We start from the raw sequence: 119,468 nt of genomic DNA on the forward strand, positions 1-119,468 counted from the left end.
CACGGGGACTGTCGTTGGAGGTGCCTGCTTGGCCAAGCTGGTGGCTGGTGGGCATTAATATGTTCTGTCTAAGGACTACTTTTCATTTTCTTAATGATGTGTTTTAAAGTTCAAAATTTTGATGGAATCTCATTTATCAATTTTTTTCTGTCATACATCATGTGTTTTGTATCCTAGGAAATTCTTGCCTACTTTAAATTCATGAACATTTTCCCTTATAATTTCTTCCTAAAGTTTTATAGTCTTTCATATTTAGGTTCATAGATCCTTTCAAGTTATTTTTATATATGGAAATAAAGGGTTGAGGTTAACTTTTTAAATATGTATACCAGGTATTCTAGTACCATTTGTTGAGAACGCTATCTTTTCCTCTGCTCTTCAGTTGAGTTTATGTTCTATAAAATGTTAATGTTAAATAATCTTTCAAAAATCAGTGGATCATATAAATGTGGTTTTATTACTAGATTCTCTGTTTTCTTTTATTAAATTCTTTTATTGGTACATTGTAGGTATACAACACAATTACATTTTTCATTAGGACTTGTACCTTTACATAATGTATTTTGGTTCTTATTTTTTCCCCATTCCTAGCCCTTAGATTCTCTGTTTTATTCCATTGATCTATATGTCTTTCCTTATGCCAGCATTCATTGCTGTAGCTTTAGAGGAAGTCTTAAAATTAGGTAATAAAAGTCTTCCAACACTGTTATTTTTTTTTCTTTTTTCTTTTCTAGGTCCTCTGTATACCTACATAACTTTTAAATTTCAATATCCAATTCTTCATTTATAGCAAGTAAACATAGACCTGAATTTTTATATATACCTTGTGTTTTCTAATCCTGCTAAATTCAAATACAATTTTGGGGGGTTCCTAGAGATTTCCTAGTATTTTCTCTGTAGATGATCATTTCATCTACATATAAAGATTTTACTTCTACCTTGCCAATCTTATGTTATTTGTTTATTTTTATATTTTCGTTTGGGCCTATGTTTCAAAGTTTAATGGAGAGATGAAGAGTAGGTATATCTTCCCTTGTTCCCCACATTAGGGAGAAAACATTGTATCTTTTCAATTCATATAAGGTGTTTTTGCTAGAAGTATGGAGTACATGTCTTTTATCTGTTGAAAAGGTTCTGTTCTACTTCTAAGTTTCCTGATAGCTTTCACCATGAACAGCTGTAGAATTTAGTCCAATTCCTTTTCTGCAACTACTGATAGGATCATATGACTTTTTCCTTTCCTCTGTTAAAACAATGACTTATGGGTGTAGACCTTCCAGTGCTGGACCAACACTGCCATCCCTATAATAAAACCACTTTCTACATACTGCCAGATCTGACTGCTAATAGTTTGTTTTGTTAAACAAATTTTTATCTATGTTCATACTTTTTTCTTCTGTTCTATTATCTTTATCCAGTTTTAGTATTTGCACAATGTTGATTTCTTAAAATGAGGGAAGAAGTGTTCCTTCTTTTTTCTGCTTTAAATGTTTGATATAATGAATCAGTTAAAATGTATATGAGCCTGTTGTTGTCATATAGGTAGGTTTTCAATATACTTTCTTTAATAAGTGCTATTCAAATTTTATATTTCTTCCAGAGTCAGTTTCATTAATTTGTCTTCCAAGGTACTTCTTAGAAGTTGTCAAATTTGTTTCAAAAAAGATTTTTGTAATATGCTCTCTATATCCCTTTAAGTTTTGTAAAATCTGTGGTAATGTCCTCTAAATCTTGATATTGAAATTTAAAAATGTATAATTGATATTGTGTAATAGGAAAAAAAGGTCTAAGGGAGTAGGGGAAGTGGGAGGGGTAGGGGAAAGGAAAGAAGGGAAAAGAAAAAATATGAGAAAAGGAAAAAAATGGAAACACAGTCTTTGTAAATAGGGAAGGGTGGAGGGGGAGAAGGGAGGGCAGGGGAATAGGGAAAAAGTAAGAGCCAAGATACATCATGTAAAGGTACAAGATCCCAATGATGAATGTAGCTATATTTTATACCTAAAATGTACCAATAAACTTAATGGAAAAAAATTGAATGACTTTCTGGGAGGAAATCAGGTAATATGTGTGGGGAACAGGGGAAGGGGACGTTACCAGAACCTCTGAAGTAAGTCCTTGTCTCCTGTGAGCCACAGCAGCACACGACGAATTACAGGAAAGGTAGACAAATGAGACTGAGAAGAAGCTGAGCTTTGGGTCTGATCAGTGCTGCTCTGAGCAGCAAAGACAAAAGACCCCTAGCTTGCAGCACTTTTTATTCAGTACATGGGGAAACAGATGTAACAAGTGAAATGCAGAGTTCAGTACTTCACATTGGGATAAACAAGGTGTAACAAAAGACTAGGGGGCAGTGGAAATCTAAGAACAGTGAGGAACTATGCAGATGAAGATTTGGTTCCTCCCTGGCCTCTCCCAAAGGTGTGGTCTTGTCCTGGAGATTACAGCATCGGGGATCACTGAGGTCTCAGTTGTGACCCGAGGCCAAAATGCAATTATGTCTGGAATGTCCTAGCTAGGCTGTAGGCAGGAGAGCTAGGCCTACTCAAATGATTTTTCCCTCATATTATGTAGCATTGCTCCCAACAAATATGTATTATAGGATTAAATGATGTTTAGATAACTCAATAATTTTGTATCTAGAAAATGATGAGAGACAAAGATGAATGTGTAAGAATATTTATTACACTATCATCTTGAAGAGCTTACTATACAAATGATTAATAATGTCTATATGATGAGGTCCCACTGCTCCCAGCCCAGAGGAAGGGGCTTCGGAGCCACCATCCCACTGCTCCTAGCCCAGAGGAAGGGGCTATTGGGCTGCCTTCCATCCTGCCACTTCTGGCCCAGAGGTTGGGGTTTCTGAGCCTCTGTCCCACCTCTCCCAGCTCAGAGGAGGTGAGCGGTGTGGGCTCCAACAGCATCCCCCCCAGGCCAAAATGAGAAGACATGTAAATAAGTCTCAAAACCAGACTTCCAGATCACCTACAGCAACCCCAAAAGGAAATGAGATGGAACACTCTGATACTCAACCACCTGGACCCACTGAACTGGCAACAAAAGACGATCTGGAAAAAATGAAATCAGAAATAATTTCTCAGATAATGGCAGAGATTGTGCTTGTAGTGCAAGACATGATTAATAAATATAGAGAGGAGCTGAGGAACATGATGGAATCCCAACATAGGAAACAAATGGAATCCATAAAACAGATGCAAATAGATTTCCAGGAGATCAAAAACTCCATTGAGGGTTGGGGATTTAGCTCAGTGGTTTTGCCACCTGCTGCACAAGCGCAAAGACCGGAGTTCAATCCCTGGTACCAAAACACACACACACACACATACACACACACAAAAAAAACTCCATTGAAAGTCTACACAGCAGAATGAGCCAATGTGAGGACAGAATTTCAGATATAGAAGATAAGATTGCAATTGGTGACCAGGAAAAAAAAATTGCTTCAAAATTGTAAGGGAACCTGAGAAATCAATCCAGCAGCTGCTAGATGATGCAAAGAAGAATAACATAAGACTGATTGGAGTCAAAGAAGAAACAGGAGTGAGTGCGGATTACATAAATAAAAACTCTTCACAGAAATAATGGCAGAAAAACTTCCCAAGCAGGGTAAAAGAACTTGACATACAGATAAGTGAGGCATATAGGACTCCAAAGAGCCTTGATCAAAAAAAAATCTACACACAGGCATATAATTGTTAAGATTCCAAAACCCAACAGAAGAACAAAGTTCTATAAGCAGTTAGAGAAAAGAAACAAATCACATACAAAGGAAAGCCCATCAGAATTACAGCAGACTTCTCAACACAAACCATCAAGGCAAGAACAGCTTGGAGTGACATATTCCAAGCTCTGAAAGAAAACAGCTTCCAATTCAGATTGATGTACCCTGCAAAACTATCTTTCAAAATTGTTGGAGAAATAAGATACTTTCATGACAAAGAGCACCTTAGGAACTTCATGAATATCAAACAGCACCCCAAAAATTTTACACAATATCCTAGGAACAGACACTGAGGATCACAACCCCAGGAAGCAAAGCAGAATGAACCCATCTGGTGAAACAAGAAACTAAATGTAAAAGGGGAGAACCCCCCAAAAAGAAAAAGTCATGACAATGATAAGTCAATATGTTTCAGTTATAACCATCAACGTTAATGGTCTCAATTTACCAATTAAAAGAAATAGACTGGCAGAATGGGTCAAGAAGCAAGATGCAACAATATGCTGCATACAAGAAACACACTTAATTCAAAAGGAAACTCATAGACTGAAAGTTAAAGGGTAAAAAACAATACTCCATGCAATGGGAACCCCCAAAAAAGTAGGAGTAGCTATCCTCTTTGCAGATCAAGTAGTTTTCAAACCAACTCTGATTAAGAGAGACAAAGAAGGACACTGTCAGGTAAAAGTGCCGAAGACCAAGACCAGACCAGGCCACAACAAGCCTTTATTAGGGGACTAGATCTACTGGGCTGTCTCTGAACAAAGGAGAGACAAAAGCAACATGGCCGGGGCAGGGAGAGTCTTTTATAGAGACAGGGGTGTGGTTCATAGGGGCTGAGGCGGGGTTGAGTGAGGTAGTGATCAGGGAGTGGAGGAGCCGTGGCGTTACTAGATGGTAGGAGGTGAGCGAGTATTAGGTTACTCTCTAGGTGGGACCAGGGGCATGCTGGGAAGAAGGGTTTGTTCTTTGGTGGGAGCAACAATCTTGGCATGACATCACACAGGGGAGGGGGCAAGGCACCATAGGAAGAGGGCAGCTACTATACATAATGGCTGCTGAGGTAGTGGAAGACCTATCAGACACTACATCCTTGTAAAGGGAACAATCCAACAGGAAGACATGACAATCATAAATACATATGCACCAAACACTAGTGCACCCTACTATATAAAACAAATACTAACGGACATGAAAAGTCATATGTGCTCTAACACAATTGTAGTGGGGGACCTCAATACCCCACTGTCAGAAATAGACAGATGACCTAGACAAAAAATAAGTAATGAAATATTAAAACTCAATCAAACTCTTGAATACATCAACTTAACAGATGTTTACAGAGTGTTCCACCCCACCAAATCAGAATACACATTCTTCTCAGCTGCACATGGGTCATTGTCCAAAATAGACCACATATTCATGCATAAAACATGTTTAAGTAAGTGCAAAGGAATTGAAGTTATCCCCTTGTATATTATCAGACCATAGTGTGATGAAATTGGAGGTCCATAGCAAAAGAAACAGCAAAAATTTCATAAACACATGGAAATTGAACAACACACTTCTGAATAACCAATGCGTCACAGAGGAAATTAAAGAAGAAATCAGGCAGTTCCTTCAATTAAATGCAACAATGACAATACAACATATCAGAATCTATGGGACACAATGAAAGCAGTCTTACAAGGGAAATTCATAGCAGTGAATTCATGTATTAGGAAACCAGAACAAGCCCAATTAAACAACCTGATGCTGAACCTCAAGCTTCTAGAAAAAGAAGAGCAGGACAAACCCAAAGCTCATACAAGGGAGGAAATTATAAAGATCAGAGGAGAAATCAATGCAATGGAGACTAAGAGAATGACACAAAAAATCAATGAAGCCAAGAGTTGGTTCTTCGAAAGAATCAACAAAATTGACAAACCCTTAGCCAACCTTGTCAGTTTAAAAAAGGAAAGAAAAGGTCCAAATCCATGCAATTAGGAATGAAAAGGGTGAAATTACAACAGACCCAGCAGAAATCCAGAGGATCATCAATACCTACTTCCAGAAACTGTATGCCAATAAGATGGAAAACAAAGAAGAAATGGACAGATTCCTAGATAAATATGAATTACCAAAGTTGAATGAAGAAGACCTAAAAATTCTAAACAACCCAATATCAACCAATGAAATTGAAAATGTAATTAAAAACATCAACTAAGAAAAGCCCAGGCCCTGATGGCTTCACTGCTGAATTCTACAAGACATTTAGAGAGGAACTACTGCCATTACTCTTTAAACTCTTCAAAGAAATTGAAAGGGAAGCAATACTCCCAAATTCATTCCTGGAAGCAAGTGTCACCTTGATCCCCAAAGCAGAGAAAGATCCAACTGAAAAGGAGAACTATAGGCCAATCTCACTAATGACCAGAGATGCAAAAATCCTTAATAAGATACTGGCAAATAGAATGCAGAAGATCATCAAGAAGATCATACACCCTGATCAAGTGGGATTCATCCCAGGGATGCAGGGATGGTTCAATATACAAAAATCAATCAATGTAATACACTATATCAATAGAGCCAAGGACAAAAACCATATGATCATCTCCATAGATGCAGAAAAAGCATTTGACAAAATCCAACATGCATTTATGATAAAAACCCTACAAAACATTGGAATAGGTGGTCTCTACCTCAAACTGATAGAAACCATCTATGAAAAACAAACAGCCAGTATCATACTAAATGGTCAAAAACTGAAATCCTTCACACTAAAATCAGGAACAAGACAAGGATATCCACTATCACCACTCTTGTTCAATATAGTTTTGGAAACATTAGCCACAGCAATTAGACAAGAGAAAGAAATAAAAGGAATAAAGATAGGAAATGAAGAAGTCAAATTGTCATTATTTGCAGAAGACATGATACCATATATTGAAGACCCCAAGAACTCCACCAAACTTAATAACCAAATTCAGTCAAGTAGCTAGTTACAAGGTCAACACACAAAAGTCAATAACTTTCCTTTACAAATATAACAGACTCATTGAGAGAGAAATAGGGCAAATAATTCCTTTCACAATAGCATCTGAAAAACTGAAATACCTAAGAATCAACGTAATGAAAGTAATCAAAGACCTCTTCTCTGAAAACTATGGCACTCTGAAAAGAGAGATTGAAGATGATATCAGAAAATGGACAGACATTCCTTCCTCCTGGGTAGGAAGGATCAATATAGTGAAAATGGCCATACTTCCAAAACTGCTATATAGATTCAATGCAATTCCAATTGAGATCCCAGCAGCATACTTCATGGACCTTGAGAAAACAATCCAAAAATTCTTTTGGAACAAGGAGAGACCCAGAATAGCAAAAGCAATTCTAGGTAACAGAGCCATGGCAGGGAGTATCACAATCCCCAACCTGCAACTATACTACAAAGCTACTGTGATTAAAAAAAAAAACAGCATGGTACTGGCAAAGAAACAGACCTGAGGACCAGTGGTATACATTAGAAGATGTAGAAACAATGCCAGACACACTCAGCCATCTCATCTTCAGTAAAAGAGCCAAACACCCTCACTGGAGGAAAGATAGCCTCTTTAATAAATGGTGCTGGAAAAATTGGGCTTCAACTTGCCAAAGATTAAAACTAGACCTGTATCTCTCACCATGCACTAAACTAAAATCAAAATGGATTAAAGATCTAAATAAACTCTGAACCAGTTGGAACAGAGGTTAGGTAGAACCCTTGAAGACATCGGTGTAGGAAAAGATTTTACGAACAAAACCTCAGTTGTCCCTGAACTAGCGCAAACAATCAACAAGTGGGATCTCTTCTTATTAAAAGGCTTCTGCACAGCAAGAGAAACCACCAGCAGCGTGAAGAGACAACCCGCAATGTGGGGAAAAGTCTTCACCTGCTTTTCCTCAGACAAAGGTCTACTGTCTCGAATCTATAACGAACTTAAAAAGATCAGACCTCCCAAATTTAAAGACCCAATCAAAAAATGGGCATCTGAAATGAACAGACATTTCTCAGACAAAGAAGTAAAAATAGCAAAGAAATACATGAATAAATGTTGAACATCACTGGTCATTTGAGAGATGCAAATGGAAACAATGCTGAGATTCCACTTCACTCAAGAATGAATGGCTGCTATCATGAAATCAACCAATAACAAATGCTGGCGGGGCTGTGGGGAAAGAGGAACCCTGCTCCACTGCTGGTGGGAGTGTAGACTGGTGCAAGCAGTGTGGAAATCAGTATGGAGATACCTCAAAGAACTAGGACTGGAAGTCCCATTTGACCCCGCTATTCCACTGCTGGGCATCTTCCCCAAAGAATTAAAAGAATCATACCAGAGTGATATATGTGCACCCATGTTCATAGCAGCACAGTTTGTAATAGCTAAAACTTGGAAACAGCCCAAATGCCCAACAATTAGAGACTGGATAAAGAGAATGTGGTTTTTTAATAAAATTGAGTACTACTCAGCCATCAAAAATGAGAAATTAGAGACATTTATAGCTAAGTGGATGCACATTGAGGCGATACTCTTAAGTGAAATGAATAGGACACACATGTATAAATGCTGAATAGTTTCTCTGGTGTGAGAAACTGAAAGTGTAAATAAGGACTAAAATGTATAATAGGTAATGTGAAATAGGAAGAAAAGCGGCAAAGGGGAAGGAAGTGGGAGGGCTAGGGGAAAGGATAGAAGGGAATGGGATTAATATGTGAAAATGGAAAAATGGAAACAAAGTCTTTGTAAATAGGGAGGGATGGAGGGGTTGAAGGGAAGGCTGGGCAAGGGTGAAAAATAAGAATCAAGAGAGACTATGTAAAGGTGCAAATTTCCAATGATGAATGTCATTATTTTGTATACCTAAAATATACCAATGATTAGAATGAATAATTGGTAATGCAAAATAGGAAGAAAAGGTCCAAAGGGTAAGGGGTAGTGGGGAGGGACAGGGGAAAGGAAAGAAGGGAAAGGAAAAAATGATGAGAAATGGAAATAAAATCTTTGTAAATAGGGAAGGGTGGAGGGGGTGAAGAGAGGGCTAGGAATGAGGAAAAAATTAGAACCAAGATGCATCATGTAAAGGTACAAGTTCCCAATGAGAAATGTAAGTGTGTTGTATACCTAAAATGTACCAATAAAAGAATTGAAGTAATGAAAAATAAATAAATATTTTTTTCTTAGAAGAGGAAGCATAAGCAGCCCTGAGCATGTAAAAAGGTTTTCCACCCTCATTAATAAGAAAAGAAATTCAAATTTGAGCCTCCACAAGATAAAATTTCATGCTTACTTGAGTGGTAAAATTGATGAAAGTATCAGTTTCCAAGAGTTGATCAAGATATAGAGTAAGGAGAATACTTAATACATTACTAAGAGGAATGTAATCTGGTCTGACAACTTTGGGAAACACCTTAGCCTTATTCCTTAGTAACATGACCATGTGCATGTTCTGTGTTCTATAACTCAGTGGTTCCTCTCCAGCTATATTCTCCAGAATAGCTCTTGCTGTTTTGGATCACCAGGCAAGGACGAAACTGCATCACCTCACCCAAATATCTGTCAGCTGAAGAATGAGCAAGATGTAGCATTATGGTCTCAAGGTGGATCCATTTTTCTACAAATGACTTAAGTTTATTCTTCTTTACAGCAAAGTAGTAGTCCATTGTATATAGATACCACATTTTCTTTATCCATTCATCTACTGGTAGACATATAGGCTGTTTCTAAGACAGCTGCTGTGAGTTGTGCTGCTATAAACGGGTATGCATACATCACTGTGGTATGATGTCTTCAACTCTTTGAGGAAGATACCTAGAAAGGAAATAGCTGGGTCAAAGAGAATTTCTATTTTTAGTTTTTTGAGGAACTTCCATGCTGATTTCTGTATCAGTTTACACTCCCACCAACAATGAAGAAGGACTCCTTTCTCCCCACAGCTTCACCAACCTTTGTTATTTGTTGATTTCTTGGTGGTAGCTATTCTTTCTGGGGTGAGAAGTAATCTCAGTGTTGATTTAATTTGCATTTTTGGAATGGTCAGTGATGTTGAACATTATGTCATATATTTATTGACCATTTGTATTTCTTCATCTGAGAAGTATCTCTTCATTTCAGGTGCCTATTTTTTGGTTGGCTCTTTAAATTTGGAGGGTTCTAATTTTTTAGAGTTGCTTTGTCCTGTGCGAGTTTTGCTTCGACACTCCCCATTTAGGCAGATCTTCCCAGAAGTAAACTTCCTTATTCTTCTGGGCTCTGATAACTCACACAAGGCCAGCCCTCCACCCATCTTAGGCTCTGATTTCTCACCAAAACACTGCTCTGCTGGGCCACCTTCCTAGGTGCTGACTTTCTGCTCTGGGCCATCTTGACTCCTCCACTCTGCCACCATAGACATCTACCTTTCTCTGCCCATATAATGGTTTTAGGACTGAGTTGTTTGAAAATGAAAGAGAAAGAAAGAGGAGGTAAAGTAAGAATGGAAAAAAGGAAGAGTTGATTTATCTTATTTCACATTACTAGTCCTGGCTATCCATCAGAATTACTTAGTGAGCTTTTAAAATGACTGATGCTGGGCCCAGGGATTTACCTTAGTGGCACCGCACCTGCCTCACAAGCACAAGGTCCTGAGTTTGATTCCCCGGTACTGCGGGAAAAAAAAAAGAAAAAAAAAAAAAAAGACTGATCCTTGGCCCTATCCCTAGAGACATATCATCATCCAGCAAAGGTCTTGAGCATGATTTTAGCTTTGTTGGGGTATAACTGATACACAAAATATTGTATACTTTAATGTTCACATCTTGATGAATTTGGATATGTGCAAACATCTGTGGTTCCATCACCACAACCAAGTTACAAGACATCCATTTCTTCCCCCCAAAATAATATTTTAATTTTCAAAAGATAATAAAATAAATGATGACTCTGCAAGCAGAAGAATTTAGGAGCACTGGTTAGTTGGCCAGGACTGTTAAAACAAAGCACCACAGGCTGGGGGCCTTAACACAAGTTCATTTCCTCAAGATTCTAGAGGTTGCAAATCTAAGACCAAGATGTGTCATCATGGCTGGCTTCTTCTGATTAATAAATGCCTGTCTCCTGGTGTCTTCACATAGTCTCCCTCTGTATATGTCTGTGGCCAACTTTCTTCTCTTACAAGGTCACCAGTCATCTTAAATTAGCACGTGCCCTAATGACCTCCTTTTAACTTAATCACCTCATAAACACCCTACTTCCAAATGCAGTCTTATTATGAGAGCTGGGACTTTAACACATGAATTTGGGTGACATATAATTCCACAAGTGACAGCCACTTAGATCACACAGAGATTTTAACACTTGTCCTGGTGTTTCTATTTATTCCTTTTGTATTGTAGGTGGTTTTTCTCCCAGACTTCTTAGCTCTTTGACCTAAAACTCTTGTCTGGTAAACATTTTTTCATCAAGGTTGACATTTATTAATAATCTTCTGTGATATCTCTTTAAATGTTTTCTATCCTACCAAATCCAAGTAATTATGCTCCCAAGCAAAACTGAAACCCACTGTGTCTGTATTCCTACTTCCTCATTTTGCAAGGGAACCTTTCTCTCAGAGAGAGAGCGAGAGCGAGAGAGAGAGAGAGAGAGAGAGAGAGAGAGAGAGAGAGAGAGAGAGAGAAAGAGAGAAAGAGAGAGAGCACAACAGAAATTAGACAACTTCATCACTTCAGGGCTTAGTGTTGTTGCCCTTGTTTTTATTAAAGGATCTTTAGAATTGTATGTCTCCTAGCCATCAAAAGAGAAATAAGAAAGCAACGTTAAAATGGCCAGATTCAAGTTTCAGATGTAAGAAGAAAACGTTTTCAGGAAATTTCTGGTAAGTTCCCAAGTCATTAAAACTTTATTTGTTACATGTATGAAGGGACAATATCTCTTAATGCAACAGCTGTATTTTGTACTAATACATGTTTTTGTATAAACTCTTACTTGCAAAAAACATTAAAATAATTAGAAATTTCAGTGTTATTAAATGCACATTAGTATATTTAAGTGACAATTGTAAGTGCTTTTCTGGAAAGAACGGTACCATCAAGTGTAATTAGAATGGTGAGAACTAATAAGTATAGTGAGAGGGTTTCTGGTCTCCGCTGATGGCCAGGGTGGAAAGAGGGTAACAAAACAGTACAAAGGAATTTAAGCCTAAAAGATTGTGACGGCATCTCTGGTCCTGTGTAAATATGCAAAATGCTGCCTTCATAACTTAAGATAGTATTAAAAGTTCTGCACTTCATCAGAGATAACACCCCCCAGAGGATAGCTATTCTTCTATTTAATCTTTCATTCACATCTACTGCACTTCATACAGCAATCTGATTTAAAGTCGAAGTGAGGAAAACGAAACTAATTTGCTCTCGTGTGGCTTCAGTTCCTCAAAGCGCCACTAGAGGGCGGGAAGCCGTTCTAGGCTGCACCGAGGACTGCGAGAGTCTGCCCCTTGAGCAGCAGTTAAGAGCATGACAACTCCTCAGGGCAAGGGTCATGTGCGGCTCTGCCTAGAGTATTCTGTGGTGCGGAGGGACTCCCATTCTTATCCCCAAGGGTTCTGCTGACTTGGCACTTACTTGTTCAGTATCAAAGAGAGAAAACTGGAGTGTTCTCTTGAGAATGGTGTCCTGCAGCAGCTGTTTTCAATAATTAATATTACTAAGAAAATTTATATTCACAGTTGTTTCAAAACAGGAAGCTGAGAACCTCCAGGAAGCCAAGAATTATACATCAAGGTATTCTCAGAATTTATCTCCCAGTCTTGATCTTTACTTACTTCCAACATTACATAAGCAGATGCTCTTAAAATTCATAAAGCACAGGGCCAAAGATATAGCTCAGTGGCGCCCACACCTGTCTCGCAAGTGCAAGGTCCTGAGTTCAATCCCCGGTACTGAAAAAAAAAAAAAATCATAAAGTGCAAACTATTTTAAAAGCTTTACTGAATAGGTTCAAATTACTGGATAGTGTGTTCATAACTGGTATCTTGTTAAAGAGGCAGGGTTGAAAAATTAGGGACATTATGAAAGGTTAGAAGGTATCACTGAAGAGTTTAGTATATCACATTGAGCTAAGACATTGTCAATTTTTCTATTTAATAGAGGAAGAGACTCTGGATTTGAGGACTAAATGTTAGCTCCCCTATCTATTGGTAGGGTCTAAGCAAAAGTAGTACTACCATGCAGTGAGATGGTGCTAGGCTCAATTTGCAGCAAACCCTGCCCTAGACAGACCCAGAAGTCACTGCCCAGAGGTCACAGAGCTGTTAAGGAAAGCGTTGCCACTGGACTGCTTCGTTTCTAGAATGCTAGGTCCTTTTGGAATTGCTGTCTTCACTGGTCAAGAGAGAAAAATCTGGGATCTTCCCACTCAGTCTTTAGACTATCCAGAGAGAGGGTAGATGGTTACTTTGCCAAAAGAGGACTCTGGCTGAAAGGAGGTGCGACTTCTGACCTGATCAGGGTGTGTGTGGGTGTGTGTGTGGAAAATGACAATTCCTTCACCAGGAAATAAGCTCCTAGGGCAAAGGCAGCAGGTGATAATAGCAAAGGAACTGAGACTCCAACAATAAGGACTGTGAGTGACACAGCAGGAAGCTCATGTGTGTTATGAAACTGGGTGCTTACAGAGACAGCAGGATAAGACATGTTTATTAATTTTCCTTCCCTTATCATAAAACTTCTTTTTCATTTTTGTGATCAGTTGATTAGATCTGGTCTAATGAGTGGCTCATTCCCTAGATTACTGTCTGGGATTCTGGTAAAGTAATTACCTCAGTAAAATGAAGAAAGTCCTTCGACTTACAGACATTGCTACCTTGAGGGTTTTCATAAATTCACTATTTTTAATAACTCTAAGAAAATATGTTACAAATTCAGCAAATTTTTGTTAAGAAGCTAAAATGTGACAGGCATTTACAAAATAATGAACAAAGTGAACAAATCCCTTGTCCTCCTGGAATGCACAGAATGATGGCGATAGGAAATACACAAGATAAATAGTTAAGAATGTATAAAGACTTAAGACTATTTGGTTGTGGTAAGTATTAGATAAATTACAAATAAAGTCAGAAGAGGAATGGGATTGTTGGGAGATCTGTAGTTTTCTGTAGGCTACCCAAAGAGTACCTATGGAGAAGGTAACTTTTCATAAAAGACCTCAATGACATGAAGGAGTGAGCACTGCAACAAGGACATTCCAGGGAAAGGAGACAAGCACAGTAAACTGAAATAGGAGCAGGAGCTGCCTAAAATAAAGAGTTACAAGAAGATCATGGGCCAGCCCAGATTTGAAAGAGAAGTGAAAGTAAGATATAATATCAGAGGGGTAGCAGGGTGCCAGATCACAGCGGCCCTATAATTCATATTACCAACCTTGGCATTCACTGTGTCAGATGGAAAGCCCCTGGAGGGATTGGTCAAAACATTGGTATATTATTTACATTTTATCAGGGTCAGCTGACTAGTATTTTGAGAAGTCCCTGAAAGGATCAATAGCAGCAAAAAGCAAACCTAGGAAGGAGCTATTCTTACAACTCAAGAGAGACAGTGGTGGTCAGATCCTAGATATATGTTGACCACCGTAAGACTTGCTCCACATTGAGTATGGAATATAGGAAGAGAGAAAAGACATGCCTTCCACACATTTTGGCATGTTATTTGTTATATTAAAAGTATGTAAGCATAGGAAAAAAATGTCATCAAGGATTTTCCTTTCACTATTCTTTGGAATTTATTTATATTTGAAAATATTCAGAGTAGGAAGTTAAGGAGGAAAACCATACTATAACTACTTCCTAAACAATGGTCCAACCAATTGCATTTTAATTTACTATGACATTGATTTTTGTTTTTATTGTTTGCTTTTTGATACAATAGATTCTCAAAAATTTATTTTCAGGCAAACCAACACTGTTCTGCCTACATCTCTCCTCCCTCACTGATTTGCTGATTGTGACTTGCCAATTCTCCAGAAAATGAAACTGATCTAACAGTTCCAGATCAAAGAGCCTCACAAAGACATACTTCAAGTTTTAATACAAAAAGTAGAAGTTTTCAGAAAAGCCTTGGTAAGTATCTAATCATTAAAGACTTGTTTAATCAATTCTCTTTAAAAGCTATCATTAGAAGTTAATTCTAAAAAACAAAATATACCTTTAAATATGAATATATTTTCAAATGTACATAAGCTATTTCTTATGAAATGATTCAAAAAGAAATGAGAAATATTGCAACTCTCATGTACAGATATCACTAGACATGACTGGTGCTGACTGTAAAATTCTTGAAAAAGAAATCTTTCAGCAAAGGTGGTGAGCATGCAGACTACTTCTGGAAGTGAAAGGCTCTAAGGATTTGACTAGAAGATTTAGGTAAAATGTAGACCATAAGATGAGGAATGCAATTGACATGAAGAATGTCAATTTTTTACAAACCATGTTGAAAATTTTAGCCAACTACAAACTCTGTCCTGTGAAACTTCAGATACTGTCAAAAGTTTTCATCAAATTGAAGAGAAAAGTCACTAAAGCTTAATCATCGTTTTATTTAAGACTTTCCTTCTGGACTAGTGTGTTTATAAGCAATATGAAGAAATGAGTCATTGTAATATGCAATGTAGGAAAATGAAACTGAATGCTTCATGGCTTCCCTTATGCAAACATCAGTGCAGGGTGGGGCTTGCTGGGCTCCAGCCAGGCTGCAGGCAGAGCTGCTGAGACCTGGCCTCCCAGGATCCAGACCAGTGCCTGCACTGACCCTGGAGGTGTGCTGCTTTGGTCCTGCCAGCTCAGCACCCAAAGAGCAAATAAAACTCCTCAAGGAACAGATCCTGAAATTAAGTAGTCAGAAGGAGAACTCTGAGTTTCAAAATTACCCAGTTTTCCTGAGGATAAGGTGTAGGGCTTCCTCAGAGTGCCAAGCAGCAATACCTCCACACTGCTGGCTGTGGAAGCGAAGTTAAACAAAACAAACACAAAAACTGAAACAATACGGCTTGTCATCCAATTCTCTTCTGTTATGAAGGCAAAAACCAGAAGGTTGAGAGGAAACCTAATTTAATCCATTTTCCTGATCACAACTTCTTCCCCTTTATACATACCATGTAGCTTTGGGTGGGGATTTTTGCCTTTTCATTAGTACATGTTTGCACTACATAATGGTTATATTCATCATAAGGAGTTGGCACATGTACTTAGCACACTTTCATTCTTTTTACTTCCCTTTCCCCTCCTTCCCCTCCCCACTTTCTCCATCTCTGCTATGTAACTTTTTGATGTTTACATCAATGTTCCTCATATTTAAGAAAAAAAATGCCAGCCGTCCAGGATACAAGGCTGAAGACGTGGAAAGAGCCAAGGAACTATAACAAATCATTATTCAAATCTTTTTGCCCAACTTACTGTTACCTTGAATTAAATACATAGTTTCAGCCAAATATGGAACATGGACCATATACAATGCTCTTACAATTGACAGAGGGCAAAAGTCATGAGAAATGGATATCAAATATAGTGTAGAAATCAAATTATTACTATTTGTATCTTCTCAGCTACTACCTCAGAAGTGAGTGGCTGAGAAATTTTTTGATGTTATAAAGGGATTGTCATTTTTAGTTTTGGAGTGGGGGTGGGTATTGGAAAAAAGAGAAGAAAAATAGCTCCTGGATTTTCAGAAGGAGTCTCACAGGGGTGATTGCATTCTCCACACCCCATCCAGAGCAAATTGTAGATAAACAGAGCACTGTTGTGGAATTGCTCAGTTGTTTAATGTCATCTATCACAGGTGGCTCTGTGGATTTAAAATAACCAACTGGAACTCAGGCTTTTAACCCAGTTCTTCAACATATAGGATTTACAAGAAATTGGGATCTTAGGAAAGAAAATTGATTAATTTGCATTATAATTTTCTCCAAATTCAGGAGCTTAGTAAGGAGTGGCTGCGCCTTCTTTTAGTAGGGAGTGGACTGCATTCCATATTGTCTGAAGAAGTTCAATATTGGTCCAAAGTCTTAGTTTACTATTCTTCGCTTTTATCAATATAACTCTATCTCGGTCCCTTCCTGTAGTAGCTGCCTACTCATAAGTGAACTAAATAAACTCTTTTCTACATTTTCTCCCTTCTGAAGATGTATCCTTAACTGCCATTAAAGAAGAATAGGCAAAGACCTAATCTAGTGGCTTCCTGCTCCAAGGGGTCAATGGAGGGGAGATGGCAGTCAGGACTTTCTCCTGAGATCTAATCTAAGGAGCCCTTGACAGATATTGGGTTTCAGCAGTTATGAACTTTCTTCAGAAGGTTGATCTATTAGACCTCAGTAAAAGGAGTTTGGCACACTCATCGTTGGCTCCATTTGGAATTTGACAGCCTCAAGGTAAGAAATAAATTTTACTAAGAGATTAAGAATGCGTGGTTCAAACATAAAAACCAAAATGACAAGAAGAAACTGGGGATGGAGGCAAATTTAGACACTGTTTTTAAGGGATTGGAATAAGGATTGTAACGAGCTGTGTCCTAGACCTGCCTGTTTATGGAGGTTATTTATAAGTCTTTTATTTATAATTTCTTTTATTCTGATGTGAGTTGTTTATCTAAAGACAAGAAGTTTCATTTATTAGGGTAGGGGTCCCTCTAGTTTTAGCTGTAAGAAGATTAAGAGCTCTGTGGTTTTGAAGGATAATTTTAGCTAAGGAATTTAAAGACTCTTGTTGAGTTTTATAGCTGTTACTGTGGCTATCTAGCCTCACTAAATCATAATATCAGCCAACTACAGGTATAGCTGGAGACTGCCAGCAGGGGCCAGTGTAGTTATTGGAGCCCTCTTTTAATATGTAGCCTATATTAGTATTTTTTATTTATCTTTTGGTTATACTTTTCTACTGGGTGTTTAATACCGAGTTAGAGTGATATCTATGTTAATCAAAATTAACCTCTCGCTACATGTATCAAAATCAGTTAAGGCTCTTAAGGGGTTACTTTGGGAACTGTCAGTGTCATGTGTCAGTAAGGGTCACCGTCTTGCTTGACATTGTGGCTTCCTGGGGAAGCATGGGAGATGTTTCTCTCTTTAGTGACCCTCCTTTGAGCACAGTGTACATTGGTTCACTTCTGTCCTCTGGGGTCCAACAACCTGAGAGGATTGGGTGAGTCACCAGAACTGTAGTATCTTGTAGAAAAGTCCTTTCATATTCTGGGTTCTTGTTGACCTTGGAGGGCCAGGGCCAGAATAGTGGTTGTCCCCTTAGCCTAATTATCCTTTTAACTTTGGTCTCCAAACCTCAGTTGTTGAACTCCCATGACATTAGTTACACCAGCATTGCAGTAGGAGCAGTAAGTTTAACTATCTTATCTAGATGTCAAGTACTTTGAAATATAAAGTATGACCAAAGAACTTATTTTTTTTGCCAATCATGGTCATCTTAGAAGCCAAATTCCGGTAGAATGTTAACAAATAATAATTATAAAGTGTTATGGAGAAGATTTGAGATCAAGGGCAACATAGCATTTTAGCAAAACAATCATGATGAAATTATTATATTAGAACCATTAGATTTTTTATTATCTCTGAAATACATTTAAATTTTCATTTTAATATAAAATACCATTTTAGTCAGTTATCTTTATCTAATTACAAAACATTAGATGACACAAAGATCTTTTTTTTTTGATACCAGGGATCAAACTCGAGTCCTTGTGCTTGCAAGGAAGGTGGTGGAACAACTGAGCTAAATCCCTGGCCCAACATAAAGAACCTTTACCTCAGTTTGTTATCTGTTAATAGAGTAACATTTAAGTAGAATACACCAGTTTATAGATGTGACAAATTTTTAGTGTCTAATCTCTAATTATTTCTGGACTGGACAGTGCCTAGGTACTTCTAACTGTTATAACACAATTAGATAACAATCACACAAACATAAGCCTGAAAATGTATCTACATTATTTGGCTGGTTATCTCCTATTGGATTGGCATACACATCTTTTTTTTTTTAAATTACATTCTTTTATTGGTACATTGTAGGTATACAACACAATTACATTTCTCATTGGGAATTGTACCTTTACATAATGCATCTTGGTTCTTATTTTTTCCCCATTCCTAGCCCTCCCTTCATGCCCTCCACCCTTCCCTATTTACAAAGACTTTATTTCCATTTTTTCCATTTCTCAGCATTTTTCCTTTCCCTTCTTTTCTTTCCCCTGCCCCTCCCACTATCCCTACCCCTTTGGACCTTTTCTTCCTATTTTACATTATTGATTATTCATCCTAATCATTGGTACATTTAAGGTATACAATATAATGACATTCATCATTGGAAATTTGCACCTTTACATAGTCTCTCTTGGTTCTAATTTTTCACCCTTGCCCAGCCCTCCCTTCAACCCCTCCATTCCTCCCGATTTACAAAGATTTTGTTCCTATTTTTCCACTTTCTCATATTAATCGCATTCCCTTCTATCCTTTTCCCTAGCCCTCCCACTTCCTTCCCCTTTGCCCCTTTTCTTCCTATTTCACATTACCTATTATACATTTAGTCCTTATTTACACTTTCAGTTTCTCACACCAGAGAAACTATTCGGTATTTATTCATGTGTGTCCTTTTATTTCACTTAAGAGTATTGCCTCAATGTGCATCCACTTAGCTATACATGTTTCTAATTTCTCATTTTTTATGGCTGAGTAGTACTCCATTTTATAAAAAAACTACATTTTCTTTATCCAGTATCCAGTTGATGGGCACTGGGCTGTTTCCAAGTTTTAGCTATTACAAACTGTGCTGCTATGAACATGGGTGCACATATATCACTGTGGTATGATTCTTTTAATTCTTTGGGGAAGATCCCCAGCAGTGGAATAGTGGGGTCAAATGGGACTTCCAGTCCTAGTTCTTTGAGGTATCTCCATACTGATTTCCACAGTGCTTGCACCAGTCTACACTCCCACCAGCAGTGGAGCAGGGTTCCTCTTTCCCCACAGCCCCGCCAGCATTTGTTATTGGTTGATTTCATGATAGCAGCCATTCTTTCTGTAGTGAAGTGAAATCTCAGCATTGTTTTCATTTGCATCTCTCAAATGACCAGTGATGTTGAACATTTTTTCATGTATTTATTTGCTATTTCTACTTCTTTGTCTGAGAAATGTCTGTTCATTTCAGATGCCCATTTTTGGATTGGGTCTTTAAATTTGGGAGGTCTGATCTTTTTAAGCTCTTTATAGATTTGAGATAGTAGACCTTTGTCTGAGGAAGAGCAGGTGAAGATTGTTTCCCACATTGTGGGTTGTCTCTTCACACTGCTGGTGGTTTCTCTTGCTGTGCAGAAGCCTTTTAATAAGAAGAGATCCCACTTGTTGATTGTTTGGGCTAGTTCACAGGCAACTGAGGTTTCGTTCATAAAATCTTTTACTACACCGATGTCTTCAAGGGTTCTACCTAACCTCTGTTCCAACTGGTTCAGAGTTTCTATTTTAATATTTAGATCTTTAATCCATTTTGATTTTAGTTTAGTGCATGGTGAGAGATACAGGTCTAGTTTTAATCTTTGGCAAGTTGAAGCCCAATTTTTCCAGCACCATTTATTAAAGAGGCTATCTTTCCTCCAGTGAAGGTGTTTGGCTCTTTTATTGAAGATGAGATGACTGAGTGTGTCTGGCATTGTTTGTGCATCTTCTAATCTGTTCCACTGGTCCTCAAGTCCTTTTCTTTGCCAGTACCATGCTGTTTTTATCACAGTAGCTTTGTATTAGAGTTGCAGGTTGGGGATTGTGATACCCCCTGCCATGTCTCTGTTACCTAGAATTGCTTTTGCTATTCTGGATCTCTTCTTGTTCCAAAAGAATTTTTGGATTGTTTTCTCAAGGTCCATGAAGTATGCTGCTGGGATCTCAATTGAAATTGCATTAAATCTATATAGTGTTGTGCCCAGATCGCGAAGTCCCCAAAGACCACCAAGGAGCCAATTCCAAAGGAAACGCACTAGGGTCATTTATTCAAGCTCGAGCAGGGACTCACAACCATCACCAGCACAGCAGATCAGGATTGAGAGCCCCGACTCTAAAACACCAGGGGTTTTTATAGCTATTACAGCAAGGTTTGGAGATTTTTCACTTAGCAGTTACATGACTGGTTAGCGTTTAGCAAGCATGAAGTGTACATTTCTGATTGGCTAGGTTCATCCGGGGTTGAGGGACGGTTACATGATCATATGGTTTTCGTCCTTGGTTCTATTGATATAGTGTATTACATTGATTGATTTGCATATATTGAACCATCCCTGCATCCCTGGGATGAATCCCACTTGATCAGGGTGTATGATCTTCTTGATGATCTTCTGCATTCTGTTTGCCATTATCTCATTAAGGATTTTTGCATCTATGTTCATTAGTGAGATTGGCCTATAGTTCTCCTATTTGATTGGGTCTTTCTCTGCTTTGCAGATCAAGGTGATGCTTGCTTCCAGGAATGAATTTGGGAGTATTGCTTCCCTTTCAATTTCATTGAAGAGTTTAAACAGTAGTGGCAGCAGTTCCTCTCTAAATGTCTTGTAGAATTCAGCAGTGAAGCCATCAGGGCCCGGGCTTTTCTTAGTTGATAAGTTTTTAATTACATTTTCAATTTCATTGGTTGATATTGGGTTGTTCAGAATTTTTAGGTCTTCTTTGTTCAACTTTGGTAATTCATATGTATCTAGGAATCTGTCCATTTCTTCTGTGTTGTCCATCTTATTGGCGTATAGGTTCTGGAAGTAGGTATTGAGGATCCTCTGGATTTCTGTTGGGTCTGTTGTCATTTCACCCTTTTCATTCCTAATTGCATGGATTTGGGCCTTTTCTTTCCTTTTTCTGACAATGTTGGCTAAAGGTTTGTGAATTTTGTTGATTCTTTTGAAGAACCAACTCTTGGCTTCATTGATTTTTTGTATCATTCTCTTAGTCTCCATTGCATTGATTTCTCCTCTGATCTTTATAATTTCCTCCCTTGTATGAGCTTTGGGGTTGTCCTGCTCTTCTTTTTCTAGAAGCTTGAGGTTCAGCATCAGGTTGTTTAATTGGGCTCATTCTGTTTTCCTAATATGTGTATTCACTGCTATGAATTCCCCTTGTAAGACTGCTTTCATTGTGTCCCATAGATTCCCATATGTTGTATTGTCATTGTCATTTAATTGAAGGAACTGTTTGATTTCTTCTTTAATTTCCTCTGTGACCCATTGGTTATTCAGAAATGTGTTGTTCAATTTCCACATGTTTATGAAATTTTTTGAGTTTCTTTTGCTATGGATCTCCAATTCATCGCACTATAGTCTGATAATATACAGGGGATAACTTCAATTCCTTTGCACTTACTTAAACATGTTCTATGTGTGAGTATGTGGTCTATTTTGGAGAATGACCCATGTGCAGCTGAGAAGAATGTGTATTCTGATTTTGTGGGGTGGTAGACTCTGTAAACATCTGTTAAGTTCATTTGTTCAAGAGTTTGATTGAGTTCTAGTATTTCATTACATATTTTTAGCCTAGTTGATCTATCTATTTGTGACAGTGGGGTGTTGAGGTCCCCCACTACCATTGTATTAGTGCATATATGACTTTTCATGCCTGTTAGTATTTGTTTTACATAGTTGGGTGCATTAGTGTTTGGTGCATAGATATTTATGATTGTCATCTCTTCCTCTTGGATTGTTCCCTTTAGAAGGATGTAGTGTCCTTCTTCATCTCTCTTAATCAGTGTTGGTTTGAAATCTACTTGATCTGCCAAGAGGATAGCTACTCCTGCTTTTTTTTCAGGTTCCTGTCACATGGAGTATTGTTTTCCACCCTTTAACTTTCACTCAATGAGTTTCCTTTTGAATTAAGTGTGTTTCTTGTATGCAGCATATTTTTAGATTTTGCTTCTTGACCCATTCTGCCAGTCTATTTCTTCTGATTGGTGAATTGAGACCATTAATGTTGATGGTTATAACTGAAACATATTGACTTGTCATTGCCATGTCTTTTTCTTTTTGTTGGGTTCTCCCCCTTTCCATTTAATTTCTTGTCATGCCAGTTGGGTTCATTTTGCTTTGCTTCCTGGGGTTGTGATCCTCAATGTCTGTTCCTAAGATATTGTGTAAAATTTTTGGGGTGCTGGTTTGGTATTCACAAAGTTCCTAAGGCGCTCTTTGTCATGAAAGGATCTTATTTCTCCATTAATTTTGAAAGATAGTTTTTCAGTGTACATCAATCTGGGTTGGAGGTTGTTTTCTTTTAGGACTTGGAATATGTCATTCTAAGCTCTTCTTGCCTTGATGGTTTGTGATGAGAAGTCTGCTGTGATTCTGATGGGCTTTCCTTTGTATGTGATTTGTTTCTTTTCTCTGACTGCTTGGAGAACTTTGTTCTTCTGTTTTGTTTCTGGAATCTTAACAATTATATGCCTATGTGTAGCTTTTTTTGATCAAGGCTATTTGGAGTCCTATATGCCTCACTTATCTGTATGTCAAGCTCTTTTCCCCTGCTTGGGAAGTTTTCTGCCACTATTTCTGTGAAGAGATTTTTTATGTCATCTGCACTCTCTCCTATTTCTTTATTGAGCCCAATCAGTCTTATGTTATTCTTCTTTGCATCATCTAGCAGCTGCTGGATTGATTTCTCATGTTCCCTTATAATTTTGAAGCAATTTTTCTTTTCCTGGTCACTAATTGCAATCTTATCTTCTATATCTGAAATTCTGTCCTCACATTGGCTCATTCTGTTGTGTAGACTTTCAATGCAGTTTTTCATGTCCTGGAAATCGATTTGCATCTGTTTTGTGGAATCCATTTGTTTCCTATGTTGGGATTCCATTATGTTCCTGAGCTCCTCTCTAGATTTATTAATCATGTCTTGCACTAGGAGCACAATTTCTCCTGTTTTCTGAGAAATTATTTCTGATTTCATTTTTTCCAGGTCCCTTTTTGTTGCCAGTTCAGTAGGTGCAGGTTGTTGAGTATCAGAGTGTTCCATCTCATTTCCCTTTGGGGTTGCTGTAGGTGATCTGGAAGTCTGGTTTTGAGACTTATTTACATGTTTTCTCATTTCAACTGGGGGCGGGGCTGTTGGCGCCTGCACGGATTACCTCCTCTGAGCTCAGAGAGGTGGGACAGGGGCCAGGAACAGCAGTAGGGGTGGTGGCCCACAAGCCCTCTTCTGTGGGCTGGGAGCAGCGGGAGGGATGGTGGCAGGGAATCCCCTTCCTCTGGACCAGGTTCAGTGGGATGGTGACTCAGAAGCCCCTACCTCTGGGCCAGGAGCAGTGGGAGGGATGGTGGCCCAAAAGATCTTTCCTCTGGGCTGGGAGCAGCCGGAGGGATGGTGACCGGGAAGCCGTTTCCTCTGGACCAGGAGCAGTGGGACGGCAGCTCAGAAGCCCGTATCTCTGGGCTGGGAGCAGCGGGACTCAGTACCTTGGTCTGGTGGTCTGGTGTCCTCTGCGTCTTTGTAGTGTGGAACCAGGTGTCTGCCTGTCTGCAGTGGGGAGATTCGGCGTCTTCCACATGACTCGGGACCTCGGTAGGGTGTGGGCAGACCTGCCTGTCTGCAGCGAGGGTGATTCGGCATCTTCTGGGTGACTTGGGACCTCAGTAGGGCGTGCACAGACCTGCCTGTCTGGAGCAGGCTGATTCAGCATGTTCCATGCAACTCAGGACCTCGGTAGGGCATGGGCAGGTCTGCCTGTCTGCAGCAGGGTGATTCGGTGCCTTCCGCGTGACTGGGGACCTTGGTAGGGTGCGCATAGACCTGCCTGTCTGCACCAGGCTCTGGCGTGCACATCTTATCAGAGGTTTCTGGAAAAAATTAAGCCTTATTGTTTTAAACAGATTCTGACATTATCCCTGTTTATCACAATTTTTTAAAAAAATTTAGAACAAACTGTCTTTAGTTAGAATGTTTTACTCAAAAGTGATTGATAACTTTATGGCAATACTGTGCTAGCTAGTGGAGCCATTTTCTGTGTTGTTACATGGGTGTTTTTAACTACATAGATGGGAATAGTATGGAACCCATCTCCTGTTGGCTGAGTCACCCCAAAAAAGTGGAAAAATAAATAATTATCACTATTACTATAATACAGAATTGTTTCAAACCCAACTTGTTATATACACCCTCTACTGCTCATTTAAAAATGGCACAACTGAAGAAATAAAATATATTTGAAATCATAAAAAGTTATACTGTTAACATACAGTATATGATCAATTTACAATAGAAACATAAGTTTTACATTATTATACAATTATGCTGACCTATACATAGGTCATCTGTCATTTTAAAATTTATGCTATTAACTCATATTTTTGTCCTAAGCTGTATCATATATTGATGTAAACACTGTACATCTAGAAAAGAACATACCTATAACATATTTGAGATGGGAAATGCCTAAATTATTGTTTCTGAATCTTATAGGCTTTTCTGCCGAAAGAAAATGATTTAATTTTTTAATTCATTTTAAGTACTTAAGCAAAGACTAGACAATAAAACAATAGCTGTTTATCTATTACAGAGAAGCAAGCAATCCTTTTAGCATCTCTTAAAACTATTAGCACTAGGCAGCATAAACAAACCCATTATCAGACCAGGTAAGCCATAGCTATGAACTCTTTACAACAAAAGATTTCTTTTTAAAAACCTTATTTTATTATAATATGAAGTAAATTGTGCTTATATGAATTATTAACTTTAAAATATCTTAAAATGATGAACAACCCTCAAATGAGCATTAAAATGAGATACAGCCCTCAATTTCTTTGAGACTTATTTTTAAGCTTAGTTTTTAACAAGTTGAACTATAATTTGACAAAAGTCTCCATTTTCAGATACTTATCATCCCTTTAGAAGAGTTACTCTGAAGCTTATTAACAGGATCACATATCTTCTGATCTTATATCAGTGTTATACAGATATATATATCAACAATCTATGAAATACATTTAATAGACTGAAACATATTATTGCTTATAAATTTTAAGAATCAAAGAATGCATGAATTTATACATAGCAAATTTCTTTAGTATTTTATCTTAATAATGAATAATTTATATGTATTACTTATTAATAACTACCTCTACATTGCCCACAGAGTATAAAACATCTAGCAAACACAAGTTAATGTCCCAAAATAATTTTTTTGCTGAGGAAAAGCTTTCAAATATTATAGTCAATAACTCAGAATTGCATCTATATGCACTACAACAGAATGCTATTTAAAGTTTGAATATTTACATTGATCCCAATGAATTATTTTTGACCAAGTTTTCATGTTACCAAAAGCAAATTATCCTGGAAAAATAAGAGTACCTATAAGTTAATCCACTTGAAAGACAATAAAAGGAAGTTTACTAATCATGGGCACTTAAAGTGCCAAAGCTCAAAAGATTTAGAAAGACCCAAGAACTGCAGGGAGAATTCCTCATCCCATATCAGCTTCATCATTTATCCTGGCTTTATCATTCCAGAGTTGAGGAAGCTACTCATGTAAATGTGACCCAGTTTTTTTAGAAAATTAGGAAGAAGTACAGCATGCCTGGACAATGTTTACTCAGATAGGAGTTAATGGGTAAGACAAAACTGTCTATTTTTTCACTCAGACTTGGTAAGAAAGCTTTCAAATGGACTTTCAATATACATAATGTCTGATAAGCAGAAACTTATTAATTGGTGCCACTTCTCTACTGTAATAAATCATGGGGGAGTGTGAATCTAACTCAACTTCTGCTCAGTAAGATAACCAAGTAGAAGCTCTGTAAACCAATCCTGTTTAAGAAAGCACCCCTGAAAACATTTTGGAAAAAAAATCCTAAAATTTATGCGGTCATGACATGATAGAGATCAGAAATAGGCAGACCAGGGCCTTTACCTGCTATTCACTAAAAGCAAAATTTGCATCTTTTTTCCTTGGACAGTCAGGAACTTAGAATCCATTTTTGCTATAAACCATAACTCTTTTTACCAATTTTTACCAAAATATTGCCTTTTATGACCCTTTTTACTAATACTAGAAGCAGCCTTTATTTATGACCATTGCTATATAACATTTTCTGAGAAGCTAAACAATTTAAACTTTTAAATCAAAGAATGTGCAGCCAGTATTATATTTACATTATCTTAATATTCAATTGACTCTGATTCCCAAGAGTCATTAAGATCCTAATAAACTCAAAACTTTTAATTACATTTCCTTTATGCTCTTTAATCTTTTCTTATAACCTTGTGAAACTGAAAAATTTCTTAAAGTCAAACACCTAAAATATAATTCTGATTCACTGACACAAGCAAAATTCTTGTCATCAGTTGAGGACACTGTTGTAGCATTTTCAAAACATTTTAAGTCATGTGAAGAAAAAGGTATTTGTCTTTATGCTTTTTTTTTTTTTTTTTTTAGTTATTGAGTGCTCTTATTTTAATCTGTTACCATCTAAACAATACACAAACACAAGTATACACATAGGACATAACATAATGCACACATTTATGGCCTAGTTAATCAGAGTTTGGGTATCCTAAAACATTTTTTTCTGCCTTAACTTACAGGTCTTAGTTAATTTTTAAAAAAACCTCTTGCCCTAGGTATTAAAACATTTTCTGTTGTGCAAAATTTAGAAATAGCTGGTCAGAAGTTTTCACATCTTATCCTGGCTCTTTTGCACAAGGCCTCTAGCACCAAAAAAAAGAAAAAGAAAAAGAAAAAGAAAAGAAAAGAAACCAGTAAGAACAATACTTCCCACCAAGAAAAACTCATATGAGGTCAAATTTCTCCTTTTTTTTTAAAGTTAAAAAAAAGGATGTGGCTGGTGATGAAAATCTATTTTGGTAACAAGGAAAAATGACTTACTCAAAGCTTTCTCTGAGGAGATTGAGGAACCCATTCACCTCAAATCACCACCTCCCCATTTACAGGTGGGCAAGGGGCCTTTACAATAAGAAGCAGAGGGGAGGGCAGCACATAGAGACAGTGCAGATCTCCAAACTTGCTTTATCACTTCCAGTCCCCTTGAGCTCATCCTCCTCTTTCTTATGGAAAAGAAACCATGCTCCTGGTCTCCTGAGGCTGGCATCTGTATAGTCTGTCACTTCTTCTGGACTGAGGATATGAGGGAGTATTAGCTATGGGCTCGGAAGAGGACATTTGATGAAGTTGCTAATCACTAAAAGAAAAAAAAGCTAAATTTTAAAGTTCTATTTTGCAGTGCCAACTCTGACCTGTGTGCAGTGCTTTTACTTTTCTATCATCCTGGCACCATTTTTCTGCTGTGCCCTATTTTTTGTTGGCACAGACTTGCCCTGAACACAACTTCCCATGATCTTCAGTAAATGTAGCTGCTTGCTACTTGCTACTGGTACATGCCTGCAATTCATTGCTCCTCATACACAAGAGCCCTAGACTATACCTGCCCATTCCATGGTAACAGAGCAAGACCCAGGCTACAGGATTTAGTAAGACATAGCTAAATGCTTGACAGAGGAAATTGGGGGGATCTATAACTTTCATTTGGCTTCTTCATCCCCTATGTCATAATTCCACTCAGGCCCCTCTTGGGAGCCAAATAACATAGCAGTTGGCTGGTTATCAGAGGGTAAAACTGCAAAGGTTTTATCACTGACATACTTTGCAGCCTTTATAATTTTTTTTACTGCTGTGCAACAAGAGATGAGGATGAACTGAACATCCTTTCATGTTAGATAAGAAGCCATTTTTAGGGTATGGAAACTGTCAGAAAACTTCTTAGGATCCTCAGAGAATATACCTAATTTTTTCCTGTATTGCTGAGTATCTGCAATTGAATAAGGAACTAGCACCTGGGCTGTACATCAGTGCTTGCACTTGTCAAAGAGGCAGAGCAGTGATAGATCTAGATGTTGAGTTTCTGTAATCTGGGACCCTATGGTAAGTAGCCCCAGACCTAATATGGGGTGGACTCAAGAGATGGACTTTATCACGTGAGGTACTGACTGAGAAAGTTGCTGAGGAGGTAACCTGTGGGGAGAAGGAGCTGACAGGTGCAGTCTTGCAGCATGAGCTGCTGAGGAATTATGACTTCTTAGGTACAGATCAAGCCTCTAGTAGGAGGCCATAAAGGCTTGAAGATAAGGAACCTATGACCATTATTCTTCTTTGTAGTGAAGATGTAATTGAAATATGGCGTTATATTTTAGGCTGCCAAGGAGTGGCCATGACTCTTATTTCACAAGTGGATACCTAGGCCATTTTTTATTACACAGGAATATAAGATGATCTCTTTGAAGGATCTTAGTGTGGAACTCATTTTAATGGTTAAGAAGACATCTGAGCAGGGACTCAGAAGGAATAGATGAGGTTTTTTCCCATCTACAGATATGAGAAGTAAAAATTAGGTTCTAGGAGTTTAACAGGCCTTTTCCAGGGTCAGTCTCCAATAGCAGTGACCTGACAGGACACCTCTTGATAGCCTGAGCCTTTCACCCCCAGGGCTGTGACCTGGTAAGGCTAAATTTCTTAAGATCTAGTAAGCCTGTCCCTAGGTCAGTCCTCCTTAGTGGGGACCTGCCAGGGTATCTCCTGATAGCCTGCCTTGCTCTCCACATTGGGTGTCTCCTATCAGAGCTGAACCTTTTGGGGCTGAATGTCTCCAGACTTAAACAAGCACCAGTGCTATTTCTTTTGGATCCACTGGATTTCCCCCTATAAACAAAATACATCTTCTGGTTGAAAAGCCCAAAAGTGGGATGCCTTACTGGCTGGATACACTTTAGCCAATTAAAAGGGGAATAAAACCTATTCCTAGAGAAAACTCTGCCCAGCAAGTGCAAGGCCCTGAGTTCGATCCCAGTACCACACACACACACACACACACACACACACACACACACACACACACAAAGAATACATGTCTGGTGACAGAATCTCAAAATAAAAGTCAGGCACTATGTAAATTTAGTCAGCTAATACAGGTTACAGATCCTTTCAGACAGTAGCATAAGCATAAAGCCATAGTTATCACAATGAAAGCAAAACTAAGTAAAAAGGTAAGAAACCAATATCAGCAAACTACCCCAGGAAGTAACAGGTTTAGGCAGGTAGGCTTTGGGATCCAGGGGAGATAAGTTAGCTAGAGCTGGCTCTGCCATTTGCCACTGGCTGTCATATGCAGAACCAGTGGCAGGAGATTTAAAAGGACCAATTTTTCTCTTCCTATGTGGGAAGATGTTGCACCTATTAACTGTGTTTTCTGAGCTATCCAGAACCAACAGCTAAGCAAATTCAATACTCTGATTGCCAGAAAGCCTGAGGTGCAGGGGATCAGAAAAGTAGAAGGAAAAAAAAAGCAAAAACCTATGGAAATAAGGCACTCTTCACGAGCCCTTGACCCACAGGGAAGCACAAAAACCCTTGGCACTAAGAAAAGAGCTGCCCAAGTCCAGACAAGTTACCAAGTACTCCACAGAGAAAAGTAACAATTTAATTGGGCCAGGACCTTGTCTCCTGATCGTCTGCTGTGGGCAGCTTCACCAAAGTACTGGTCTGCTGGCAGCAGCTTTCTCCCCTGCTCCACTCAGCTTAGGTCCATCCCCTCTTAGGCCAGTGTCACAGCCTCAAAGGTAGACTTTTCATGTTGGGCGGACCAACAACAGGACACAAGCCCAACTAATGAGCAGGGTCCTCTTGTCTCCTATAAGGACAGAGCCTTTTCCCCCACAATCTAGTCATTTCCACACAGGTCGCTGCTTATCTTGCGCCTTCAACAAGGGTCTTGGTTGCTTGTAAAAAGGAGACTAGAGGAAAAATAGAGTTACCCTCTTTTTTCTCTGGGTTGTCTGGTTGTGACTTTTGCTTAGGTCTCCAAAGGTCCCTGGGCTATTGAAGCCTGTGACATTTCGTTTGTCTGGGCTCTGTACAATAAAGTCCCTTTGCTTACCCAGTAAGGTCTCCTGAGTTTTGCTAATGTCTTCCTGGTTGGTTCCCCAGATGTTAGTTGAATGGACCAATAATAGTCCAGGTTCTTGTGTATGATGAAGAATTTCCAAGTGTACATTCAGTAGCTAGATTTATTGAAGATAACAGGAAAGGTAGGTAGCAGCAGCAACAGGAAAGAAGGAAAAAGAAAAGAGGGGACTATAACTCAGTCTTTTAGAATTTAAAGGCCAGGCACCTCTGGCTTTCGGTGTCTTCCACTGAATCTCCCTTGTTTCCAAAGCTTTGATGCCTAGAGCATAATGATCTCTTAGGCTTTTGTTATTTTATTTTGTATCTCTCTTAGGATAATAGAAGTAGGAATAACCCTTGGGTGCTGTTTAGTGTTAAATGGGGGTAAGGGAGTAACTCACTCAGCTCTTTTGTTTCTAACTGTATTAACCTCACCCCAATTACAATGAGTTTTTACATTAATGTGAAGAGAAGATCAACTCTTCATTGCAAAGCAAAGTTTCTTCACTCTTATAGAAACAAAGAGCTCACTAAAATGTTTTACCCAAAACAAATGCAGAGTCATCCTGTCATGCCTGGCCTGAATTAAGCCTTCTCAAGCAGACAGGCCACTCTCAGAAAACAACAGACTATTCTCAGTGAACAGAACAGATGGCCTAAAGAAAATTTAAGATGAAATATACAATCTCCCCAGTGCCAAGAAGTTCAGTGATTGGACCCTCATTACTTATGATCATAGTTCCTTCCCCAAACCCTACATAAACCCAATTCCCTTCCCAACTAGCTGCTGATATCTCTCTCTCTCTCTCTCTCTCTCTCTTTCTCTCTCTCTCTCTCTCTCTCTCTCTCTCTGTGTGTGTGTGTGTGTGTGTGTGAGCCCATCGACACATTTCGGCTTCTCCCAGCTAGCTACTAAAATCTGCCCCTGATTTCAGTCTCTGTGTCTCTGTTCACACTTGGATGGGAATAAAGCTTTTTCTCACAAAGCCTGTTTCCAAGTGGCCTCTGACATGTCATTTATAACACTTCCTTCAAAGGTAAATCCTTGGTCTACCTACAGAAAAACAGAAAACATGGAAGCTTTGAATTCCAGTTTATCCCATTTTATACTATCTGTATTTCAAATATATTGAGATCTAATTTCTGCTCAGAAAGTTCATTGGAAAATAAAAGCAGTAATTTTTTAACTAATCCTTTTCTTAAAATAACTTCCTTTTTCTCCTTTTCAGAGTTGCGATCAAGGAAACCTGAGAATAAAAAAAATGACTAGATTGAGTACTTTCTAGTTTGTGATGGATACTGTATGTTAATGATACTCCCTCTTTCCTCAGTTCCCTACTATCACAGGACTCAGGGCCCCCTTGTTCTCTCCCCCCAGTCCTACCCACCTAGGTGAATCTACAATTAATAACAGTAGAACAAATGATTACATCACTAGGTTTCATAGTTTGGCAACAGTAATCCAAGACAGCTAGTGGGAAAAGCTCAAACTTAGAAAATGTACAGACACAATACAAGCCTAACTCTCCCAGTCATCCACTGAGTTAGTTCATGCAGGCAAGGCAGTGCCATGATTTCCTCATTTGTTTGCTAAGGAAAATACACTGTTTGTATTTGATGAGGATTAAATTTCATACAAATGGAATCACAATATGTGGCCTTTTGTAACTGGCTTCTTTTACTTTACATGTTTTTCAGATTCACAAACGTTGCGTGACATAGCATGTCATTCCTTTTTACTGCTGACTAAAATTCCATTCTATGGATATACCACATTTTATTTATCCAACCACTGAGCATTAAATTAATATAATTTTATTGATCTAATACAAGTATAATTTATCAAGTTTACTTGGTCCTTCTAAAATTTAAATATAGAAGCTATTTTTTTCAGGCCATTTCAGTCTTTGGCTAAGGAAACTTACTTACTGATACTCTATTTAAAGCTCTTACCCCCCCACACACACTTTTTTTTTAACTGGGTGTGGTGGGACATGCCTGTAATCCCAGCACTTGGGAGGCCAAGGCAAGAGGACTGCCATGAGTTTGAGGCGAGCCTGTGCTACATACTGAGTTCAATGCTAGCTTCAACTACATAGCAAGAACTGTCTCAATAAAACCAATAAATAAATAAAACTCATTTAACATGTTCCCACTGGCTTGAACCACTGGTGGTACACAAATGACTGTACCATTGAGCAGCTTGTACCACTAGTGATACACATGGATTTAATCATTTTTATTAGTTTTTTACTAATAAAATGAATTAAAAATCTACAGATTGACTGAATCTAGTTAGTTTCTTGAATTTGAATAATTACTGCCCAAATATAAATATTAATTAATACTAGGCAATTTTCTTTCAAGAAAAGAATCTTCAGACTACACTAGAAAAGGCAAAAGCTAAAGAATGTGCAGCTAAACTGGACTAAATGTATACTGTTGCATTTTTTATACTTAAAAATAATTTTAATTTTTTTCTAAAAACAGGAATCATTAGTGTCTGGCCTTTAAAATTAATTTTGAAACAATAAGCCTATCTCGTTCCAACAAAAAGCTTTAAAAAAGACAGGAAGAAGAGACAGAAACTCTCCTGATCTTCAGCAGAAAATTCCTCTCAAACGTCAAGCATGTCAATTAAAACAAGCCACATCACAGGATTAGTGTGGAGGTGGGGGTCACTGGCTGGAAGAGAGGGCTGGTGGTTAAAAGACTGGGTTGAGGTCAAGGTCAGCATGGGGAGAGGGGCAATACATAATGTTAGAATTCAACAGCATATTCCCGAGGCAGTGAGGTATAATCAGTTTCTATACCCTATAATCGTGTTCTAGGAAACAACTGTTTCAAGAGGTTGATATACAATCACAAGATGGAGCCAAGTAAGTGGGTGAAGTAATAAGAAATACAGGCAGACAATTATTCTAGATTATACATTCTTGGTTGAAGCTTTATGACCACCAACAGGGTAAAAATTGATTCTTGGGAGCAAATAAAAATCATACTTTAAAAAAATAGAATTTTTTCATCACAGTTTTAGTTTTATAGCAAAATTGAAAAGTACAGAAATTTTCTCATATACTCCCATCCCTGTCTTCTACTGCATAACATCCTATACTGTCAACATCTTCTACAGAATAGTTTCTCTGTTACAATTGGTGAACCTAGCTACGTTGACCCATCACCACCCATAGTGATAGTTTGTATTAGGGTCCATAGTTTATATTATGGATCACTTTTGGTGTTGCATATTCTATTGGTTTGGACAAATTTATAACAACATGTCTACTATTACAGTACAGTATCATAGAGTAGTATCACCACACTAGATGTCCTCTGAGCCCTATCTATTCATCCTTCCCTCTCCTCTAACTCCTGGAAACAACTGGTCTTTTTACTCTTTTCATAGTTTGTTTTTTCCAGAATGTCATATAGTCAGAATCAAACAGTATGTAGACTTTTCAGATTGGTTTCTTTCACTTAATAATATATATATAATATATTAGTAATATATATTAGTAGTAATATATATAATTATATTATATATTTGTAATATTAGTTATATACATTAGTGTTTTATATATATAATGTTACTCCATGTCTTTCAAGTATTTCTAGCTCTTTTTTTTAGTGCTGATTGTATTGCATTGTCTGGATGTACTTCTTTACCATTCATTTATTCATTACCTACTGAAGGATAGCTTGGTCACTTCTAAGTTTGGACAATTACACATAAAGCAACTGTAAATATGTGTGTGCAAGTTGTTGTGTGAGCATAGTTTTCAGCTCACTCAAACAGATACCAAGGAATATAATTACTGGATCATATGATAACAGTATATTTAGTTGTTTAAGAAGCTGCTAAACTATCTTCCAAAGTGCTGTACCACATTGCATTCCCACTAGACATAGATGGAGGCTACTTTGCTCTGCATCTTTACCAACAATTGCTCTTGTCAGTGGTTTGTATTTTGGCCATTCTACTGAGTGCATAGTTGTATCTCACTGTCTTAATTTGCAGCTCCCTAATGATATATAGTTTGTTTTTATGCAGAAGTCACAGATATACACAAAAAGATATACAGTATACCTATAGTGTTAAAATGTCATGGTAGGGGAACAATTCCAAAAAATTATTCTGCATCAGGGGCCAATAATGGAATCTTTAAAATGAGAACTTCTAGCTAGATCAGGCAGCTAGAGAGAGAGTGAAAAAAGAGAAGAGAGGGATGACCCATGCTGAAGATGTGGAACCTGGCCTCACAAGGAGTCTCAGTGACTCGATAAGACAGTGGAATAGAAATGCCATATTAGGAACAGAATTAAAATTAATTTTACTGGTTATATTAAAGTTTCTAAAGAAACAGAACAAATAGGATATGAATGTGTATTATTATATGGATGTGTATTATAATAAACTAATATATGCAAAGACATTTATTATAAAACATTGCCTTATATACTTAAAAAAGCTGACAAGTCCTAAGATCTGTAGTTGACAAACCAGAGACTCAGGAGAACTGATGGTGTGGGATCTAGTTTGAGACTGAAAATCTGAGAAGCAGGAGAAGTAGCATAGATTCAAGCCAAAAATCAGCAGGCACAAGACCCAGTATTAGGGTTTGGATCAAAAATGTGCCCCAAAAGCCTCGTGTGCTTATAGTTGGAGTTTTTGGAAAAGGACTGCACAATGGGGGCACTATAGCTAACTTGTTTTTAGGACCAGGGGCCCACAAAAACACACTGGGGAAAAGATAGCCTCTTTAAAAATTGGTGCTGGGAAAATTGGAAATTCACATGCAGAGACTGAGTCTAGACCCATATATTTCATGTACTAAACTAAAATCAAAATAGATCAAAGATCTAAATGTTAAATAGAAAAACTTAATCTGCTTAGAGATAAAATAGGTACAACTCTTGAAGACATAGGCATAGGAAGGACTTTCTGAACAGAACATCGGTGGCACAAGAAATAGTATCAAGAATCAACAAATGGATTCCACTGCCCCTAGGGCAGAAGAGGTGAGCCAATCCCAGCGCCCAGGAGGAGGCTCCCCACCACCATTCCACCCCTCTCAGGGCAGAGGAAGTGAGCCAATGCCAGTGCCCAGGAGGAGGCTCCCCACCGCCATTCCACCACGCCCAGGGCAGAGGAGGTTAGCCAATCCTAGTGCCCAGGAGGAGGCTCCTGCCGCCATTCCACTGCTCCTAGGGCAGAGGAGGTGAGCCACACAGGCACCAGCAGCTATCCCCCCCACCCCCTGGGGAAATGAGAAGACACATATACAAACCTCAAAAACAGACTTCCAGATCACCTATATTAACCCCAAAGGGAAACAAGATGGAACAATCTAATACTCAAACAGCTGTACTCCCTTGACTGGCAACAAAAGAGGATCTGGAATAAATGAAATCAGAAATAATTTCTCAGATAACAGAAAAGATTGTGCCCATAGTGCAAGACATTATTAATAAATCTAGAGAGGACACAGATTAAAAAAAAAATAGAGGATCTGAGTAGAATGATAGAATTCCAACATAGGAAACAAATGGAATGCATAAAACAGATGCAAACAGATTTCCAGGGGATTAAAAACGCCATTGAATGTCTACTCAGCAGAATGAGCCAAAGTGAAGACAGAATTTCAGATATAGAAGATAAGATGCAGTTAGTGACCAGGAAAGGAAAAATTGCTTCAAAATTGTAAGGGACTGTGAGAAATCAATCCAGCAGCTTCTAGACAATACAAAGAATAACATAAGACTGATTGGAGTCAATGAAGAAACAGGAGAGAGTGCAGATGACATAAAAAAATCTGTTCACAGAAGTGATGGCAGAAAACTTCCCAAGGAGGGGAAAAGAACATGACATACAGAAAAGTAAGGCATATAGGACTCCAACTAGCCTTGATCAAAAAAATGTATACATAGGCATATAATATTTAGGATTCCAGAACCCCAACAGAACAACAAAATCCTACAAGGAGTGAGAGAAAAGAAATGAATTACATACAAAGGAAAGCCCATCAGAATCACAGCAGACTTCTCAACACAAACCCTCAAGGCTAGGAGAGCTTGGAGTGATGTATTTCAAGCCCTAAAGGAAAACAGCCTCCAACTCAGATTGATGTACCCTGCAAAACTATCTTTCACAATTGATGGACAAATAAGATACTTTCATGATAAAGAGAACCTTAGCAACTTCATGAATACGAAACCAGCACTCCAAAAACTTTTAGACAATATCCTAGGAAAAGACAATGAGGATCACAACCCCAGGAAGCCCAGCAGAATGAATCTATTGGGCGTGACAAATTAAACACAAAGGGGGAGAATCCAACAAAAAGAGAAAATCATTACAAGGCTTTTAAAACTTTTAACTTCATCTCCCTAATGAGTGTATAATTCAATCTTGTTATTGTACTGATTAGTATTTTTCTGAGTCTAGTGTTGCACACCTTTCCTGGTGCTATACTGGCTATTTATCATCTTCTTGTATCTGCTTTTTAATTGGGTTTTCTATTAATGAGCTGTAAGTGTTCTTTATATATTCTGGTCATAGGTTATATGCATTGTAAATATGGTCTGTTTAAGGACTACTTTTCATTTTAACGATGTTATTTAAAGTTCTACTTTGTGATGGAATCTCATTTATCAATTTTTTTCTTTTATACATCACGTTTTTTGTATCCTAGGAAATTCTTGCCTACTCTAAATTCATAAAACATTTTCCCTTATAATTTCTTCTTAAAGTTTTATACTTTTAGTCTTTCATATTTAGGTTCATAGATCCTTTCAAGTTATTTTTATTTATGGAAATAAAGGGTTGAGGTTAATTTTTTATATATGGATACCAGGTGTTCTAGTGCTGTTTGCTGAAAACACTTTCTCTTCCTCAGCCCTTGAATTGAGTTTATATTCTGTAAAACACTAATGTTAAATAATCTTTCAAAACTCAGTGGACCATATATGTGTGGTTCTATTTCTAGATTCTCTGCTTTATTCCAATGATCTATATGTCTTTCCTCCCGCCAACACTGCCTTGATTACTGTAGCTTTAGAGAAAGTCTTAAAATTAGGTAGTAAATGTCTTCCAACACTGTTCTTTTTTTTTCTTTCTACTTGTCTAGGTCCTTTGTACTCCTACATAACTTTTACATTTCATTATCCAAGTCTTCATTGATAGCAAGTATACACAGACCTGAATTTTTATATATACCTTGTGTTTTCTAATCCTGCTAAATTCACATATAAGTTCTAGGGGCTCCTGGAGATTTCTTAGTATTTTCTCTGTAGATGATCACTTCATCTACATATAAAGATTTTGCTTTTACCTTGCCAATCCTATCCTAATTGTGTCATTTTATTGCCAAGCTATTTTGGTTTAGGCCTATGCTTCAAAGTTTAATGGGCAGATGAAGAGTAGGCATATCTGCCCTTGTTCCCCACCTTAGGGAGAAAGCATTGTATCTTCTCCATTCATATAAGGCGTTCTTGCTGGAAGTATGGAGTACATGTCTTTAATCTGTTGAGAAGGTTCTGTTCTACTTCTAGTCTCCTGATAGCTTTTACCATGAACAGCTGCAGAATTTATTCTGATACTTTTTCTCCAACTAGTGACAGGATCATATGGCTTTTTCCTTTCCTCTGTTAAAATGATGACTTTTGGGAGTGGATCTTCCAATGCTGAACCAACACTGTCATCCCTATAATAAAACCACTTTCTACATCCTGGTAGATCTGACTTCTAATAGTTTGCTTTGTTAAACAAATTTCTATCTATGTTCATACCTTTTTCTTCTATTATCTTTATCCAGTTTTAGGATTAGCACAATGTTGATTTCCTAAAATGAGGGGAGAAGTGTTCCTCTTTTTTCTGCTTTAAATGTTTGATATAATTTATCAGTTAAAATGTGTACGAGCCTGTCATTGTCATATAGGTAGGTTTTCAAGCTAGGAATATACTTTCTTTAATAGGTGCTATTCAAATTATTTATTTCCTCCAGAGTTTCATTAATTTGTCTTCCAAGGTACTTCTTAGAAGTTGTCAAATTTGTTTCAAAAAAGTTGTAATATACTTTCTATATCCTTTTAAATTCTGTAAAATCTGTGGTAATGTCTCTTAGATCTTGATATTGTAATTTTAAAAATGTATAATTGATATTGTGTAACAGGAAGTAAAGGTGTAAAGGAGCAGGAGAAGTGGGAGGGGTAGGGGAAAGGAAAGAAGGGAAAAGAAAAATATGAGAAAAGGAAAAAAATGGAAACAAAATCTTTGCAAATAGGGAAGGGTGGAGGGGGTGAAGGGATGCCAGGGGAAGGGGAAAAAATAAGAACCAAGATACATCATGTAAAAGTACAAGATCCCAATGATGTATGTAACTGTATTTTATACCTAAAATGTACCAATAAACTTAATGGGGGGGGAAGAATCAACAAATGGGATTATATCAAATTAAAAAGCTTTGCACAGCAAAGTAAATAATCAATCCAGTGAAAAGGCAACCTATAAAATAGGAAACTTTTTGCCAGTTATTCCTCATACAGAGGACTAACATCAAGAATATCTAAAGAACCAAAAAAATCAGAGCCCCCCAAATAAAAGACCCAGTCAAAATATGGTCAACCAAAATTAATAGACACTTCTCAGAAGAAGTGCAAATAGCCAATGAATATATGACAAATAGCCATCATCACTGGCCATCAGAGAAATGCAAATTAAAACTATTCTGAGATAACATTTTACCCCAGTAAAAGTCACTATCATCAAAAAATCTAATGTCAAATACTGATGAGGATATGGGGAAAGGGAGCCCTTCTACATCTTTGGTGGGAATGTAAACTAGTTGAATCAGTATAAAAATCAGTGTGGAGATTCCTCAAAAGCCTAAAAATAGAAATTCCACTTAACTCAGCTATCCTCCTTCCAAGTGTCTTCCTGAAAGACTTACATTCATTACATTACAGAGATATATGCATACCCATGTTTGTAGCAGCGCAATTTATACTAGCTAGATCTTGGAAACAGTGTATATATCCATCAACAGGTTTTTGTATGAGCATAGTTTTCAGCTCATTCACACAAATACCAAGGCAAATGTGGTATTCATACACAATGGAGTACTATACTGTCATAAAGAGAGATAAGGTTGAGGCATTTGTAGGTAAATAGATGCAACTTGAGAACAAAATATTAAGTAAAATAAATCAAATACACAGCTCAAATATTTCATGGTTTCCCTTCTAGGAGAAACTATATTTGTGTATGTGTCTATGAAACAAAGACCAAAATAGAACAGAGATAAATAGAACGTAAAGTTCAAATACTTCACAATAGATTCTGCAAGAGTTCCCACCAGCAAGAAGGCTCAACCTTGGACTTCAAAACCTCAAAAACTGTAAAAAATAATTTTTTTCTTTATAAACTACTCAGTATTTGATATCCAATATAGCAACAGAAAATAAACTAAAACAATATTTTAATAAAAGAAATAAAGAAAAGCAAGGCAGTATTCCCAAAGGATGGATTAAGGCAGAATATCCCACAGCCAAGACAAAAGGGATCTCTGTAGCCCTCAAAACTCAAGGGCAGAGGTGAACTCTAGGTTTTACCTAAACATACCAGAAGGTGGCATAGTCACTACTAAGAAGGATTTCAGAGAAAAGACTTCTCAGAGCTGGGAAACGAAACTGAAACCTAGTCGTAATTCATTCTTCCCCTCACATACCAGGATGCCCACGCCTATTTTTTTTTTTTTTTTTCTTAGCCAGTTAGGGCTAGAATTGAGGAGGATGTAGAGGACACATAAGCTTGCGTTAAAACAAAAACAAAGAAAATATTTTTTTCTAACATCACCGGAGGAAGAAAACACAGACATCAGATGTTTTCTGCACCAAAAAAGATGTTTTTTCCTTTCTTTACATAGAAGAAATTTGAAGATCTGAGTAAGTAGAATATCTCTTTATTAATATCCTTGCATCTACAGCAGCAGTGTGTTAAATCTACTTTGCAATTAGAAAATTGAAAAATACCCCAAAACCAAAGCTAATAACATTCTAAGGCTAGAACTTCTAGACAATTTGTTGCTGCAATAGGAGTCTGCTTTGTATTAGTTGAAAATGAATCATAACATTCTAATTTTTTTCATCTTTGAAAACTAGAGGCACTTTTATGGATGAAATCCTCCAAGGTATAATTGCACCTGCAGAGAAAACAGAACATGAAAATTTATATTAATCAAAGATTAATGTAATTATCATGTATTCTAAGGAACAAGTAGTTTAGAAAACAGAACTCCTTGATAGTTTCTCAGATCTTAGTGTAAAATGAGATAAGTCTATGAGAGACAAGAGACTGACAGCCACAGGAAGACCTTGGAATTATGGTAGCTTTATTTTACTGCTAAGAATCATAGGTTTATGTTTGATTTCCCCCCAAAGCAATCCAGAAAGCAATGCATTAATATAGGAGGATTACATATCTAAATAAGAACTCCATTTACCAATGCTAGCAAATGACACAGTTAACAGTTGACAAATGTATGTGGGCTCGACTAAGTAAAAAATTGTGTTTCCATGTTTTTATACTGGTTGTGTTATAGGCCATTTCTTTAGAAATGGCTCGCCAATCAAAAGTATTCCAGGTTTTTCTTGCCTTGAACCAAGAATTGGATGAGACAAGCCAATAACGGTGCCAAAAAGTTTATTTGAAAAGTTCAGGGTGAACGAGTATGGAAGAAACCAGCTCTGTGGAGCAAACAGGTTGAACAAAGAGAAAAAGAGAGTAAAAGCAAAAGCACATGCTACATCTGAGAAACACAGAACTGGCTATCACAGAAACCTACAATAGCTGCTTTCCGTGATGGTCACTCTTCCTTTATGCCATCTACACCCCTGGAGAAGTTCTACATAGAGAGTCCTCCTGTTGCCCTGGGATCTTGTAATTGACATGTCCTGTTCATTTCTCGAGCCAGCTTTGCCATGCCCTATCTCCTATGTCAGTTGCTAATGTTGTGCCCAGATTGCGAAGTCCCAAAGACCACCAGGAGGCCGTTCTCGATGTAAGCACACGAAGGTCATTTATTCAAGCTTAAGCAGGGACTCTCAGTTGTCACCGACACAGCGGATCGAGATTGAGAGCCCCGAGTTCCAAATTAGCAGGGTTTTTATTGAGATTACAGCAAGCTTCGGTCATTAGCAGCCATATGATTGGTTAACATTTAGCAAGTATGAAGTGTAGAATTTTGATTGGCTAGTCTCATTGGGGGTTGAAGGGGATTACGTATAGGTTTTTACAAGAAAAATGGGGACAAAGGTTAGTGGTCTACTGTCACGTACTGATGGTCAGCAGACATCTTGACTCATGGTCATGACCGCCTTGTGTGGATAGTCAGCACGTTAACAGATTGTCCTATAGATAGTGGGCCTGGGACACTTGTTTCTAGGGCAAACAGATGGCTGAGTAATGAGCTTAGGAATCTTGAGTTACAGATCATGTCTTTTGTCCCAGATTAAGCACATTTAATCATTGATTTGAAAGAACAAAGGAGACTGCTCCATTTTGGACAAAATGGAGTCATTCTGGTCTCACATTAGCAAAATGGAGTCACTTTGGTCTCACACTAAGAAGCTCAGAAACAACTTTTCAGACCAACTTTTTTAAGTAGATAAAATAAAAAACTGTTATATTAGGCATTAACTTTATTCTATACCTTTTTTTTCTCCTATCCCTGGTTAGTCTTACCCTAATTTCTTTCCTTAAGGATTTTAATATAATTGCCATCTTGTTCCACTTTCTAATTACCTAAAAAACTTTTTGGAACACAAAAGGTATTAAAAATATATATCATTGGAGCCAGCTTAAACTAAATAATGTTTCCATGGCTCCAAAATAAAATAATAATAAAAATAGGGAAAATATTGATTTCTTCAAAAAAATATATATATCATTGATATGAAAAATATCTATGAACAGTGGGAAAAAACTCATTCTTCTAATGTATATTCTGCAAAAGTGGCATCTTCAACAATTTGTAAATGATTTATTGAGAGGCAAAGCTATCAAGACTCCAATAGAGGCTTTAGAGGAACCAGTGTAAAAAAGTGAAACATGTTTCATCATGATTGAAATATCCATAATTTTGGAGAGAAAAGAGTGAACTCCTTTTTATTTGGTTACTTTCTCACCCAGTGCTTAAGACCAGTTTTTTTATCCCTCCAGCCCTTATATGAGAACCTGGCTTTGCGTTTTCACACGCATATGACATGCAGTTCAGGTATAAATCAACCAATTCATCTAATCCACAACTTGGTCTCATAATCTCCCTTATAGTATATCACCTGAAGCATCAGGATTGAGTGAGTAAAACTGAGAGGCACCAGCTGATGGAGGAAGGTAAGAGGACCCCAGGAAAGTAGCCTCATAAAATGGAGCATATGATGGGACATGAGAACACCCAATATGACAGACTTGGGAGCCTGGACATAGTTAGCTGCGGAATGATCAGGGTGTTCCTGCCCTGTGAGTCATAATACTGTGAGTAAAACAGAAATGAGCCGTACTTTCAGACAAGATCAGGTGCACTCAGGGTGGTATGGATATGTGAGCTGTACTTTCAAAGTGGAGTATTTGGGACTCATCAGATTGGATTCATGTGAGATATGAGATTTTACCTACAAATGAATATTACTAGAAGAGGGTGGGATCAGGTGTTCAACATTATACTTGTTCAGTATACCATTATACCAGGTACAGTGGCACACAGCCATAATCCCTGGACTCTGGGAGGCAGGAGGATCAAAATCTTGAGTCCACCCCAGGCAGTTTAGTGAGACATTGTCTCAAAATTTAAAAAATAATAAAAAGGAAAGGTGGGAGCTGGGGATGTAGCTCAGTGTGAAGGCCCTGGGTTCAATCCCTAGTACAGTAAAAAAAAAAAAAAAAAAAAAAAAAACAAACAAGCAAACAGTGTGAATACTGCCCTTTCATGTCTCACTCCCTTTTCTTATTTATTGCTTGGTCACTTTTGAAGGAGGAAACAATGACAGACCTGTAGATTCAAGTTCTTGGTTCTTCAGTAGCTTTTTAGATGGCTGGGTCATTTCCTTTGAAGGCAGAAAGTCATTGGCCAAAAGATGTGAAAGTTGTTGCTTTTTGTGATCTTTTTTTTTTTTTGTCAGTATTTTGATTAGTTAGAGTTGTAAAAATATGATGGTAGATGCTAGAAAGTAGACCACTGGGTTGGGCCAGGCCAAGATAGGCTTTTGCACAGATAGAAAAATATCAACTCTCTCTGCTGGACTGTGGCTCAGAATCTGGTTGTGGTCTCACTGACACTAAACATATTCACATGATGTTAAAGGATCTGTAAAACATTATACCTCTCTGAACATTTCCATACATGAAGTTTAGTTTTTAAACATGGTGCAATAAATCATGCACTTCTGTCAGAAGAAAGCAGTGTTGCTTTAAGTCCAGGCCAGAAGTGACAAAAGTTACTGTAATGACCTGTGTATTGACAGACTCTAGCATTAATCAGGCTTCTAGTGCAGAAAATATGGTTAATGTGGGAGCTGTGGATGTAGCTCTAGGAGTTGAGCACTCCTGTGCACTACATGGTGGATTATGCTCCACATGTTATGGAAGGTGCATTTGAGGAAGCTACTTGTTAAACACTTCACATTTTATTTTAAAGTATAAATGAAACTCTTTTCTGGCTACCTTTTTTGCTTCTTTCCACATTTTATTTTATTTTTTATTAGTACATATGGGCAGTACATAATAATTACATTCATCATGGGGCGTTGGAACACGTATATAACACACCTTAATTTTTACTTTCCCTTCGTCTCGCCTCCTTTCCCCATTCTTCCATTTCTGAATATATTTGAGTTATTTGTAGAATAGATTTGAGTCATTTGTAGGAAAATGGGTGCACCTTGAGACTGTAAAGGTAAGTGAAGTAAATCAAACACACAAGCTTAAATATAACATGGTCTGTCTTATATGAGAAACACAAAATATGTATAATTTAAAGAGTAAAATAAAAGATGGATCATAGAAAATGGGGAGATACATCTTTTGAAAATGTGAGGGGTTCTGTCTGCATTTTTATATTAATTTTGTTGGTACATTTTACATACACAATTAAATGACACTCATTGGAAAGTCGTACATTTACATAATCTCTCTTGGTTCTTATTTTTTCCCCCTTCCCCTGCCCTCCTGTCAACCCCACCCCCACCCCTCCATATTTACATGTACTGTGTTTCCATTTTTTCATTTTCTCATATTAATTCCATTCCCTTTTTTAATTTCTCCTATCCCTCTTATGTACTCTTCCACTTTGGACCTTTTCTAATGGCTCTGAGGTGATCTCATTTTCATTATACCAGGAAGGACAACTGATTAGATCAATCCCAACACCTTAGCCCAAGTGTTACAATCAGCCACACTATAGCATCAAATACATCTTAGAGAATGACAATTTGTGGTAGTTACTAATCTATCACCTTTAAAAATGAAGGGCCTCCTTCAGGGTATGTCTCTGCTGTCACAATAGACAACATGGGCAGCAGTGTGCAGTTATAAGTCAAGGAGTCTCAGTAAGCTAGCCCCAGACCCATGAGATTCAGGCAGATTTCTCACTGCAAGTCCCAAGTTGACCTCCCTGTTCTCCTGCAGGGTTGCACTCTGCAAGGTTCTATTGCAGTTATCAGCTGCCTTTCGCCTGAAGAAAGTCCAAGTTCAGATGGAGCTGATGATCCCTCCAACTTACCAAGCACGGTGGTCTGGTGTGCCTTTATTGAAGAGATTCTCTTCACTTTTCCAGTGGGCTTGTTTTCATCAGGGAGCCTGAGAGAGGCCCTCTCTCTCTGTTGTTCACTTCTGCAGCTCAGGACAATGGCTTTTGTGTCCCCCTGTGCCTCTGCAGTGTAGAACCAAGTAGCTGCACAGCCAGAAGACCAGAGGTGGGGGTGGGGGTTGGGGGCCCGACCTGTTGTTGGAAGCCCCCGTGCGGCCAAGCTGGCAACTGGTGAGCATGCCCAGGGAGGTCCTCCTCACCCTGTCTTGGTTACAAGTTGGTGGAGCAAGCCAGAGGAAGCAGATCCCAGTCAGGCTGCAAGCACTCCACCCTCTCGGCCCCGCTAGGCTCCGCTCAGCCAAGCTGGCAGCTGGTGGGCATGTCTGGGCGCCCCCCCCCTTGGTCACAAGCCTGTCTTGGTCGCCTGCTGGTGGAGCAAGCCAGAGAAAGCAGGTCCCAGTCAGGCTGCAACCACTCAGCCCCACTAGGCCCAGCTCCCTCCCCCGTTACGTTTAATTTCTTGTTGCACCCGATGGGTTCATTTTGCTGTGCTTCCTGGGGTTGTGATCCTCATTGTCTGTTCCTAGGATGTTGTCTAAATTTTTTTTTGAGTGTTGGTTTGGTATTCACGAAGTTCCTAAGGTTCTCTTTGTCATGAAAGTATCTTATTTCTCCATCAATTTTGAAAGACAGTTTTGCAGGGTATGTCAATCTGGATTGCAAGTTGTTTTCCTTTAGGGCTTAAAATATGTCACTGCAAGCTCTTCTTGCCTTGAGGTTTTCTGTTGAGAAGTCTGCTGTGATTCTGATGGGCTTTCCTTTGTATGTGATTTCTCTAACTGCTTGTTGAATTTTGTTCTTCTGTTGGGTTTCTGGAATCTTAACTATTATATGCCTAGGTGTATATTTTTTTTTTATCATGGTGAGTTGGAGTCCTATGTGCCTCACTTATCTGTATGTCAAGTTCTTTTCCCCTACTTGGGAAGTTTTCTGCCATGACTTCTGTGAACAGGTTTTTTTTTTAATGTCATCTGCACTCCCTCCTGTTTCTTCATTGACTCCGATCAGTCTTATGTTATTCTTCTTTGTATCATCCAGCAGTTGCTGGATTGATTTCTCATGGTCCCTTACTATTTTAAAGAAATTTTTCTTCTCCTGATTACTAATTGCAATCCTATATTCTATATCTGAAATTCTGTCCTCACATTGGCTCATTCTGCTGAATAAACTTTCAGTGGCATCTTTTATTCTCCTGGAAATCTGTTTGCATCTGTTTTATGGATTCCATTTTTTTCTTATGTTGGCATTCCATCATGTTCCTCAGCTTCTCTATTTTTTTATCTGTGTCTGCTCTAGATTTATTAATCATGTCTTGCAGTATGGGCACAAACTGTTCTTATCTGAGAAACTATTTCTGATTTTATGTTTTCCCAATCCTCTTTCACTGCCAGTTCAGGGAGTCCAGGTGGTTCAGTATCATTACAACAGTTCCATCTCATTTCCCTTTGGGGTTGCCTTAGGTGATCTGAAAGTCTGATTTTGAGACTTGTTTTCATGTCTTCTCATTTCAAAAGATGCAGCCTGCTGTGCCTTTGTTGAGGCAACTTTTTGCTCACCCAGTTGTCCTCAATTCTCAGCAAGCCACCAAGCAGCCTTTTCTCTGCTGCTAACCAGTGCACTAATTCCTGGGTTCAGAATGGTTGCCTTCTGGATCCCTGCGCTGACCTGTTGTCTGGGTGGGCGTCTGGCTGGGGCCTGTGTACACTTGGGATTGTATTTAGGAGTGCCTATGGCTAGGACCTGCCCCCTATGTAGCTGTTGTCTGGAAGGGCCTTTGGCTGGGGGCAGTTCCCCCCAGTCCCTGGTGTCTGAGCAAGCTTCTGGCTAGGGTCCAGGCATACTTACTGATGGTATTGGTGTGAGCCTCTGGCTGTTGACTGTGTGCATCTTTTCCAGGTGAGCCCCTGGCTTAGGTCTGTGTGCCCAAGTGGTGGGGGTCAGGGCAGGGTCCTGGCTGGACCTGCCTGAAACCACACCATTCTGATCCTCACTGTTTCTCACTGGGATCTGAGCACACTTACCGACGGTATTGGGGTGGGCCTCTGGCTGTTGCTTGTGTATCTGTGCAGCTCTTTGATGGGTGGGCCTTTGGCTTGGGCCTGTGTGCCCAAGCCGCTGAGGTTGGGGCAGGGTACAATAACTACCACAAATTGTCATTCTCTAAGATGCATTTGATGCTATGGTGTTGCTGATTACATCACTTGGGCTAAGGTGTTGGGATTGATCTAATCAGTTGTCCTTCCTAGTATAATGAAAATGAGATCACCTCAGAGCCATTAGAGACTCAAAACCTAAGGACCAGTTACATCTGGAAGACACCTCTGAGAAGCAATCATTCCATAAGGGTTCTAAATACATCAACAAAGATACTTACAATAAGGAACTTCAAAATATCAACCCTGGAACTAAACCAAGGACAGTACCAAAAACAAAAATGAGAAGACATTTAAGCAAGTCACAAACTCAGACTTCCACCACAAAAAGTCAAATTCTGGGGGAAATCAGCTGGATCTGTGGCTGGATCTTCCTGTAGCCATGCTGCTCTGGTCCACATTGCTGCTCACTGGGATCTCCTGTCTGCATTTTTGAAATTTCAAATGGAAAGGAAAGGTGGGACAAGGCATTATTAGGTTACTTATAATACTGCAGTCTTATAAATTCAACTTAAGAGACTGATGACCTAAATTCATGGTGTGAGAAGTTTTTTTTGTCTTAATCTATCCCATGAAAATAAGAAGGTGCAGCCCAAATTTCTACAGAGTTTAACTAGAAAAAAGAGTATTCCACTTCAAGTTCTGGAAATAAGATTTATAAAGCATTTTCTTAGACTTTCACCTGAAAAGAAACACATGGGATATTATGGCTTGTATTTAGAAGTCCCCTCAAAGCCTCATGCAGTCATAGGTGGGGCTTTTCAGAGGTGGCTGAATCTAGAGTGTGTGACCCTGGGATTGATTCATGGTGCAATGCTGGAATCAGGGCACTAGAATTAAGAATGTGAGTGGTATCCACCCTCAGGGTGGGTAGCCAGGGTAGAGTATAAGGAACAGAAAGAGCTATGATCATCTCTTGCTTCCTTTTGCCTTCTTTTGTGTGCCATGAACTGGTTCTCCTCTGAGATGCCCCTATGACAAGCCACTCTGCCTTGGAGGCAGCCAGTTATGGACTGAAACCTCTACAAACCATGATCTAAATAAACCTTTCCTCCCTTAACTTGTGGATGTTGAATATTTTGTCTCAGCAATGAGAGAAAAGTAACCAAGATATGAGATGAATAAGAAAATTAATTTGAAAGTTTTATAGATCTTTTTGGTACTGAACTATATAACACAAAGTGTTAGGCATTGTAAAGTAGAGATAACTGGACCTAATATATAGAGCTAAAGTTTAAAAACTATTTCTAAAATACATAAATATGAAATATAACTTTTCAAATTTCAAGGTAATATATAATTACACTTAGTGTATCTAGGTAATATATAATTAGTGTTTTAAGATACTCTCACCCAATATTAGGTACTGGTATTTTAATTTGTAAAGTTATAATTTGTTTAAAAGTGACTTCATTTTAACATCCACTGATGTAGGTTAGTAATATAAATTCAGATTTAAAGAATGGTGGGTAAATAATTCATGTAATATTTCTCAACTGTGGAGAGTTTGGTACATTTTGAAAAGAGTGATTTAACTTCTGAGTACCAGAAAATGAGTTCATTGCCTGGTGACACTGGAAGAGAATTAATGATATACCTTATTAGTGGTGAAGTAAATAATTTTGAAATAAAGTTTTAGAGAAAAAATTTTAAATCATCAAAAATCAACTGTGGTTAGGATGTAGAGGTCAATAACTAATCCTGTAAACTGAAATCAAAGTAATAAATATTTAGTAAAATTAGATATTCAGAATTAATCATTATCCTTGATTTATAATACATCATCTTTTTGCCATGTAACTATCTCTTTTATTTTGTTCATCTATTTATTTTATCATGTATTTTGAAGGCATCACTGGCTTTTTACATCAAGTATAACTTATGTGAAATGAACAAATTTTAGTAGAGTTCTATGAAGTTTCTCTCTATCTACCTCTGTGTAACCACCTGCAACTAAGTGGAGCATAACACTAATTTTGTCATAAAGGTGCATAACCTTGGGTCTGTTGGGCCCACATTTATTCTTTAGAATATTTATACTGATGAATTATTAATTTTATGAGTTTATTATATTAAACAGTGAGTACTTAACAGGAAAAGAAATCACAAAAATAAAGTATTGAACTTTTAATATTTGTTGTTTATAAAAAAGCATCAAAATTTTCAACATCAACTGTGTTTTGGTGTACAGTCTGAAAATGAATGGCAGAAATAAATTCTTATATGAACCACAATGAAAATACTAATAGCACTTTATAAAAAAATAATCTTTATTTCAATTATCACACCTAAGGCAGTCTGTACACAAGACAACTGCATGTTCCATGCACATCTGTCACTTAGACTGACAGCACATGTGTTTGCATTCCTGGCCTTTGTATAGGACATACTTTACATCTCATTCGTCTTGCTGTTTTGTCAGGACTTTCTTATATAGTGTGTAATTAACAAGAATATAAAATGTCAGTAAAATACAGTATTCTTAATATGTATTGTGCATTTAGAATAGACACCAACATTTTCATATCAGCTGTGTACTTGCTTACAAAACCTAAAAGATAGCATAAGAAATAAATTCTAAATGAACTACAATAGGACTTACCAAAAGAACTCTACAACAAAAATAAATTTTCTTCAATTGTCACACCCAAGCCAGTCTTCACACATGCCAACTGTGTGTTCCATGCACACATCTCACTTACACTGACAGCACATGTGCTTAGCTTTCCCTTCCTATGTGGCAGTCTTGTCACCTGTCTTTTCTTCCTGTTTTGTCAGGAGCTTTCTACTATATTGTACAACATGCACTTAGCAGGGAAATAAAATATCAATAAAATAAAATATCAAATATGTAATGAATGCTTAGAATAGACATCAATTTTCACATTAGCTATTTACTTGCTTACAAAAACCTAAGAGACAATATCAGAAATAAAGAACTATGTGAACTACAATGTAAACACAAAGTCTACCACAGAAAAAACCTTTGCTTCAACTGTCACATCAAGGCAGTCTTCACACATGACAGCAGCACGTTCCATACACAAGTATCACTTACACTGATAGCATGTATGTTTTGTTTTCCTGTCCTTTCTTGTAGGGTACAGTTGACATATTTTTGGCTTTCATGTTGTCATTTGTGTTTGTGTTTGTGATGTTTGTAGGTGTTTGTGATGCTGCACCTGCCTGTTCACCTGTCAGCTCACCTGTGTGCTCCATAATTTTTTTCATAGTTCCCTTGGCAGAAACATTTTGTTTTTCCTCTCTTATAAATGATCTCTTGTGAGTTCCATTCACAACCCTCTAAGAAAATTTCTCCAAAATATTTTGTACTTATTTTCTTTGTAAACTATCAAACTATGCCACAAATGTTTATGATTGAGTAAAATACAACCATTGTCCAGTGCTTTGTGTTTCAAGTGACATCATAATTGTTGTATAACATCAACAACATCTACTCCACCTTTGGTTTTGTTGTAGAAAGTTTTCGTATCAGGCTTCTGTTTTGTCAAAGTTTCCCAATCAATATTTCTATTATGGTGCAATGTTGACATCAGCAGTACCAGTTTGTTTTTCTTTGCCATATACGAGGCCAATGTAAATCTTCCTGAAATCCAAAGATTGCACTATAAAATTCTGTTTTGAAATTGCAACATTTCATTTGGAATTTCTGCTTTGTTCCTGCATACAGTTCCTGTGTTGGTCAACTTGTATTCTGTTAGCAAATTAACATCAATTGGAAACTGGTAAACCAATTGTCAAATGTCACATTCTGACTAGTTTGGGAGATGGGAAAAACAAATCTGTTCACATATCATTTGGTTTACTACTATACAAAAAAAGGACCTGATGGTTCATTTCCAGGATAAATGTCTAAAATCATTGTAAGTCTTCACATTTACAAGGGCAAAAATTTTTACACTATGTTTTGACTCATGACTTTTCCATAAGTCTTTTACATTCCTGCAATTACCATGAGAAATCTCTGCTAAGTACAGCAGGCTTATGAATGCTTTCAATTCAGATAGTGAGATGTCATAATAAATACATTTTTGAATATGGATATTGGTGTATACAGAATATTTTACTTACATTTCAGACTTTTTGTATTTTACAGCATCTTGTAGCATTTTGTCTGTTACAATATCCATCATTGAATGACAGTGCTGCATTCTGTCCAACATATTTCACCTCTGTCAAGACCCTCACTATATTTTTGGACCTAGTTCTAACATTGGATCATTTCATTTGGTTGTGTAGCCATTTTGCAACATTTCAACTAGTCAAATATGTATTGACATTGCTATCTTCTTTATCATCTGAATCAAGGACATCTGCATTCCATGTGTCTATCAGTCAATTCCTGCTCATTTCACTATCACAGGAACTTTGGCTTACATGGACAATGTTAAAGTCATCATCATCATCACACACCCACACCACTCTTCTGTTATGAAAAGATTTATTTTACCATAAAGGATCATTTTCATCATCCATGCATGGGTAATATGATGATTCACTTTTGACCTCCAAGAAAACTTGGTAAATCTAGTTTTTCATATGCCATTGTACTGAATTGGGCTACTTATATCAGAAGATGTTTTAAAATTTTTGTTTGTTTGTTTGTTTTTAACAAATCCTGCAGTGATGTGGGTCTGTTGGACCCTTTGCAATGCTCAGGTAAACATACACAAAACCAGTTAGATGAAGCATAATGTGGGTAAAATTCCTGCTTTACCACTTTGGTACCTGTGCACACACCTTGCTGTTAATCATACCAAGTAGGTAAACACATAGACTGATTCCTGCATTCCCTCAGGGAAAGGTACTGAGATGCACAGCTAGTTACCATTATGCTCAAGTACAAAATTACAGTAGAAAAGTAAGAAATGGGTCCACTGGACCCAGTATTATGCTTGGAAGGCTAAAGATCTTGGGCCCTTTGCCAGAAAATATCTCCCACCAACATGTAACCAATGTTCTGAGTTCCATGATTCCTGTTTTTGAACTTCACATAAGTGAACTCCTACAATATATTTTCTGTCAAATGTTTTCCTCTACATCAGTACTTTACTATTTTCATTAGAATTGTTGAACCACACAGTAGGTATATATTTAACTTTATAAAAACTGTCAAATCATTTCTCAAAGTAGCTGAAACAATTTATATTCCCACTAGTAATGTCTGAGAACATCATTAACTCCACATCTTCACCAGCATTTGCTGGTTACCAGTCTAGTTACCAGTCTTTAATTTTAGCCATTTTAGGAAGTATGTAGTGTTACCTCATTGGGGTTTGATTTTGTCTATCCTGATGGTTAGAGATTTGGGAACAGTTCTAGATTCCAAGATTTAGCTGTACGTGGTGGCACACCCCTATAATCCTAGCTACTTGGGAGGCTGAGGAAGGATCATCACAAATTCAAGGCCAACTAGGCAACTTAATGAGAGCCTATCTCAAAATAAAACTAATAAAATAAATAAAAGAGCTGGGGAGATGAGAATGTGGCTCAGTGGTAGAGTGTCCCTGAGATCAATACTTGGTACTGCAAAAAATTACATATAAATTTGGCAACTTCCCTAATCATTTTTCTTGTTGCAGGGGCATTTTGGTGACCTCTGTGATGTACTACTTCACATATAATTTATTATTGTCAAATAGTGTTATTTTGCTAGTTGGTTAAAGTGTAGAAAATTTACCTTCATCTGTATGCTCATTGAGGTCTATCAGAGGTTCAGCAGATAGAAAATATATTTGTTCTACTCAAAAGGGTTCAGAGAGGTGTGTTTGGCCACAGCTATAGGTCGTTAATTAGCCTGATATGCTACTTTGGGTTTTATTTATTTTTCTTGAGTAAAGGATACAAAGGATCACAATGGTTTTGCCAGTGAGTGACCCAATTAATACTTCAGACCTATTAAATCTTTCATGTGCATCTCATGAATATTTAATGTGTATTTGGCCCTTCTTTTCCTTCCCAGTTATGCTTAATAATCATATACTCTATTTGGTTCATTTATGTTTATCCTAACATATTTCACAAATTATGTGTTTCTATATTTCATATATTCCTTTTCCTTACTTTCTAGAACAGAATTGAATATTTATGAATAGCACAGCAAAGATGCATTATAACAAACAACCACAAATAAGGATGAAACATCTCTAAATATACTCATTGGAAGTATCCCAACATATACTATGTGAATAAAAGCAAGTAAAGAGAATTGTACATGGTATGCTACCATTCATGTGAGATAAAAGTGCTTGTGCATTTGTATTTGAGGATGTTTTTCTGGAAGGGCGTACAAGGAACTAGTAATAGAAACTTTTAAACTTTTGTAACACACATATATAAACCTATCGAAAAATTTATTGGTTTTTGTTTGTTGGTTGGTTGGTTGGTACTGGGGATCGAACTAAAGACCTTCCACTTGTGAGGCAGGCATTGGCACTACTGAGCTAACTCCCTGGCCCTATTGTTTTAAAATTTTACTTGTAAAATACCAAATGATTTTTCTTTTTCTATATACAGGTATCACAATGGCAGAGCAACTAAACCTTCCAGAAAATACAGATGAATGGACAAAAGAGGATGTAAACAGGTGGTTAGAGAGTCATAAGATTGACCAAAAACATAGGGAAATTTTGATGGCACAAGATGTGAGTGGAGCAATCTTGAAGTGGCTAAATAAAAGCCATCTTGTTGATATGGGCATAACACATGGACCAGCTATCCAAATAGAGGGACTATTCAAAGAATTGCAGAAGACATCTTCTGAAGATCCTATTCAGACATCCAAGAGGGAGAAAAGCAGTAAAAATATTCCTACAAAGCAATCTTTGATGCAAAAGGAAGGTAGAGAGACTTCAAAGCAAAAGCAAAAGGACAAAGAGATCTCAGATATGGATAATGCTTCTAAAGTGAGTCCAGCTGCCAAACAGTCTAAATCACTAAAAAATGAGCCCATGGAAAATCCACCAGATGACATGCCACAACCAACATGTACCCCATATCCTTTTAATACATTCAGTGATCCATATCGCTATAAATTGCATTTCATCCTGCAGCCTGAAACAGGACCACAAAATCTTATTGATCCAGTACATGAGTTCAAAGCACTGAAAAATACTGAAACAGCCACAGAAGAGGATATTAAGATGAAATTTACCAATGAGACCTTCCGTTTTGCTTCAGCTTGTATGAATTCACGTACCAATGGCACTATTCATTTTGGAGTTGAAGACAAACCCCATGGCAAAATTGTTGGCATAAAAGTCACCAGTGTCACCAAAGAAGCCCTAATTGACCACTTCAATTGGATGATCCATCAGTATTTTGAAGCACATCAGGTCCAACAAGCAAAGAAGTGCATCCGAGAACCAAGATTTGTAGAAGTTTTACTGCCAAATAGCACTGTATCTGACAGATTTGTTGTTGAGGTGGATGTTGTTCCACAATTCTCTGAATGTAAACATGACTATTTCCAGATCAAAATGCAAAACTGTAACAACAAAGCATGGCAACAAAGTTCAAAATACTCAGTCTTTGTGCGAGATGGTCCCAACTCTAAGAACATCTTAAAAAATAAAGCTGATTTTAAAGCTTTTCAGTTAGATTTAAAAACAGTGGCAGTATCTAGAAAAGAAGCAGAAGAAAAATGCAAACAAAAACCAAATAAAAACAGTAGTGAGGGATCAAAGCTGGTTACTCTGTTGACAGGAAATGAAGACTTATTAGATAATTCATACTATGACTGGTACATTCTTGTAACAAACAAATGCCATCCAGATCAAATAATACACTTAGATTTCATAAAGGAAATTAAATGGTTTGCTGTGTTAGAGTTTGATTCTGAGTCCAAGACAAAAGGAGTTCTCAAATCTTTCAAAGAAAGCCGAGCAGCAAGCCTACACTCTCCAAGTCAATTCATAGAAGAAAAAATCACATTAAATGAGAAGATTTCTAGTTTGAATCTTTACCAGAAACCCAGCTGGATTTTCTGCAATGGCAGGTCAGACCTTGACAGTGAAAAATATGAACCCTTAAATCCAGTTGCCTGGCAAAAAGAAAGAGCTTCTGAAGTCAGGAAACTGGTTTCATTTCTTACACATGAAGACATAATGCCAAGAGGGAAGTTTTTGGTGGTATTTCTATTACTGTCTTCTGTGGATGACCCAAGGGATCCCCTCATTGAGACATTCTGTGCCTTCTACCAAGATCTCAAAGGAATGGAAAATATATTGTGTATTTGTGTAAAATCAAACATATATCAGGAATGGAGAGACCTACTTGAAGCAAGATTAACAAATAAGAAAGATGAACTATCAGACAAGTGTATTTCTGCTTTAAATCTTGAACAGATAAACGGCACTATTCTTAAACTAAAATCTGTAACTCAGTCTTCAGAGAGACTTTTGCCATCTATTTGTTCATCTACTGTCCTTCTGAAAAAGGAAGAAGATATGACTGCTCTGGAAATTCTCTGTGTAAATGAATGTGAAGGTACACTCTTACACAAAGACAAAAATAAGTTACTGGAATTCAAGGCTTCAAAAGAAGAAGACTTCTATCGAGGTGGCAAAGTATCATGGTGGAACTTCTACTTTTCTGAATACTATTTCTCACCTTTTGTCAAAAGAGACAGATATGAAAAACTTGAAGAAATGATTCAAAATGCTGCAGATTCTTCTAAACCAATATGTGCCAAAATCATTCATTTGTTCCATCATCCAGGCTGTGGGGGCACTACCTTGGCCATGCATATTCTGTGGGAACTAAGGAAGAAATTCAGATGTGCTGTACTGAAAAACCAGACGGTGGATTTTTCTGAAATTGGAGAACAAGTGACTGATTTAATCACCTATGGGGCAACAAATAATCAGGAATACTTACCTGTACTGCTCCTTGTTGATGATTTTGAAGAACAAGATAATGTCTATCTTTTGCAGAGTGCCATTCAAAAAGCTGTAGCTCAAAAATACATTCGATATGAAAAACCTCTAGTGATCATCTTAAATTGCACAAGATCACAAAATCCTGAAAAAAGTGCAAAGATCCCAGATAGTATTGCCCTAAAACAGAAACTGACCTCCAAAGAACAGATAGCTTTTGAGCTTAAATTGAAAGAAATTAAAGAACAGCATAAAAACTTTGAAGATTTTTATTCCTTCATGATCATGAAAACAAATTTTAATAAAGAATACATTGAAAAGGTGGTCAGAAATATTCTGAAAGGACAGAATAAGTCCACCAAGGAAGCAAAGCTTTTTTCTTTTCTGGCTCTTCTTAATTCATATGTGCCTCATACCACCATTTCACTATCACAGTGTGAGATGTACTTAGGAATTGCAAACAAGACAGCTTTCTGGGGAACAGAAAAGTTTGAAGACAAGATAGGCACCTACTCTACAATTCTAATAAAAACAGAGGTGGTGGAATGTGGAACCTACTGTGGAGTGCGCATCATTCACCCTTTGATTGCAGTCCTCTCCCTGAAAGAATTGAAGAAAAGCTATGATGTGGATAAAAGTCAAATTGTGCTGGATATGCTAACAGAAAATTTGTTCTATGATACTGGCTTAGGAAGAAGCAAATTTTTCCAAGATATGCAAACACTACTGCTCACAAGACAGCGGAATGAACGAGAAGGTGAAACAGGAACCTGGTTTTCCCCTTTTATTGAAGCATTACATACAGATGAAGGAAATGAGGCAGTTAAAGGTGTGTTGTGCCAAGGTATCGAGAGGTTTAAACCAAATGCATTCATTTGCCAAGCCTTGGCAAGACATTTCTACATTAGAGAGAAAGACTTTAACAGTGCTCTTTATTGGGCAAATGAAGCAAAAAAGATAGAACCTGACAACTCTTATATCTCAGACACACTGGGTCAAGTATATAAAAGTAAGATTAGATGGTGGATAGAGGGCCCTGAAAGAAACAGGGACATTTCAGTTGAGGATCTAACCGATCTTTTGGAATTAGCAGAACATGCCTCAGATGCATTCAAAGAATCTCAACAGCAAAGTGAAGATAGAGAATATGAAGTGAAGGAAAGATTGGGTCAGAAGTCAAAAAGAAGGTACGACACTTACAACATTTCTGGTTACCTAGGGGAGATAGAAGTGGGGCAATACACAATCCAGATTCTCCAGCTGGTTCCTTTTTTTGACAAACAAAATGAACTCTCTAGAAGAGCTATGATCAATTTTATATCAGGAAGTGGTGATATTCCAGGGGATCTAAATGAATTTAAATTAGCTCTCAAGAAATTTATTCCTTATCTTACTACTTTGCGGTCCTCTTTAAAAAAGTCCTTTGATTTTTTTGATGATTATTTTGTACTTCTAAAACCCAGGAACAACATTAAGCAAAATGAAGAGGCCAAAACTAGGACAAAGGTAGCTTTATATTTTAGGAAATATATAGATGTATTTGGTCCATCAGGAGAATCACAAAACAGAGATCTTGAATCAAAGCTCAGTTTGCCACTTCAAGTAGAGAGGAATCGGAGAAGCTTAGAAGCTTTAAAAGCAGACAAGTTTTCTGGGCTTTTAGAATATCTTATCAAAAGTCAGGAAGATGTTGTAAGCACCATGGAATTTATAGTGAACAAATACACTTTTCTCCTTGAACAATGCATTGTCAGAATGCAGTTAAAGGAAAAGCAAAATTTCATCTTGGCCAACATCATTCTCTCCTGTATTAAGCCTACCTCCAAATTAGTGAAGCCAATTAAAAAACTGAAAGATCAGCTTAGAGACATCTTACAACAAGTAGGAACAACTTACAGATTTTCAGAGCCTTATTTCCTAGCTTCACTCTTATTCTGGCCAGAAAACCAACAACTAGATCAAGATTCTAAACAAATGGGAAAATATGCTCTATCACTGGAAAAGTCTTTCAGGGGACAATATAAACACATGCATCGTACAAAGCAACCAATTGCATATTTCTTTCTTGGAAAAGGTACCAATATGAACAGACTTGTCCACAAAGGAAAAATTGACCAATGCTTTGGAAAGATGCCTGATATTAATTCCTTGTGGCAAAGTGGAGATGTATGGAAGGATAAAAAAGTCCAAGAACTTTTGCTTCGTTTACAGGGACGAGCTGAAAATAATAATTTATTCATAGAGTATGGAATCAATGAAAACATCACAATACCCATCACACCTGCTTTCTTGGGTCAACTTAGAAGTGGCAGAAGCATAGAAAAGGTGTCATTTTATCTGGGATTTTCCATTGGAGGCCTTCTTGCTTACGACATTGAAATTGTGTAAGACCCTGGTCTTCTTCCTCCAAGAATGTGATTTTAGTACCACCTAATTTTTTTTAGATCCAAGACCCATACTTTAAGATGGGAATTTTATAGATATATCCCCTGGATTTTCAACCTTGTATAAACAACATTAAATTTTCTCTTATATTAGCCATATTATGAGTCCCACATAGATTATAGTGGAGAAGGAAGGAATGAGAGATGTGTGAAGGTAGCAAGTCTCTTTCTTGGTTTGAATAACACCATCTAAGCAGCTATGGATGGAATTAGTAGAGACAAGCTAGTATGTCACCCACACAAAACCCTACTATTCCCCCTAATCACCCTGCTGTGACAGTTAATCCTGATATGTCAACTCCACTGGATTAAGAAAGACTAGCAGATTAGAGGAGCACACTACTGAGTGCCTGGGTGGGGCTCAGAGGCATAGCCTTGAGTACTATAGATGGCTCCTCCCTGTTCCTCTCTGGTATTGTTCCCCTCCTCTGCTCCCTGACCACTGTGAATTAAACAGATTTGTTCTGCCACACTCTCTGCCATGATATTTCTGATTTGGGGCCAGCTGGCTATGAACTGAATATTCCCAATCTGTGAGCTAAATTAAAACTTTCCTCCTTTAAATTGTATCAGGTACTGTGTTCAGCAATAGGAAAGCTGACAAATACACCTCCCAAGGAATGGACTGAGGACAATTATCTACTTTCTTGTCAAGTGTGAAATTTTTTCAGAATAGGAAAAAATAATTTTGGTCCTAAGACATACTATCTAGAAAAAGCTTTCTTACAGAAAACAAAATCTCACACTGAGAGGTCTACTGACCAAGTAAATTATAATATATCATGTGCTTGACACTCAAGGGTCTTCCAAAATAGAGGACCAAACAGTTCTCTACAGATTACACCCACAGAAGCCAGCAGACATTACCAAAGTAGGCTGAGAATTAGATTTCTTCTTCTTGCAGTACAAGGCAGTCAAGCAATTTATCTCTAAAGCTAGTGAGCATATAAATCCCAAGCAAATAGAAAAATTCACCCAAACTCCAAGGGCTAATGAACAGAAAGGCTCCTGTGAAAAGACTAATGATGATCCAAACATACTGGCAGAGACAGATCTTGTTTCATTTGCTGTGTCCTCACGTAGATAGGCAGAAGGACAGAGGATGAACATTTCCATCATACTTCTTTTATAAAGTCATCAATCCCTTTCATGAGGGCTCATTAATTAAATCACCTCTTAGGGAGCTCTTAACACTATCACAAGGGTGACTACATTGGAGCATATGAATTTGGAGAGGACCTGTTCAGATCATAACAAAAAGTGAAATTAAAAACTTCACGGTTTATTCTTCCATAAGCCAGACATTATTGTGTAGTGTATCTCCAATTCTGATACATTCCTGGGAAAGAAGTCTCTCAGAAATTAATAGCAAAGAGAAGATCATTTCTTTTGTATAGAATAACTTATTTGTCTAAAGAAGATTATTTTATTCCTTCTTCATTTTTACAACACTTGATCCTCCAAAGTTCTTTCTGCCACACAACTTAGAATGTTCCAAAAGTGTTCTTAGGCACTGAAATATGTATAAGTTTCATTTTCTGTATTATCAAGAAACTCATCTCCAATTAAAATGTGTACTATTATTCTGTATTCTTTTTTATATTTTAAGAGTTCAATATGTAAGTACACCACCATCATAATATAGCCAAATTTCAATTTATATTACAGCCTGTGTAGCTTGACAGCCCTATGCTACCTCTGAAAACACCCAAGCAAGTCAAAAGTACCTTTTGTTTCCTTAGTGGAAAGAGAGAATTTTTACCAAGAAATCCAAAAACTCACCCTTGATATGTTATCATTATCTCTTCCCAATTGCTGTAAATAGGGGTATGTTAGTAGTTCACTTAGGATGAGCATCAAGGTTAAAGTCTTGATAAGAAACATAACACATTTAAAATGAGTCATTTGAGCTGAAGATGTAGATGTAGCTCAGCTGTAGAGTATTTGCCTAGCACGCATGAGGTCCTGGATTCAATTTCCAACACCACAAAATAATATCAAATGAAAAGAAAGCATTTGAGGAGAGTTTAATAAAGGAATTATTTGTAAGAGCATGGTATGGGATAGAGAAATATCAAGGGATAAATCATGCTCCAGGACTAGCTAATAATATCAGGAGACCCTACTCTCACTATGCATAAAGGAGCAAGAGAAGAGTACTTTTAACAGAAGAAAGAGCTTTCTGGAAAAGGCTGCCTAATAGGAGTCATGATCTTTAATTGTGGGAAGCAGCTGGTCTCAGGTGTCTTGCAAGAAAAAAAGCACTGGAGGAATCAATAACAACCTCACTCTTCTCCCTCTAATCTCCTGCTGTGCTTCCCATTGGCCCAAATTCAACCAGAAACCAGAGGGCAAGGGGGATAAAATCCATAAGGGCCAGCAGGGTACAAAAAAGAGAGACATCCATAGAGGTACAAACAAGATACCCAGTGCCATATCCCTGAAATTCTAATTTCTACAACCATAGCCAACACCATGTAAGATGGCATTGACACATGAACTTAAAAAGTAAATTCCTTTTACTACCTTAAAGTGATAATGACAACTTAACTCAGTTGTGATCTTTACTCATTCATCTAATCGCTTTCTGATTTTTAGTAAAGCAATTGAAGTTTGCCCAAATGGTGGATTTCAGAGCCCAGCACCTAAAGCTATTGGTCAATTAAACTCTCCTCCATTAGAAATCTGTAAACTGCATTCTTATGGTTGTCACAAACATAAATAAAACATTTCAAATGTAGGATATAAATGGATCACATTTACTACTTAATGGTTGCATGCTTTAAAACTAATTGAATTTTGTCTGTTTTTAGCTATCATTCCTAACATCTACCTGCTTCCAATTTATAGAAGTTTTGTGCATATTTCAGAAGAGCTTTGAGCTCCAAAGAAAGGGGTTTACTTTCAACCATCCTTATACCACATGGAAAGTTTTCAGATGTATTTGAACATGGTATGCAAATTCTTCAAGATAGGAAATGAGAAGAGTTCTGTTCAAGATAGCTCAACTGCATTCTCTTATACTGATGTTTTTATTGTTATTGTTGTTGTTATTATTGTTTTATGTTTATATGTTATATTCTTACTCCCTTGGGGATGCTATAATAATATTCTAAGGTTAAAATTTTGTTTCACCTTTTCACAAGATTTTTTTTAAAGTTCTGTTAGTCCAAATCCACAAAAAAGCAGATGCCAAAAGAGAAATAAATGTCCAAAGATCCCTAGCTTGAGTGGGGCTTTGGGTTTGATCTTCAGCACTGGAAAGAAAAAGTGCAAGAAAAAGTGCTATTAGGGAGAAAGCCTAGGAGTGAAAATTGGGGATCTGATCGACATGAATATTTCTAACCATTTCTAACCTTCCTTCTCTCCTTCACTTGGGCTGTCTATATATTTTTGTCACTAACTACTGATACATATAGATATAGATAGGTAGGTAGATAGATAGAGCCATGTAAATGGAGAGAGAGAGACAAGAGAGAGAAAGAGAGAGAGAGAGAGATTCACATACTTTTGATTCTGTTTCTCTGGAGAACACTGACTAATACCACCCAGGAACAAAAACGTCAACCATCAAAGGAGTTCTATGTCTCCCAAAACCATCTTTTCTTAGTATGCTTGTTGTGATCAGTCTTTGGCTTAGAAGCTCATGGAATGTGTGGCCTTGTTACAAATTTTCAGTTGGATTTCAGAACCCAGCACCTAAAGCCATTGGTCAATTAAACTCTCTTCAATTAGAAATCTGCACATTGCATTCCTATGGTTGTCACAAACACTAAACACAAATAAAACATTTCAAATGTAGGATTAAAATGGATCACATTTACTAAGACAAGTTGAATGCTTATCTGAAGAGCTTTATTGTTTCAATAAATGTTTCTATAGAAAGCTCTAAGCTTTTTCTGAAGAAAAAGAAACCTTACCATTAATACAAAATCATGATATAGAAAAAAAGATATATAACTATACTGGGGAAGAAAGAAGCTGATCTTCACATAGTTCAAGTTTATTGCCTCATGTTAATGACTAGAAAGAGAAGTAAGGATGATATAAAACAAGAAAAATTAATGTTATGGCTTGTATCTGGATATCCCCCAAAGTCTCATGTGCTCATAGGCAGGGATTTTCAGAGCTGGCTGGATCTAGGGTGTGTGATACTGGGATTAAGGGTGTGTGGTACTAAATTAGCCCATTGATTGGAATTGGGTGTAGCTAAATGGATTTACTGAAGAGAGAAGTCCCATCCTGGGTATGGGTGACACCACTCAAAAGGTTTTCAGTCTGGATGAGATAAAAGGAAAAGACAGATTAGCTGCTGTTGCTGTTGCTGTTGCTGTTGCTAGCTGCTTTCTTCCTACTCAGCTTTGGACTGTTTCTCCTCTGCAATGCCTCTCTGCCATTCCACCCTGCTTTGGAGCCAGCTGACAATGAACTGAAACCTCTACAAATTGTGAACTGAAATAAAACTTTCCTCATTTAACTTGTGGGTGTCAGGTGTTTTGTCCCAGCAATGAAAAAGTAACTAAGACATTAACTATTCCCAGAAATGAGCTATTTACTGCATTCTTTTATTGTATTTCACACACCAGTATATTCTACAGTCTGAAGCAGGGCTTTAGAATTTGAAGTTTGTGAGCAAATCCACACAGAGGATAAACAATTAAAAATAATAGGCAGAAATGTAACAATAATGTTCTTTTAATTTACTTCAGCTGCATTAAATACTACATCAATAGTCTGAGTAATTAAATAATAATAAACCCTCTTGCCATTTGCATTCTCCTGAAAGCAAATTTTGACTATTTTCACTCATCCAGCAGGTTCTCTAATCTTCATAGGGTTTATTGTCCATCCTCTGGGGCATCTATTTATCAAGCCTTCCAATATACCAGGCATGCCACACTCATATGACTCAATTAGCACAATATCATCAATATAGGGGATCAAAGTAATGTTTCACAAGATGTCTAGATCTATTTAGGTGATCTATAACTAAGACCTCAAGATTTTAAAGAGCTCTGGGGCAAAACTATTAAAGTATATTGTTGTCCACTTCTGATTTTATTTTCTGATACTGGGGCTAGGATATAAAGTATTGGCTAAATAAATGATCTCATGACTTTTACTTATGGTTATAGCAAAGATGCCATATCTGTAAAGGCAGCTACAATTACAGCTACAATTTTGTTGAGTTTATAGTAATTTATTATTTAGGGGAGCTCTTATCAACTTCAGATAGTAAGTATTATAGAGATTTTTCTGACTATGATGCAATAAAGTTCAAGTGGATGATAAAATTTACTAAATTAAAAACACCTCTATAATTTATGTGGGGTATAAACTATAAATCATAGTTTGGCATGTGTAATTCCAGATAGGAGCCCAAGTCAGGAAGTTCCCAAGTTCAAGGCTAGGGATACTTAGCAAGACCCTGTCTCAAAATAAACAAAAAGCTGAAGGTATTGTAGCTTAGTCAGCATGCACAAGGCCCTTGGTTCAACCCTCAATACTGAAAAAAAAAAAAATAGTAAAGAAAAGAAAAGGAAAGGAAAAGAAAAATAACCTAAATACTTGGAAATTTATAAAAGAAAAGCATGATCTAAAGAGAACATCATTAAGGAAAATTGTGTTTATAGCTAAGTAAAAATTAAAATATTACATTTAAAAATTGTGAGCTGCAGCAAAGTGTTCAAATTGTTTTATAAAGAATTTTGAACATCTATCATAATAATGTTGCATAAGGAATTGCAAAGATACTTCAGAAAAGTAGAGGAGGGAGTGAAATATCTAATAATAAAATAGGAATATGAAGAACATTGCAGAAGTTTTAGAACTGAAAATAATGATTTAAATAGAAAACTCAATCGATGGACTCAACAGCAGAATTAAGTACACAGATGAAAACCTAGTGAACTTAAAGAAAAAATAATGACAATCAGTCTGAACAACAAAGTGAAAATAGACTTAAAAATTACAAAGATTGGGGCTGGGGATTTAGCTCAGTGATTCTGGCTCCTGCCTTACAAGCACAAGGTCCTGAGCTTGATCCCAGGTACCAAAAAAAAATTACAAAGATTAGGGACCTATGGCACCATAATCTGCCCCTCAAATATATATATATATGTGTGTGTGTGTGTGTGTGTGTGTGTATTCATACATTTGGTGAAAATCTAAAGACAAGAGAGAAAGAAGGCAGAAGTGAAAAAGTATAGAGGAAATAAATTGAAGGAAAGGAATAAAATTATAGATTTAAAAAAATTTTTTGGTATCAGGGATCAAACTCAGGACCTTGCACTTACAAGGCAGGTAGGTGCAGTGCCACTGAGCTAAATTCCCAGCCCTAGTAGATTCAAAAATTTAATTATATCCAACCAGACAAATACAAATAAAATCACACAAAGACATACTATATTTAAAGATAAAAGCAGAAATTATTGAAATTAAATTAAAAATAAAAATAGAGGAAATCAATTTTTAAAAGCCAATTATTAGAAAATATTAATAAAATTAATGAACATCTATCAAGACTGCCAGAGAGAGAGAGAGAGAGAGAGAGAGTGTGAGAGAGAATTGCCAATATCAGAAATGAAACAAGGATGTCACTATAGACTCTGAAGACATTAAAAAAAAATTTTAATAACTATACACATAAATGTGATAACATAGATGAAGGTAGGAAATTCTTAGAAAATCCCAAATTACTATATCTCACCCAATATGAGATAGATCATTTGAATTGTTCTATTACTTATAAGGAAATTGAATTTGTAATTTAAAAATTTTCCTAAAATGAAGTCTCCAGGTCCAAGAGGTTTAACTGGAGAATTCTACCATACCAAAGAATTAAAGAAGAGTTTATACCTATTTTATTCCAGAAAACAGAAGAAAAGGGAACACTTCTAGTTTGTTTCAGAAACCTAGAATTATCCAGATGCTAAAACCAGACAAAGATGGTGTTTCTCCCAAAGTAGAGATCAATATGCCTAAGAACATAACCACAAAGAGCCATAACACTATTCAGGAATATATAAAATAATATACCCTAACAAGTGAAGTTTATATATGGATGCAAGGCTGGATCAATACTCAAAAATCTTATATTAACAGGCTAAAGTAGAAAAATAGCATGTTCATACCAAATAATAGAGAAAAACATGACAATATTCAACACCCATTTGTGATAAAAATATCACATAAAATTAAGAAGAGATAGATCTTTTCTCAACTTAATAAAGGCATCTACAAAAAACCTACTTTTAACATCCCATTTAGTGGGAAAGAATTGAATCATTTTCCCTAAAACTATGAACAAGGTAAATACTCTCACCACCCATCCATTTGGAAATTCAAGTTGTGCTATAAGGCAAGAAGACAATAAACAAGCATACAAATGAGAAAAGAAGATATAAATGTGTCTCTATTTGGAAATGACATCAACTTCTATTACGAAAGTACCAAAGAATCTATCAAAAAAATAAACACAAAAGTCTATAATGAATACGTGAGTTTGACAAACTCACAGGACATGGATTAAACATACAAAAAACAACTGTCTTTCTATATACAAACAACAAAAACAGTGAAATAAAATATCAATACCATTTATAACTATTCAAAAAGTGAAATACTTAAGCATAAATCTAAGAAAACTTGCATGGAACTCTTACACTGCAAACTACGAAATGGTGAGGGAAGAAATGAAAGATATAAATGAATGAAAAGACAGTATTCATGGATTAAGAGACTCAGCAAATAGACTGATGACAAGCAATGAGATTGACGCAGTAATAGAAATTACCAAGAAAGGCTCAAGATCCAATGGAATTACAGCTGAATTTTCCAGACCTTTAGAGAATTAACATCAGTGTTCCTCAAACTTTTTCATGTACTTGAAAGATAAAGAATGCTTCAGACTTATTCCACAAAGCCAGAATTACTCTAATACCAAAAGCAGATAAGGACTCAACAAAAAAAGAAAAGTACAAGCCAATATCCTTGATGAACTTAGATACAAAAGTCCTTAATAAGATGCTTTCAAACAATTCAACAGTTCATTAAAAAGATCATTATAACACATGCAAGGTAGATCTATCCTAGGGATTCAGGATGGTTCAGCATATAGAAATAAATAAGGGTAGTATACCACACAAGTAGAATCAAAGACAAAGATCACATGATCATCTCAATAGACACACAAAAAATTCTTTCACAAAATCCAACATCACATCATCATGAAAACAGATGTAAAAGAAACTTACCTCAAACTGATAAAAGCCATGTATGACAAATCTACAGTCAATATCATACTATATGGTGAAAAATTGAAATCATTTCCTATAAAATGAGAAACAAGACAAAAATGTCCTCTCTCACTACTCCTGCTCAATATAGTATCTGAAACTTTAGCCAGAGAAATCAGTCAAAAAAAGAAAAAAGAAAAAAGAAAGAAAGAAAGAAGATACAAATGGGAAAGGAAGAAGTCAAATTATCCCTCTTTGCAGATGTTTTGATTCTTTATATATAAGACCAAAAAATCTCCACAAAGAGGCTTTCAAATCTGATAAACAAATTCAAAATGATGGCAGGTTGCAAAATTCCAAACAAAATTTAATTGCACTTCTGTACACCAGAAAGAACCCACCCAGTAAGAAACCAGGAAACAATTCCATTTACAATAGCTTCAAAAAATTGTATACCTAGGAATCAACCTAAGCAAGGAGATGAAAAACTTCTTTAATGAAAATTACAGAACTCTGAAAAAAGAAATTCAAGAGGACATTAGAAATGGGAAAACATCTTGGATTGCCAGAATTAATATTGTTTAAATGGTCATAATACAAAGGGGATCTATAACTTAATGCAATTCCTATTAAAATACCAACAACATCCTTCACAGAACTGGAAAAAATTGTAAAATTCATATAAAAACAGGAAAGCCATCTTGAGAAAAAAAGATCAAAGCTGGAAGCATCAGAAGGCCAGATTTCAACTTACCCTACAAAGCTATAGTAAGGAAAAGCAACGGACCTGGCACAAAAACAGACATGTAGACAAGTAGTATAGAACAGAAGACACAGAAACAGTCCCATGCACCTACAGCCATCTGATCTTTGACAAAGGAACCGAAAACACTGGAGGAAAGACAGCCTCTTTAATCAATGACGTTGGAAATACTGGCTATCCACATGTAGATGATTGAATCTAGACCCATAACTCTCACTTTGTACTAAAATCAAATCAAAATGCATGAAAAACCTAGATAGAAAAACAGAAATTCAAAACTGCTGCAAGATTACACTGGGGAAAAACTTGCAGCCACAGACACAGGCAAAGACTTCCTTCAATATCATAAGAAATAATACAAAGGGTCAACAAATGGGATTATATAGAATTAAAATCTTCTTCATAGGAAATCAACAGAATGAAAAGAAAACCTACAGATTGAATATAATGCTTTATACAGAAATTAATTCAAACTGGATCATGCATTTATAGAATTTTATATTTTTATAATTTTATGAGATTATAAACCTTCAGAAAAAAAACACTAAAGACAATTCTTCATGTCTAGAGCAAGGTAAAGAACACTTAGACTTGACACCAGAAGTAAAATCCATTTAAAAAATAACAAATGGGACTTAATAAAATTTTAAATTTTTTTATTTGTTCCAGTTATTGAATCCAAGGCCTTGAGCATGTTGAGCATGCTCTGTAGTGTACTGAGCTACATTCTCTGACCTTAATTATAACTTTGTACTGTGTAAAAAATGAAAAAATAAGATATGTAGTGTAAGAAAATATTTGCAAACAAGATCTAACCAAGGATTCATAAGTAGAATATACAAATCTTTAAATTTAAACATAAAAAACAACACAATTCAATTAGGAATGTGTAAAGGTCAGGAAAAGACATTTACCAAACAGCATATACAGATGACAAAATATGCTCACGAAAAGATGCTGAACATTATTAGCAATTAGGAAAATGTTTATTAAAACCATAGTGTGATATAACATACCTATTATAATAGCAAAAATAAAAAATTATGTCAACACCAAATTCTTTAGGATGCAAAAAAGGTAGATTACTAATTATTTTGCAAAACATCTATTGGTACATTTTAAGTGTACATAATGATACCATTCATCACAAGGAATTTGTACCAGTACATGATTTATCTTGCATTTTCTTTTACCCCATTCCCCTCTCCTTATGTACAAAAGCTTTGTTTCCAATTTTTTTTCGATTTTCTCTTCCTTTCTTATCCCTTCTTTCCTTTCCCCCTTCCCCTTCCTTTGTTCCCCTTCTCATTTGAACAATTTCTTCTCATTTCCCAATGTCTACTGTACATTTTAGTTCTTACTTCCATATTTCTCACACCAGAGGAACAATGCGACATTTAAATGTATGTGTTTGATTTATTTCACTTAAGATTATGGTCTCCACATACTTGCTCATAGAACATGTTTAAGTAAGTGCAAAGGAACTGAAGTTATCCCCTATATATTATCAGACCATAGTGGGATGAAATTAGAGATCAATACCAAAAGAAACCACAAGAATTTCAAAAGGGCATGCAAATTGAACACACTCCTGAATAACCAATGGGTCACAAAGGAAATTAAAGAAGACATCAGATAGGTTCTACAATCAAATGACAATATCAATACAACATATCAGAAGCTATGGGAGACATTGAAAGCAATCTTAATACGGAAATTCATAGCACTGAATACTCATATAAGGAAAACAGAGCAAGCTCAATTAACACAATGCTGAACCTCAAACTTCCAGAAAAAGAAAAGCAGGACAAACCCAAAGCTCATACAAGGAAGGAAATTATAAAGATCTGAGCAGAAATCAGTGCACTGGAGACTAAGAGAATGATGCAAAAAAAATCAATGAAGAAAAGAGTTGGTTCTTCAAAAAAATAAAAAAAATTGACAAACCTTTAGCCAACCTTATCAGAAAAAGGGGGGGAAAGACCCAAATCCAAACAATTACGAATGGAAAGGGTGAAATTACAATGGACTCAGCTGAAATCCAGAGGATCATTAATACAATTTTCAAGAACCTATACACCAATAAGATGGAAAACACAGAAGAAATGGACAGATTCCTAGATATGCATGAACTACCAAAGTTGACTGAAGAAAACCTAAAAATTTTAAACGACCGAATATCAATCAAAGAAATTGAAAATTTAATTAAAAACATACCAACTAAGAAAAGCCCGGGTCCTGATGGCTTCACTGCTGAATTCTGCAAGACATTTAGAGAGGAATTATTGCCACTACTGTTTAAACTCTTCAATGAAATTGAAAGGGAAGCAATACTCCCAAATTCATTCCTGGAAGCAAGCATCATCTTGATCCCCAAAGCAGAGAAAGACCCAAATGAAAAAGAGAACTATAGGCCAATCTCACTAATGAACATAGATGCAAAAATCCTTAATAAGATACTGGCAAATAGAATACAGAAGATCATCTTATATCCTGACCAAGTGGGATTCATCCCAGGGATGCAGGTATGGTTCAGCATATGCAAATCAATCAATATAATACACTATATTAATAGAGCCAAGGACAAAAACCACATGATCATCTCAATAGATGCAGAAAAAGTGTTTGACAAAATCCAATCCTTCATGATAAAAAAAAAACCCTACAAAAAAATTGGAATAGACAGTCTCTACCTCAACCTGACAAAAGCCATCTATGAAAAATCAATAGCCAATATCATACTAAATGGACAAAAACCAAAATCCTTCACACTAAAAGCAGGAACAAGAAAAGGATGTCCACTCTCACCATTCTTGTTCAATATAGTTTTGGAAACATTAGCCACAGCAATTAGATAAGAGAAAGAAATAAAAGGAATAAAGATAGGAAATGAAGAAGTCAAATTGTCATTATTTGCAGATGACATGATACTCTATGTAGAAGACACCAAGAACTCCACCAAAAGTCTTCTAGACTTAATGATCAAATTTATTGGAGTAGCTGAATAAAAGGTCAACACAAAAAAATCAATGGCGTTTCTGTACATGAAAAACAGACTCACTGAAAAAGAAACTGGAGAAACAATTCCCTTCACAATAGCATCCAAAAAAATGAAATACCTAGGAATCAACCTCATGAAAGAAATCAAAGACCTCTGCTCTGAAAGCTATAGCACTATGAAAAAGAGATTAAAGAGGATATCAGAAAATGGAAAGACATCCCTTGTTCTTGGGTAGGAAGAACCAATATAGTGAAAATGGCCATACTTCCAAAACTACTATATAGATTCAGTGCAATCTCAATTGAAATTCCAACAGCATACTTCACAGAGATTGAGAAAACAATCCAAAAATTCATTTGGAACAAGAAGAGACCTAGACTAGCAAAAGCCATTCTAGTCAATAAAGACAAGGTAGAGGGTATCACAATACCCAACTTGAAACTATGCTACAAAGATACTGTGATAAAAACATCATGGTACTGGCAAAGAAACCAGTGAGGGTGTTTGACTCCTTTGTCAAAGATGAGGTCGTTTAGTGTCTGGAGTTGTTTCTGCATCTTCTATTCTATTCCACTGATCCTCAGGTCTGTTTTTTGTTTCTTTGTTTGTTTTTTGTTTGTTTTGCCAGTACCATGATATTTTTATCAGCACCACACTCTAATCACCTGAGCTAACTGGCTGCCACCATGCTGTTTTTATCACAGTAGCTTTGTAGTATAATTTCAAGTCAGGAATTGTGATGCCCCCTGCCTTGCCTTTGTTACCCAGAATTGCCTTTGCTATTCTTGGTCTCTTCTGGTTCCAAATGAATTTTAGAATTGTTTTTTCTAATTCTGTGAGATATTCTATTGGCATTTTGATAGAGATTGCATTAAATAAGTATAACAGTTTTGGGAGGATGGCCATTTTCACTATATTAGTTCTTCCTACCCAAGAACAAGGGGTATCTTTCCATTTTCTGATATTCTCTTCAGTCTCCTTCTTCAGAGTACTGTAGTTTTCAGTGTAGAGGTCTTTTACTTCCTTCCTTAGATTGATTCCTAGATATTTCTTTCTTTTTGGGGGGGGATGCTATTGTAAACAGTGTTATTTCTCTAATCTCTTTCTCAATGAGTTTATTTGTGTACAGGAAGGCTATCTATTTTTGAGTGTTGACTTTGTATCCAGCTATGCTACCGAATTTGGTTTTTAAGTCTAAAAGTCTTTTGGTGGAGCTTTTGGGTTCTTCTATGTAGAGTATCATGTCACTTGCAAATAATGATAATTTAACTTTCTTTCCTATCCTTATTCCTTTATTTCTTTCTCTTGTCTAATTGCTCTGGCTATATTGAATAAGAGCAGTGACAGTGGACATCCTTGTCTTGTTCCTGATTTTAGTGTTAAGTATTTCAATTTTTTGTCCATTTAGTGTGGTGTTGGCTGTTGGTTTGCAATAGATGGCTTTATCAGATTGAGATAAAGACCATCTATTCCAATTTTCTGTAAGGCTTTTTATCATGAATGTATGTTGGAGCTTGTCAAACTCTTTTTCTGCATATATTGAGATGATGATGTGGTTTTTGTCCTTGGTTCTGTTAATGTTGTGTATTACATTTATTGATTTGCATATGTTGAACCATTTCAACATCCCTAGGATGAATCCTACTTGGTCATGCTGTATAACCTTCTTGATGTTTTGCTGCATTGTTTGCCAGTATCTTATTGAGCGTTTTTGCATCTATGTTCATTAAGGAAATTGGCCTATAATTCTGTTTTTCATTTGGGTGCTTCTCTGGCTTTGGTATCAGGGTAATGCTTGCTTCCAGGAATGAATCTGGGGGTATTGCTTCCCTTTCAATTTCACTAAAGACTTGAAGATACCACAGCATTATGTCTTCTCTAAATTTCTTGTAGAATTCAACAGTGAATCTGTCAGGGCCTGGGCTTTTCTTTGTTGGTAGATTTTTAATTACATCTTCAATTTAATTAACTAACATTGGTTTATTTAAAATTTTTATATCTGCTTGATTCAGTTTTGGTAATTCATATGTATCTAGGAATCAGTCCATTTCTTCTGTGTTTTCCATCTTATTGGTGTGTAGGTTCTCAAAGTAGGTATTGGTAATCCTCTGGATTTCTGCAGGATCTGTTGTGATTTCACCCTTTTCATTCAAAATTGCATGGGTTTCAGTCTTTTCTTTCCTTTTTTTGATAAGGTTGGCTAAGGGTTTGTCTATTTTATTTAATCTGTCAAAGAACCAAGTCTTTGATTCATTGAGTATTTGTATTGTTTTCTTAGGCTTCATTGGATCAATTTCTGCTCTGATCTTTATAATTTCCTCCCTCATTCTGGCTTTGAGCTTCACTTGTTCTTCTTTTTTAAGAAGGTTGAGGTTCAACATTAGGTTGTTTATTTGAGCCCATTATGTTTTCCTAATATGGGTATTCACCAGTATAAAGTTCCCTCATAGGACTGTTTTCATTGTATCACATAAGTTCCAGTATGTTGTATTGGACTTTTTGTTTATTTGTAGAAACCATGTAATTTCTTCTTTAATTTCATCTGACCCATTGGTTGTTCAGGAGGGTGTTATTGAATTTCCATGTGTTTATGAAGTTCTTGTGGTTTCTTTTGCCATTGATTTCCAATTTCATTTCACTATTGTGTGATAATATGCATGGGATTATTTCTTTTTTTTGCATTTACTTAAGCATGTTCTATAAGGTAGTATGTGGTCTATTTTGGAGAACATACCATGTGTAGCTGAGAAAAATGTGTATACTAATGTTTGGGATGGAACACTCTGTAGACATCTACTAAGTCTATTTGTTCAAAAGTTTGGTTTCAATTCTAATATTTCATTGTTGATTTTTTTTGCTAGCTGATCTATTTCTTTTTTGTTTTGTTTCTTAAATTCTTTTATTGGTACATTGTAGGTATACAACACAATTACATTTCTCATTGGGAATTGTACCTTTACATAGTGCATCTTGGTTCTTATTTTTTCCCCATTCCTAGCCCTCCCTTCACTCCCTCCACCCTTCCCTATTTACAAAGACTTTATTTCCATTTTTTCCATTTCTCATCATTTTTCCTCTCACTTCTTTCCTTTCCCCTGCCCCTCACACTACCCCTACACCTTTGGACCTTTTCTTCCTCTTTTGCATTATTCATTCTAGTCATTGGGACATTTTAGGTATACAATATAATGACATTCATCATTGGAAATTTGCAACTTTACATAATCTATCCTGGTTCTTATTTTTCAAGCCTGCTCAGCCCTCCCTTCAACCCCTCCATTCCTCCCTATTTACAAAGATTTTGTTCCTATTTTTCCATTTTCTCATAATAATCCCATTCCCTTCTATCCTTTCCCCTAGCCCTCCCACTTCCTTCCCCTTTGCCCCTTTTCTTCCTATTTCACATTATCTATTATACATTTTAGTCCTTATTTACACTTTCAGTTTCTCACACCAGAGAAACTATTCAGCATTTATACATGTGTGTCCTGTTTATTTCACTTAAGAGTATCGCCTCAATGTGCATCCACTTAGCTATAAATGTCTCTAATTTCTCAATTTTTATGGCTGAGTAGTACTCCATTTTATAAAAAAGCCACATTTTCTTTATCCATTCTCCAATTGATGGGCATTTGGGCTGTTTCCAAATTTTAGCTATCAAAAACTGTGCTGCTATGAACATGGGGGCACATATATCACTGTGGTATGATACTTTTCATTCTTTGGGGAAGATCCCCAGCAGTGGAATAGCGGGGTCAAATGGGACTTCCAGTCCTAGTTCTTTGAGGTATCTCCATACTGATTTCCACAGTGCTTGCACCAGTCTACACTCCCACCAGCAGTGGAGCAGTGGAGCTCTTTCCCCACAGCCCCGACACCATTTGTTATTGGTTGATTTCATGATAGCAGCCATTCTTTCTGGAGTGAAGTGGAATCTCAGCATTGATTTCATTGGCATCTCTCGAATGACCAGTGATATTGAACATTTTTTCATGTATTTATTTGCTATTTCTACTTCTTTGTCTGAGAAACATCTGTTCATTTCAGATGCCCATTTTTGGATTGGGTCTTTAAATTTGGGAGGTCTGATCTTTTTAAGTTCTTTATAGATTCGAGATAGTAGACCTTTGTCTGAGGAAGAGCAGGTGAAGAGTTTTTCCCACATTGTGGGTTGTCTCTTCACACTGCTGGTGGTTTCTCTTGTTGTGCAGAAGCCTTTTAATAAGAAGAGATCCCATTTGTTGATTGTTTGTGTTAGTTCATGGGCAACTGAGGTTTTATTCATAAAATCTTTTCCTACATCGATGTCTTCAAGGGTTCTACCTAACCTCTGTTCCAACTGGTTCAGAGTTTCTATTTTAATATTTAGATCTTTAATCCATTTTGATTTTAGTTTAGTGCATGGTGAGAGATATAGGTCTAGCTTTAATCTTTGGCAAGTTGAAGCCCAATTTTTCCAGCACCATTTATTAAAGAGGCTATCTTTCCTCCAGTGAGGGTGTTTGGCTCCTTTATCGAAGATGAGATGGCTGAGTGTGTCTGGCTTTGTTTCTGCATCTTCTAATCTGTTCCACTGGTCCTCAGGTCAGTTTCTTTGACAGTACCATGCTGTTTTTAATCACAGTAGCTTTGTAGTATAGTTTCAAGTTGAGGATTGTGATACCCCCTGCCATGTCTCTGTTACCTAGAATTGCTTTTGCTATTCTGGGTCTCTTCTTGTTCCAAATGAATTTTTGGATTGTTTTCTCAAGGTCCATGAAGTATGCTGCTGGGATCTCAATTGGAATTGCTTTAAATCTATATAGCAGTTTTGGAATTATGGCCATTTTCACTATATTAATCCTTCCTACCCAGGAGCAGGGGATGTCTGTCCATTTTCTAATATCATCTTCAATCTCTCTTTTCAGAGTGCCATAGTTTTCAGAGAAGAGGTCTTTGATTTCTTTTGTTAGGTTGATTCCTAGGTATTTCAGTTTTCTGGATGCTATTGTGAAAGGAATTATTTGCCCTATTTCTCTCTCAGTGAGTCTGTCATTGGTGTAGAGGAAAGCTATTGATTTTTGTGTGTTGATCTTGTAACCAGCTACTTGACTGAATTTGGTTAAGTCTAGAACAGTTTTGGTGGAGTTTTTAGGGTCTTCTATATAGAATATCATGTCATCTGCAAATAATGACAATTTGACTTCTTCATTTCCTATCTTTATTCCTTTTATTTCTTTCTCTTGTCTAATTGCCGTGGCTAATGTTTCCAGAACTATATTGAACAAGAGTGGTGATGGTGGACATCCTTGTCTTGTTTCTGATTTTAGTGTGAAGGATTTCAGTTTTTGACCATTTAGTATGATACTGGCTGTTGGTTTTTCATAGATGGCTTCTATCAGTTTGAGGTAGAGACCATCTATTCCAATGTTTTGTAGGGTTTGTATTATAAATGCGTGTTGGATTTTGTCAAATGCTTTTTCTGCGTCTATGGAGATAATCATATGGTTTTTGTCCTTGGCTCTATTGATATAGTGTATTACATTGATTGATTTGCGTATGTTGAACCATCCCTGCATCCCTGGGATGAATCCCACTTGACCAAGGTGTATGATCTTCTGATGATCTTCTGCATTCTGTTTACCAGTATCTAATTAAGGATTTTTGCATCTATGTTCATTAGTGAGATTGGCCTATAGTTCTCCTTTTCAGTTGGGTCTTTCTCTGTTTTGGGGATCAAGGTGATGCTTGCTTCCAGGAATGAATTTGGGAGTATTGCTTCCCTTTCAATTTCATTGAAGAGTTTAAACAGTAGTGGCAGCAGTTCCTCTCTAAATGTCTTGTAGAATTCAGCAGTGAAGCCATCAGGGCCCAGGCTTTTCTTAGTTGATAAGTTTTTAATTACGTTTTCAATTTCATTGGTTGATATTGGGTTGTTTAGAACTTTTAGGTCTTCTTAATTCAAATTAGGTAATTCATATGTATCTAGGAATCTGTCCATTTCTTCTGTGTTGTCCATCTTATTGGCATATAGGTTCTGGAAGTAGGTATTGATGATCCTCTGGATTTCTGCTGAGCCTGTTGTAATTTCACCCTTCCCATTCCTAATTGCATGGATTTGGACCTTTCCTTTCCTTTTTCTGACAAGGTTGGCTAAGGGTTTGTCAATTTTGTTGATTCTTTCGAAGAACCAACTCTTGGCTTCATTGATTTTTTTCTATCATTCTCTTAGCCTCCATTGCATTGATTTCTCCTCTGATCTTTATAATTTCCTCCCTTGTATGAGCTCTGGGGTTGTCCTGCTCTTCTTTTTCTAGAAGCTTGAGGTTCATCATCAGGTTTTTTAATTGGGCTCATTCTGTTTTCCTAATATGTGTATTTGCTGCTATGAATTTCCCTAAGACTGCTTTCATTGTGTCCCATAGATTCCAATATGTTGTATTGTCATTGTCATTTAATTGAAGGAACTGTCTGATTTCTTCTTTAATTTCCTCTGTGGCCCATTGGTTGTTCAGAAGTGTGTTGTTCAATTTCCACATGTTTATGAAATTTTTTGAGTTTCTTTTGCTATGGATCTCCAATTTCATTGCACTATGGTCTGATAATATACACGGGATAACTTCAATTCCTTTGCACTTACTTAAACATGTTCTATGTGTGAGTATGTGGTCTATTTTGGAGAATGACCCATGTGCAGCTGAGAAGAATGTGTATTCTGATTTTGTGGGGTGGAAGACTCTGTAAACATCTGTTAAGTTCATTTGTTCAAGAGTTCGATTGAGTTCTAGTATTTCATTACTTATTTTTAGTCTAGTTGATCTATCTATTTGTGACAGTGGGGTGTTGAGGTCCCCCACTACTACTGAATTAGTGCATATATGACTTTTCATGTCTGTTAGTATTTGTTTTATATAGTTGGGTGCACTAGTGTTTGGTGCATAGATATTTATGATTGTCATCTCTTCCTCTTGGATTGTTCCCTTTACAAGGATATAGTGTCCTTCTTTGTCTCTCTTAATCAGTGTTGGTTTGAAGTCCACTTGATCTGAAAAGAGGATAGCTACTCCTGCTTTTTTTCAGGTTCCTGTCACATGGAGTATTGTTTTCCACCCTTTAACTTTCAGTCTATGAGTTTCCTTTTGAATTAAGTGTGTTTCTTGTATGCAGCATATTGTTGGATTTTGCTTCTTGACCCATTCTGCCAGTCTATTTCTTTTGATTGGTGAATTGAGACCATTAACATTGATGGTTATAACTGAAACGTACTGACTTGTCATTGCCATGACTTTTTCTTTTTGTTGGGTTCTCCCCCTTTACATTTAATTTCTTGTCATGCCAGATGGGTTCATTCTGCTTTGCTTTCTGGGGTTGTGATCCTCAATGTCTGTTCCTAGGATATTGTGTAAAATTTTTTGGAGAGTTAGTTTGGTATCCACGAAGTTCCTAAGGTGCCCTTTGTCATGAAAGCATCTTATTTCTCCATCAGTTTTGAAAGACAGTTTTGCAGGGTACATCAATCTGAGTTGGAGGCTGTTTTCTTTTAGGGCTTGGAATACATCACTCCAAGTTCTTCTTGTCTTGATGGGTTGTGTTGAGAAGTCTGCTGTGATTCTGGTGGGCTTTCCTTTGTATGTGATTTGTTTCTTTTCTCTGACTGCTTGTAGAACTTTGTTCTTCTGTTGGGTTTCTGGAATCTTAACAATTATATGGCTATGTGTAGATTTTTTTTGATCAAGGCTATTTGGAGTCCCATATGCCTCTCTTATCTGTATGTCAAGTTCTTTTCCCCTGCTTGGGAAGTTTTCTGCCATTACTTCTGTAAAGAGATTTTTAATGTCATTTGCACTCTCTCCTGTTTCTTCATTGACTCCAATCAGTCTTATGTTATTCTTCTTCACATCATCTAGCAGCTGCTGGATTGATTTCATGTGTTTCCTTATAATTTTGAAGCAATTTTTCTTTTCCTGATCACTAATTGCAATCTTATCTTCTATATCTGAAATTCTGTCTTCACATTGGCTCATTCTGCTGTGTAGACTTTCAATGGAGTTTTTGATCTCCTGAAAATCTATTTGCATCTCTTTTATGGATTCTATTTGTTTCTTATGTTGGGATTCCATCATGTTCCTCAGCTTCTCTCTGGATTTATTAATCATGTCTTGCACTAGGAGCACAATTTCTCCTGTTATGTGAGAAATTATTTCTGATTTCATTTTTTCCAGATCCCCTTTTGTTGCCAGTTCAGGGAGTCCAGGTGGTTGAGTATCAGAGTGTTCCATTTCATTTCCCTTTGGGGTTGCTGTAGGTGTTCTGAAAGCCTGGCTTTGAGACTTATTTATGAGTTTTCTCATTTTGACTGGGGCAGGGCAGGGGGTGCTGTTGGCACCTGCGTGGATCACCTCCTCTGAGCTGGGAGAGGTGGGACAGGGGGTGGAAGCAGCAGTAGGGATGGTGGCCCAGAAGCCCCTTCCTCTGTGCCAGGAGCAGCGGGACAGAAGGCAGCCCAAAAGCCCTTTCCTCTGGGTTGGGCTCAGCGGGAGGGATGGTGGCCAGGAAGCCACTTCCTCTGAACCAGGAGCAGTAGGATGGCAGCTCAGAAGCCCCTACCTCTGGGCCCAGAGCCGCAGGAGGGATGATGGTCTGGAAGCCCCTTCCTCTGGGCTGGGAGGGGCGGGACAGAGTGTGGCCCAAATGCCCTTTCCTCTGGGCTGGGAGCAGCAGGAGAGATGGTGGCCAGGAAGCACCTTCCTCTGGACCAGGAACGGTGGGTCAGTGGCTCAGATGCCCTTACTTCTGGGCTGGAAGCAGCAGGACCCTGTACCACGGTCTAGTGGTCTGTTGTTCTCTGTGTCTTTGTAGTGTGGAAACAGGTGGCTGTACAGAGGAGTGAGGGGGGTGTGTCCAGTGGATTGCTGCTGGGGATGATTCTGCGTGTTCCGCACAAAGGGCCTGATCTTTCTATTTGTAACAATGGGGTATTGAAGTCCTTCATTACAATTGTATTAGTGCTTATATGACTTTTCATGTCTGTTAGTATTTGTTTTATATATTTGGGTGCACTGCTTTTTGGTGCATATATATTTATGACTGTTATCTCTTCCTCTTGAATTGTTCCCTTTACAAGGATGTAGTGACCTCCTTTGTCCTCTTAATCAGTGTTGGCTTGAAGTCCACTTTGTCTGCAAATAAAATAGCTATAGTTACTTTTTTCTGGGTTCCTGTCACATGGAATATTATTTTCCATCCTTTGACTTTCAGTCTATGAATTTCTTTTTGAATTAAATGTGTTTCTTGTATGCAGCATATTGTTGGATCTTCCTTCTTGATCTATTCTGCTGTCTGTTTCTTTTGATTGGTGAATTGAAACCATTAACATTGATGGTTATAACTGATATTTACTGACTTATCCCTGTCATGTTATGTTCCCATTGTTGGCTGCCTCCTTTCCTTCTCTGTTAAATTTCTTGCCTTGTTTGATGGATTCATTCTCTTGGGGTTCATATAGTTGTAATCCTTGTTATCTCTTTCTAGAATATACTTCAGAGCACTTTGGAGTGCTGGTTTGGTGTTCATGAGTTTCTTCAGGTGTTCTTTGTCATGGAAGTGTCTTATTTCTCCATCGGTTTTGAAAGATAGTTTTGTGGGGGAAATCAATCTGGGTTGGAGGTTGTTTTCCTTTGGGGCTTGAAATACTTCACTCCAAGATCTCCTTGACTTGATAGTTTGTGTTGAGAAGTCTGCTGTAATTCTGATGGGCTTTCCTCTATAGGTAATTTATTTATTTTCTCTAACAGCTTTTAATATTCTATTCTTGGGCTGAATTTCTGGAATCTTGACTATTATATGTCTTGGGGAAGATTTTATTTTTATCATGGCTAACTGGAGTTCTATATGCCTCACTTATCTGTATATTGAATTCTTTTTCCCTGTTTGGGAAGTTTTCTGCCATTTCTTCCATGAACAGGTTTTTTATGTCATTTGTGCTATCTCCTAATTTTTCAATGACTACAATCAATCTTATGTTCTTCTTTGCATCATCTAGCAGCTGCTGAATTGATTTCTCATGATCCCTTGCTATTTCTAAGAAATTTTTCTTTTCATGGTTGCTAACCACAATCCTGTTTTCTATATCTGATATTCTGTCCTCACATTGCCTCATTCTGTTGCATATACTTTCAATGGAATTTTTAATCTCCTGGATATCTGTTTATATTTGTTTTATGGATTCCATTGCTTTCCTATGCTGGGTGTTCATGGTTTCCATCATTTTGGTGAGTTCCTCTATTTTTTTTAATCTGTATCTGCTTTAGGGTCATTAAGCATGTCTTTCATTCTGGTCACCATCTCTGTAGTTATTTGAGAAGTTATTTGTGCTTTAAATTCTTTTAGAACTTCCTTCATCTGCTTTTTTACTTCCACTGTTACCATTTCACAGAGTCTAGGTGTGTGGCTTTTGGATTGCTCCACCTCATTGTTCCCTGGGTTTGCCTTTGGTGAGCTGAAAATCGGGGGGGGGGGCAGTGAATCTTATTTAAGTGCCTTCTCATTTTCTAATTTTCTTTTTAGTTTAATTCCTGGGTTGATGCTTGTAGATTCCTTATGGTGAGTAGCTTTATTGTCAGTATTCAGAACCCTTAGAAAATGACTTCTCAGAAGTGTCCTCCAGGTGTATCTGGCTTTTGGGTTTTGAATCTGTTGCAAGAGCCTACCTCTTCAATTAATTGGGGATGAGAAGTTTCTGCCTACTTGGCCCAGTTCCCAATTCTTTGGCACTAATGTATAGTATTTTTTTAAGACACTTAGGCAATCTCAGTCTTGGTATACCAGGAAGAATAACTGATTAGCACAATTGCGTCACCTTGGCCAAAATAGTACAATCAGTAATAACAATAGCTTAAAACACAGCCTAAAAAATGGCAAACTGTGGTAACTATTAATTTGCCACTTTTAACCATCTGAACTAGATTTGTGGTTATATAGCAAAATCTAGAACACTCCAGAAAATTGTATGCAATATATAAGTCCTCAATGTGGTAATTTTACCCTAAGGGGAGAAGATTTAGAAGGGGCTAGAAGGGCAAATAGAGAAATGGATGAGTTTAGAAGCAAGGCTGGAGGACACAAGATCATACACACTTTGAGAAATTGATGAAGAAGACAGGAGGGAAAGAGAGAAAGAAGAAATAAAAGCAGGCACAGAACAACCACCAAAAAAAGACTAGAAACTACATTCACACTCATGTAAAAAGAACTAACAATCAAGAAAAAATAAAACAGAACAAAGACAAAAACCAGAAAAAGGGAAAGAAAAGAAAAAAGTCCAATTCAAGGTGTGTCTCTGCTGTCACTGGCAGAAATCACAGGCAGAGTCCAGATCTGAACTGTTAAGTCCCAGAGAGTCAGCTGTTGATCAATGATAGGGTTGTAGATAATCCCAGCAAGCCTGAACCCTCAGTTCTGAACCCTCTGTGACCAGATTTGTTGAGTCTGCCACAGTCCATGTGCCTCCTGCTGGTTTGAACTCCATCCCTAACCTCCTACTGACTTGAACTCAGCACTCTCACCACTACCTCTGGGAGCCACTAGATGGAGCCAGCCTGTAGCTGTTCTGCATTCTGAGCTCAATTCTACCCTCTCCAGTATTGGCTACTGACCAATCTCCCTCTGTTGGGTGATATCTGAACTGAAATAACTCACCAGCCACTGCAGTCCACTGTGTCCACTGCTTCATTCCACTGATCCCTTTCTCCATTGAGGCCTCTGCAGTCGCCAGTAGTCACTGTGTGTCTGCAGGTTCAACCTGCCCTTCTCACACCATGAGTCTGGACTCTGAACAAAGCACCTGCCCCCTCCCTCTTTGTCATTGAAGTCTCTTTCTTGGCTCTCCCCATGGACTTCAATTCTTACTTCAGATCCTCCCTGGATCCCAGAAACCCATTTTCCTCCTTCTCTTCCTCATTCCTCTATATTCCAATGTCTGGACACCAAGTCCCAGAGAGGCTCTTTTTTGGCTAAGAATAGGTTATTAATGCAATACAGATGAATTATAAAATGATATAGTTACTCTGGAAAAGTTTGGAAGTTTCTCTAAAATCAAAAGGTGAGGCTATCATACATTTCTGCAATTGTAGTCCCAAGAATTCAATAAAAGGAATGAAGAAATGACCATTATTTACACATAAAAACCTGCTTGTAAATGTTTAAAATAGCTTTGTTGATAATATTCCCAAACTGGAAACAAACTAGATGATGTCTTTCAACAAGGAAATTGTTAACCAAACTGTAGAACATCTATACTATGAAGTATTAAAATGAGATGAACCATGGATACATACAACTTAGAAAGATCTTCAGAGAACTGGTAGACTGAAGAAAGTAAAAGCAAAAGTTATCATAGTGAGGGATATGGCAAAATAATAGACATGGAGAACAGATTAGTGGTTGCCAGTAATCCAGGATCTGGGGAAACAGGGAGAAATAGAGGTGTGGTTATAAAAGAACAATGGAAGTGATGTTTTTCATGATGGTATTGTTCTGTGTATCTTGATTGTAACAATGTCAATATCTGGCTTGTGATTTTTTTTTTCTTTTGGTACTGGGGACCAAACTCAGGTCCTTGCACTTGAGAGGCAGGCAGTGGAACCACTGAGCTAAATCCCCAGCCCTGGCTTGTGATTTAATACTACAGCTTTATAGATATTTGCACTAGAGGAAACTATGCAAGGGATATTCTACAACTCTGTAAATTATTTCTTATAACTGCATATGAATCCCCCCTCCCAAAAAATTTTAATTAAGAAAAGATAACAACAGAGTAATATTAGTAATTTATACCTACAAGTTTGAAAATGAGTAAATTAACAAATCATGTATATGAAATATGTATTCATGTATTATTTATAGTTTCCTAAAATTGTTTTTCAAATATGTCTAGTTTATATTGTCTTTATGGGAAGGCATTAAAGTATGGCATCGATTTCCTTAATAGTAATAGTATTATAGACAGCTAAGTTACATAAAAATATTATAGGCAATCAGACAGGACTAGGCCTTCAAGGGAGTCAGTGCAGAGGGTGAGAACACATTACAACTGTGGCCAGAGGAACATCTCTTGGAGGCCAGCCCTCAAGATAAAGACAGAATGACAGACCTGCATACCTCCTCGAGGGATAAGAAAGTGATATCACGAGGTCAAATAAAGTCTAGATAGACAGTAGTCACCTTGGTGGGTAACCAAGACCTCTGGATCCATCCCTTCCTAAAAAATGTCTTTGTTCTTTCTATGTACACTTGCTACATGGCCTCCTTCCACATTAGATCAATATAAACTAAAAGGCTATACTTAAAATATTGGTTGATACCCACATTGTACCCACCTCATGATTTTCCTCTATAAAGCTTCCTTTGAGAAGTAGGTTCATTGGTAACCCATTTTCAGGTCCCCTCCTGTCTCACAGGAGCTATCTCCCTCAATAAAGTTTTCCTACTCTTAACCTCCATTGTTTCTCAAAATTCATTCTTCAGTTTTGGGGAATACAAATCTGTGATATCTGATATCTACCAGATTTAAGCCACATTTATTTCCCCTATATCATTTGGAGGTCCCACCAAGATAATTAGAAGAGTTTGCTTTGTTTCAAGGATTTTGGCTTGTGACTCATTTAGATTATCAGAAATTGTCATCCTTGTTTGTGAATTGCTTACGCTTTGGATTCTTATGTATTCTCTTTTTTATGCATTGTTTCTCGTTAAAATGACGATAAATTTAAGTTGAGAACATGGGACGATTATGATGTTTCTTTGATGGAACATTTTACTTTTGTGGGCTAGGTCTTGTATTCCTGTTTTGTATATGCTGCATTTAGACATACTAGTTGTCGAATTTATTGGTGCTCTTTGCTTGATCTGTTTGACTTGTTTTGACTGTTGTAGTTTATTATCTTATCTTACACATCAACTCTAGGGAAAAATAATGTTAGAGCATCTCCTTTGTTTGTTTTTTTTTTTTGGTACCAGGAATCGAACTCAGGACCTTATGCTTGTGAGGCAGGTGGTGGAACTATTGAGCTAAATCCCCAGCCCTAAAGCATCTCCTTTGATACTAACCAAAATGTGAATTTATGAAATGCTGTACAATGGGTCTTTTTATGAAATCTAGTTTATATTTAGGAAATACACATGCCTATTAATAAATCACAGGACTCTAACTTCTAGTTAAAAGGCAATAAGTAGGCAGCAGTTCTTAAGTCTTGGAGAATGGGTTTCACTGGGACAGTCTTTTCTGATCCTCCTCTCTATACTTTAGAGGGGATCAACATTCCTCTTCTGCCTCAGTTTCCTTTCAGGTCTTATCTTCAACTGCTGAAGAGTCAATCTTACCTCTTAATATTCCCCACTCTCATCTTTTCAGGCTGAGGGAAAAGACTCATGGAAAATTATCTCAATAACTTACCTTGAGCATGAGAAGAAAAGATTTCCTTCTTCTGATCTTATTTTTTATGTTTTCCTGTCACTTTATATTTTTCTTTTTAGAAGTATATTTCTGCTAAAGATTAGAGAGAGAGGAACCCTGGACTATCTCAACCTTTCCCACCTATCCAACAACTAAGAACTTTTAAGTTGAGTCCATAGAAAATGAGCATTTTCTAATGCCAGTGATAGAGAAGTCATCTTAGATGAGAACACATACCCCTTTTCTGGGTCAGATGAGACATTGAAATTTTGCCCATCCAGGAAAATACATGTAAAAGTGATGTTCTGGCTTAGTGTTCTGGCTAGTCTCCCAGTTATGGGAAACTGAACCTGAGACCCTGTGGACAGAATCAATTTCTGGGTGAGACCAAAAGGAGCTATTTCCTCAAATATAATATTTAATGGACCAAAACACATTCAAGAGAGAATCCCTAACCTCCTGGTTTGCACTCTCTCTCTCTTTGTAGGCCTGGTTCTCAGCCTTTATATGTGTATGAGAGGGAAGTACTTTCACTAATGTATAAGTTGTGGTTGCTGGACGATGGGTACAGGTTTTAACCTGTGAGCCTCATAAGTGTGTTGCTAAAGAAGACTGCCTGGGTGATTAGGTAGAGAGCACAAATGTCATGGGGGCTTCTTTGCCCTAGTGCCCACAGCAGGATTTTTCTGAGTCATTACGTGCCTCTATTTATCTCTGGAGTGATCTCTTTTTCAGGCTGGGAAGTGTTCCAATAACTTCCAATTTGCTCTTTGATTTTTCCCCCTCACTCTCTTTCAAAGATTTGGAAAACAGTTGTTCAGGTCTCTTGATTATTGGTTCAATTTTTGCTAGCAATGCTTCCTTCTTTAAATATGACTGTTACAGCTGGAATCAATTATACCTTGTGCTTTCAGAAGCACATGCTGGAGTTAGGAGTGTAAGTTTCTGGAGAAGGTAGACATCAGCATTAGTAAGAGTGACTAGTTTGACTGGTCCTATCTTCTGATCACTCTCCAGATAGCAACTGCCTGCTCTGGACCAAGTCTCCTTGAAGGATCCCTTGAGAGGATATAGAAACCAAGTAGAGAATAAAATGAACACCTATTTTCCCCTTGCTTCAGATGGGAAACTCAATGTCAAATTCTCTTGCTCCTTTAGAATATATTCTTAAGCACTAAAAATTGTTTGATCTTTGCATATTAAGAAAGAACTGTTTAATATTTTGCTGCACTTGCGCATGGCCTGCCTACCCCCTAGAGACAAAATGGAATACAGAGGAAAGTGTTGATTATGGTATTATTTCACAACTAAAATTATACTATGGGAGAGATAAAATGGTCAAAATTACCTTCTGTTCAGACTTTCTTTGCATTAAGAGATAAACCTTACTTATGTTCAAAATATCAATATAAGCCACAGGAAAACCAGATACTTCTGGCCCTTAAGGCATAGTCAGATATATCTACTATCATTGACCCTGAGGTTTCCCTCACTTTCCCTTCAGGCTCTAAGGGTGAGACTTTTAAGCCAACTTTAATTGAAGTCTCTACTGGGCCATATCCATCTCTTTGGTTGTGTTCAAGCTCCTCAAGGACAGTGTCCCTTACAGGAGGAAGAGAATTTGGCCCTACCTGTGTCTATGTGTACTTGTCTCTCAGTGACCTCAAATAGATTAAACACGATCTGGAAAGGTTTTCAGATGACTCTGATAAGTACATTGAGGTCTTTAGGGGACTTACTTAGACCTATGAGCTAGACTGGAAAGAGGTAATGGTACTCTTAAATCAAACATTGACTTCTAATGAGAAACAAGCAGCACTACTAGCTATTATTATATTGGGAGATAAATATCATATTGTTAATTTTAGAAGGCCAGAAGATAAATAGCCAGGGGAACAGCTAATTCCTACTAGAGCCCAAGCAGCCTCTACACAAGATCCCTACTGGCCTATCTACCAGATGGGAGATTAGAATAAGAAACATCTTTAAACATGTATTCTTAAAGGTCTAAGAAGGACAAGAACTAAGCCTTTCAATTATTTTAAATTGTCAACTATTCATCAGGAGAAAGATGAGAAACCCTTTGCCTTTTTAGATCATTTACATGAGGCATTGATAAAACAATCACGCAGGGCTCCTGATTCAGTAAAAGGCAAATTATTCTCAAAGACAAGTTTATTACCCAGTCAGCTTCAAATATTAGGAAAAAGCTACAAAAGATGGCTTTTACTCCAGAAAGCTCACTTGATACATTAGTGAGAATTGCCTCATCAGTATTTTATAATCAAGACCAAGAGGAAGCCAAAGGGAGAAAACAAAGAGACCAAGAAACAGTGGCTACCTTGGTTGTAGCCTTAAAAGAAATAGACTCTAAGTCTGATTCTTGGGGCTCCAGAAAGAGTTCAATGACTTAATTCACCTGCTACCACTGTAGAAACCCAGGCTACCTTAGGAGGGACTATGATAAAAACCATCATGACCAAAGGCCTCCTGAGCTATGCCCTGATTACAATGATGACCATTAGAAGTCAGACTACCCCCTGAGATGGATGTTCTACATATCTTACCAGCTGGCTCAGCCAGACTAAAGGGCCCCAGGGCACTCTCTACCTTCTCCCTCTGGCCAGAATGTCATCTCCATGGAAGAGCCCTGGGTAATCATGATTATAGAGGGAAAAAACAGCCTACTGCTGAACATTGGCATGTGTCTCTTGGTCCTTCTTTTCAACCCTGGCCTGCCTTCCAGCTGTCATATTTCAATGAAAGTCACTGGAGAGTAGGTAGGTCACTGTTTCTCACAACTCTTAAGCTGTAATAGGAACAGCTTTCTCTTCCCCCATTCCTTTTTGATTATGCCTGAAAGTTCAGCTCCCCTCCTGGGGAGAAATATCTTATCTTGTTTAAATACTGTAATATACATGCACTCAGGTCAGGTACACTGCCTCCCTCTAATGGAGACAGAAATAAATCCTAAGGTATGGGCAACTAAAGGTAAAATAAGGAGAGCAATGAGAGCTCCCTTGGTGCAAATCCATCTCAAAGATCCTACTATTTTTCTTCACTGGAGACAATACCTTCTAAGACCTGAAGTTAAGGTTGTAATCAACAACTTAAGGATACAAGGTTTCCTTACACCCTGTAACAGCCCCTGCAAGAGTCCAATCTTGAGATTTCAAAAACACAAAGGAGAGTAGAGGCTTATATAGGGCCTATGATTGGTAAATGGTGCAGTACTCCCAATCTACCCAGTAGTACCTAACTTGTACACTCGCCTTTCTCAGAGATCAGAAGACACAAGTTGGTTTTCAATGTTAGATTTAAAAGATGCCTTATTTTTTAATAACTTTATTATCAAACACACACACAAAAATTAAAACCATTCAAAGAAGAACAATGCAAGGGGGAAAAAACTACAATAATATTCAAATACAGTAGAACTCAACCAAAACAAAACTGAAAAGCATTTAAACATTTTTCCATATAACTTTAAAAAGCATCTCAAGCACCAACAAGACACCAGAGGATTTGTTTCAGAAAGATTACCAAACCAACAATGAACAAATAGTGGTCTGAAAAAAAACTCCAGTTAGCTTGCAGACTCCAAATAACCGAAGCTTCTACTGAATTTAAATTTTGATACAGTCATATGACACATGATGGAAACACAATCCAAGAAATATGTTATTAGGCCATTTCATCAGTGAGTATCCTTAATCACACTTTCAGTTTCTCACACTAGAGACACTATTTGGTATTTACACATGTGTGCCCTATTTATTTCACTTAAGAGATGGCCTCAATATGCATCCATTTAGCTATAAATGACTAGTTTCTTGTTCTTTATGGCTGAGTACTACTCCATTTTATAAAATAAAAACCACATCTTCTTTATCCAGCTTCCAGTTAATGGGCACTTGGGCTGTTTCCAAGATTTAGCTATTACAAACTGTGCCACTATACACGTGGGTGCACATATATCTCTGTGGTATCATTCTTTTAATTCTTTGGGGAAGATACCCAGCAGAGGGATAGCTGGGTCAAATGGCACCTCTGAGCCTAATTCTTTGAGGTGTCTCCATACTGATTTCCACAGTGGTTGCACCAGTCTGCACTCCCACCAGCAATGGAGAAGGGTTCCTTGCTCCCCACAACCCTGCCAGCATTTGTTATTGCATGATTTCTTAATAGCAGCAATTCTTTCTGGGGTGAAGTGGAATCACAGTGTTGTTTTCATCTGCATCTCTCAAATGACCATGACGTTGAACATTTTTTCATGTATTTATTTGCTTCTTTTACTTCTTTGTCTGAGAAATGTCTGTTCACTTCAGATGACCATTTATGAATTAGGTCTTTAAATTTGGGGGGGGTCTGATTTTTTTCAGTTCTTTATATATTCTAGATAGTAGTCCTTTGTCTGAGGTACAGTTGCTGAAAATTTTGTCCCACATTGTAAGTTGTCTTTTAGCTCTGTTGGTGGTTTCTCTTGCAGTACAGAAGCTTTTTAATAAGATAAGATCCCAGTTGCTGATTCTTTGTGCAAGTTCCCATGGCATTGAGGTTTTGTTCATAAAATCTTTTCCTATACCAATGACTTCAAGAGTTCTACCTAACTTATTTTCCAGAAAATTTAGTGTTTCTGTCTTAATATTTAAATCTTTAATCGACTTTGATCTTAATTTAGGGCATGGTGATAGGTATGGGTCTAGTTTTAATCTTTGGCAGGTTGAAATCCAGTTTTTCCAACACTCTTTATTAAATAGGCTATCTTTCCTCCAATGAGGATGGTTGGCTCCTTTGTCAAATATAAGGTGGCTGAGCATATCTGTAGTTGTTTCTGCATCTTCTAATCTAGTCCACTAATCCTCAGGTCTATTTCTTTGCCAGTACCATGCTATTTTTATCACTGTAGCTTCATAGTATAGTTTCAAGTTGGGGATTGTGATACCCCCAGCCATGCCTCTGTTGCCTAGAATTGCTTTTGCTATTCTAGGTCTCTTCTGGTTCCAAATGAATTTTTGGATTGTTTTCTCTAGTTCTGTGAAATATATTGTTGGAATTTCAATTGGCATTTCATTAAACCTATATAATAGTTTTGGAAGTATGGCCATTTTCACTATATTGGTTCACCCTATCCAGGAATAAGGGATGTCTTTCCATTTTCTTATATCCTCCTCAATCTTCTTTTTCAAAGTGCTACAGTTTTCAGGGTAGAGATCTTTTGCTTCCTTTGTTAGATTGATTCCTAGATATTTCAGTTTTTTGGATGCTATTGTAAAAGGAATTGTTTCCCTAATTTCTCTCTCAGTGAGTCTATTATTTGTATATAAAAAGGCTATTGTTTTTTGAGTGTTGACCTTATATCCAGCTACTCTACTGAATCTGTCAATTAAGTCTAGAAGTCTTTTGGCAGAGTATTTTGGGTGTTCTATGTAAAGTATCATATTATCAGCAAATAATGACAGTTTAACTTCTTCCTTTCCTATTTTTATTCCTTCTATTTCTTTCACTTTTCTAATTGCTGTGGCTAATGTTTTGAGAACAATATTAAACAGGCCTGGTGATAGTGGGCATTCTTGTCTTGTTCCTGATTTTAGCATGAAAGTTTTCAGTTTTTGACAATTTTGTATGATGTTGGCTGTTGGTTTTTCATAGATAGCCTTAATCAGGTTGAGATAAAGACCTTCTATTCCAATTTTCTGTAAGATTTTTATCATGAATGGGTGTTGGATTTTGTCAAATACCTTTTCTGCATCTATTGAGATGTTCCTATGATTTTTGTCCTTGACTCTGTTAATATAGTGCATTACATTTATTGATTTATGAATGTTGAACCATCCTTGCATCTCTGGGATAAATCCGACTTGGTATGACCTTGGTGTATGATCTTCTTGATGACCCTTTGTATTCTGTTTGCCAGTATCTTGTTGAGGATTTTTGCATCTATGTTCATTAGGGAGATTGGCCTGTAGTTTTCTTTTTGGGTTGTGTCTTTTCCTGGTTTGGAATCAAAGTAATACTTGCTTCCAGGAATGAATTTGGAACTTTTGCTTCCCTTTCAATTTCCTTGATGAGTTTAAAGAGTAATGGCAATAGTTCTTCTTTAAATGTCTTGTAGAGTGCAGCAGTGAAGCCATCAGCACCTGGGCTTTACTTTATTGGTAAATTTTTTATTAGATTTACAATTTCATTGTAATTGGGGTGTTTAGAATTTCTATATCTTCTCTTAATGTTGGTAATTTCTATGTATCTAGGAAACTGCCCATTTCTTCTGTGCTTTCTGTTTTATTAGACTACAGGTTCTTGAAGTAGATATTGATGATGCTTTGGATTTCTGCTGGATCTGTTGTGACTTCATCTTTTTCATTCTTGATTGCATGGATTTGAGCCTTTCCTTTTTTGATAAGGTTGGCTAAGGGTTTATCAATTTTATTTATTCTTTAAAGAAAACAACTCTTTGATTCATTAATTTTTTGTATCATTTTCTTAGTCTCCATTGCATTGATTTCTGCTCTGATCTTTATAGTTTCCTCTTTTGTACGAGCTTTGGATTTGTTATGCTCTTCTTTTTCTAGGAGCTTGAGGTTCTGCATTAGGTTATTTATCTGAGTTCTCTCTGTTTTCCTAATAAGGAATTGACTGCTATGAATTTCCCACATAGAATTGCTTTCGTTGTGTCCCATAGATTCCTGTACGTTGGACTGACATTATCATTTACTTGTAGAAACTGTCTAATTTCTTCTTTAATTTCTTCTGTAACCCATTGCTTGTTCAGGAGGGTGTTATTTAATTTCCATGTGTTTGTGGAGTTTTACAGTTTCTTATGTCATTGATCTCCAATTTTATTGCACTATGGTCTGATAATATACAGGGTGTAACTTCAATTCTTTTACATTTACTTAGACATGTCCTATGAGCTAGCATGTGGTCTACTTTGTAGAATGAGCCATGTGCATCCGAAAAAAATGTGTGTTCTGATTTTGTGGGGTGGAACACTCTGTAAACATCTATTAAGTACATTTGTTGAATAGCTTGGTTCAGTTCTAGAATTTCGTTGTTAATTTTTTGTCTAGATGATTTGTCTAATTGTGATAATGGGGTATTGAGATCCCCCACTACAATTGTATTAGAGCTTATTTGGTTTTTTGTGTCCATTAATATTTGTTTTGTTTAGTTGGGGGCATTTGTTTTTGGTGCATATATATTTAGGATTGTCATCTCTTCCTCTTGGACTGTTCCCTTCACAAGGATGTAATGACCATCTTTTTCTCTCTTAATTAGTTTTGATTTGAAATCTAGTTTGTCTGCAAATAAGATTGCTACCCCTGCTTTTCTCTGTGCTACAGGTGCATGGAGAAATGTTTTCCATCCTTTTACTTTCAGTCTACGAATTTCTTTTTGAGTTAGGTGTGTTTCTTGTATACAGCATATTTTTGGATTTTGCTTCTTATCCATTCTGTCAGTCTATTTCTTTTGATCAGTGAATTGAGACCATTAACATTGATAGTTATAATTGATAGATATTGACTCATCTTTGTCATGATGTTTTACTATTGGTGGCTCTTTTATTTCTCGGGTTTTTTTCCTTTCCCTTTAGTTTCTTACCTTGCCTGATGGCTTCCCTCTGTTGGGCCTCATGGAGTTGTGATCTTCATTGTCTTTCTTTAGAATATTGCTTAGGATTGTTTGGAGTGCTGGTTTGGTGCTCATGAAATTTTGCAGGTGTTCTTTTCGTGAAAGTATCTAATTTCCCCATTGATTTTGAAAGATAATTTTGCAGGATACAACAGTCTAGTTTGGAAGTTATTTTCTTTTAGGGCTTGAAATACTTGACTCCAGGCTCTCCTTGACTTAAGGGTTTGTGTTGAAAAATCTACCATGATTCTGATGGGCTTTCCTTTATAGATGATTTGTTTCTCTTCTCTAACTGCCTGTAGGATTTTGTTCTTCGTTTGGGTTTCTGGGATCTTGACTATTATATGTCTAGGTGTAGATTTTTTTTGATCATGGCTAGTTGGAGTTCTATATGCCTCATTTATCTGTATGTCCAATTCTTTACCTCTGTCTGGGAAGTTTTCTACTATTACTTCTGTGAACAGTTTTTTTATGTCAATTGTATTTTCTCCTGTTTTTTTGTGGACTCCTATCAGTCTTAACGTTATTCTTCCTTGCATCATCCAGCAGCTGCTGGATTGATTTCTCATGGTCCCTTACTATTTTTAAGAAATCTCTGTTTTCATGGTCACTAACCACAATCCTGTCTTCCATATCTGATATTCTATCTTCAGATTCCCTTAATCCACTATGCATGCTTTCAATGGAGTTTTTAATCTCCTGAATATCTGTTTGAATCTGTTTCACTGATTCAATTTCTTTCCTATGTTGGGAGATCATGGTTTCCATTTCTTTCTTATGCTGGACATTCATGGCTTCCAGCATGTTTCTGACCTTATCTATTTTTTTATCAGTTTCTGTTCTAGAGCCTCTAATCATGTCTTTCACTCTCCTCACCATCTCTGTAGTTATCTGGGAGATTATTTCTGCTTTGAATTTTTCTAGAGCCTCATTCATCTGTTTTGTTACTTCCTGTGCTATCAGGTTGTCCAGGTGGTTGATTATCAGACTTTTTCACCTCGTTTTCCCCAGAAATTACCTTTTGTGGGATGGAGGTCTGAATGTATGACTTGCTTAAATGTCTTTTCATTTTTATTTTTGGTACTGTCAGTTATGTCAATGAGTCTCAATAAGCCAGCCACAGAACCACAAGACCCAGACAGACCTCTGACTGCAAGTCCCAAACTGAGCTCCCTGTCCTTCAGGGCTGAACTGTGCAAGTTTCCACTACAGGTTCCAGCTGTCCCTCCCCTGAAAATAGTCCAGGTTCAAATGGGAGGTGATTATCCCTCCAACTTACCAAGAATGGTGGTCACTTTACAATGGCCTTTATGTCCCCCTGTGCCTCTGTAGTGTGGATCTAGGTAGCTGCACAACCAAGAGGCCGGGGGGGGGGCTGTTGTTACAAGCTGGAGGCTGGAGGGTCTGTAGCGGTGGAGAGGCAGGGGTGTCCTCACAGTCTCCTGGATGCAAGTGGGTGGGACAAGCTGGGTGGAGCAGGGCACCTCATCCAGCACCTGACTGCAAAGCCAAACTGGCAGTGGTGTGCCTGCTCAGGGAGGGGGTATCCTCATGGTCTCCTGGATCAATATGCCTTCTTTATATTCCTTTACATACAGACTCCCAGTTTCTTTTTGCCTTTGAAAATCCTCACTACCAGGCCTCTCAACTAACAGACTGTGCTTCCTCAAGGGATCAGAGACAGTCCTCAACTTTTTGGGCAAGTGCTTTCCCAAGACTTAACATGTTTTAAATTTTTCCAAGTCACAGTCCTACAATATTTAGATGATATACACTATTATGTACCCCCAAGAATAGCTCTCTAGCCAAGGCATTAATGCTCTGCTAAATTTTCTAACAGACTGAGGTTATAAGGTCTCTAGGTTTAAGGCACAACTTTACAGCCTTGAGGTAAAATATTTGGGTCTTATATCTAAGGGAACTCGAAGGCTGGGGGAAGGGAAAATTAAATCAATACTTTCCTTTCCACAGCCTAAGACCATAAAACAGGTAAAGGGATTCTTAGGACTTAAAGGCTTATGTTGTCTTTGGTTAGCTGGATATGGTGAGATCATACAACCCCTCTATCACCTTATAAAGAAAGCCCAAAAGGCAGATGTTCATATTTTTATCTGAGAACCTGATTCCCAAATTACATTCCAAAAGCTTAAACAAACATTTCTAAATGCCCCAGCACTGGGCCTACTGACAGGACATTGTTTCAATCTATATATTGATAAAATGCAGGACATAGCTTTTGGAGTAATTATCAGGATCAAGGCCCTGGTCAATATCCTGTAGGGTATCTGAGTCATAAATTAGACATTGTAGGTAAGAGATGCCCTGTGTGCCTTAGAGCTGTGGCTGCCATAGCTCTCCTGGTACCAGAGGCATCTAAGCTGACTTTAGGCAATGATTTCACTATATATACACTTCACAATGCGGCAGGACTTCTTTCTTCCAAAGGGAGCCTATGGTTATCAGGCAACCAACTTCTTAAATACCACGCTCTACTTCTAAAAGGATCAGCCATTCAAATAAAGACATGTTCCTCCTTAAACCCTGCCACCCTTCCACCAGAAAAGGAAAAACTTGAAGCTAAAAGACATGACTGCAAACATGTAATTCTCCATACATCCACAGCCAGAAAAAAACTTGTTAGACACTCTGTTTACTGACCTTGTTTTAACCCTCTTCTGTGATGACAGTTCTGTCATAGAAAATGGGACAAAAATGGCAAGGTATACAATTGTAACTTTTCATCAGACACTTAAAAGTTCTTCACATGCCCCTGGGACAATGCCCAGCTAGCAGAGCTTCCTCTGACAGAGGTTTTACAACTCAGTAAAGGATAGAAAGTCAATGTTTACATGGATTCAAAATATTCTTTCCTGATGCTGCATCCTCATGCAGTTATATAGAAAAAAAGAAATTATCTAACAGCCAATAGGTCTCCCACAAAATATCATAAAGAAGATAAACTTTTATCAATCATCTATATGCCTCCAAAGTGGCAATAATTCACCATAGAGTGCACCAAAAAAGAGTTCACAAAGAATCTCAAAGTAATCAATTGGCTGACACAGCTGTAAAAGAAGCTGCCCAAGGGCCTTCCCTTCAGGCACCCTTGATCTGGGAAATGTCCCTTAATCATAAACAACTCAAATAGTCTCAGAAATCAAATGTGTTGTCTCCCATGGGTGTCAGTTTCTTCCATCAGGATGGTTACAAACAAATGGTGATATATTGTTCCTTCCTGGTGTTAGTCAATAAAAAATATTAAGCCTTTACATCAAGCCTTTCACTTGGGGAGAGACAATACCCACAAGATGGCTTCAAAGTTATCACAGAAAAGAGACTGTCTCAGACAACACAACACATAGTCTTAAGTGGCTATTGTGAGTTCTGCCAAAAGAACAATCCTCTTAGTTGGACTATACCCCCTCCATGTATACAGAGACATGGAAAATACCCTAGAGAAGATTGGCAGTTTGATTTTACTCACATGCCAAAGAGTAAGGGGCTCTAATAGCTTTTGGTCTAGGTAGATACTTTCATGAACTGGATTGAGGGCTTTCTTTGCAAAACAAAAAAAGCGCAAGTGGTGGTAAAGATTTTGGTCTTAAAAATCATCCCAAGATTTAGACTCCCTAAGGGCTTATGGAGTGATAATATATTGGAAGCTGCACAAACTCCCAATCACCTGACCAAGGGTATGGTGGCAGGGTTTTTAAAAAGACAAGACAAGATTTTAATGCATAAATGGGGGGCCCAGAATGGTCAAAGCTCTTATCAGGCTAAGATACCATCTCTTGAAGCTTGCCACTATTTATTGCACATGCAGCTTCTAGAAGAGGTAAGGGACAGTGCAGGAAACAGTGAAGTGGAGAGTATTGACTTGAGCAGGGTCCTAGCAACAAGGGAACAAGATATTCTAGTAGGAGCAGATCATCAGTTAATGGGAAATTTGTTTCTTCCCATGGATTAATTTTTGCCTCAATAAGAGTTTTATGTATGAGTCATGGTCCCCTTAGCTGCACTATTGTCTTGCCATCCAAGATGTTACAATATCATGGATCATTGAGACCTCTGCTGTAACCAGTGGTGTGGGGAGTTGTTTTGTTCCTGAACACCAACTGCTGGCTCTTTAGGCAAGCCATTGTAACCTAATAGGCAGAGTGAGACTTTTAATATGAAAAGCAAATTTATGAATTTGTAGCTTGCTCAGGGTGGTCTCCATCAGTAATGGGCCTTCTTTTAAAGCAACCGTCACAAAGGGTGTCTCTCAGGCACTGTGCATTATCACCTTCATTGTATGTGGAGGCCATAATCACTGGAAAACATAGAGAAAATGAATGAGACCCTAAGGAGACATTTTCACAATATGGCTCAAGAAACCCACCTACAGTCTTACTACCTTACTACTATCTTACTACCTTTAACTATTATCAAAGTAAAAAATACACCTCAAATTATAGGCTTCAGTTCATTTAAAATGCTTTATGGATGCCCTTTTCTGACTAATGATTTTCTCTTTTATAGAGAAACAGATGCCTTACTAAAAGATGTCACCTCACTGGCTAAATTCCAACAGACTCTTCAACAGCTAACAGAAGCACAGCCTAAAGAAAAGAGAAATCCCATATTCCACCCTTGAGATTTAATACTGGTAAAGTCTCTTCCCTCATCATCCCCTTCCCTATGACCAAATTGGGAAGGACCATACACAGTAATTCTGTCAACCCCATCAGCTGTCAGGGTAGCAGGCCTAGACTCCTAGATATACCACACTGGACGCAAGCCCTGGGAACCAGAGATTGCTGCTGAATGTGAGCAACTATCCAAATGCTCCTGTGAACCCATAAGACTTATAATTCTTGTTTTAAAAAATCAAAATCCTCAGATAAATAATCTAAGGCATTACTATTAGCCCTATTACTAATTACTTCACCACTTAAAAGAGAGTACAACTTCTTTCTTGTGTGGGCACAGGAATATGCAGTCATTACAACAAACATCTTGCTGGATATGTGGCCTACTTCCCTTGTCAAGTACATCAAGATTTCTTTAGTGAGTATCCACACTTCAAGGACACAATTAAAATAAGCTGTAAGACTACATTAATAAAACACCAAAAAATTCAGTGGTTCATAGTTTAGTCCACTGTTACAAGGTAACCTAGTAGCCCATAAATTACACCCTTAATGAGATTAGACATAATCAATTTTTTTCTAAGAATGTCACTAAATCCTCTCTACAGACTCTAGTAAAACCACTATTAAGTAAGACTAAGGGTCTTGTCATAGGAGCCAACAATCATAGATATAAAAGATGGCTATTTTCTGATATGAGATGATTATATGTGGTTAACTCCAACTATCAGACAACTTAGTAAAAGGCCCCTTTATAATGGAGACAAAGAAATCACTCCTATTCTCATTGGCCTAACTCTATTAAATACTTGGGATGAACAACCCCTGAACAGTGTATACACACCATAACTTTACAGGTCAAAGACTGTTTACAACACACTGGTTTAATTGCCCTAAAATTAGATGAAAATCCCCCAATTACACTCATTGGTCTTGTGGAACAGATTTGTAGCCCTGGCTACCCCCTGGATGGATAGGAAGATGCATGCTGAGATTAGTGTGATTATAAGGTGAGAGTGTTAAAAATATTGATAAACTTGCAAGCTTACCCCATCTATGACATCAATGATCTAAGAGTGTGTTTTACTGGTATGATCATTTGGCTTCTATCTTTGTCCCTTCCCTAGGATTACAAGATGTCATGCAACACATGCAGGCCTTGGCTAACTATACTCAATGGGCCTTAAACAACACCTCAACTGGTCTCTCTCCTAAATAAAGAAATAAAATTAATGAGACAAGTAGTCCTCTAAAATCAGATAACATTAGAAATCCTAACAGCATCATGTAGGGGTACTTGTGTATTTCTAAAAGCTAAATATTGTATGTACATTCTTTTTTTTTTAGATTCTTTTATTTGTACATTTTAGGTATACAATGCAATTACATTTATCATTGGGTACTTGTATCTTTACATGATATATATTGGTTCTTATTTTTCCCATTTCCTGTCACCTTCACCCACTCCACCTTTCCTTATTTACAAAGACTTTGTTTCCATTTTTTCCTTTTCTCATAATATTTCCTTTCTCTTCTTTCCTTTCCCCTATGCCTCCCACTTCCCCTACCACTTTGGACCTTTTCTTCCTATTTCAAATTATCAATTATTCATTTTAATCCTTATTTACACTTTCAGTTTCTCACACCAGAGAAACTATTCGGTATTTACACACGTTTGTCCTATTTATTTCACTGAAGAGTATGGCCTCAATATGCATCCATTTAGCTATAAATGTCTCTAGTTTCCCATTCTTTATGGCTGAGTAGTGCTCCATTTTATTAAAAAAAACCCACATCTTCTTTATCCAGTTTCCAGTTGATGGGCAATTGGGCTGTTTCCAAGCTTTCACTATTACGAACTGTGCCACTATAAACATGGGTACACATATATCACTGTGGTATCATTCTTTTAATTCTTTGGGGAAGGTACCCAGCAGGGGAATAGCTGGGTCAAATGGGACCTCTAGTCCTAGTTTTTGAGGTATCTCCATACTGATTTCCACAGTGGTTGCACCAGTCTGCACTCCCACCAACAATGGAGAAGGGTTCCTTTCTCCCCACAACCCCACCAACATTTGTTATTGGTTAATTTCTTGATAGCAACCATTCTTTCTGGAGTGAGGTGGAATCTCAGTGTTGTTTTCATCTGCGTCTCTCAAATAACCAGTGATGTTCAACATTTTTTCATATGTTTACTTGCTGTTTTTATTTCTTTGTCTGAGAAATGCCTGTTCATTTCAGAAGCCAATTTTTGAATTGGATCTTTATATTTGGGGGTCTGGTTTTTTATGTTCTTTGTTTATTCTAGATAGTAGTCCTTTGTCTGAGATACTTCTGATAAAAAATTTTACCCACATTGTACGTTGTCTCTTAGCTCTGTTGGTGGTTTCTCTTGCAGTGCAGAAGCTTTTTAATAAGATGAGATCCCAGTTGTTGATTCTTTCTGCTAGTTCCCATGCTACTGAGTTTTTGTTCATAAAGTCTTTTCCTATAAAAATGTCTTCAAGAGTTCTACCTAACTTATCTTCCAGCAAGTTTAGTGTTTCTGTTTTAATATTTAGATCTTTAATCCACTTTGATCTTAGTTTAGTGCATGGTGATAGATATGGGTCTAGTTTTAATCTGTGGCAAGTTGAAATCAAGTTTTTTCCAACACTATTTATTAAAGACACTATCTTTCCACCAATCAGGGTGGTTGGCTCCATTGTCAAAGAAGAAGTGGCTAAGTATGTCTGAAGTTGTTTCTGAGTCTTCTAATCTATTCCACTGATCCTCAGGTCTGTTTCTTTGCCAGTACCATGCTGTTTTTATCACAGTAGCTTCATAGTATAGTTTCAAGTTGGGGATTGTGATACCCCCAGCCATACCTCTGTTGCCTAGAATTGCTTTTGCTATTCTAGGTCTCTTCTGGTTCCAAATGAATTTTTGGATTGTTTTCTCTAGTTCTGTGAAATATATTGTTGGAATTTCAATTGGCATTGCATTAAATCTATATAGCAATTTTGGAAGTATGGCCATTTTCACTTTATTGATTCTTCCTACCCAGAAACACAGGATGTCTTTCCATTTTCTTATATCCTGTTTGATCTCCTTTTTCAGAGTGCTGTGGTTTTCAGTGTAGAGGTCTTTTGCTTCTTTTGTTAGATTGATTCCTAGATATTTCATTTTTTTGAATGCTATTGTGAGAGGAATTGTTTCCCTAATTTCTCTTTCAGTGAGTCTATTATTTGTATATAAAAAGGCCATTGTTTTTTGAGTGTTGACCTTATATCCAGCTACTCTACTGAATCTGTCAATTGAGTCTAGAAGGCTTTTGGCAAGATTTTTGGGCCTTCTATGTAGAGTATCATATGTTAGCAAATAATGACAGTTTAACTTCTTCCTTTCCTATCTTTATTCCTTTTATTTCTTTCTCTTTTATAATTCCTGTGGCTAATGTGTCCAGAACTATATTGAATAGGAGTAGTGATAGTGGACATTCTTTTCTTGCTCCTGATTTTACTGTGAAGGTTTTCAGTTTTTGACCATTGAGTATGATATTGGCTGTTGGTTTTTCATATATTGCCTTAATCCAGTTGAGATAAAGTCCTCCTATTCCAATTTTCTGTCAGGTTTTTATCATGAATGGGTGTTGGATTTTGTCAAATGCTTTTTCTGCATCAACTGAGATGATTATGTGGTTTTAGTCCTTGTCTCTGTTAACACAGTGTATTACATATATTGATTTACATATGTTGAAACATCCTGTCATCCTAGGATAAATCTGACTTGGTCAGGGTGTATGATCTTCTTGATGACACTCTGTATTCTGTTTGCCAGTATCTTGTCGAGTATTTTTGCATCTAAGTTCATTAGGGAGATTGGCCTGTAGTTCTCTTTTTTCGTTGGGTCTTTCCCTGGTTTTGGAATTAAAGTAACACTTTCTTTGAGAAATGAATTTGGTATTATTGGTTTCCTTTCAATTTCATTGAAGAGTTTAAAGAGTAGTGATGATAGTTCTCTAAATGTCTTGTAGAATTTAGCAGTGAAGCCATAAGTACCTGGGCTTTTCTAAGTGGGAAAATTTTAAATTATGTTTTCAATTTCACTGATTGTAATTGGAGTGTTTAAAATTTTTATATCTTCTTCTTGTAACTTTGGTAATTCATATGTATCTAGGAATCTGTCCATTTCTTCTGTGTTTTCCATTTTATTAGAGACAGGTTCTCGAAGTAGGTATTGATGATCCACTAGATTTCTGCTGGATCTGTTGTGACTTCATCTTTTTCATTCTTAATTGCATGGATTTGAGCCTTTTCTTTCCTTTTTTTGATAAGGTTGGCTAAGGGTTTATCGATTTTATTCATTCTTTTGAAAAACCAACTCTTCAATTCATTGATTTTTGGTATCATTCTCTTAGTCTCCATTGATTTGATTTCTGTTCTGATTTTTATAATTTCCTCTCTTGTACGAGCTTTGGTTTGTCATGCTCTTCTTTTTCCAGGAACTTGAGGTTCTGCATTAGGTTGTTTATTTGAGCTCTCTCTGTTTTCCTAATATAGGCATTCACTGCTATGAATTTCCCTTGTAGAACTGCTTTCATTGTGTCCCATAGATTCCTGTATGTTGTACTGGCATTGTCATTTACTTGTAGAAACTGTCTAATTTCTTCCTTAATTTCCTCTGTTACCCATTGGTTGTTCAGGAGGGTGTTATTCAATTTCCATGTGTTTTGAGGGGTTTTGTGGTTTCTTATGCTATTGAACTCCAATTTTATTGCACTATGGTCTGATAATAAACAGGAGATAACTTCAATTCTTTTGCATTTACTTAAACATGCCCTATGAGCTAGCATGTGGTCTAATTTGGAGAATGGCCCATGTGCAGTGAAAAAGAATATATATTCTGATTTTGTGGAGTGGAACACTCTATAAACATTAAGTTCATTTGTTCAAAAGTTTGGTTCAGTTCTAGAATTTCATTGTTGTTTTTTTGTTTAGATGATCTCTCTATATGTAACAGTGCAGTATTGAGGTCCCCCACTACAATTATATTAGTATTTATTTGATTTTTCATGTCCCTTAATATTTGTTTTGTATAGCTGGGGGGATTTGTATTTGGTACACATATATTTATGATTCTCATCTCTTCCTCTTGGATTGTTCCCCTCACAAGGATGTAGTGACCATCTTTGTGTCTCTTAATTAGTTTTGGTGTGAAATCTACTTTGTCTGAAAATAAGATTGCTACCCCTGCTTTTCTCCAGGTTTCTGTCACATGGAGAACTGTTTTCCATCCTTTTACTTTCAGTCTATGAATGTCTTTTTGAGTTAGGTGTGTTTCTTGAATACAGTATATTGCTGGACTTTGCTTCTTAATCCATTCTGCTAGTCTATTTTTTTTGATTGGTGAATTGATGCCATTAACATTCATGGTTATAATTGATAAATATTGACTCATTCTTGTCATGATATTTTACTGTTATTGGCTCTTTTATTTTTCATTTTTCTCCCCTTTCCCTTTAGTTTCTTACTTTTCCTGGTGACTTTGTTCTGTTGGGCCTCATTGAGTTATGACCATCATTGCCTTTTTCTAGGATATTGTTTGGAATTGTTTGGAATTGTTTGGATTGCTGGTTTGTTGTTCATGAAATTTCTCAGGTGTTATTTGTCATGGAAGTATCTAATTTCCCTATCGAATTTGAAAGATAATTTTTCAGGATACAACAGTAGAGGTTGGAAGTTATTTTCTTTTAGAGCTTGAAATACTTCATGCTCTCCTTAACTTGAGGGTTTGTGTTGAGAAGTCTGCTGTGATTCTAATGGACTTTCCTTTGTATGTGATTTGTTTCTTTTCTCTAACTGCTTGTAGGATTTTGTTCTTCATTTGGGTTTCTGGGATCTTGACTATTATCTGTCTAGGTGTAGCTTTTTTTTTTATCATGGCTAGTTGGAGTTCTATATGTTTCACTTATCTGTATGTCCAATTCTCTACCTCTGTCTGGGACTTTTTCCACTGTTACTTCTGCAAATAGGTTTTTTTGTGTCATTTGTACTTTCTCCTGCTTTTTTGTGAACTCTTATCTATGTTATGTTATTCTTCTTTCCATCATCTAGTAGCTGCTGGATTGATTTCTCATGGTCCCTTACTCTTTTGAAGAAATCTGTTTTCATGGTCACTAACCACAATCCTGTCTTCTATATCTGATATTTGATCTTCACATTTACTCAATATGCTGTTAAAACTTTCAATGGAATTTTTTTATCTCGTGGATATCTTTTTGAATCTGTTTCATGGATTCCATTTCTTTCCTATGTTGAGTGATCATGGTTTCCATTTCTTTCTTATTCTGGGCATTCTTGGCTTCCAGCATGGTTGTGAGCTCATCTATTTCTTTATCTGTTTCTGTTCTAAAGCCTCTAATCATGTCTTTCACTCTGTTCACCATCATCTCTGTAGTTATCTGGGAAATTATTTCTGTTTTGAATTTTTCTAGAGCCTCATTCATCTGTTTTATTACTTCCTGTGTTATCAGTTCAGGGTATCCAGTGGTTGATTGCCATATTTTTCCATTTTATTTCCCCTGAATTTGCCTTTGGTGAGCTGGAAGTCTGTGTTTGTGTCCTGTCAAGGTGTCTTCTCATTTTTAATTCTGTTGTTGGTGCTGTTTCTTGCTTTAATTCTTGGGTTGATACTCCAATATTTCTTATTTTGAGTATCTTTATTACTGGTGTTTAGACCCATACGGAGTGATTGCTTCTCAGAGATATCTTCCAGGTATTGCTGGACTTTTTCTGCTTTGAGTCTCAAATGACTCTTAGGCAATCTCCTTTTCCATATACCTGGGAGGACAACTTATTAGATCAATCACAACCCCTTAGCCCAATTGACATAATCAGCATCAAACACAGCTTAGAAAATGACAACTTGTGATAGCAGTTAATCTGTCACCTTTAACTGCACGTGAGCTTGATCAAAATCTAGGGCCAGCCTAAAATATGTTTGTAGTAAGTAAACCCTTCAATATGGCAAATTTACTGTTCAGAATAAGGATTTAGCAGGGGTTGGGGAGGGAGGGATAGAGAGATAGGGGGAGAGCAAAAGGTTAGAGGTGAGGCTAGAGGGCAAGGGAAGATCACAAAAATTGTGGGGATGTGTTGAAGACAGGAGTAAAAGACAGAGCAAAAGAACAGAGACAAGTATAGAACAAACTGACAACAATAGGGAAGCTAGAAATTGTATTCACCTTCCTATAAAAGTGACAGTTGAGAGGACAGAGACAGCAAAAAAAATTCCGAATGGGACAGGAACAGGAACAAAGAGGGAGAGAAATATAGACCCAGAAGGGAAGGAGAGAGAGAAAAAGAAAAGAAAAGAAAATTTTATATATATATAACAAAAACAAAAAAAGGTCTCCCTGATGATATGTCTCTGCTGTTCTGGTAGACACTGGGCAGCAGTGTGTGGGTCTAAGTTGATTAGTCTCAGCAAGCCAGCCGTAGTCTACTGAGATTCAAGCTGATTTCTGGCTGCAAGGTAAAAGTTGAGGTCCCTGACCTCCTGAAGGATTAAACTCTTCAAGGTTCTACTGCAGGTTCCAGCTGTCCTCCCCCCTATTCAAGTCTGGGTTTCTATGGGAGGTGCTGATTCCACCAACTTACCAATCACGATAGTCTAGTGTGCTTTAATTGAAGAGTTTTTCTTCACTTTCCCAGTGGGCTTCAATTTTCATTAAGGAGCGTCAGAAAGACCCTCTCTGTTGTTCACTTCTGCTCTATCTTCTGGGGCTCATAACCATTGCTTTTATGCTCCCCCTGGTACCTCTGCTGTGCAGATTCAGATGCTGTGCATTTCGCAGCATCCACCCTGCATGGTCTCCAGTGGGACGCATGGGTTGCTCTGTATGCACATTCTTGATCCTTCTACTAATAGCTCAATGGCTGTTCAAGATATTAAACAAAAGGTCAATTCCATGTCATATTCTGAAATTTCCTGGACCTTTTCTTTACTCTCTTTGTGGGAGGCTATTACTGGCTGTTCCTGGTGGAAACTTTTTTGTTTATATTCATACTAATATTGTTGTTCTTGTCATTTGCCCCATACATACTTAACTGTCTCTTTGGCCCTTTCTCCTCCAGACTTAAAGGTATACACCTACCCAAGATGAAAATACCAGGCATCTATCAGTGGCCTTTAGGTAGACCCTCTAGAAAAAATCTCCACTGATCACAACTACAACCCCCTTCAGCCTGAAGGAGCCAAAATGGTCATTGTCTCTTGCCCCCTCATGACAGTTAGGGGTACCTCTTCAGAGGGGGAATATTATAGACAGTTAAGTTAGATAAAATTATTATAGGGTGTCAGACAGGACTAGACCCTCAAGGGAGTCAGTGCAGAGGTTGAGAACCCATCACGACTGTGGCCCAAGGCACATCTGTTGGAGTCCAAGCCTCAAGATAAAGACAGAATGACCAGGCTAACATACCTCCTCAAGGGATAAGATAAGTGATATTACCTAGTCCAATAAAGTCTAGATAGACAGTGTAGGGAATGGGGAAGGGGACATTATCAGGACCTCTACCATGGATCCTGGTCGGCAAGCCACCACAGCTCAAGGCAAATTAAAGAACAGACAGGAAAGGAGACTTAGGGTTACAAGGCTGGGTCAATGCTGGGACCTGGCAACAAAGACAAAGGCCCCCAAAAGCATCCGGTATTTATTGAATACAATTGTGGGAAGGAATAGGGAGCTAGGGAGCTTGGAAATCATCTAGTGGATTACTGATGAACACCTGGCATGATGGCGCCAAGCAGGGCTGTCAGGGAGTTGGCACACTAGGATAGAAGAAACCAGCACTGGGTCCAGCTGCAATTACCAAGCAACCCACAAGGTCAGTGAGAAGCAATAATTCAGGGGAAAGGATTTTAATTTGGGTCAAGCTGACCTCAGCTGCCCGTTAACTTAGCAAAGCCCTGCCACTTCACAGACCAGGACTCAGGCCTTGGTGACAGCCATTACCAAAGGAGCAATGCTAGCTAAACTCTGCTACCTGACATGACCATTTGAGTCACATAAGGCTTTGGTCTGACTCCTGGTATAAAACAATATAGCCGAATGAAGGAAAGCAAGAAGGATGTGAGACTCATAGCCCACTAGTACTGCACAAGGATGTCCGCTACAAGACAGCAGTCATTTTAGTGGGTGACTAAGACCTCCTGATCCATCCTTTCCTAAAAAAGAAGTCTCTGTTCTTTCTATGTACACTTGCTACATGGTCTGCTTCCCCATTAGATCAATATAACCTAAACGGCAATACTTAAAATCTTATTGGTTGATACTCACATTGTTACCTACCTCGTGATTTTGAACCCATCTCATGATTTTGTTCTATAAAACTTCCTTTGAGAAGTGGGCTCATTGGCAACCCACTTTCAAGTCCCCTCCTGTCTCTCAGGAGCTATCTCTCTCAATAAAGTTTTCCTACTCTTAACCTCCATTGTTTCTTAAAGTTCATTCTTCAATTTGGGGGAACACAAACTCGGAATATCTGACATTGAATAGGTTTGGAGTTACATTTATTTCCCATATGGGAAAAGAGATCAATACAACTTTCCAATTTGCTTGTTTTAAATCAGTTAACTATAGCTAAGTAAATTTGATTAAATGAATAGCTGTATGTATACAAATATGCATGTATATGTATATAATATAATTGTATACCATATAAAAATTATATCTATGGCTTAAAACAACTCAACTGTTAATAGATCTTGGCGTGCTTTAGTTTTGCAATAATCAAGACTTTCATTTGTCATAATTTGTAGGGGATGAAGTGGAAGGAGATGCATTGGCATGAGTGATAACTCTGGAATTTGAGACAGGGAAAATAATAAGTATGTAGCCTATGGAATAGTGATTGTTAGGCTGTGTTGACACCATCAAGAAACAGAATGACATACTCAAGTTACAGAAAGGTCATAGAAGCTGGGTCTCACTTTCCAACACCCCTCATTGGATCAACAATTCCAATCTGAATCTTTACTAAAGGATTTAGAAGAATGAAGAATAATAGTTTTCTATTTTACTATGTACCTAACACATTATTGCATTCACTAGCATCAAAACATGTTTGGTTGACATTTTATTTGCCACATGTTTCTATTGTGCTGAAGGGTACCACTCCCTCCCCCTCAATCTTCTCTCAACCCCTTTTCACCTTCCTTCCTGCCCAAGAAGATCACTACATAGATCCTATCAATAGACCTCCTCTTGCCCTATGGGTTCCAGTTAGAATTATTCACTTCTCATTTCCTCAATAAGAACCTGGAGGGAAAGAAGAGTAAGGATATTGACTACCTTGGCTTCCCTTTTGTCAAGTCACCATTCTGGCTTTGTTTCTGAACAAAAGTAACTAACCTCAATTTGGGGGAAGGAGCTCCATATCTCTTTAAGGTTCTAGAAATTTTCTCCTTCTCTTGATTTTTTTCAGACCTCAGAGTTTTCAACTCTGCTGCCACTAACTCCTGGACAGATGGTGTAGTTTCCCTGTCAGGACAGATGCTGTGGTTTCCATGTATTCCCACCTTTGTGGAGAGTCCCTCTGTAGATAATCTCTCTAAATTATCCTAATTTGCAAGTGTTAGCTATTTCCTTCTGGGATCTGACCTATGTATTAATCTTCAATGTTCTGCCTTGAAACATCTACTAGTGGCTGGATGTGATTAATTTGAAATGAGCTTAGCCAATTCCAGGAAGAACATAAACTTTGAAGAAAAATCTCAGTTTTTATAGTAGGGAATTTAGAACCTCCATCTCATCAAAATGAGACAATGAGAAAAATTTGCATCTAGACTTTTTCCTCCTTTCTTCCCTTAAAGTCAAAATCCTGTATAACTCTCCCTTAAATGAAAGATGACAGTTTTCATGGATTGTCTTCCAAGAATTTGTCTTTAGAATCCAACTTTGTGGTGGAGTGTCTTTAGGAGGTTCTTTGGGGAGAAAACTTTAGAGAAAGTGGAGGTAGAGCAAGCAGGTAGAGTGTTCTGGCACCCATTTCATCCAGAACACAATGAATTTTTTAAATACATATGGTGTGTTCCCATATAAAATCTTATTTGAAAAAAAGTTTCATTTTACTGATTAAAAAGTTTTTAGCAACTTGGTTTAATTAATTTTAATCAGTAACTACTGATAGATTAAAACACTTTAAGATTTAAAAAAGAAACTTCTAATGGTAGAAGCACAGGTAACAGTGGAAATAGGATAGAGATTTAGTTTCAGGTTATTCCAGTTCAGTACATCTCAAATTATGGCAAGTAAGGGGCTGCTTATTATGCACAGCCACTTAAAACCTGGACAATCTGTTTTTTTGTCAATGTGGATGACTTCTTGGTTTTTTACAAATCCCAATCTCCAGCAGAGTCAATCTTTTTCCAATTATTTTATCTTCTTCTAGGAACCCTTCCCAGGCTAAGTAATAATCAACCCTCAGCAATTACCATCTGGTATCATTTAGTGGGTTCCAATTTGTGAGTCATGAAATCACAGACACTTGGAGTTGGAAGGGGCTGTCAAGGTTACTTGGCCTAACTCCTTTCCCTGTGGAAGTTCTGCTCTAATATTCCAATAAGTAGTCAGTCAGCTATCTGAGTGCTTTCATGTAAAATGAAAGATCCTCTCTTACTAAGCTACTCCTCCTGTGAGAGACTTTTTCTCTATAGTAACACAAAATGTAATGTCCCCGTGCATAGCACCAGCCAGTCCTGGTCATTCCCTCTAGAACCAAGAACTAGTTTCCCCTCTATTGACTATTAATCAAACAGCCCATCAAATATTAGCTAACTAATCATGTCCTTAGGTAGTCTTCCCTACACAAATCATCTGTCATTACCAGATATAAAACTATCCCACTGAGAGAATTTGATAGTTTCTAGACTTCTCAACTAACTCTTTTCTAGTTGTATTCTAGTTTTCATTTTATTCTTAAAATGTATGCTTGGTTTAACTAGAACACAATGCAGGAGGCATTCTGATCAGTGGAACCCACTGACCATCTTGCTAAAGACATTAGACTGATTATGTCACCAGGATATAATTTTTGGCAGTCACTACACACCATCATCCTTACTGATATTGAAACAATCATAATACTTTCATTTTTGTAACCTAGTCTATACAAACCCAGTTTTCCTGTGTCCTATATTTGTATCTAAATACATTGCCTTTACTATCATAAAGTGAATACACTCTTCTTAACTCTTCTTAGTGATACAGATGAGAGAAAAAAAACATTTGAAGTGGTATTTTGAAAGGATAATACAATTAGTAAACAACTTAGCAGAGATCTGATTCCTGATCAAAACCTGTACTTTTTCTAATTGATTAGAAATCTAATCCCATTCTCTTCATTCATTTCTCCTCATCAAATATAACTAAGCACTATGAGCCTACCTGACTTTGTAGATCAGGAGGGAAAAGTAGTGATGAAAAAATACTCTAAGTCATATTGTAGTGGAGAATGTGATTTACAAGCTTAAAAACATTTCAATTATGTGGAAGGATATACAAAGACACAAGATAGAAAAAGAATAATCGAAGTTATAAAGTCAAAAATGTATCAAATTTTGTACTTTAAATATGTCACTAACACCTGAATTTTGCTTAAAGTTCAAAGGAGTCCACTTCCAGCTTACATATAGAAAGATTTGAAAGACTAAGCTTTCTTTGGAAACAACAGGAAAAACAAGTTAATTTAAGAGTTTTCATTATATTAAAGCTATAGAAATAAGTGAATGCTTATTCTTAATTAAATGAATCATGCAAGGAAAGAAGCCATGCACATATGAACAAAGAATGGTAGACACTTCCACACCTGGGGAGCAAGTGATTAAGCCACATAGAACAGTAGAAGGATCTAACTCTTCAAGGACAAAAAGAAACCAGTCAAATTTCAATAACAATATAGAGTAGTATGATGTGTTAGAACCTGGAAGACTCCCTAATGCAAAACAATAATTGTTCAACCTATCAATACTTTCCTATAATAATTTTGTTAAGTGATAGAGTTAAATAGGTTAGAGTACACAAAACAATTTTTTCAGCCTTGCAGTCTCACAATGCTTACATTCTAAGGGCATACTGATGTTGAATTCAGTTGTGAGCCAAAATAACTGAAACTGCAGTGCAATTCAATACAAGCTCAAATCAGGACAAGATTATAGAGATCATCTTATTCCAGAAAGATGAAGACTGAAGATTGTGCCATAAAATAGAGATATCTCTTTAGTTCCATTCAAAACCTGAAGAAAGCAGAATTTAATTAAAGCTCAACTGAAGTTTCAGTGAAACATGACTCCTAAGCCCTTCACCCTAGGCATCAGAGAATGAAAAGAATTTGCATTTTCTTGGGGAAAAGAAAAGAAAGAAAAATTTATCAACTTTAGGATCTATTCCATTTGTTCACAAGATCTCACGTACAGTCAAAATATATAAAATATTTTAAAAACAGTAATATGACCTATAACAAGACAAACAACTTTTCAATAGAGACAAATTCAAATATGACCTATATATTAGAGAAAAATTTTAATAAAATTATTATAAAGGATTTTTAATTTAAGAAAAGGCTGGGTGGTAGCTTAATGGAAGAAGACTTGCTTAGTAAATGTGAGGTCCTGGATTTGATCCCCATAAACACAAAATATAAATGAATTAGAAAAAAATTATCATAATGCATAAATAGGTACACTTAGCAAAAATAGAAAACCTAAAATGAACCAAAGGATATAATTTCTAAAATAAAGATTTCAGAATTAATAGCAGAGAGTATCTGCAGTAGAAAAAAATATGCAATCTTAAGGACAGATCAATAAAAAATATTACCCAAACTAAACCAAAGAGAGTACATTTAAAAGCCAAACAGAACACTCAGGACCTGTGAGACAACAAACAATCTAACTTGTGTAATTAGACTTCCTGAAGAAAAGGAGATATATGAGACAGAAAAATATTTGAAAGAAAATGATCAAAACTTGCCAAATTTGATTTTTAAAATGCTATAAATTCACAGATCCAGGAGGCCAATAAACACCAAACTGGGTAAAACACATTACAATCAAACTCTTGAAAATAAAAGATAAATCAAAAAATCTTGAAAAGTGTGAGAAGAAGAAAGACATTTTACATTCAAGGGAACAATAAGAATTACAAATGACTTCTCCTCAGAAACAATGGGAACCAGACAATGATGGAATGATCCCTACAAAGATGAAAGAAAATTCTGTTTGAGTGTAGGTGTATGTGTGTAGTGTCTCTCAAAATAAATTAAAATAGATACATTTTCAGGAAACAAAACCTGAAATAATCTGAGGCCATTAAACCCAAGGCTACAATAAGGGCCAAAGAAGTTTTTCAGGCTGAAGAAAAAGAATACAAATAGCAATTTGGATCTATAGAAAGAAACAGAGACAAAATGTAGGTAATATAACAACTTTGGAATGATTTTTTTAAAGAAATAACTGTTTATATAGAAATTATATAGAAATAACTAAAGTATCATGAGGTTTTAAACAAGCAGAAGCAAAACATAAAACAATATTGCCAGAATAAAATTCCACAAAAGTATCTTTCATTTCTGCAACTTTTCTGAGCAACAATACTGACTTCCTTGTTCCAGACTATTTTTTTCACAAATATTTGCTTAGGAACAGTTTTGGAAAGTGGAATCTCAGGAGGCTTACTACCCATTGTAAAAGAGTCAGGTTCACTAAACTTGGGATTGCTCTCCTATAATGCAACTCATAGCATGTTCAAGGGTCACCTCGTCTTTGTATGTCACCTTCTATAGATTGAAGTTTTGGGTCTTCTGCAGGTATCCATGGAACTCTGGGAGGTTAACTTTTTAGCTTGCAAGTAATATAAAGATCTCATACCTCTCATAGTTCTCTACACACAGCAAGAATATCACTGAACCACAAGCAATGGTGGCTGCTTAAACAATTTGGACTCATATCAAAGGTCATCAGGCAAGAGAAGAATCTTGGCAGTTTAATGATCCTAATCATCAGGAATTAGTGAAGATGCTGTAACACATTAATAGCAAAAGGTAATATATTTTGCTCATAAGTGATTCATTTGGTTGCCTCTTGGAAGGGCTTTATCAATTTTGACAGAAGATAACGGAGTGCAGCAGTCATGATCTGACAAAGGTATGGTGACTAGGAACCCAGAACTCTCAAAAGATTTAGTTTTCATACCACCAAGTTAGTTACCAAGACCAAGGTGTTAGATGAGAGTGAGGAAAGCTAGAATAGAGAAAGGAGGGAAGAGGTCATGAGTATTAGCTAGAGCACTGCTGTGGTTTGGGTGTGTTCTCCAGGATACAGGTGTTGGAAAGTTGGTCCCCACTGTGGCAGTATTGAGAGGTGTGGGCTCATGGGAAATGTTTGAGTCCAGGGGCTCTGCCTTTTTGAATAAATTAATGCTGGTCTTACAAGAGTAACACGATCATAAATAATTCCTTTTATCTCCCACATGTGTTGAAAATATAAGAATCCCTTACCATGAAGTTTAACTGTATATACAAGAATTGCAAGATTAATTTCCTTCTGTGGTCTCTATTGAGGACAGTTAATTTCTTTTCTAATAAAGAAGTATCTATAAAAAAAGAGGACTTTGCTATAAATGAGTCCAACTTTCTTTCTCACATGAGCTCATTGACCCTTCTGCCCTTCCACCATGTTATGATGCAGCTCAAAGCCCTCTTCACAAGTCAAACAAATGCAAATGTCATGACTTTGGGCTTTCCAGTCTCCAAAACCATGAATCAAAATATAGCTCTGGTTTTCAGCTAGGAGGAGGCTAAGGTGCACCTTTCTTCCATAGTCCTGAATCGGGGTTCATCTGACACAAACCGCCTCCACCATGCCACCCAAGTTCAACCCCAAGGAGGTCAAGGTGGTGTATCATAGGTGCTCCAGTGGCAAAGTTAGTGCTATGTCTGCCCTGGCCCCCAAGATCGGTTCCCTGGGCTGTCTCCAAAAAACATGGGTGATGACACTGCCAAGGCAACTGGTGACTGGAAGGGTCTGAGGATTATGCTGAAGCTGAAAATTCAGAACAGACAGGTCCAGATTGAAGTGCTGCCTTCTGCTTCTGCCCTGATCATCAAAGCCCTCAAAGAGCTACCAAGAGACAGAAAGAAGTAGAAAAACATTAAACACATTGGAAATATAATTTTGACAAGATTGTCAACATTACCTGACAGATGTGGCACCAGTCTTTTGCCAGAGAACTTCCCGGAACCATTAAAGATATCCTGGGGACCGCCCAGTCTGTGGGCTGCAATGTGGAAGGCTGGCACCCTCATGATGTCATAGAAGACATCAACAGCGGTACTGTGGAGTGCCCAGCTAGCTAAGAATAAGAAGCCTAAAAAAATTTCAATAAAAAGACGATCTGACAACCAAAAAATAAAACAAAATAAACCTCTGTTCTTTATAAATCATGCAGTCTTGGGTATTTTGTCACAGCAATAGAAAACAAAGACTTGTCCTGAGAATACCTATACTGCAAAGGCTGTAGGTGGCCCTACTTACCTTTCTTTTATCAGTTTGCAAAAAAAAGGTTCTCTAGAGTCTTGGAAGATCTGTTCCTAGGTCTCCCATGTAGAAAAAGATATAAGGTAATAGGGAAAAAAATAAGAACCAAGATACATCATGTACAGGTACAAGCACCCAATGATAAATGTAAACATATTGTATAACTAAAATGTACCAATAAAAGAACTTAAGGGGAAAAAAAAAGATATAAGCAACTCAAGATGTGATCTATAACAAATACTGAGGAGTGCTGTTCAAATCCCCTATGGAGATAAAACAACTACTTTTTCTGAAAGTACTGGGAATGCTTCCAGAAGAAAATCTGTAGTTTTGAGCCTTCTTCCAAAATTTCCTCAGATGATGAAAGCTCATTGCCCATAACTGATAAAGGGAAGAAAGTCCATGATCCTCTTTTTCACCCAGAACAACTCTGAAAAATCATGTTGCCTTCAGAGTTCCACACAGTCAGCTGAGGTTTTGTGGACACTGAAATGCATCCCAGCTTCTCCCTGTTCACGATCCTGCTTTCTCCTCCTACCTTCCACAGTTGTTGATCCCAGTCTCTCTCCCTAGTAAGCCCTGCTATCGGAGTCTCAAGGCATTTTCTTGGAGAGCCCAATCTGAAGAATGAACCAGTAGGACAGATTCAGCAGCCCAGCTGACTCTCACCCACCTATGACAGCACAGTCAACAGATTTTCCAATAAGTCATGAAGGGTCAATGTGTTACCCATAGAGAAAAACCAAAACTAAGCTCTCACACTCAACACAAAAATCACTTCCAGGTGACTTCAAGATCTAAATGAAAAGAGTAAAATGATAACGATTTTAGAAGAATCATAAAGATTCTGAGGTCCATAAGAATTTCTTAAGCAATTCACAAAATGCATTAACTAAAAGAAAAATATCAGTTATTTAAAATTAATAAATTCTATAAATTAAAAGATATCACAAAAATACAAAGACAAACCACAGAAAAGATATTAGGAGCATATAACCAGCAATGGTCTTGAAGCCAGACTTTATTTAAATTTTAATCTACAAAGAACTTAATATAAGGTAGACAAGCCAAATAAAAATGGCCAAAATCAAAGAATGAGGTAAATTTTATATGTTTTTGAAAATTAGATTTACAATAACTACATAAAAGTTACAACATTATATCAAGTAAAAAGAAAACATTTTTACACCAAAAAATATACATTAGGGCTCTACATCTACTAAATATATTTAAGAAAGACAAGAAAAATAAAACTATATGTTTTAGAGATTTTACATCGGTGGGAAAACAGTAATAAAAAGCAGGGAAATTACTACCATAAAGGCCAAATCCTCCTCCTATGGGGGTTGACAAAGGTTGCAAAAGACAAGACTCTCAGAGTTCTACTCTTGATTTAGCTAGCAGTTAGATAGGTATCTTTACAACTATTTTTAAACTCTGAGTGTGTCTGTGTAATATAAGCATATATAGGATATACTTTGATACTGGAGACCCCTGCAGTATGTTCCAGTCTCTTGCCCAGTATATGATGCAGGGTTGAAGAAAGACTCAAAGTCAGAATTAAAAAAAAAAAGTGGAGAACCAGGACAGCCAGTGCTGCTCAAGCAGCAAAGACGCTGGTCAGTCCAAGTCACTGATTTTTATTGATAAGCAGATTGAGGTAAAGAGGAACTACATACAAGGACATGCAGTTGTGCCGTTGCCATGGATACCAATGCAGGCAAGACTTGTAAAGGAAAATACAAAGCATTCTCAAATTAGGAACAGAATAGACAAAATATAGAGTTATAATTAAAACCTTGTCCTTCTAGTTAAGGTTTTAGTCATGGGGATAGAATTTGGGTTCAAGTTCCTCCAACCTTAGCGACTATATTACCCCATATTGAACCCCACAGTTTCACAGGCTATTTCTCTGGTCTCCACTAAGGCTGTCAGCAGGAAGGTCATGTTAACCTGGATGTTATCGCAGTGCTTATGAGGTCCTTCTACAAGTCACATAAGCGTCAGTCAGACTTGCTTCTTAAAATGAGCCAATTGAGGGGTTAACTCTTTACAGCCTACACTGCTTACAGACTCCTTTGAGCATAATCAATACAGTAGATCCCAACACTTTGAAATTTTACAAGAAATGTTTAAATAGAAACCCTGTCTTAATAAAAAAAAAAAAGAAAGAAAGAAACCCTGTCTTTACTCTTCCCTCCTAATACCATCTCCATATCTTTCCTCAAATTTACAGTCTCTTACTGAAAAACTCCTTCAAAAAATTGTGGAAATTCATCAACTCTGATCACCTTCTTTTTCATCTTTAATATCGTTATCAGCACCACTTCACTGAAAATGTTTACTTCTCAGTAGCATTTACCATGAATGATCACTTCTGCCTCCCCAAAACACTTTCTTCTCTTGGCTCCCAAGATACTTTACTCTCTTGACTTTTGACCAATCTCACTGACTGCTCATCTTCCTTTATTTTACTGACTCCCCCTTATCTTTGAGAGCTTTTGTTTAAGGTTTTCATTACATTTTCATATAGTAACATACAACTCTTATCTAATGCAATGAGAATGTAAACAGACCCTATATTCTCTATCAAGATAAACATTTCCGGGGCCAGGGATTTAGCTCAGTGGTTCCACTGCCTGCCTTGCAAGTGGGAGGATCTGAGTTCAATCACTGGTACAAAAAAAAAAAAAAAGATAAACATTTCCAATACCCCAAGACCTGAGTCCATAACCTTTAGAACTTAGGGCCTCTTCTCTTTCTTATCTATACTCAATGATGTCATCCTAGTTCTTTAAATACTATCTATATGCTTATGACTTCCACTCTTATATCTCCATCCTAGACCTTTCTTTTGTATTTCTTTCTTAATATTTCCATACAGATGTCTAATAGGCATCACAACCTGAAACATCCAAATGGGCTTGCTGAGCTTTCCCAAACCTGATCTTGCCATAGTTTTCTCTAAATAAATTATTGACAGATCTACTCTTGGGGTCTGACAAGTCCTCGAGTCATCTTTAACTTGTATCATTTTCTCACACCTCGCACCTAATATGGAAGCAAAATTGCTATTCTTTTGTAGTAAGAATCCAATCTCTTCTCGCTACCACCATTGCTTGCCGTGTGAGCCACACTGCCATTATTTCTCATGTAGATTGCTGCTTCCTTGCTTCCATTCTTATTTCATTTTTGTCTATTCTTAGTATAGTCCAGAGGGATTCTATAAAAGCTTAAATCAGATCTTGCTATTCTTCTGTTCAAAACTCTCTACTGGCTTAGGAACTTGTTCAAAGTAAATCCAGAGTCCCTACATCTAAGTACCCAAGAGCTCTGGCTTCCACTACCTTACCTCTTCTACTCATCTAGCTCATTCTGCTTCACATACAATGACCAATGACCACTGGGGCTGCCACTAACTAAGATGGAGAAGACTGCAGATGGAGGTTTTATGGAGGGAAGACCAAGAACCCCAATTTTGGTCATCATAGGTTTATGATACCTATCAGACACCCAAGTGGGGATGCTGAATAAGCAGAAGGATATACGAGTCTGACATTTAGAGACAAGATTCAGGCTGGAAGTGCAAGCTTAGGAGGTGTCACTGTATAGAATCGAGTCTAAACTCTAAAATATGTGCCATAAGCAAAGGCAATAGACAAATAAGACATCAGAGAAAAATATTTCTAACAGGGATAACAGATAAAGATCCAGTGTGTAACCCATGAGAATAGTTTTGATATGTTGAAAAGAAAAAGACAAAAACAGTTTTTTAAAAAGGGACAAAAAAATAACAAATACAATTTACAGAGAAGGATACCTGAATGGCCAGTGAACATAGGAAGAGTTGCAAAATATAGCAAAGAAGAAAATGTGTATTTGAATATAATAGAGAGATAATAAGCTACTCCTATCAGATTTGCAAAAAATAAAAATAAAATGAAGGCTCTCAAAAGTAAATATTGGGAAAAACACAAGAAAGGGGGGAGATATTTATTCCCTGGCAATGGGAATGGACATAGGAATAAACACTCAAGCATTTAGCAATACATCTATAAAGTTGAAAATGTTCATGATCTAACCCACCAATTCCTCTTCTACATACATCTCCTTAAACTGTGGATCTTCAAACTTGTGCTTGCAGCTTTTAATAATGCACGAAAGCCTTCTAAAGAATACCAAAGCACAAAAAAGAAAATCACTTTTGGACTCTCAACTATAATATCTATTAGTTCCTTAATATGACTTATCTGGAATAGTGCCCACCAGTCACAGAAAGGTTCATATACTTTTTCTCTTCCCTCCTCCCTTTACAATGCTCAGAGCATTTAAATACCATAGCAAACCATCCCAGAGCTCTTTACCCTTCACCATAACTGGCAACACCCTAGATGGAAGCAGCTATGCATCTCAGAGTAGAGACAATGTAAAGCAAAGCCTTCTGTTAATCCAAGACAATATGTAGGACAAGAAATCATTAAACCTTACTGTTTTGGTCCACTAAAATTTGGGAGTAGTTTGTTATTGCAGAACAAACTGCCTAAACTGACTGATAGAAAGATATGCCTCTGCCCAATTCTAAACTTTATTATGGATCCCGCCCTAAATTAACTTCAGAGTCAACAAACAGTGAGGGAATTTTAAATCTTGGTTCCTTCTTTGACAATTGGTCAATGGTACATGTTCCAAGGGTCTTTTTATGCCTCGTATATATTTCTTTTAAGATAGTGAAGCAGGCTGTTAGGAAAAGGACATTTTGACCCATGCTGGGATGTTGTGAATATAAATATGTTGTAATGTGAGAAGATAGGAGAGCTTACATTCATTTAGTGACTTCATCTCCTGAGACTTCTCTTGTTATCAAAAATTTGCCTTGAGGAAGAGTCTCACAGGAGCAATGCAAGGAGAGGGGTTTTAGGAAATGAGAAATGCCGACAGCTTTTTCATATATTGAAATATAATCAACTCTTTTTATTTATTTATTTTATTTGTATATCCTTTTATTGGTACATTTTAGGTATACAATATAATGACATTCACCTTTACATACTCTCTTGGTTCTTATTTTTTCTCCCTTCCCCTGCCCTCTATTTAACCCTCCATCCCTCCCTATTTACAAAGACTTTGTTTCCTTTTTTTCATTTTC

The 119,468-nt window shown here is 37.2% G+C and overlaps 1 protein-coding gene and 1 pseudogene across 9 annotated transcripts; both read left to right on the plus strand.

The window, feature by feature from the left end:
* The first annotated feature begins 11,317 nt into the window (after positions 1-11,317).
* Positions 11,318-63,526, plus strand: LOC101717834 (sterile alpha motif domain-containing protein 9). Of its 9 annotated transcripts, none has more exons than XM_087204720.1 (7): positions 11,325-11,611; positions 14,680-14,848; positions 16,906-17,151; positions 40,459-40,636; positions 43,023-43,226; positions 53,800-53,946; positions 54,246-63,526. In XM_087204720.1, the coding sequence occupies exon 7, from the start codon at positions 54,254-54,256 to the stop codon at positions 58,991-58,993; it is 4,740 nt and encodes a 1,579-aa protein (XP_087060846.1). In that variant the 5' UTR covers positions 11,325-11,611; positions 14,680-14,848; positions 16,906-17,151; positions 40,459-40,636; positions 43,023-43,226; positions 53,800-53,946; positions 54,246-54,253; the 3' UTR covers positions 58,994-63,526. The 9 variants fall into 9 exon arrangements, with proteins under 9 accessions (XP_004862415.2, XP_087060846.1, XP_087060845.1 ...); XM_087204719.1 differs by having other exon boundaries at positions 43,023-43,085; XM_087204718.1 differs by lacking the exon at positions 53,800-53,946 and having other exon boundaries at positions 43,023-43,085.
* Positions 63,527-113,645: 50,119 nt separating this feature from the next.
* On the plus strand, positions 113,646-114,141 carry LOC101719561 (large ribosomal subunit protein uL11 pseudogene; annotated as a pseudogene).
* Positions 114,142-119,468: the final 5,327 nt, after the last annotated feature.

The sequence above is a fragment of the Heterocephalus glaber genome, unplaced genomic scaffold (genome assembly GCF_053883595.1).
Source record: "Heterocephalus glaber isolate CG9 unplaced genomic scaffold, H.glaber_assembly_v1.0 deba00000546, whole genome shotgun sequence".
Taxonomy (NCBI): domain Eukaryota; kingdom Metazoa; phylum Chordata; class Mammalia; order Rodentia; family Bathyergidae; genus Heterocephalus; species Heterocephalus glaber.